We start from the raw sequence: 141,656 nt of genomic DNA, 5'->3' as shown, positions 1-141,656 counted from the left end.
GTTGTTATTGTACAGATGATTGCGCTTGTGTACCCCTAGGTGAGACCACACAACAGCAATCGTCGCCCTCTCCTGGCGGCAGACGAACACACACAGGGACAGCTGCCACCGGGGGTGCCCCTCGGCTAGACCACACAGCAGGAATGAATCATCGCCACCTCTACTGGTTGCAGACTCATGGCCCAGGTCCCTCTTACGAATGAGACTCTACTCGTGTACGCTGGCCGCTTGAGTTCGACCTGGCCACTCAAGATCAACCCGACACCTGAAACGGTGAAACGGTGAGAGCGTGTGTGTGTCACCGTGTGTGATTGGCAGTGCGTGTATTAGTGTGTCAGTGTGTATCAGTGCCTGGGAGTTATATTTAGCACCCGTGTGCATGTCAATGTGTGCGTGTATCAATGTCAGTGTGTGTGTACGTGTCATTGTGTGTGTATGTGTCAGTGTGTGTATCGATGTCAGTGTGTGTGTCAGTGTGTCAGTGTGTATGTGTCATTGTGTGTGTATGTGTCAGTGTGTGTATCAATGTCATTGTGTGTGTATGTGTCAGTGTGTGTCAATGTGTGTGTGTATGTGTCATTGTGTGTGTATGTATGTGTCATTGTGTGTGTATGTGTCATTGTGTATGTGTCAGTGTGTGTATCAATGTCAGTGTGTGTCAGTGTGTGTGTCAGTGTGTGTGTGTCAATGCCACACACATTGCGCTACGAATGCAGCAACCCGAGTTTGATTGCCACTCACGGCTAACACCAGTGACGATTATCTGAACCGATCCTGGGCCTCCCTTAGGTCGACTCAACTTCAAAGTATTGCTTGGTGCGGTGTGTAGCAATCATCGCTCCTGGGGAGATAAAGGTGTCCGGGCGTGGTGATGGCTACTCACCTCCTCGTGTGCCTTGCCGGCCTTCATCGGTGATACGCGCAAACGGCACTTGCCCCAACACTCCGTTAAAGGCTACACGGGGGATATTTGCCATTGCGTGTGACAGTGTGTGTGAGAATATCTTACAGTAATTCTCTCCCTTCTCGATGCGTGTGAATCATAGAGCCCTCGACAGGGGCGTCTGCGCCGGTTTGTAATCAAGCCTGCTGGTTTAACCTGCAGGCTTGATTACAGTGGTGTGACAGTGCTCACAGACCCTCGACAGATCTGGGCACAGTCCCATCGGTGAGCTCCTCCGACAGGCAAAGCTGCGTTGGCGAGATCATGCAGCTCGCATGCCCAGCCACCGCATGACCAAACAGCTTCTGTTTCGCCGGATGGAGGGGGCGAAGCGGGTCCTTGCACGGGCTGGAGACGAGATGGAGTGATGCGGTACAGGAGGACGTGGAGCTGAGTGGACTTGCCAACGACTGGTACCAGCGGTGTCAAGATCGGCCTCTGTGAAGGAGGCTCGTGAAGGACGCTGCTGGGCAGTTGGAGGCAGTCGCCCTCCAGCAACAACGGAGGGCGGAGGAGCGACGCTCACAACAACGAGCAGAGCACCGAGGTAGTTAAAACGCAGCAATGAGGCACAGTAGGGGGAGTGGGGGCATAGCTGGTACATGTGGGGCGTCACGGTCGCGAGATGTTAACTACCTCGCCTGGTATACAGGAGGTCGTGGGCTCGATCCCGACCCTGACGCCTGCTGCTGTATATTTGGCGTTTGCGTGTTCTCCTCGTGTTCTCCTCGTGATCGCGAGGGGGTTTTCACCGAGTCCTCCGGGTTTCGCCTGCACGATTAGAATCACGCGTTCAGAGTCTTTGGTCGCTATAAATGGTCACGTGATAAGCCACTTCGTTGCGCAATCATTTGTGTCCAGGTCGCTTCTGAAAAAATATCTCAGCGGGCCTTACCTGGCAAAATAAATAGAAAATGTGTTCGTACAGTTAATATACAACATGTGGTGAGTGAGTGTGTGTGACGGTGTGTGTGTGAGTGGGCAGTCCGGCAAAACAACCTCCTACCTCCTCGCGGTGCCGGACGGGCAACACTGTCGTGGGCAGTGCTGTGGGGGAGGGCCAATGCCCATCGGCCTCTCCCCTCATGGCGTCTGTGACCACCACAGTGGCTAAACGGGGGCTCTGGGCGGGTGCGAGGGGCTGGTAACCCCTCCACCTTCAATTAACCACCACTAAACTACGAATTAAACATAAACCTGTAACTAATAAGCTTGTGCCGGAGGCCCCGGGGGGTCAGGCTTTTATGACGTCTCCTGGCCAAACCCCATTTGGCGGAGCCAGGAGATTGAATTTTCACCCTCGGGGCTCCTCCAGAAACAACGAAAAACCATTGCGGATGGCCACGTGGAATGTTCGAACGCTCACTGCGGAGGAGAGGCTGCCACTCCTCTGTCGGGAGCTGGACCGGTACCGCCTGGATCTCTGTGGCATTCAGGAGGTCCGGTGGACCGGTTCTGGATCCTGCCACCATGAGGGGTGGACAGTCCTCTACTCGGGGCAGGAGACTGCCAAACAACAGGGTGTGGCTCTTCTTCTGAACAAAAGAATGAAGGGGGCGTGGGAGCGTGGCGGTGAGGTGTGGGAAGCTGTAAGCCCCAGGATACTTTGGGCTCGCCTTCCCATCAATCAAAGGCGAGGAGTGGTGGTCGTGGTTACTTATGCCCCCACCGAAGACGAACATTCGTGGAGGGATGCAGGCAAAGCCGATGAGTCAGACGCTTTCTATGACCTCCTGTCATAGGTGCTGGCTAAAGTGGCCACTCGGGACAGAGTCATCTTGTTGGATGACTTCAATGCCCGAGTTGGTCATGATGCTGGCACCTGGTCTGGAGTGATTGGAAGGCATGGGCCAGATCAGCTCAATAATAACGGTAGGAGGCTGCTAGATTTTTGTGCAGCCCATGGGCTTGTAATTACCAACACGCTCTTCCGGCATAGGCGCATCCACACAACATCATGGATACATGCCGGGTCCAAGCAAGAACATCTGCTGGACTACATAGTGACGGACCAGCGGATGCGAGCCCATGTCCTTGACACCAGGACCTACCGTGGAGCTGATCTGCCCTCTGACCATCGACTAGTCATCTGTAAGATGCGCCTGCCATTCTTCCACTCCGGTGGTGGGTGTACACCCAGGATCCCATTCCAACCAAAAGTGGCCTGGTTTCAGTTAGCTGATGAAAGTTGCAAGCGAGAATTTCATCATCGCTTGCAGCTGGGGTTGGCATCGTCCCCCACTCCACCTGATGTCGAGGGTAAATGGGCGAGGTTTAAGACTGTGACTCATGCAGCTGCAATGGCTGCTTTGGGTACGCGGTCCAGACCTCCCCAGAAACCCTGGCTGACAGAGGAGGTGTTCAGGTTAATTGAGAAAAAGCGACAGGCCCACTCTCATCGCCTACAGCATCCCACGTCAGAGAATGAGGAGGTTTACCGCAGCCTTCGCTCGGAGGTTCGGAGAGCCGTAAGGCGCTGTAAGGATGGGTGGTGGTCGCGGGTTGCTGAGGAGATGGAGTCTGCCTCAGTGGCCCGCGATCACAAATCACTATTTAACTCCATCAAAAAAGTAACCTGCAGCGCCACACCTATTACCATCATTAGAGGAAAAAACGGTGATCCAATCTCCGACCCCCAGGAACAGGTTTGCAGATTTGCTGAGCATTTCTGTGAGGTCCTGGGGGAGGGAAAATCCCTCAGCCAGGAAAACATCATGGCACAAAGTGGGGATAACCCTGCTGAGGCTGCGGTGCCTCAAATATTGGAAGAGGTCACCCCCTGTGAGTGGCTGGCTGAGGTACCAGCTGTTGAGGAAGTACTGAGGGCGATCCGGAGTCTGAGACCAGGGAAGGCACCGGGCAGAGATGATCTCCCAAGCGAAATGCTGAGGGAGGGTGGCGTTTGTGCACAGACTGCCCTATATGACATCATAACAACAGTCTGGACCACTGGACGGGTTCCGCAGGACTGGAAGGATGCCCTGGTGGTCCCCCTCTTTAAGAAGGGGGACCGTACTGACTGTAACAAATACAGGGGCATCTTACTCCTCAGTGTGCCGGGTAAGGTCCTGGCAAGGATTATTCAACATCGCCTTGCTAGGCACGCTGAGGAGAGGCTTGCGGAGCCCCAATGCGGTTTCAGGAAAGGGCGGTCCTGCACAGATGCCATATTTTCTGTCCGTCTGCTACAGCAGAGGTGTAGGGAATTCCAAAAAGACCTACATCTCTGCTTTATTAACCTGGTCAAGGCCTATGATACCATCAGTAGGACTGGGCTCTGGGTTGTTCTTCGTGCTTTCGGAGTCCCTGACCCTCTGGTCACGATCATTAAGGACCTTCATGATGGTGAGCGGGCCCGGGTAAAACTACGTGGCCGGGAGTCGGAGCCTTTCCCTGTACACCTTGGGGTGCGACAGGGATGTCCTCTGGCTCCCACATTATTTAACATCTATTTCGACTGCGTAGTTCGTGAAGCCTTCAATAGCTGTACCGGGGGAATTACCATTTGGTACAGATACAATGGGAGGCTGATCGACGCCCGGGTGCGATCAAGGGATGGCTCCCTATTGGTCAACCACGTTATGTCTGCCGATGATTTGGTAATAGCTGCTCATTCAGAAGAGGAGTTGGAGACGCTGCTGCTGAGACTGGAGCGTGCCACTAAGAGGTGGGGCCTTACCATCAGCCCCACCAAAACTAAGCACCTGCCTGGGTATTTTGTACCATCGGGCACTCCACCCCCACAACTCCCAATCGGTGATGGGGCAGTTGTGGAGAGAGTGAAGAGTTTCCCATACCTGGGCAGTGTGCTTATGACCTGCTCCAGTTTATCAGCAGAGGTCTCACTCCGAATCAGTCGAGCGGCAATATCTTTTCATCGGTTGCGTAACGCTGTGTGGAAGCTACCTGGTCTGTCGCTCCGCACGAAGCTTCAGGTCTTCTCGGCCACGGTCATTCCCTCCCTTCTCTACGCTTGCGAAACGTGGACCCCCCTAGTGGAGCATCTTCGCCGGTTGGAAACATTTAGGCTGGCCTGCCTACGATCCATCCTGGGTTTAACCAGGCTGGATTGTGTGAGGAGCTCACAAGTCCTTGAAAGATCTGGGAAAAGTCCCATCAGTGAGCTCCTCCGGCAGGCAAGGCTGCGTTGGCTGGGTCATGTAGCCCGCATGCCCAGCCACCGCATGCCTAAACAGCTTTTGTTCGGCCGGATCGAGGGGGCTAAACGGGCGCGGCACGGGCTAGAGAAGAGATGGAGTGATGTGGTACAGGAGGACGTGGAGCTGAGTGGACTTGCCGATGACTGGTACCAGCGGTGTCAAGATCGGCCTCAGTGGAGGAGGCTACTGGGCAGTTGGAAGCAGTCGCCCTCCAACAACAACGGAGGGCGGAGGAGCGACGCTCACAACAACGAGCGGAGCGCCGGGTGGCTAAAGCACAGCAAGTTGGCACAGTAGGGGGCACAGGTGGTGCATCAGCCAGTCATCTCGGTCATCTCGGTCAGTCGACCCGTGGCACCTGGGTCTGCCCCGTGACCTCCTGCCAGCAGGCGTTCGACACTTCACGTGGCCTCAGGGTGCACATGGCCTGGCACAAGCGTCGTGGTGACGTCACCGCCACTTAGTGGCGAATGGCGGTTGTTGTTGTTGTTGTGAGTGGGCAGTTGGAGGCAGTCGTCCTCCAACAACAACGGAGGGCGGAGGAGCGACGCTCACAACAACGAGCGGAGCGCCGGGTGGATAAAGTACAGCAAGTTGGCACAGTAGGGGGCACAGGTGTTGCATCAGTCAGTCATTTCGGTCATCTCAGTCAGTCGACCCGTGGCACCTGGGTCTGCCCCGTGACCTCCTGCCAGCGGGCGTTCGACACTTCACGTGATAGCCTCAAGGTGCACCTAGCCTGGCACAAGCGTCGTGGTGACGTCACCGCCACTTAGTGGCGAATGGCGGTTGTTGTTGTCAGTGAATGTGTAGCGGTTATCGCGCTGCGCTACGAACCCGGCGACCTGAGTTCGATCCCCACTTACGGCCACCCCCTAGGTTGACTCAGCCTAAAATGAGTACCTGGTGCGGTGGGTAAACCACGCCACTGGGGAGACAAAGGCGGGCGTAGTGCTGGCGACCCCCACCCCCTCAGGTACCGTGCCAGCCTTCATAGGTGCTCGCTAACAGCACTTGCCCCAACAGTCTGTTCAGTTTATTGTAAGTTTTTAGTTTTTTTCAGTTTCATGTATTAGGTACTCGCTGTACTATACCCGGCTTCGCCCGGGACTTAATCCACTACGCCCGGCCGCCTTTGTCTCCCCAGTGGCGATGTTCACACACCACACCAGTTAATTGTTTGAGGCTGAGTCGACCTAGGGGATGCCCAGGACCGGTTCAAATAATCGTCACCGGTGGTGGCCGTAAGCGGGAATCGAACTCGGGTCGCCGGGTTCGTAGCGCAGCGCGCTAACCGCTCCACTACAATGCGTGACGCTTCCACATGCGCGGGTCACGTGACAGATGTGACGTCACAGCTCACATGCCGTGCAAAAAATCAACGCATTATTGAGCCCCCCCCCCCCAAAACAAGTGTATTTTTATAATGTGTGCATGGTGTACAGTCTGGAAAGTACCCAGATGGAAAATTTCAAGTTTGTTGCATATCGGGAAGTACGCTAAACATTTCGAACAGACACATGTTCACAACTTTGCCTTTTATAAAAATGGAGATAACCCTGTGAGCCATGCGGCTCTTGACTCGGGTGCAACCGCAACAAACAAAAACACGAACAAGAAACATCGTAAAGTGACTCCACGCAACAGAAAAATTCAGGAAAAAACAGCAAAGTCTTCCAAAAAAAGCACCGCGTTTCAACGCTGTGTGCAAAAAATCCCAGTGGGATGCAAGTCAAACAACAACAACCATAAGACAATTTAGATTAAAGTTATCAGGCTAACTCTGCACAACAACAACAACAAACAAACATGGCGAAACTAAAACGTGTTTCAAAATCACCAAAATAAATCTACAAAAGCAATGTAACAAGAGTGATCATAGCAGTGAGAGTGAGTTTAAGTGAGTGAGAGGGCGAGTGATTTTGTGAGTTCGGCACCGCGTGAAGTGGATTCTAAAAACAGCGCAGGATGAGCCGCCTTGCTGTCCCGTGGGACAATCCGCGCGAGAGGAGAGAGAGAGGAGAGAGAGGGGAGAGACAGTGAGAGAGAGAGGGCGGAGAGAGTCGGAGAGAGGGGGGGGAGAAAGGAGATCGTGGAGGAGAGAGGCGAGAGAGAGAGTCATGGAGAGGGGAGCGAGAGGGGAGTGGACAGTGAGATCGAGATTGCAGAGAGAGAGTGGAGAGAGAGTGAGTGATGGAGAGAGTGGCGGGGAAATTGGGAAGAGCGATTGGGAGGGAGAGCGAGAGTAAGAGAGCAGAAAGTGTGATGGAGAGTGGAGAGAGAGGGGGTAGAGAGAGAGAGATGGGGTAGAGAGAGGGGGTACAGAGAGAGGGGGTAGAGAGAGAGAGAGGGGGTAGAGAGAGGGGGTACAGAGAGGGGGTAGAGAGAGGGGGGTAGAGAGAGAGAGAGAGGGGGTAGAGAGAGGGGGTACAGAGAGGGGTAGAGAGAGGGGGGTAGAGAGAGAGAGAGGGTAGAGAGAGGGGGTACAGAGAGAGGGGGTAGAGAGAGAGAGGGGGTAGAGAGAGGGGGTACAGAGAGGGGGTAGAGAGAGGGGGTAGAGAGAGAGAGAGAGGGGGTAGAGAGAGGGGGTACAGAGAGGGGGGTAGAGAGAGGGGGGTAGAGAGAGAGAGAGAGGGGTAGAGAGAGGGGGTACAGAGAGGGGGTAGAGAGAGGGGGGGAGAGAGAGAGAGGGAGTAGAGAGACAGAGAGGGGGGGTAGAGAGAGGGGGGGGGGTAGAGAGAGGGGGTACAGAGAGAGGGAAGGTATAAGAAGGAGGAGAGCAAAGCGTGAAATCTTTCGTGAAATGTTTCATTTAAAAAAGGGGGGGGGGGGCACATAAAGCAAAGCAATGAAAAAAAACAAAAAAAAGCCAAAATGATGAACGAAGCAAAGTGCCGACTACTACAGCGATCACCTTCCTGCTTCCTCTGATCGTAAAACAAAGAGGACAGAGAGGGCTCGAGGATAGAGAGTTAAAGAGAGCGAGACACGGTGAGAAGGCGGAGTGGCACGAAGCCACCTCGAGAGAGAGCGAGCGAGCACCTCGAGAGAGAGGGGGGGGGGCATCATCACGTGGTGACAGACGGTGTCAGTGACGGCCGCACCCCCACACACACCCCCATATCTACCCCCCCACCCACATCCCCCTATCTCCCATCCCCAACCCCCCCCAATTCCGCGTATCTCCCACACTCACCATCCGCAACATATCCCTCACATCAAAGCCAGCATCATCCAATACCTCGATCTCAAATAGCCCCAACACACACACACGTACACGTACACACACATCACTCACACACCATGGAAACCACGCACACACCACGGACAAATATCCCCCCCCCAGATATCCTTGACGGACTGACTGTTCGTGCAAGTGCTTTGAACGAGCACCTATGAAGGCCTTTGTCCCCCTCGTGGCAAAATCCACACACCGCACCAGGTACTCATTTGGGGCTGAGTCGACCTAGGGGAGGCCCAGGACCGGTGCGGATAATCGTCACGGGTGGTGTTGGCCGTGAGCGGGAATCCCAACTCGTGTCGCCGGTTTCGTAGCGCGAACCGCTACACTACCGCATCCCGCACACACGCACACATCAATTAAAGCCCCCCTACACACGCGTACAAGCCAACACACACAAACACCCCCCCACTCCCCCCCCCCACATTAACCCGAGCCCCCCCTGGGGAGGCCGCTTTTAACCACGCTCCCGAGGGTCAGAGACGCGTGGAGGTCACGGGCACAGTGTAACACGCGGTGTGTGACTATGTGCGTGTGTGACCGTGTGACTGTGTGTGACTGTGTGCGTGTGTGACTGTGTGTGTGTGACCGTGTGACTGTGTGTGACTGTGTGCGTGTGTGACTGTGTGTGTGTGACCGTGTGACTGTGTGTGACTGTGTGCGTGTGTGACTATGTGCGTGTGTGACCGTGTGACTGTGTGTGACTGTGTGCGTGTGTGACTGGGCCGGTAAAACAACCCCCTACCTCCTCGCGGTGCCGGACGGGCAACGATGTCGTGGACAGTGCTGTGGGGGGAGGGCCAATGCCCATTGGCCCTCTCCCCTCATGGCGTCTGTGACCACCACAGTGGCTAAACGGGGGCTCTGGACGGGTGCAAGGGGCTGGTAACCCCTCCACCTTCAATTAATTACCACGAGACTACGATATAAACATAAACATGTAACAATTGAGCTTGTGCCGGAGGCCCCGGGGGGACAGGCTTCTATGACGTCTCCTGGCCAAACCCCAATTGGCGGAACCAGGAGATTGAATCTTCACCCTCGGGGCTCCTCCAGAAACAACGAAAAACCACTGCGGATGGCCACGTGGAATGTTCGAACGCTCACTGCGGAGGAGAGGCTGCCACTCCTTTGTCGGGAGCTGGACCGGTACCGCCTGGATCTCTGTGGCATTCAGGAGGTCCGGTGGACCGGTTCTGGCTCCTGCCACCACGAGGGGTGGACAGTCATCTACTCGGGGCAGGAGACTGCCACAACAGGGTGTGGCTCTTCTTCTGAACTAAAGAATGAAGGGGGCGTGGGAGCGTGGCGGTGAGGTGTGGGAAGCTGTAAGCCCCAGGATACTTTGGGCTCGCCTTCCCATCAACCGGAGGCGAGGAGTGGTAGTCGTGGTTACTTATGCCCCCACCGAAGACGAACATCCGTGGAGGGATGCAGGCAAAGCCGATGAGTCAGATGCCTTCTATGACCTCCTGTCACAGGTGCTGGCTAAAGTGGCCACTCGGGACAGAGTCATCTTGTTGGGTGACTTCAATGCCAGAGTTGGTCATGATGCTGGCACCTGGTCTGGAGTGATTGGAAGGCATGGGCCAGATCAGCTCAATAACAATGGTAGGAGGCTGCTAGATTTTTGTGCAGCCCATGGGCTTGTAATTACCAACACGCTCTTCCAGCATCGGCGCATCCACACAACATCATGGATGCATGCCGGATCCAAGCAAGAACATCTGCTGGACTACATAGTGACGGACCAGCGGATGCGAGCCCATGTCCTTGACACCAGGACTTACCGTGGAGCTGATATACCTTCTGACCATCGACTAGTCATCTGTAAGATGCGCCTGCCATTCTTCCACTCCGGTGGTGGGTGTACATCCAGGACCCCATTCCAACCTAAAGTGGCCTGGTCTCAGTTAGCTGATGAAAGTTGCAAGCGAGAATTTCACCATCGCTTGCAGCTGGGGTTGGCATCGTCCCCCACTCCTCCTGATGTCGAGGGTAAATGGGCAAGGTTTAGGACTGTGACTCATGCAGCTGCAATGGCTGCTTTGGGTACACGGTCCAGACCTCCCCAGAAACTCTGGCTGACAGAGGAGGTGTTCAAGTTAGTTGAGAAAAAGCGACAGGCCCACTCTCCTCGGCTACAGCATCCCACGTCAGAGAATGAGGTTTACCGCAGCCTTCGTTCGGAGGTTCGGAGAGCCGTAAGGCGCTGCAAGGATGGGTGGTGGTCGCGGGTTGCTGAGGAGATGGAGTCTGCCTCAGTGGCCTGCGATCACAAATCACTATTTAACTCCATCAAAAAAGTAACCTGCAGCGCCACACCTATTACCATCATTAGGGGAAAAAACGGTGATCCAATCTCCAACCCCCAGGAACAGGTTTGCAGATTTGCTGAGCATTTCTGTGAGGTCCTGGGGGAGGGGAAATCCCTCAGCCAGGAAAACATCATGGCCCAAAGTGGGGATAACCCTGATAGGGCTGCGGTGCCTCAAATATTGGAAAAGGTCACGCCCTGTGAGTGGCTGGCTGAGGGTCATCTGTTGAGGAAGTACTGAAGGCGATCAAGAGTCTGAGACCAGGAAAGGCACCGGGCAGAGATGATCTCCCAAGCGAAATGCTCAGGGAGGGTGGCGTTTGTGCACAGACTGCCCTATATGACATCATAACAACAGTCTGGACCACTGGACGGGTTCCGCAGGATTGGAAGGATGCCCTGGTGGTCCCCCTCTTTACGAAGGGGGACCGTACTGACTGTAACAAATACAGGGGCATCTCACTCCTCAGTGTGCTGGGAAAGGTCCTGGCAAAGATTATTCAACATCGCCTTGCTAGGCACGCTGAGGAGAGGCTTGCGGAGCCCCAATGCGGTTTCAAAAAAGGGCGGTCCTGCACAGATGCCATATTTTCTGTCCGTCTGCTACAGCAGAGGTGTAGGGAATTCCAACAAGACCTACATCTCTGCTTTATTGACCTGGTCAAGGCCTATGCTACCATCAGTAGGCCTGGACTCTGGGTTGTTCTTCGTGCTTTCGGAGTCCCTGACCCTCTGCTCACAATCATTAAGGACCTTCATGATGGTGAGCGGGCCCGGGTAAAACTACGTGGCCGGGAGTCAGAGCCTTTCCCTGTACACCTTGGGGTGCGATAGGGATGTCCTCTGGCTCCCACATTATATAACATCTATTTTGATCGCGTAGTTCGTGAAGCCTTCAATAGCTGTACCGGGGGAATTTCCATCTGGTACAGATATAATGGGAGGCTGATCGACGACCGGGTGCGATCAAGGGATGGCTCCCAATTGGTCGACCACGTTATGTATGCCAATGATTTGGTAATAGCTGCTCATTCAGAAGAGGAGTTGGAGACGCTGCTGCTGAGACTGGAGCGTGCCACTAAGAGGTGGGGCCTTACCATCAGCCCCACCAAAACTAAGCACCTGCCTGGGTATTTTGTACCATCGGACACTCCACCCCCACAACTCCCAATCGGTGATGGGGCAGTTGTGGAGAGAGTGGAGAGTTTCCCATACTTGGGCAGTGTGCTTATGACCGGCTCCAGTTTAACAGCAGAGGTCTCACTCCGAATCAGTCGAGCGGCAATATCTTTTCATCGGTTGCGTAACGCTGCGTGGAAGCTACCTGGTCTGTCTCTCCGCATGAAGCTTCAGGTTTTCTCGGCCACAGTCATTCCCTCCCTTCTCTATGCTTGCGAAACGTGGACCCCCCTAATGGAGCATCTTCGCCGGTTGGAAACATTTAGGCTGGCCTGCCTACGATCCATCCTGGGTTTAACCAGGCTGGATTGTGTGAGGAGCTCACAAATCCTTGAAAGACATGGGCAAAGTCCCATCGGTGAGCTCCTCCGGCAGGCAAGGCTGCGTTGGCTGGGTCATGTAGCCCGCATGCCCAGCCATCGCATGCCTAAACAGCTTTTGTTCGGCCGGATCGAGGGGGCTAAATGGGCGCGGCACGGGCTAGAGAAGAGATGGAGTGATGTGGTACAGGAGGACGTGGAGCTGAGTGGACTTGCCGATGACTGGTACCAGCGGTGTCAAGATCGGCCTCAGTGGAGGAGGCTCGTGAAGGACGCTACTGGGCAGTTGGAGGCAGTCGCCCTCCAACAACAACGGAGGGCGGAGGAGCGACGCTCACAACAACGAGCGGAGTGCCGGGTGGCTAAAGCACAGCAAGTTGGCACAGTAGGGGGCACAGGTGGTGCATCAGCCAGTCATCTCAGTCAGTCGACCCGTGGCACCTGGGTCTGCCCCGTGACCTCCTGCAAGCGGGCGTTCGACACTTTACGTGGCCTCAAGGTGCACATGTCCTGGCACAAGCGTCGTGGTGACGTCACCGCCACTTAGTGGCGAATGGCGGTTGTTGTTGTTGTGTGTGACTGTGTGTATGTGACTGTGTGTGTGTGACTGTGTGCGTGTGTGACTGTGTGTGTGTGTGACTGTGTGACTGTGTGTGTGTGTGTGTGACTGTGTGAGTGTGTGAGTGTGTGCGTGTGTGTGACTGTGTGACTGTGTGCGTGTGTGACTGTGTGTGACTGTGTGTGACTGTGTGTGTGGCTGTGTGTGACTGTGTGTGTGACTGTGTGTGACTGTGTGTGTGTGTGTGACTGTGTGACTGTGTGAGTGTGTGACTGTGTGACTGTGTGCGTGTGTGTGTGACTGTGTGCATGTGTGACTGTGTGTGTGTGACTGTGTGTGTGTGACTGTGTGTGTGAGACTGTGTGAGTCTCTGTGAGTGTGTGACTGTGTGTGAGACTTTGTGCGTGTGTGACTGTGTGTATGTGACTGTGTGTGTGACTGTGTGCGTGTGTGACTGTGTGTGTGTGACTATGTGAGTGTGTGGTGTGCGTGTGTGTGTGACTGTGTGACTGTGTGCGTGTGTGACTGTGTGTGACTGTGACTGTGTGTGTGACTGTGTGTGTGACTGTGTGACTGTGTGAGTGTGTGACTGTGTGCGTGTGTGTGTGACTGTGTGCGTGTGTGACTGTGTGTGTGTGACTGTGTGTGTGTGACTGTGTGTGAGACTGTGTGAGTTTCTGTGAGTGTGTGACTGTGTGTGAGACTTTGTGCGTGTGTGAATGTGCGTGTGTGAGACTGTGTGAGACTGTGTGTGTGTGAATGTGCGTGTGTGAGACTGTGTGTGTGTGACTGTGCGTGTGTGAGACTGCGTGTGAGAGTGTGTGCGTGTGTGAATGTGCGTGTGTGTGACTTTGTGCGTGTGTGAGACTTTGTGCGTGTGTGACTGTGCGTGTGTGAGACTGTGTGTGAGAGTGTGTGAGTGTGAGACTTTGTGCGTGTGTGAGACTGTGTGCATGTGTGACTGTGTGTGTGACTGTGTGTGTGTGTGATTGTGCGTGTGTGTGACTGTGTGGGTGACTGTGTGTGTGTGTGACTGTGTGTGAGACTGTGTGTGAGACTGTGTGTGTGTGAGACTGTGTGAATCTCTGTGTGTATGTGTGACTGTGTGTGTGACTGTGTGTATGTGTGTGACTGTGCGTGTGTGAGACTTTGTGCGTGTGTGACTGTGCGTGTGTGAGACTGTGTGCGTGTGTGACTGTGTGCGTGTGAAACTGTGTGTGTGACTGTGTGTCTGTGTGTGAGACTGTGTGTGTGACTGTGTGCGTGTGAGACTGTGTGTGTGACTGTGTGTGTGTGAGATTGTGTGTGTGACTGTGTGTGTGTGAGATTGTGTGTGTGACTGTTTGTGTGTGAGACTGTGTGTGTGACTGTGACTGTGTGTGTGTGACTGTGTGCGTGTGTGACTGTGTGTGTGTGACTGTGTGAGTGTGTGTGTGTGACTGTGTGAGTGTGTGCGTGTGTGTGTGACTGTGTGCGTGTGTGACTGTGTGTGACTGTGTGTGTGACTGTGTGTGTGACTGTGTGTGACTGTGTGTGTGTGACTGTGTGACTGTGTGAGTGTGTGAGTGTGTGCGTGTGTGTGACTGTGTGTGAGACTGTGTGACTGTGTGTGTGTGACTGTGTGTGAGACTGTGTGAGTCTCTGTGAGTGTGTGACTGTGTGTGAGACTTTGTGCGTGTGTGAATGTGCGTGTGTGAGACTGTGTGTGTGTGAATGTGCGTGTGTGAGACTGTGTGTGTGTGACTGTGCGTGTGTGAGACTGTGTGTGAGAGTGTGTGCGTGTGTGAATGTGCGTGTGTGAGAATTTGTGCGTGTGTGACTGTGCATGTGTGAGACTGTGTGTGAGAGTGTGTGAGTGTGTGAGTGTGAGACTTTGTGCGTGTGTGAGACTGTGTGCGTGTGTGACTGTGTGTGTGACTGTGTGTGTGTGATTGTGCGTGTGTGACTGTGTGGGTGACTGTGTGTGAGACTGTGTGTGAGACTCTGTGTGTGTGAGACTGTGTGAGTCTCTGTGTGTGTGTGACTGTGTGTGAGACTGTGTGTGAGACTGTGTGAGTCTCTGTGTGTGTGTGTGACTGTGTGTGTGACTGTGCGTGTGTGAGACTTTGTGCGTGTGTGACTGTGCGTGTGTGAGACTGTGTGTGAGAGTGGGTGAGTGTGAGACTTTGTGCGTGTGTGAGACTGTGTGTGTGACTGTGTGTGTGTGATTGTGCGTGTGTGTGACTGTATGGGTGACTGTGTGTGTGTGTGTGACTGTGTGTGAGACTGTGTGTGAGACTGTGTGTGTGTGGGACTGTGTGAATCTCTGTGTGTATGTGTGACTGTGCGTGTGTGAGACTTTGTGCGTGCATGACTGTGCGTGTGTGAGACTGTGTGCGTGTGTGACTGTGTGCGTGTGTGACTGTGTGCGTGTGAAACTGTGTGTGTGACTGTGTGTCTGTGTGTGAGACTGTGTGTGTGACTGTATGCGTGTGAGACTGTGTGTGTGACTGTGTGTGTGTGAGATTGTGTGTGTGACTGTGTGTGTGTGAGATTGTGTGTGTGACTGTTTGTGTGTGAGACTGTGTGTGTGACTGTGTGTGTGTGACTGTGTGTGTGTGACTGTGTGCGTGTGTGACTGTGTGTGTGTGACTGTGTGAGTGTGTGTGTGTGACTGTGTGAGTGTGTGCGTGTGTGTGTGACTGTGTGCGTGTGTGACTGTGTGTGACTGTGACTGTGTGTGTGACTGTGTGTGTGACTGTGTGTGACTGTGTGTGTGTGACTGTGTGACTGTGTGAGTGTGTGACTGTGTGCGTGTGTGTGTGACTGTGTGCGTGTGTGACTGTGTGTGTGTGACTGTGTGTGAGACTGTGTGAGTCTCTGTGAGTGTGTGACTGTGTGTGAGACTTTGTGCGTGTGTGAATGTGCGTGTGTGAGACTGTGTGTGTGTGAATGTGCGTGTGTGAGACTGTGTGTGTGTGACTGTGCGTGTGTGAGACTGTGTGTGAGAGTGTGTGCGTGTGTGAATGTGCGTGTGTGTGACTTTGTGCGTGTGTGAGACTTTGTGCGTGTGTGACTGTGCGTGTGTGAGACTGTGTGTGAGAGTGTGTGAGTGTGTGAGTGTGAGACTTTGTGCGTGTGTGAGACTTTGTGCGTGTGTGACTGTGCGTGTGTGAGACTGTGTGTGTGACTGTGTGTGTGTGATTGTGCGTGTGTGTGACTGTATGGGTGACTGTGTGTGTGTGTGACTGTGTGTGAGACTGTGTGTGAGACTGTGTGTGTGTGGGACTGTGTGAATCTCTGTGTGTATGTGTGACTGTGCGTGTGTGAGACTTTGTGCGTGCATGACTGTGCGTGTGTGAGACTGTGTGCGTGTGTGACTGTGTGCGTGTGTGACTGTGTGCGTGTGAAACTGTGTGTGTGACTGTGTGTCTGTGTGTGAGACTGTGTGTGTGACTGTATGCGTGTGAGACTGTGTGTGTGACTGTGTGTGTGTGAGATTGTGTGTGTGACTGTGTGTGTGTGAGATTGTGTGTGTGACTGTTTGTGTGTGAGACTGTGTGTGTGACTGTGTGTGTGTGACTGTGTGTGTGTGACTGTGTGCGTGTGTGACTGTGTGTGTGTGACTGTGTGAGTGTGTGTGTGTGACTGTGTGAGTGTGTGCGTGTGTGTGACTGTGTGCGTGTGTGACTGTGTGTGACTGTGACTGTGTGTGTGACTGTGTGTGTGACTGTGTGTGACTGTGTGTGTGTGACTGTGTGAGTGTGTGACTGTGTGCGTGTGTGTGTGACTGTGTGCGTGTGTGACTGTGTGTGTGTGACTGTGTGTGAGACTGTGTGAGTCTCTGTGAGTGTGTGACTGTGTGTGAGACTTTGTGCGTGTGTGAATGTGCGTGTGTGAGACTGTGTGTGTGTGAATGTGCGTGTGTGAGACTGTGTGTGTGTGACTGTGCGTGTGTGAGACTGTGTGTGAGAGTGTGTGCGTGTGTGAATGTGCGTGTGTGTGACTTTGTGCGTGTGTGAGACTTTGTGCGTGTGTGACTGTGCGTGTGTGAGACTGTGTGTGAGAGTGTGTGAGTGTGTGAGTGTGAGACTTTGTGCGTGTGTGAGACTGTGTGCGTGTGTGACTGTGTGTGTGACTGTGTGTGTGTGATTGTGCGTGTGTGACTGTGTGGGTGACTGTGTGTGAGACTGTGTGTGAGACTCTGTGTGTGTGGGACTGTGTGAGTCTCTGTGTGTGTGTGTGACTGTGTGTGAGACTGTGTGTGAGACTGTGAGTCTCTGTGTGTGTGTGTGACTGTGTGTGTGACTGTGTGTGTGTGAGACTTTGTGCGTGTGTGACTGTGCGTGTGTGAGACTGTGTGCGTGTGTGACTGTGTGCCTGTGAGACTGTGTGTGACTGTGTGTCTGTGTGTGAGACTGTGTGTGTGACTGTGTGCGTGTGAGACTGTGTGTGTGACTGTGTGTGTGTGATTGTGTGTGTGACTGTGTGTGTGTGTGAGATTGTGTGTGTGACTGTTTGTGTGTGAGACTGTGTGTGTGACTGTGTGTGTGTGACTGTGTGTGTGTGTGACTGTGTGTGACTGTGTCTGTGTGTGAGTGTGTGTGTGTGAGACTGTGTGCGTGTGAGACTGTGTGTGACTGTGTGTGTGTGACTGTGTGTGACCGTGTGTATGTGTGTGTGTGTGTGACTGTGTGTGTGTGTGACTGTGTGTGTGTGTGAGACTGTGCGCGTGTGATACTGTGTGTGAGACTGTGTCTGTGTGTGAGTGTGTGTGAGACTGTGTGTGTGTGACTGTGTGTGTGTGACTGTGTGTGACCGTGTGACTGTGTGTGTGTGTGACTGTGTGTGTGTGACTTTGTATGTGTGAGACTTTGTGTGTGTGACTGTGTGACTGTGTGTGTGTGACTGTGTGTGACCGTGTGACTGTGTGTGTGACTGTGTGTGTGTGTGACTGTGTGTGTGTATATATGTTGAGGGGGGCGGTAGTGTAGCGGTTATTCGCTGCGCTACGAACCCGTAGACTCGGATTCGATTCCCACTCACGGCCAACACCAGTGACGATTATCTGAACCGGTCCCGGGCCTCCCCTAGGTCGACTCAGCCTCGAATGAGTACCTGTGCGCGGTGTTTAAACATCGCCACTGGGGAGACAAAGGCGACCGCGCGTGGTGCTCGCTAACAGCACTTGCCATGACGGCTTGTGTAAGGCTACATGGGGGTCTTTGTCTTTGTGTCTGCGTGTGTTGGCACCGTGGGTGGTTGGCGCAACTTTGCTCCGAAACCGGCGATCAGAGTTCGATTCCCCGCCCGCTCACGACCAACATCATTGATGCATATTTGACCCAGTCGTGGGCGTCCCCTAGGTCGACTCAGCCTTAAGTGAGTACTTGAGGCAAAAGCGTCCGGGGCGTGGTTCTGGCAACTCCAATTCGTCGCGTGGCGCGCCTGAATTCGCAGGTGCTACTCGCGCACTTGCCCCGACAGCCTTGTGTGGGCTATACGGGGGATCTTTGTCTCTGTCTTGTGTGTTCCCATGCCCCCCGCCCCACCCCCCGACTCGCCCCCTAAAACCCCCTCCCGCCGCCGACCCAAACCACTGCGGCTCTGCTCGCAGCGCCACGCGGACTCAACGTCGAGCAGCGCCGAGTGAGAGTGAGTGGGAGACTGAGTGAGTGGCGTGTGTGTGTGTCACAGTTGGTACACATGTGTGTGTGTGTGTCACAGTAGGTACACGTGTGTGTGTGTGTCACAGCAGGTACACGTGTGTGTATGTGTGTGTGTCACAGCAGGTACACGTGTGTGTGTGTGTCACAGTAGGTACACGTGTGTGTGTGTGTGTCACAGCAGGTACACGTGTGTGTATGTGTGTGTGTCACAGCAGGTACACGTGTGTGTGTGTGTCACAGTAGGTACACGTGTGTGTATGTGTGTGTGTCACAGCAGGTACACGTGTGTGTGTGTGTGCCACAGTAGGTACACGTGTGTGTATGTGTGTGTGTCACAGCAGGTACACGTGTGTGTGTGTGCCACAGTAGGTACACGTGTGTGTGTGTGCCACAGTAGGTACACGTGTGTGTATGTGTGTGTGTCACAGCAGGTACACGTGTGTGTGTGTGTCACAGTAGGTACACTGTGTGTGTGTGTCACAGTAGGTACACGTGTGTGTATGTGTGTGTGTCACAGCAGGTACACGTGTGTGTGTGTGTCACAGTAGGTACACTGTGTGTGTGTGTCACAGTAGGTACACTGTGTGTGTGTGTCACAGCAGGTACACGTGTGTGTGTGTGTCACAGTAGGTACACGTGTGTGTGTGTGTCACAGTAGGTACACGTGTTTGTGTGTGTGTGTGTCACAGCAGGTACACGTGTGTGTGTGTGTATCACAGCAGGTACACGTGTGTGTGTGTGTCACAGCAGGTACACGTGTGTGTGTGTGTGTATCACAGCAGGTACACGTGTGTGTGTGTGTCACAGCAGGTACACGTGTGTGTGTGTGTGTCACAGCAGGTACACTTGTGTGTGTGTGCCACAGAAGGTACACGTGTGTGTGTGTGTGTGTGTCACAGCTGGTACACGTGTGTGTGTATGTGTCACAGCAGGTACACGTTTGTGTGTGTCACAGTAGGTACACGTGTGTGTGTGTGTCACAGCAGGTACACGTGTGTGTGTGTGTCACAGCATGTACACGTGTGTGTGTGTGTCACAGCATGTACACGTGTGTGTGTGTCACAGCAGGTACACACGTGTGTGTCACAGTAGGTACACGTGTGTGTGTGTCACAGCAGGTACACACGTGTGTGTCACAGCAGGTACACGTGTGTGTGTGTGTCACAGCAGGTACACGTGTGTGTGTGTCACAGCATGTACACGTGTGTGTGTGTGTCACAGCAGGTACACGTGTGTGTGTGATAGCAGGTACACGTGTGTCTGTGATTGGCAGCTGGTACACGTGTGTGTGTCACAGTAGGTACACGTGTGTGTGTGTCACAGTAGGTACACGTGTGTGTGTGTCACAGTAGGTACACGTGTGTGAGTGTGACAGCATGTACACGTGTGTGTGTGTGTGTGTGTGTCACAGCAGGTACACGTGTGTGAGTGTCACATCAGGTACACACGTGTGTGTGTGTGTCACAGCAGATACACGTGTGTGAGTGTGTGTGTGTATCACAGCAGGTACACACGTGTGTGTGTGTGTGTCACAGCAGATACACGTGTGTGTGTGTGTCACAGTAGGTACAAGTGTGTGTGTGACAGCAGGTACACGTGTGTGTGTGATTGACAGCTGGTACACGTGTGTGTGTGTGTCACAGCTGGTACACGTGTGTGTGTGTGATAGCAGCTACACGTGTTTGTGTGTTATTGACAGCCGCTACACGTGTGTGTGTATGTCACAGCAGCTTCACGTGTGTGTGATTGACAGCTGGTACACGTGTGTGTGTGTGTGTGTGTCACAGCTGGTACACGTATGTGTGTGTGATTGACAGCCGCTACACGTGTGTGTGTGTGTGTATGTCACAGCAGCTTCACGTGTGTGTGTGTGAATGACAGCTGGTACACGTGTATCTAGCAGCAGGTAGCCATGTGTGTTTCAGCGTGTGTGAGGGTAATCATGTGTGTGTGCGTGAATGACAGCTGGTACACGTGCATCTAGCAGCAGGTAGACGTGTGTGTTTCAGCGTGTGTGAGTGTAATCACGTGTGTGTGACTATGAGGGTGGATGTTTCACTGCGATTGTGTAGCTACTACGCGCGTCCTCGCTGTGTCAGGCAAACGCGGGCAGGTGTGCGTGTGTGAAACAAACGAGACGGAACAATGCAAACGAAAAATACTACAATAGAGACAGACAATACAATAGAGACAGAACAATACAACCGAGACAGACAATACAATCGGAACAAAACAATGTAATCGAGACCGAACAATGCAAACGGGAAACATTTCGATGTAAAGCTTTCGTGACTGCAGGGATTCATATTCTTGTTTTTTTCGGTAAAGTCACGTAGAAGGGAAATAATAAAATAATAACAATTCTCACGACGTTTCGGCCACAACGCAAGCAGCCGTCCTCAGGTGAAGAACACGGCTGTCGGAAAGACAGCGTCCTTAGCTGGACGCTGTCTTTCCGACAGCCCTGTTCTTCACCTGAGGACGGCTGCTTGCGTTGTGGCCGAAACGTCGTGAGAATTATTTTATAAAGTTTAATTATTTATTATGTTATTATTTCCCTTCTACGTGATTTCACCGAAAGAACCAAGAATACAAGCAAGATGGTCAATACAATCGAGATGAGAAAATACAAAGTAAACAGAATAATATAAAGTAGACAGAATAATACAAAGTAGACGGACAGAATAATACAAATGAGGCAGAACAAAACGAGGCAGGGCTACCAAAGTGAATGAGATGGATGTATGTTGAACTTTGTTTGCCCCATACGTAGCCAAACATGCGAATCAAAAGTGCGGGGGACGGTCAACAAACCTAAAGCAGTTCTAAAGAAATTCGTTTTCAATCGAAATTTAACAGCTCCAATGGTTTCCTAAAATTAGGAGGAAGAACGTTTCAGACAGCTGCAAAAGCACATCTGAGAGCGCCGCTGTGAAGATGAGCGGATCTTCCTGGTTCTTTCGGTAAAGTCACGTAGAAGGGAAGTAATACAATAATAAAACATAATAAAATAATTCTCACGACGTTTCGGCCACAACGCAAGCAGCCGTCATCAGGTGAAGAATGAAACATTCGTGCTTCACCTGACGGCTGCTTGCGTTATTTTATTTTTATTATGTTTTATTTTTATTATTTTATTATTTCCCTTCTACGTGACTTCACCGAACGAACCAGGAAGATGGATCCCTGCAGTCACGAGATCAGTGAGGTGTTGTGGCTCGTCCGTGGCGAGCACGTTGTTGTTGTGTGTAATGAGTGTAGCCTCATTCTCCCGCAGTTGAAGGGCGCTTCAAGTTCGTGCGGCGAGGGGGTAGAGACGGCTGCTGTTTCCCAGAAACTCTTTCCAGTGAGGACCTTCCTGGAAATGTTTGAGGTCACAGGAGATAACCGCGTGGTGGTGGTGATGATGGTGACGAGTATCTGAACACGGTCCTGGGTGTTTCCTAGGTCGACCCAGCCTCAAATGAGTACCTGGAGTGGTGTGTAAACATCGCCACTTGTTTTAGAGACAAAGGTGGCCAGGGGTGGTTATTGCCACCCCACCTCCTCGTGTACCGTGCCGACTTTCTTCGTAGGTGCTACTCTCTAACAGCACTTGCCCCAACAGTCTGTTTGAGGCTATACGGGGAATCTTTGTCTTTCGTAGCGATGATGGTGGTGGTGGTGGTGGATGCAATTGTAATTGTCTGTGTAGACGGCGACCAAGAAACGCGGGACTGGCGCCGCGAGACTCGATTTCTCGAGCTTACATTGTTTTCTTGGGATTCTATTATTCTGGGATGCTATTGTTATCCTGAGAGTATCTTGGGGTGCCACGGTGGCTAGGAGATGTTTACTACTTCGCCTGGTATACAGGAGGTCGTGGCTTCGATTACAACCCCAACGCCTGCTGTATATTGGGAGTTTGCGTGTTCTCTCTCTCTCTAACCGTGGTCATGTGGATTTTTCTCGGACATTTTGAAAATGCGTTTAGATCATTTGGCTGCTATAAATATGCATGTGATAAGCCACTTCGTGGGCTATCATTTGTGGCCAGGTCGCTTCTGAAAAAGAGCTATACAGCTCAGTAGGTCTTACCTGGTAAAATAAAAATAGTTTATAGTTTAGTTTGTTGTCTTGGGATTAAATTGTTTTGAAATTCTATTGCCTTGAGATTTACTCGTTTTAAGGATTCCATTTTTTGTAGATTATTTTGTTATTTTGAGATGTCATTGTCTAGTGATCATATTGTTGTCTTGGAATTTTTAGCACACGGCAAGTTTGTGTAAACTACACGTCCAGGTTGAAGTTTGTGAGCCACTCTCGAAAAGCTTCAGGAGTAGAGTGACTAATATCATCCGGTCCGCCGGAAAGCGGGCCTAGTAGACCGATGCAGCAGTTCACGGTTTAGTACTTTGTGAGGTTCCCGTGGCCACAGGGCCCTGCACCGTGGGCCCTCATCTGTGACGTCCCAATCGCGCAAGAGGCCTGCACAGCGGCGAGAGCGTTCACCGCCGCGGAGTGGTTGATGATTGCATCCACCACGGGTTTCTTGGCCGATCCAGAGCCATTGGCAACCTCGGCAGGACTCCATCGCAGCATTTGCAAGCGCTCCCCAGTTGACCCCCACTTAGTCCAATTGTCTCGCCCCGCCGACCCCAGATTGGGTTCATGGAGGGGTCGAGCCGGTCACCTTGGCGGTAACGAGAGGTCCGTCCTTCCTCAGATTGTTTCGCAGTTAGTTGAATTTCGTGCATCCTATTGTTGTCTTGCTGAAATTCTATTGTTGACCTTAGATTATATTGTCTTGGGATTATATTATTGTCTTGAGATTCTGCTGTTGTCTTGGGATTATATTGCTGTCTTGAGTTTATATTGTCATCTTGATATTCTATTGTCTTGATATGCTATTGTTTTTTTTTAATTATATTGCCATCTTGGGATTCTATTGTTGATACAATGCTCTTTTATTATCTCGAGACACAATAATTTTCTTCAGAATCTATTGTTTTCTACACGTGTATCCATGAGAGGTAAAAGAGTGAAGTATTTGATTTCCTGACCCCTAACCCCGTTCCTTTAACCCCTCCCCCCCACCACTCCTTCTCAAGCAGCTGCCATGGCGGGCGTTGCCACCCTGGGCTATGTGAGCGACGCTTCGAGCGACGGGGGCTCGGGATTGGATGAGGCCGACAACGAGGTGCGCAACCTCACGTCACGAACCTTCAAGCGCATCACCACGCCCATCTCCTCCTGCGGCGACGAGACCACGCCCACACCCTGTGACGTCACCTCCTACGACGCTGACGAGGCTGCCACGCCCACCCCATGCGACGGGAAGGCCCTGACCACGCCAGGCCAGGAACCCGACAAATGGCCGACGTACGTGGAGCTGGGCATCTGGAGGAAGACTCAGCATGCCGCGGCGCGTGCCAGCACCGCCCTGCTGATGTCGCACAACGGCCAGCAACAATCCGCACGCCGCACCACCACCACTACCAACACGACCCAGCAGCAGTCTGCCAAGCTGCACACCGCCACCACCACCACCACGACCAAGTCTGTGCACACGGCGATCAAGATAGCGCACCACAGCACCACACACACTGCCGGTTCGTACCAGAGCACCGCACACACCGCTGACCCACAGAACGGCTTCACGCACAGCACCGGCTCACAGCAGAACACCGCTCACGCTGCCGGCTCACACCAGGGCCCGCTGCACGCCGCACCCAGGAACAACACGGGGGGTCCCACCGTGGCCGCTAATACAAAACACAGCCTGCACACCATGAGCACCACACTTGGCAAGAAGAAGGAGGGGGGTCCGGCCAGCGCTCCCACCACCGGCACCCGAAACGCAGCCATGCACACGTCCCACTCAGCACTCGCAGCCACCCACAGCAGCTCCACCACATCGCCACTCGCCAAACCGCACTCCCCAGCCACACAAGCCGGCAACCCGCACTACACTGCGCCCGCTGTTACAAACAGAACTTTCAAGCAGCAGACGTCGGGCAGCACGACCAGCGTAGACACCAGCACACGTGCCAGCTCCCGTTCCATCACACACACCTTTTCAAACGGCAGTACGCTTAATGCTGCTACCACACCCAACTTTAAAAACGCCACGTACAGGCAGCAACCATCGGGCAGTTCCACTGGAGCACACACCATCGTCTCAAACGCCAGTACACTCGCCGGCACAGACACCGGCACGCCAAAAGCTGCCACAGCCATCTTTACCAACGGCATATCCAAGCAGCAGACATCAGGCAGCGTGGTCGGTGCGCACACCAGCTCGCCCACTGTCTCAACCGGCGACACGCATTCCGGGTCACACCCCGCAGGCAGTCCATCTCACGGGGCTCAGCTTGGCGTCGAGGGCGGCAGTGGCGGCAGCAGCAGTGGCCGAGGCGGGAGCCGTGGTGGAGGCCGTGGTGGAGGGCGCGGTGGAGGCCGCGGTGGCGGTGGTGGAGGCCCCGTGCGATACATGGTGGCTGGGTTCCGCTTGCTGTGCCGAGCCGAGAGCCCGCCCGATGACTCCAAAGACCCCGAGGGGGCACTCGGGGTTGCAGGGGGCGGCGGCGTTTCGACTGAGCAGAGCCCAGGGCTGGACAAAATCAAGGGGTCAGCCAGTGCAAATCGGGCGTCAGTGGTGGAGGAAGCCAGCAGCATAGGGGAGGACGTGACGACGCGGGAGAGGGTGGCAGAGTCATGGGGGCGGCGGTGGAGCGAGGGGGGGGCGGCGGACAAGAGGCTCAAAGCAGCACGGCCGCTGAGTTGCGGCACGGAGCAGCCCGCCATCTCACGCTCGATCGGTGCGCGCCGATCGTCGGACAGCGGCCCCCGCATGCCTGCACCAGCGAGCACGGCGGAGCCGCCAGGCCTGAGCGGCACGGTTCGTAGCGGCGGCGCCGCCGGCGGGAGTCCACACTCGGGTGCCGGCTCTTGCTGCGGCCCCGACAAGAGGGCGCTCGACGCCGGGGCGGTGAGACCGCTGCCCAAGACGCAACGGAGCGAGACGAAGGGCAGGGCGTCCGTGTCGGGGGGCGGCAGGGGCAGGGAGAAGGAGGGCGAAGCCAAAGTGGAGGCCGAGGTGGAGGTGGTGGCGCGAGCGAGCAGCCACCTGAGCAATGTCATCGGGAGGCACATGCGCCTGGAGCGGAGCCTGAGCGAGGGTGCCGACTCGCGGAGCACGGGGCCGGTGGAGACCATAGGCCCACTGGATCCAGGGAGCTCCACCCACCCCCTGCTGACCGGCACGCTCGCCCCAGCCGCTGGGAAAATCACTCCGTCCGACATGGACCACTGGAAGATTTACTTGGACACCGACGACGACGACGAAGAGGTTTTCGAGGCGTGTGAAGACAGGAGCGTGGGCCCTGGCAGAGCTGCCCCAGCCGGGCACTGTGACTCCCAGGAGCCGGCGTTTGAGGAGGAGGTGGCCACCATGAACAACGACGCGGAGCTGGAGGTTCGGCTCGCCGAGGCGATGGCGCTTGGAGCGGCCGCTGTCGGCAGCTGGGACATGATGCCTACGCCGGGAGGCGCTCGCGTGGATGTGGAAGGGGACGAGAGTGGTGCCGCGTGGACGACCACGGAAGCGGGAGTCCGCCCCGGCATGGAACAAATTGGGGGCTCGTTCGGGTCAAAGAGGAGGAAAAGACGCAGTGCGAGCAGCACGAGGCCCTCGGCACCATTGTCGGCGGCCGGGGACGTGAGGGTTGGCAACAGGGCCCAGGGCTGGGCCCAGGACATAGCGCGCCTCCTGACGCCGAATCTCGGGGACAAGGAGAAGGCCGATGAGGACAGGGGCTGCGAGAGGGGCAGGGAGAGGGGCAGGGAGAGGGGCAGGGGCAGAGAGAGAGAAGAGAATGTGCATGCGCGGAGGGCTGTGTCCCTAGACTGCCTCCCCAACACGAGAGCACGGGAGCGTGAACACGAGAGGGAGAAGCAGAAAGAACGAGAGAAGCAGAGGAGGAAAGCGCAAGAGCACGTCAAAAAGGAGAGGGAGATGGAAAGACATCAGGAGCAGCAGAGGGAGCGGGAACGGGAGCGAGCGAAGGAATGGGAGAGGGAACGGCAGCAGGATCGCGAGCATCGCCGCGCAGCGCTCGGCAAGCTCAACGAAGCCGTGCGGGCGCTCGAGACGAAGCTGGCGCTGAAGACGCGTGGACCGGGTCCTGCGAGCACCGCCGCCTCCTCCACCGCACCAACGTCTCCCGGTTGTGGTTCCGAACCATCTCAGCGAGAACCCAGCGCCAAAGTGCCACCGCCTGGGCCTACGTCTGGGCCAAACTACTCCTCCCCATCGCCCAACGCCTCCGTGCCCCATCCCGTAGCGGCTGCCGAGAAAACGGCGCCTGCCAAGGCCCCGGCGGGCGAGGCCATAACTGGTCACGTGGGCGGGCGGGCGCGCCTAGCCCGGTCGCTGTCCGCGGGAACGCCGTCGCCAGGGGAGCCAGTGGCCTGGCCACGGGACCAAGCCCATTCGCGGCCACCCAGTTTTCGTTCCGTGCTGCCGCCTTCGGCAAAGGCCAAGACTACCTCCGGGACCTCCGGGTTGACCGGGGTGACCGGGGTGACCGGGGTGACGGGCGAGGTGGCCGCAACCGCAGGGAATGAGGAGAAGAGCGGAGGGCGGGATGTCACACGGGGGCCCGAGGGGGCTAGAGGAGAGGATGCCAGCGACGGCTACTTCACCATGTCGCCTCGCCGACCCAAGCAGCCGGAGGCTCAGCAGGAGCTTTCGATGAAGCTAGATGCGCCGCCGCAGCAGCAGCAGCAAAAGCAGCAGCAGCAGCAGGCCAAGGTTCAGCCGCCATCCTCGCTGCTGTCTAAAGCACAGCACAAGCCGGGCCCACAGAAGATGACGCAGTCGCAAAAACCACCAGATCAGAAGCAAGAGCAGACAGCACAGGCACCAGATAAATCCCTGCTGTGGCAGAGGAGAACCCAGGCTCAAGCACAAGCGACCACGCGGCCACCGGCGGTGGCGCAACCACCCAAGCCACCGACTCAGCTGCAGACGCAGCCAAACAGAGGGCAGCAGCCACCAGACAGACAGCAGAGCCAGACGAATGCCACCAAGCAGACACAACCAGACAGGGACCCACAGCTTAACCACCAGCAACCGGTGGTGCAGCAGCAGCAGCAGCAGCAACAGCAGCATACGGGACAGCCACAAGAAGCGACACAAGCACCACAACCGCTAAATTTGCAACTGCAGAGACAGCCACAGTCTGAGCCTCCGTTTCCACAACCGATGCATCTGATGCAACAGGAACTACCGCAGCCAATTGCACAACAGCCGATGCAACAACAGCAGATGCAGCAACAGCTGATGCAACAACAGCAGCTGATGCAGCAACAGCCGATGCAACAACAGCAGCTGATGCAGCAACAACAGCTGATGCAGCAACAGCAGCTGATGCAACAACAGCCTACGCAACAACAGCTGATGCAACAACAGCTGATGCAGCAACAGCTGATGCAACAACAGCTGATGCAACAACAGCCGATGCAACAACAGCCTACGCAACAGCAGCAGATGCAACAGCAGCCTACGCAACAGCAGCAGATGCAACAGCAGCTGATGCAACAACAGCAGGCGCTGGCTCACATGGCACCGCAGTACCCGTACATGATGATGCCGCAGGATGTGTCCTCACAAGCCATGATGATGTCACAGCTGATGGCGCCACTGATGGCTCCATACACAACGGCCCAACCGGAGACGACGGTGGTGGCACCGCCAACGCCGGAGCCGGTGCCACCGCCGTCCGCGGCGCTTGCACCGCACGCGCCCGGCACCCCGCCGCGACCTCCCATGTCCCCGGAGCCGATGGCGCCAATGATGATGATGTCGCCGGAGGCCGCGTCCCAGGCGGCGATGGCGGCGCGGCAGATGATGATGTCCACCATGATGATGATGATGATGGCCAATCCGGCCATGATGCAGTTCCAGCAGGGAGCGATGCCCTCATTCATGCCGGGCCACCTAATGACGTACCCGGCCGGTGGCCCCCCCCGCCATGTCGTACCCAATGAGCGGCGCGCCGCAGTTCCCGGGGGGCGCAATGATGCCCTACCCGGCGGCGTACGCGGTGCCCCAGTTCCCCCCCGCGTTTGCACCAAACCCCACGGCGCCAGCGTACCCGCAGCCGGGCCAGTACAAGTCAACGCCCGTGACGGACACCACCCCGCCGAGCCCGACCGCCAAGCACCCGTGGGAGGCTCCCTACTTTGTCCCGTCGGGGACCCAGCCCAGCTCCCCAACGGGGGCCTTCCCTTACCAGAATGGCAGTCACTGATGGCTAACGACGGCAACGCCTTGTCTGTAGGTGTGACTACCTCCTCCCCCCCCACCCCCACCACTTGGAGGGGCATGTGGAGGCTTTGTGCACCGGCCGGTGGCTCTTCGCCACAAGAGGATGCGGCCGCTGAGCTTTGGCTGCACCTGCCGTGGCCTCAGTGCGGCCCCTAGCAAGGCCATAGGGGGGGGGGGCCGGCTCCCAAAAGCCACCGCTCGCTTCCCACTCATGCAGATTCTACTAGAGCTTTCCTCGTGTCGCCACTGTGCGCCGATACCGTTGCTTTTCTGTGGGTAATGATACATCCCGGTGCACCGCACGCAAGTTCCAGTGCCATCGCCATTATCACCATGGAGTCCCACAGCCGTGCATCCCCATTGTGGCTGTAATTGCGTAGACAGTGTGTGGGGGCGGGGTGGTGGGGTGGGGTTAGAAAACAAACGAGGGCAACTTTTCTTCTGGTCTGGGCCTCCTTGGTGCGGAGCCAATCGATTGACGTACTCATTTCTCAATGAGTTAAATTCACGACACGTATCGATAATGCACTCGTGTGCAAATGTTAAACCGTAATTAAAATCAAATGACTTTCAAAATAAATTTGTCATCTTGGCCAATGTGAATTAAAACTAAAGGCAAGGTTAAAGAGTTTTCAATCTAGATGATTTAAAAGTGCATATCTCCTGTGGCTTCTTAATATCGGAACAGCGTTCCAGACGGCTGCAGAAGCGCATCCGAAAGCGTGTGATGCAGTGACCATCTTTGTTCGATGGCTCGCCAAAAGCCGCTGCGAGGATGACCGGAGTTCGCGTGATGGGTTATGTTCCTTGTCGAGACCAGCATGGTATTGTGGTTCATTTGTGGCAAAGTACTTTGTGTGTAATGAGTGCGATCTTATAATGTATTCGTTCAGCAACCAGAAGCCAATGCAGCTCAGCGAGTACCGGACAGACATGGTCAGGTCTTGCAGTACCCGTCGCGACACACGCCAAATCATTTTGTACACGCTGCAGCTTGGTAACGTTTTTGCCAGACGTCCAGTAGAGTAGTGAGTTGCAATAATCGAGCCTCGTCGATACCATGCTACACGCCACGGTGTGGCGACATTTTGCACGTGGCGATCAAACGACATGTCCTGGTCGAGAATGGTGCCGAGGCTCTTTAAATGAGTAGAAAACTGAATCCTGGAGTCTGCGACTGCCACACCCGGTCCTCCCACACATGTTTTGAAAGATGATGTCAAACTCCCCGCAGAGGTCCACACTCACTTTTTTCTAACAGGGAGTTGGGGCCTGCGCCTGACAGACATAGGGCCTTGGCCTTGTGACTCCGCGCCTCGAATCAGTTTAGACAGAGTGCCTCTATATGTATGAGCAAATGTAGTTCGACACAGTGTCTGGGTCATGATCATCATCATATGTCTCTTCCATCGGTTCATTCGTGGTAATTGTACCCAATAATTCCTTTCACCGGTGTCTCTCGCGAGCCAATAATGCTGCTTCGTTCAGCCTCAATGTTTTCTCTTCTATATATTTTATTGCTGGATCTATCCCGAACCTGGATTTATGCTGTCCCCCCCCCCAATCTCCCCTTCCACTTATTACAATAGTGACGATGTTTAGTTTTACATAGAATCGTTCATGCAAATCGCATCTCTCACAATTTCCGAGGAACCACAGTAAAGCTGTAAGGCAGCAGCAGCTTAGCAGTTAGGAGCCGGCGCTACCAACCATCGCCAGAGCTCTGCGGGCCTCAATATTTTGTACGGATGGATGCAATGGCGGAGCCAGGATTTTCAGGTAGGGGGGGCAACCCCTCCAGCAATGAAACATGATAGAGGAGTTGTCAGTAAGGACTTGCCCATGGCTTTTTACTCGACGCGTGTGCGGCGATGGCTCAGCCATCGATCGAGGGTCGAATTCGAACCGCGTTGTGTGATCGGCATCGCGCTCGCTGAAGGTGAATGCCTTCAGGGAAGTCGTGTCCTGTATCCGCTACTGCGCACAATTATGTGAGCCACTTATAACCGCTTTGCCGTTACTTATTGCCAATTATGGACTCAGACTATTGTCCTATCATCTCATAGATTCCCTGGCCACGTAATAATATGCTACACAGTGGCAGTGGGGGTTGCTAATTTATCACTAATAAACCCCAATGATCCAATCGAAATTAGGGATTTCTATAGGATCATTGGGGGGGGGTTGCACGTGCCACCCCACCACCACCCCCTAGCTCCTCCAGTGTATGTATGTTTAACTTCTTTCGCACCGTACGTAGCCAACCGTGCTAACTGGAAGTATTCTCCCGTGTCCGAACCCCTGCAATATTCTCTCCGTGGCTTTGTCTCAGGAGGTTCCGTTCAACTCTTAACTGGTTTCTAACCTGGGGCCCGTAAGAACTTTAATAATTATCCAGTGAGCTTTTGGCACCGACACGTTGCGATGCTTGCTCTGGGCTGCGTGGGCGGCTCCTGGATCCTTTGAGAAATTACAGCATCTGCTGCTATTGCTGCTGCTGCTGTTGCTACCCCTGCTGCTGCCGCTAGACCCTAAATTAGGCTCGTGTATGTCGTGCTAGTGCAACTTGTCAACACCACAATTATGGCACGACATCAACGTGCACGAGTGGTGGGAGTCCGCTGTCCAACCGGGATAAAGGCCAACGGGGCGGGCGGGTGAATGGGTAAGCAGGTGAGCGGGCGGGCGGGCGGGCAAGTGACTTGGCAGGTGAATGGTGGGGCAGGTGAGCGAGCGGGTGAGAAGGTGAGCTGCTTCGGAGGCCGGTGAGTAGGCGGTGCGTGCGCTCGTTTAGAGTTGCGCAGCGAAGGAGAAGAGGAGGGTGATGCGATGTGTGTGGGGTAGGGGAAGAAAGCACGTGGCAGCAAATCCACTGCTCGCGTACATGTGAACACACACACACACGTTGCACACACACACACACACGTTGCACACACACACACACACACACGTTGCACACACACACACACGTTGCACACACACACACACACGTTGCACACACACACACGTTGCACACACACACACACACGTTGCACACACACACACGTTGCACACACACACACACACGTTGCACACACACACACACGTTGCACACACACACACACACGTTGCACACACACACACACGTTGCACACACACGCACACGTTACACACAGATATACGCGGGTGACACGCGTGCTTGTTACGTGTTAAGTGATGCTGTCCCGGGTGATTAAACGAGAATTGTATTAAAATTATGGCTTCACGTCTCCCTGTCTCTGTGCGCATATCGTTTCTAACTTCGACTTGTAACGCGCCCCAGTCTCCGCTCATCGATCTCGTAGAGAGAGTGAACGACTTAGGGAGGCGCCAGGGTGGAGGAAGCCAACCATTTTTCGCCAAGCTCTGCTATCCTCTACATATGACTAATGAGCATTGGCGTGTGTGAGCAAACCAGAGCACATTGAGAAAACCCCACGAGTGTGAGCTGGGTAACGCTCTTATCCCACACGGACGGAATGTGTGAGGTCCGCGTTTGCTGTACTGCCTTGTTGGTAAGCCAGGGTTTCGGCACGGGGAAACACGGACGAGCAGCATCATCAGCAGCATCATCAGCAGCATCATCAGCAGCAGCATCAGCAGCAGCAGCATCAGCAGCAGCAGCAGCAGCATCAGCAGCAGCAGCATCAGCAGCAGCAGCATCAGCAGCAGCAGCATCAGCAGCAGCAGCATCAGCAGCAGCCGGTCTCCTGGCCACGCGACCCAGGCGGCCGAGGCGGGGTTGGCCCTTGGATGCGATTGAAGTGCCGTGGAAACTTGGCGAGACAGCCCATGGCAGCTGCATGTTCACGTGACTTGCTGACAACCACCACAGCCACCACCATCGCAACCACCTTCACAACACCCACAATCACAACCACCTTCACAACAAGCACCACCACAGTCACAAGCACCACTATCACAACCACCTCTACAACAACCACAATTACAACCATCGCTATCACCACCACCATCACAAGCACCTTCACGACAACCACCACCACCATCACAAGCACCTCCACAACACCCACAATCACCTCCACAACAACCACCACCACCATCACAACCATCGCAACCACCTTCAAAACACCCACAATCACAACCACCACTATCACCACCACCATCATAACCACCTCCACGACAACCACCACCATCACAGCCACCAACATCACAACCACCTCCACCATATATCAACCACCACCATCACAACCATCACAACCACCACCCCCACAACACCCACAATCACCTCCACAACAACCACCACTATCACCACCACCATCACAACCAACACCATAACGACAACTAACACCTTAACCACAACCATCACAGCCACCACCAAAGACAAAAAAAGACCCCCCCCCCCCCCCACCGTTTAGCCTTTACAGACTGTTGGGGCAAGTGCTGTTAGCGAGCACATTATACAGGTCGGTACGGCACCGCACCGCGCCCGGCCGCCTTTGTCTCCCTAGTGGCGATGCTTACACATCTCACCAGGTACTCATTTCGACCGAGTTGAGCTCAAAGTTGATTCAGATAATCGTCGCTGTTGTTGGTGGCCGTGATCGGGAATCGAACGGTGTCTAGCGGCAGTGCGCTAACCACTGCACTACCGCTCCCCAACACAATGCAGTACCCCCACCCTCGTCCCACACTACCAAAATAGCAACACTCACACACCAAGACAAAGATCCCCCGATAGCCTTAACAGACTGTAGGGGCAAGTGCTGTTAGCGAGTAGCACCTATGAAGGCCGGCACGGCACACGAAGGGGTCGGTGGCCAACACCACGCCCGGTCGCCTTTGTCTCCCCAGTGACGATGTGTTTACACACCGCACCAGGTACTCATTTGAAGCTGAGTCGACCTAGGGGAGGCCCAGAATTGGTTCAGATAATCGCTACTAGTGTTGGCCATGAGCGGGAATCGAACTCGGGTGGCCGGGTTCGTAGCGCAGCGCGCTTACCACTACACCACCGCTCCCCACAAACTCACACAAAGACAATACCACACACACACAACACCACACACACACCAACGTAAGAAGCCCACTAACACAATACCATACACACAATACCACACACAATACCACACACACACAATACCACACTCACACATTAACATAATAGCACGCACACACATACACACAACACCATATACAATACCATACACACACAATACCACACACACACAACACCACACACATACACCAACGTAAGAAGCACACTAACACAATACCATACACACAACACCATACACAATACCATGCACACACACAATACCATACACACAACACCATATACAATACCATACACACACACAATACCACACACACACAACACCACACACATACACCAACGTAAGAAGCACACTAACACAATACCATACACACAACACCATACACAATACCACACACACACAATACCACACTCACACATTAACATAATAGCACGCACACACATACACACAACACCATATACAATACCACACTCACACACAATACCACACTCACACATTAACATAATAGCACACACACACATACACACTGCAACACACAAAAACAATATCACACAGTGCCAAACGCACCCAAAGACAAATATCCCCCGTATAGCCTCGAACAGACTGATGGGACAAGTGCTGTTAGCGAGCACCTTTAAAGGCCGAAACAATACACGAGGGGGTGGGTGGCCAACATCACGCCCGACCGCCTTTGTCTCCCCAGTGGCGATTTTTACACACCACACCAGGTACTCATTTGAAGCTGAGTCGACCTAGGGGAGGCCCAGGACCGGTTCAAATAATCGTCACTGGTGTTGGCCGTGAGCGAGAATCGAACCCACACACACACACCACACACACACACAACACGCACACACATACACAACATGCACACACACACAACATGCACACACACACACAACATGCGCACACACACACAATAGCACACACACACCATGCACACACACACACACTAGCACACACACACAATAGCACACACACACACAATAGCACACACACACAATAGCACACACACCATGCACACACACACACACTAGCGCACACACACACTAGCACCCACACACAATAGCACACACACAGTGACACACAGTAGCACACACACACAATAGCACACACACACACCATGCACACACACACACTAGCACACACACACAATAGCACACACACAGTGACACACAGTGACACACGCACACACACAATAGCACACACACACACAATAGCACACACACACACTAGCACACACACACAATAGCACATACACACAATAGCACACACACACAATAGCACACACCATGCACACACACAGTGACACACAGTAGCACACACACACACAATAGCACACACACAGTGACACACGCACCCACACACACGCGTCTCGCCCGACTGCACGGAGTTCAGAATGGCCTCAACCTCATGGGCTGGCACTCGCCATCACCACCACCACTAACATCACCACCACTATCATCACCATCACCACCATCACCCCCACTATCATCACCACCACTACCAGCACTATCATCACCACCATCACCACCACTATCATCACCACCATCACCACCACCACTATCATCACCACCATCACCACCACTATCATCACCACCACCATCACCACCACTATCATCACCACCACTACCATCACTATCATCACCATCACCACCATCACCCCCACTATCATCACCACCACTACCATCACTATCATCACCACCATCACCACCACTATCATCACCACCATCACCACCACTATCATCACCATCACCACCATCACCACCACTACCACCACTATCATCACCACCACTATCATCACCATCACCACCATCACCACCACTACCATCACTATCATCACCACCACTACCACCACTATCATCACCATCACCACCACTATCATCACCACCACTATCATCACCATCACCAGCATCACCACCACTACCATCACTATCATCACCACCACTACCACCACTATCATCACCATCACCACCACTATCATCACCACCACTACCAGCACCACCACTATCATCACCACCACTACCGGCACCATCACCACCACTATCACCATCACCACCACTATCACACCACCACGATCACCACCACCACCACCACGATCACCACCACCACTATCATCACCACCACCACCATCATCACCACCACTATCATCACCACCACTACCGGCACCATCACCACCACTACCATCACCACCACTACCATCACCACCACTATCACACCACCACTACCAACACCACCATCACTACCACCATCACCACCACCATCACTACCACCACTATCATCACCACCACCATCATCACCACCACTATCATCACCACCACCATCATCACCACCACTATCATCACCACCACTACCGGCACCATCACCACCACTATCATCACCACCACTACCATCACCACCACTATCACACCACCACTACCAGCACCATCACCAGCATCAGTACCACCATCACCACCACCACCACCATTACCACCACTACCAGCACCATCACCACCACCACGACCATTATCGCCGTCGCTACTATCATCACCACTATCTTAGACATAGATTCCCCATATAGCCTTTAACCGACTATTAGGGCAAGTTATGTTAATGAAGGCCGGCATGACACACGAGGGGGTGGGTGGCCAACACCACGGCCGACCGCCTTTGTCTCCCTAGTGGCGATGTTCACTACACCATACCGCAACAGGTACTCATTTGAGACCCAGGACCGGTTCAGATCATCGCCACTGGGTGTTGGGCGTGAGCGAGAATCCAACTCGGGTCACCGGGGTTCCGACTGCAGCACGCTAACCACTGCGCCACCGCTCCCCATCACTATCATCAACCACCATAATCTCCATAAACAACACCAAAGATCCCCCGTGTAGCCTTAACAGACTGTAGGAGCAAGTGCTCCCACCAACTCCAACCATCACCCACCCCGCCAGCAGCAGTCGTGGGTGCTGTGGGGGGCGTGTGAGTGAGGGCCGCCTTGCATGGCAGCGTCTCGCTCCCCCAGTTCCATTGATATGTTAATGAGCCCCCCCCTCCCATACTACCCCCCACACGCACCACCCCCAACCTCACACACCATACACCACCCCACACACACCATACACCAACCCACACACACCATACATCACCCCACACACCACACACACCATACATCACCCCACACACCACACACACCATACACTACCTCACACACCATACACCACCTCACACACACCATACATCACCCCACACACCACACACCACCCCACACACACCATACACCACCCCACACACCCCACACACCATACACCACCCCACACACACCCCACGCCACCCCACACACACCATACACCACCCCACACACACCATACACCACCCCACACACACCATACACCACCCCACACACACCATACACCACCCCACACACACCATACACCACCCCACACACCCCATACACCACCCCCACACACACCATACACCACCCCACACACACCATACACCAACCCCCACACACCCCACACACACCATACACCACCCCACACTCACACCCACAACACCCCACTCACACCATATACCACACACAGAACCCACTCCACCCCGCATACACCCCACCCCACCCCCCACACACTCCACACACACCCCAGACATACCCCACACCACGCCCCACCCTCCACATACTCCCCACCACACCACACCCCCACACACCACGCCCCCACACCCCCCCCACCACACCCCACACACACCCCCACACACACCCTCACACACACCCTCACACACACCCCACAAACCCCACACCACTCCACGCCGCACACCGCCCCACACAATGCGAGACGTGCACAGACAAAGGTCCTCCCCCCGTGTAGCGCACGCGGCCTGTTGGGGCAAGTGCTGTCTAGAGAATGCGAGGAGCAGCCACTGAAGGCCGCCACGACACCGCAGATGAGGGCGGTGGCCTGGACCCCTGTTGCCTCCCCAGTGATCATGATGATGATTATGAGCTGATGATGATCATGATGATGATCTGATGATGAGCTGATGATGATGATCATGATGATGATCATGATGATCATGATGATGATCATGATGATGATCTGATAATGATGAGCTGATGATCATGATGATGATAAGCTGATAATGATGAGCTGATAATGATGAGCTGATGATCATGATGATGATAAGCTGATAATGATGAGCTGATAATGATGAGCTGATGATCATGATGATCATGATGATGATCATGATGATGATGAGCTGATGATGATGAGCTGATAATGATGATCATATGATGATGAGCTGATAATGATGAGCTGATGATCATGATGATGATCATGATGATGATGAGCTGATGATGATGAGCTGATAATGATGCTCATGATGATGATCATGATGATGAGCTGTTGATGAGCTGATGATCATGATGATGATCTTGATGATGATGAGCTGATAATGATGAGCTGATGATCATGATGATGAGCTGATGATGATCATGATGATGATGAGCTAATGATGATCATGATGATGATAATAATGATGAGCTGATAATGATGAGCTGATGATCATGATGATGATCATGATGATGGGCTGATGATGATCATGATGATGATGAGCTGATGATCATGATGATGATCATGATGATGATGAGCTGATAATGATCATGATGATGATCATGATGATGGTGCTAATTACGAAGCTGATAATGATGAGAGTGAAGACCGTGGTGGTGATAATGAACTAATGATGATGGTGCTAATTACGAAGCTGTTCATGATTAGAGTGAAGACCAAGACCATTCGAGTGAAGATCGTGGTGGTGATGAGCTAATGATGATGATGATACGTTAGTGATGATGACAGCGAGGATGATGATAATATGTCGACGATTTCGTAGCTGATGATATCAGATGATAATAATTGATCGATCATGAATATGCTGAGTTGACGATGATCTGATTAATAACGATGAGTTGGTGATAATTAGCAATTGATGCTGAGGGGATGATGAGCTGATAATGATGAGATGGTGATGATTGGTTGATGGTAAAGCGATGAGAGTCTGATGATGAAACTCTGGCGATGATGATGGTGATGATGGTGGTGAGATGGTGATGATGATGAGATGGTGATGATGGTGATGATGGTGAGGACAGTGTGATCATGATGAGATGATGAGATGGTGAGGGCAGTGATGATGGTGAGGAGATGGTGATGATGGTGAGAAGATGGTGATGATGGTGAGATGGTGATGATGGTGAGGACAGTGTGATGATGATGGTGAGGAGATGGTGATGATGGTGAGAAGATGGTGATGATGGTGAGATGGTGATGATGGTGAGGACAGTGTGATCATGATGAGATGATGAGATGGTGAGGGCAGTGATGATGGTGAAGAGATGGTGATGATGGTGAGGAGATGGTGATGATGGTGAGGAGATGGTGATGATGGTGAGAAGATGGTGATGATGGTGAGAAGATGGTGATGATGGTGATAAGATGGTGATGATGATGAGATGGTGATGATGGTGATGATGGTGAGGACAGTGTGATCATGATGAGATGATGAGATGGTGAGGGCAGTGATGGTGAGGAGATGGTGATGATGATGAGGATATGGTGATGATGGTGAGATGGTGATGATGGTGAGGACAGTGTGATGAGATGGTGATGATGGTGAGGACAGTGATGGTGATGATGGTGATGATGGTGAGGAGATGGTGATGATGGTGATGATGGTGATGATAGTGAGGAGATGGTGATGATGGTGAGGAGATGGTAATGATGGTGATGATGGTGAGGTCAGTGTGATGATGGTGAGATGGTGATGATGGTGAGGACAGTGTGATGAGATGGTGATGATGGTGAGGAGATGGTGATGATGGTGATGATGGTGATGACAGTGTGATGATGGTGAGATGGTGATGATGGTGATGACAGTGTGATGATGGTGAGAAGATGGTGAGGACAGTCTGATGGTGAGGAGATGGTGATGATGGTGAGATGATGGTGAGGGCAGTGAGATGATAAGATGGTGAGGGCAGTCTGATGGTGAGGAGATGGTGATGATGGTGAGATGGTGATGATGGTGAGGGCAGTGTGATGATGGTGAGGGCAGTCTGATGGTGAGGAGATGGTGATGATGGTGATGACAGTGATGATGTTGAGATGGTGATGAGATGGTGAGATGGTGATGATGGTGAGGACAGTGTGATGAGATGGTGATGATGTTGAGATGATGGTGAGGACAGTGTGACAATGAAGATATGGTGATGATGGTGATGACAGTGTGATGATGATGGTGATGATGATGGTGATGACAGTGTGATGATGATGGTGATGATGATGGTGATGATGACAGTGTGATGATGATGATGATGAGATGGTGATGATGGTGATGATGATGAGATGGTGATGAGATTCATGGTAATGAGGAGGAGACGGCTGCGGTTTTCCCGCCAACGTCGAACGGGCGCCGCGGTGACGTCACGAGGCCCCGCCCCGCGCGCGCGCTGCTCGAGGAGACGACGCGGGGGGAGACACCGCGGAGACAACGGAGACACAACCGAGGGGACACCGCGGGGAAGACACGGCAGGGAGACACGGCAGGGAGACACGGCAGGGAGACACGGCAGGGAGACACGGCAGGGAGACACGGCAGGGAGACACGGCAGGGAGACACCGCGGGGAGGAGACAACACCACGGGGACAACACGGGGAGACCGCGGGGAGACACCGCGGAGGGGAGAGACCACGGGGAGGAGACGACACTGGGGGAGACGACGCGGAGGGGAGAGACCGCGGGGAGACACCACGGGGACAACACGGGGACACCGCGGGGGAGACACCGCGGGAGACAACGCCGAGGGGAGACAACGGACTGCTCCTCGCGAATCTGTGAAGGCGGCGCCATGAACTCGCCCAGCTGCGCGGCGAGAAGACGCGGCCAGAGAGCGGCGCAGAGGCGGTAAGGGGTGGTGATGAGGTGATGGGGGTGGTGGTGATGGGGGTGGTGAGGTGATGATGTTGGTGAGGTGATGGTGGTGAGGTGATGGGGGTGGTGGTGATGGGGGTGGTGAGGTGATGATGTTGGTGAGGTGATGGTGGTGAGGTGATGGTGGTGAGGTGATGGGGGTGGTGGTGATGGGGGTGGTGAGGTGATGATGTTGGTGAGGTGATGGTGGTGAGGTGATGGGGGTGGTGGTGATGGGGGTGATGGGGGATGGTGGTGGTGATGAGGTGATGGGGGTGAGGTGATGGTGGTGAGGTGATGGTGGTGAGGTGATGGTGGTGAGGTGATGGGGGTGAGGTGATGGGGGTGAGGTGATGGGGGTGAGATGATGGTGGTGATGATGGTGGTGAGGTGATTGGGTGATGGGGGTGAGGTGATGGTGGTGAGGTGATGGGGGTGGTGGTGATGGTGGTGAGGTGATGGGGGTGATGGGGGTGGTGAGGTGATGATGTTGATGAGGTGATGGGGGTGAGGTGATGGGGGTGAGATGATGGTGGTGATGATGGTGGTGAGGTGATTGGGTGATGGGGGTGAGGTGATGGTGGTGAGGTGATGGTGGTGAGGTGATGGGGTTGAGGTGATGGTGGTGAGGTGATGGGGGTGAGATGATGGTGGTGATGATGGTGGTGAGGTGATTGGGTGATGGGGGTGAGATGATGGTGGTGATGATGGTGCTGAGGTGATGGGGTGATGGGGTTGAGGTGATCGGGTGAGGTGAAGTGCTGGTGGTGATGCTGTGAGGTTATGGGGGTGATGGGTGAGGTGATGGGAGTGAATGTGATGCTGCAGATGAGGTGGTGATGAGGTGATGGGATGGGGATGTTTGTGATGCTGTAGATGAGGTGGTGATGTTTTTGATGGGGGTGCGGTTGAGGTGATGGTGCTGCAAATTAAGTGGTGGTGTGATGATGAACGAGTTGAAGTGACATAAAACATGGAGATGAGGTGGTGGTGGTAGTGATGTAGCTGATCAGGTTATGGAGTGATGTAAGATAATTGATAATATTTGATGCGGCTGATGCATTTGTGTGTTTGTGATGAGGTGATGTGATGCACGTGTGATGATTCTGCAGATGAGGAGCTGATCATGGTAGTGGTGTAGTGATGATGGTAGTGGTGTAGTGATGAGGGTGGTGATGTAATTTAAGTACGGGAGGGTGGTGATGATGATTTAACGGGTTGATGCTATGGCGTGATGGGTGTAATGTTGGGTATGATGTTGGTGATAGGGGTGATATGATGGGGATGTGTTGGTGGAATTGCATGTGACGGTGCATGTAATTGTGGTATGGTAATGGTGAGATTAGGCACCACCATCACCATCATAAGCCCTTCTCACGCCTTGTGAGGGGCGTTACCGTGGTAACGCGCATGATTGGACGAGACGAGCTCCAGAGGTCACGTGGTATGTAGTGTGTGTGGTTGTGCGGTGTGTGTGTGGTTGAGTGGTGTGTGCGGTGTGTGTGTGTGGTTGTGTGTGTGGTTGTGCATGGTTGTGCGGTGTGTGTGGTTGAGCGGTGTGTGTGTGTGTGCGGTGTGTGTGTGCGGTTGTGCGGTGTGTGTGTGTGTGTGGTTGAGCGGTGTGTTTGTGTGTGGTTGAGCGGTGTGTGTGCGGTTGGGCGGTGTGTGTGTGCGCGCGGTTGTGCGGAGTGCGCGTGGTTGAACGGTGTGTGTGTGTGTGGTTGAGCGGTGTGTGGTTGAGCGATGTGTGTGTGTGTGTGGTTGAGCGGTGTGTGTGCGTGGTTGAGCGGTGTGTGTGCGTGGTTGAGCGGTGTGTGTGTGTGTGGTTGAGCGGTGTGTTTGTGCGCGTGGTTGAGCGGTGTGTGTGCATGGTTGAGCGGTGTGTGTGTGCGTGGTTGAGCGGTGTGTGTGTGTGTGGTTGAGCGGTGTGTGTGCGTGTGGTTGAGCGGTGTGTGTGTGTGTGTGGTTGAGCGGTGTGTGTGTGTGAGCGGTGTGTGTGTGTGGTTGAGTGGTGTGTGTGTGGTTGAGCGGTGTGTGTGTGCGTGGTTGAGCGGTGTGTGTGTGCGTGGTTGAGCGGTGTGTGCGCGTGGTTGAGCGGTGTGTGGTTGAGCGGTGTGTGTGTGCGCGTGGTTGAGCGGTGTGTGTGTCTGGTTGAGCGGTGTGTGGTTGAGCGGTGTGCGCGTGGTTGAGCGGTGTGTGTGTGTGCGGTTGAGCGGTGTGTGTGTGCGCGCGGTTGTGCGGAGTGCGCGTGGTTGAACTGTATGTGTGTGGTTGAGCAGTGTGTGTGGTTGAGCGGTGTGTGTGTCTGTGGTTGAGCGGTGTGTGTGTGGGTGAGCGGTGTGTGTGTGGTTGAGCGGTGTGTGTGTGTGTGGTTGAGCGGTGTGTGTGGTTGAGTGGTGTGTGTGTGTGGTTGAGCGGTGTGTGTGTGTGTGTGGTGTGTGTGGTTGAGCGGTGTGTGTGGTGTGTGTGTGTGGTTGAGCGGTGTGTGTGGTTGAGCGGTGTGTGTGCGCGTGGTTGTGCGGTGTGTGTGCACGTGGTTGAGCGGTGTGTGTGCGCGTGGTTGTGCGGTGTGTGTGTGGTTGAGTGGTGTGTGTGGTTGAGTGGTGTGTGTGGTTGAGCGGTGTGTGTGTGGTTGAGCGGTGTGTGTGTGTGTGGTTGAGTGGTGTGTGTGTGTGGTTGAGTGGTGTGTGTGTGTGGTTGAGCGGTGTGTGGTTGAGCAGTGTGTGTGTGTGTGTGTGGTTGAGCGGTGTGTGTGTGTGTGTGTGATTGAGCGGTGTGTGTGTGTATGGTTGAGCGATGTGTGTGGTTGTGCGGTGTGTGTGTGTGTGGTTGTGCGGTGTGTGTATGGTTGTGTGTGTGCGTGGTTGAGCGGTGTGTGTGGTTGAGCGGTGTGTTTGTGTGTGCGCGTGGTTGAGCGGTGTGTGTGTGTGTGGTTGAGTGGTGTGTGTGTGGTTGAGTGGTGTGTGTGTGGTTGAGTGGTGTGTGTGTGTGGTTGAGCGGTGTGTGTGTGGTTGAGCGGTGTGTGTGTGGTTGAGCGGTGTGTGTGTGTATGGTTGAGCGGTGTGTGTGTGGTTGTGCGATGCGTGTATGGTTGAGCGGTGTGTGTGCGCGTGGTTGAGCGGTGTGTGTGTGTGTGTGGTTGAGCGGTGTGTGTGTGTGTGGTTGTGCGGTGTGTGTATGGTTGTGTGTGTGCGTGGTTGAGCGGTGTGTGTGTGTGGTTGAGCGGTGTGTGTGTGTGGTTGAGCGGTGTGTGTGTGTGTGGTTGAGCAGTGTGTGTGTGTGGTTGAGTGGTGTGTGTGTGTGTGTGGTTGAGCGGTGTGTGTGTGTGGTGTGTGTGTGTGGTTGAGCGGTGTGCGTGTGGTTGAGTGATGTGTGTGTGTGTGGTTGAGCGGTGTGTGTGTGTGCGTGTGGTTGAGCGGTGTGTGTGTGTGTGCGTGTGGTTGAGCGGTGTGTGTGTGGTTGAGCGATGTGTGTGTGTGCGTGGTTGTGCGGTGTGTGCGTGGTTGTGCGGTGTGTGTGGTTGAGCGGTGTGTGTGTGTGGTTGAGCGGTGTGTGTGTGTGTGGTTGAGCGGTGTGTGTGTGTGGTTGAGCGGTGTGTGTGTGTGGTTGAGCGGTGTGTGTGTGTGTGGTTGAGCGGTGTGTGTGTGGTTGAGCGGTGTGTGTGTGGTTGAGCGGTGTGTGTGTGTGTGGTTGAGCGGTGTGTGTGTGTGGTTGAGCGGTGTGTGTGTGTGGTTGAGCGGTGTGTGTGTGTGTGGTTGAGCGGTGTGTGTGTGTGTGTGGTTGAGCGGTGTGTGTGTGTGTGTGGTTGAGCGGTGTGTGTGTGTGTGGTTGAGCGGTGTGTGTGTGTGGTTGAGCGGTGTGTGTGTGGTTGAGCGGTGTGTGTGTTTGTGGTTGAGCAGTGTGTGTGTGTGTGGTTGAGCGGTGTGTGTGTGTGTGGTTGAGCGGTGTGTGTGCGTGTGGTTGAGCGGTGTGTGTGTGTGTGTGGTTGAGCGGTGTGTGTGTGTGAGCGGTGTGTGTGTGTGGTTGAGTGGTGTGTGTGTGGTTGAGCGGTGTGTGTGTGCGTGGTTGAGCGGTGTGTGTGTGCATGGTTGAGCGGTGTGTGCGCGTGGTTGAGCGGTGTGTGGTTGAGCGGTGTGTGTGTGCGCGTGGTTGAGCGGTGTGTGTGTGTGGTTGAGCGGTGTGTGGTTGAGCGGTGTGCGCGTGGTTGAGCGGTGTGTGTGTGCGGTTGAGCGGTGTGTGTGTGCGCGCGGTTGTGCGGAGTGCGCGTGGTTGAACTGTATGTGTGTGGTTGAGCAGTGTGTGTGGTTGAGCGGTGTGTGTGTCTGTGGTTGAGCGGTGTGTGTGTGGGTGAGCGGTGTGTGTGTGGTTGAGCGGTGTGTGTGTGTGTGGTTGAGCGGTGTGTGTGGTTGAGTGGTGTGTGTGTGTGTGGTTGAGCGGTGTGTGTGTGTGTGTGGTGTGTGTGGTTGAGCGGTGTGTGTGGTGTGTGTGTGTGGTTGAGCGGTGTGTGTGCGTGTGGTTGAGCGGAGTGTGTGCGCGTGGTTGTGCGGTGTGTGTGCGCGTGGTTGAGCGGTGTGTGTGCGCGTGGTTGTGCGGTGTGTGTGTGGTTGAGTGGTGTGTGTGGTTGAGTGGTGTGTGTGGTTGAGCGGTGTGTGTGTGGTTGAGCGGTGTGTGTGTGTGTGTGGTTGAGTGGTGTGTGTGTGTGGTTGAGTGGTGTGTGTGTGTGGTTGAGCGGTGTGTGTGGTTGAGCAGTGTGTGTGTGTGTGTGGTTGAGCGGTGTGTGTGTATGGTTGAGCGGTGTGTGTGGTTGTGCGGTGTGTGTGTGTGTGGTTGTGCGGTGTGTGTATGGTTGTGTGTGTGCGTGGTTGAGCGGTGTGTGTGTGTGGTTGAGCGGTGTGTTTGTGTGTGCGCGTGGTTGAGCGGTGTGTGTGTGTGTGGTTGAGTGGTGTGTGTGTGGTTGAGTGGTGTGTGTGTGTGGTTGAGCGGTGTGTGTGTGGTTGAGCGGTGTGTGTGTGGTTGAGCGGTGTGTGTGTGTATGGTTGAGCGGTGTGTGTGTGGTTGTGCGATGCGTGTATGGTTGAGCGGTGTGTGTGCGCGTGGTTGAGCGGTGTGTGTGTGTGTGTGGTTGAGCGGTGTGTGTGTGTGGTTGTGCGGTGTGTGTGTGGTTGTGCGGTGTGTGTATGGTTGTGTGTGTGCGTGGTTGAGCGGTGTGTGTGTGTGGTTGAGCGGTGTGTGTGTGTGGTTGAGCGGTGTGTGTGTGTGTGGTTGAGCGGTGTGTGTGTGTGGTTGAGTGGTGTGTGTGTGTGTGGTTGAGCGGTGTGTGTGTGTGTGGTTGAGCGGTGTGTGTGTGTGTGGTGTGTGTGTGTGGTTGAGCGGTGTGTGTGTGTGGTGTGTGTGTGTGGTTGAGCGGTGTGCGTGTGGTTGAGTGATGTGTGTGTGTGTGGTTGAGCGGTGTGTGTGTGTGCGTGTGGTTGAGCGGTGTGTGTGTGTGTGCGTGTGGTTGAGCGGTGTGTGTGTGTGTGGTTGAGCGATGTGTGTGTGTGCGTGGTTGTGCGGTGTGTGCGTGGTTGTGCGGTGTGTGTGGTTGAGCGGTGTGTGTGTGTGGTTGAGCGGTGTGTGTGTGTGTGGTTGAGCGGTGTGTGTGTGGTTGAGCGGTGTGTGTGTGTATGGTTGAGCGGTGTGTGTGTGGTTGTGCGATGCGTGTATGGTTGAGCGGTGTGTGTGCGCGTGGTTGAGCGGTGTGTGTGTGTGGTTGTGCGGTGTGTGTATGGTTGTGTGTGTGCGTGGTTGAGCGGTGTGTGTGTGTGGTTGAGCGGTGTGTGTGTGTGGTTGAGCGGTGTGTGTGTGTGTGGTTGAGCGGTGTGTGTGTGTGGTTGAGTGGTGTGTGTGTGTGTGGTTGAGCGGTGTGTGTGTGTGTGGTGTGTGTGTGTGGTTGAGCGGTGTGTGTGTGTGGTGTGTGTGTGTGGTTGAGCGGTGTGCGTGTGGTTGAGTGATGTGTGTGTGTGTGGTTGAGCGGTGTGTGTGTGTGCGTGTGGTTGAGCGGTGTGTGTGTGTGTGCGTGTGGTTGAGCGGTGTGTGTGTGTGTGGTTGAGCGATGTGTGTGTGTGCGTGGTTGTGCGGTGTGTGCGTGGTTGTGCGGTGTGTGTGGTTGAGCGGTGTGTGTGTGTGGTTGAGCGGTGTGTGTGTGTGTGGTTGAGCGGTGTGTGTGTGTGCGTGTGGTTGAGCGGTGTGTGTGTGTGGTTGAGCGGTGTGTGTGTGTGGTTGAGCGGTGTGTGTGTGTGGTTGAGCGGTGTGTGTGTGGTTGAGCGGTGTGTGTGTGTGCGTGTGGTTGAGCGGTGTGTGTGTGTGGTTGAGCGGTGTGTGTGTGTGGTTGAGCGGTGTGTGTGTGTGTGGTTGAGCGGTGTGTGTGTGGTTGAGCGGTGTGTGTGTGTGTGGTTGAGCGGTGTGTGTGTGTGGTTGAACGGTGTGTGTGTGTGGTTGAGCGGTGTGTGTGTGTGTGGTTGAGCGGTGTGTGTGTGTGTGTGGTTGAGCGGTGTGTGTGTGTGTGTGGTTGAGCGGTGTGTGTGTGTGGTTGAGCGGTGTGTGTGTGTGTGTGGTTGAGCGGTGTGTGTGTGTGTGGTTGAGCGGTGTGTGTGTGTGTGTGGTTGAGCGTTGTGTGTGGTACGATGTGTAAACATCGCCACTGTGGAGACAAAGGCGGCCGGGCATGGTCCTGGCCACCGACCCCCTCGTGTGCCATCCCAGCCTTCATAGCTGCAGCATTTGCCCCAACAGTCTGTTCGGGCTATAGTGGGGATCTTTGTCTTTGCATGTTGGTGTGTCCAGTGATGTCCTGTGTGTTGTCCGATTCTGTTTACATATAGTGCTGTTGGTCTGCTGTGTGTGATCCTGCACATGTTAATGTTGTTTTGTGATAAGTGTGTATATTGGTGCATGTGTGGCTGTGGGCGCATGCCAGAAACCAACCAAGAATATCTACTGAACTCTCGAGGCTAGACGGCAAATGACAGCCCATGTTCTTGACACCAGGACTTACAGTGGAGCTGATCTGTCCACTGACCATCAGCTTGTCATCTGTAAGATGCACCTGCTGTTCTGCCACTGTGGACTGGCAATCCACGTCTCATCATGTTCAAACCAGAAATAGCCCCGTCTGGTCTCGCTGTTGAAAGTTGCAAGCGAGAATCTGATCATCGCTTGCGGCTGGGGTTGGCATCGTAACCCCCACCTCCTCCTGAAGCCGAGGGGCAATTGGTGAGGTTCAGGACTGTGGCTCATGCAGCTGCTCTGGCTTGATTGGGCACGTGGTCTAGACCTCCCCACAAACCCTGGTTAACGGAGGTGTTCCAGCGAGCTGAGAGACAGCGACAGGCCCACTTTCACTGCTTATAGCTTCCCACATGAGGGAATGAGGAGGCTCATTGCAGCCTCCTCTTGGAGGTTCGGAGAGTTATGTGGCATTGCAAGGATGAGTGGTGGTCACAGGGCTGCTTTAAATGGTTGCAAGTGAGAATTTGATCGTATTTGTGTGGTGTCTGTCTGTGATGGTGTGGTTACTGTATTATGATGTGGTGGCTATGCGCGATTGTATTTGACCGTGTGTGTCGTTGGCTGTGTGTGACACCGTGTGATGCTGTGCCATGTGTGCGTGTACACCAGGCCCCTGCGTTCGCTACTTCGACAATGAGTGTAGTAGTCGAGGCAACTCCTATCCTTACGGGGGAGAACGGTGCGGTCCCTGGAGGTGGTGACGCCACTCGCATATCAACTCGCACTCACCCCGTGGCCACTTGTGAAACCACCGAACCCCCCGAGCACCCGGGGGGTAGCACGGGGGGTGGGTCCGCATTGCACGGAGACAAAGAACGTGGGGGAGACGCAGGACACGGCGGAGACGCAGAACACCGCGGAGACACGGGACACGGCGGAGACACAGGACACGGAGACACGGGACAAGGAGATACGGAACTCGGGGGGCATGATGGAGATGAGGGCGATGCGGTCCTCGCCGTCCTCACCGGGGATCCGTCTGGAGACCTCGTCGGGGACCTCGTCTTCGATTCTGAGACAACGGGGGTACCCTCCTCCTGCCTGGTCCCCACTGCCCCCGTGATCCACGGCCTGCCGCCCCCCTCGTGTCCCCTCGGCGCGGACCCCGACGGCCACGGTGAGTTGGAGGCCGCGGCCGTCCCCCGCTCCTCCTCCCCAGGGGAGCCGGCGTCCGCCTCCCTCCCGTGCCCCCCCGTGTCCCCTCCCCCGTCCCCGCCTCCGAGTTCCTCCGCACCCCCCACGGCAAAGCCCCGGGGGGGCGCCCTGCAGCAGGGGCTGGCGTTCCTGCGCCGATCGCTGCGGCTTGACCGGGCGTTCCAGCGCTCCAGCAAGCACAAGCACGGCGCCGGGGCCGGGGGAGGCGGCCTGCTCACCTATGCGGCGCAGTTCCCCCCGGAGTGGTGGCCCATGCTGGGGGAGCTGCCCACCACGCAGCACCAGCTTCAGCAGCAGCAGCAGCTTCTAGGGCAGCATCTGCACAACGCGAACCAGCTGCGCAGCGTGTCCCTGCTGCGTCTGGCGGTGGCGGGGGAGGGCGGCGGCGGCGGCGGCAATCCGGCAGCGGCGCTGGTGCTGGTGGTGCCGCGTGCCGTGGAGCTGGAGATCGTGCGGCGAATCAATCCGCAGCTCACGGAGGAGAACGTGGCGGCGCACGCGCGCGCGCTGGCGCACGCCCACGCGGCGCAGCCTTTGCCGCCAACCGCCAACGCCAATCAGCAGCGGCAGCGTGGCGCCGCCACCGCCGGCGACGGCGGAGGCGGCCCCCCCGGCGGAGCCACCGACAATGACCCGCCGCCCGCCGGAGAGCTCCACTCCGACCTCAACGCCAACGGCGAGGCGGGCGCGGACGGCGAGTGGGGGCACTACCGGCGCTACCAGGAGCGGTGGCGGGGGACCGGTCGGCGCTGGCGGGGGTCCCTGCGGGGCGGCTGGACGGACAAGTCGAGTCTGGGCCCCGGCGTGTCGGACGCCCAGACTTGCGCCACCCGCGCCAGCGGCACGCGGGGGCCCGACGACGACGACGACAATGACGATGTGGGAGGAGGAGGAGGAGTGTTCAACGAGGGTGGCCACGCGGATGAGGTGTCCTCCACCACCTCGTCATCGTCCTCTCTGTCCGATTACGAGCGATACCACCGCCACCACCACCGCCACCACGAGGGGCGGCACCATCGGCGACAACAGCAGCAACAGCAGCAGCTGGGTCCAAGCCACCACCAGCATCAGAAGCAGAAACACGAACAGCATCAACACCACCATCACCACCACCATCACCATCGGCAGCAGCAGCAGCAGCCGCTGACGTCTTCGCAGGGACGCGCGTCACCTCCTCCTCCTCCCCGCGTGCGCCCACGGGAGGCGACGGCGGCGGCGGCTCCGCCGTGCCCCTCCGTGCCAACCCCCCACCACGCGGCGGGGCCGCCCCCGTCGCGGGCACCACCGCTGCCGCCCATCGCGGGCAGCCCCGTGCCGCCCCCGTGCCGTCCCCGCCCGCCCTCGCGTGACGCCAGGTCGGAGGGCCGCTCCCACGGGAGGTCGCGCGACAAGCGGCCTCGCGGGGACCACCGGGCCCACGACCCCGAGTGGCCGAGTGGTGGGGCCGCCACCGGCGGGTCACGTGACCAGGAGCGCGGGTCATGCGACCCGGAGCCGGTCGGGGCTGCGGTAGAAGAGAGGAGGTCGAGGGGTCACGGATCGCGGGAGGAGGGGTCGCGGGGTCACACGAGGTCGCACGGACGCAGGTCGGCTGACGACAGGTCGCGCGACGAGCGGCACCATACTCACGGGCGGCCGCGTGACGTGCGCGACGACACGGCGCACAGACGTAGGTCGCACGGGCGCAGCTCGGCCGATCAGAGGTCGCAGGGTCAGAGGTCGAGGGACGAGCGATCCCAGGGTCAGAGGTCGAGGGACGAGCGATCGCAAGGTCAGAGGTCGCGGGACGAGCGATCGCAAGGTCAGAGGTCGAGGGACGAGCGACCGCAGGGTCAGAAGTCGAGGGACGAGCGACCGCAGGGTCAGAAGTCGAGGGACGAGAGGTCGCAAGGTCAGAGGTCGAGGGACGAGAGGTCGCAGGGTCAGAGGTCAAGAGACGAAAGATCGCAAGGTCAGAGGTCACATTCCTTGGCCCGGAGACGGAGCGGGGGAGAGGAGAGGTTCACTCTGCCCCGACCCGGAGAGTTCAGTGTGATCCTGTGATGCTCGCCCGTGCTTCACACCGCACCACCATGCGTCGCACCGCACCACGCACCGCACCACGCACCGTACGCACAGCACCACGCACAGCACCACGCACAGCACCATGCACCGTACGCACAGCACCACGCACAGCACCACGCACAGTGCCACGCACCGTACGCACAGCACCACGCACAGCACCACGCACAGCACCACGCACCGCACCACGCACCGCACCACGCACAGCACCACGCACAGCACCACGCACCGCACCACACACAGCACCATGCACAGCACCACGCACCGTACGCACAGCACCACGCACAGCACCACACACAGCACCACGCACAGCACCACCCACCGTACGCACAGCACCACGCACAGCACCACGCACAGCACCACGCACAGCACCACGCACAGCACCACCCACCGTACGCACAGCACCACGCACAGCACCACGCACAGCACCACCCACCGTACGCACAGCACCACGCACAGCACCACGCACAGCACCACGCACAGCACCACGGACACGCACCACGCACAGCACCACGGACACGCACCACGCACAGCACCACGCACAGCACCACGCACAGCACCACGCACCGCACCACGCACAGCACCACGCACAGCACCACGGACACGCACCACGCACAGCGCCACGCACAGCGCCACGCACAGCGCCACGCACTGCGCCACGCACTGCGCCACGCACAGCACCACGCACCGTACGCACAGCACCACGCACAGCACCACGCACAGCACCACGCACAGCACCACACACAGCACCACACACAGCACCATGCACCGCACCACGCACAGCACCATGCACAGCACCACGCACAGCACCACGCACCGTACGCACAGCACCACGCACAGCACCACGCACAGCACCACGCACAGCACCACACACAGCACCACACACAGCACCACGCACCGTACGCACAGCGCCACGCACAGCATCACGCACCATACGCACAGCGCCACGCACAGCGCCACGCACAGCATCACGCACAGCACCACGCACCGCACCACGCACAGCACCACGCATCGCACCACGCACAGCACCACGCACAGCACCACGCACAGCACCACGCACAGCACCACGCATCGCACCACGCACAGCACCACGCATCGCACCACGCACAGCACCACGCACAGCACCACGCACAGCACCACGCATCGCACCACGCACAGCACCACGCACAGCACCACGCACCGCACCACGCACCGTACGCACAGCACCACGCACAGCGCCACGCACAGCACCACGCACCGTACGCACAGCGCCACGCGTCGTGGTCGGTGTACGTGGGAGATGCTATCGAGAAGAGTTTCCCAAACTTTCGTCCTCACGATCCACCCTGCTCCGTCTTCCCAATGTACCCCCCCCCCCCCCACTTCAAATCAACTCGTTCCACGCTCTACGCGCCTGATGATGGTTGTACATGCACCTGTACATACGCGCACGAGATTGCGATCTTAATTTTAATACTCTATTAACCGCGGACAGCGTTCATTGTTTAGCGCGTCACGTGGGACGTTCAACAATCATCGGACGCGTGCAGCGTGGAACGAGTTAATTTAAATGTGGAGTAAATTGGTTAACGCGGAAAGACGTAGCGTGGTCGGGGGTCGCGAGGACTCAAGTAGTGGCTGTACGTGAAGGTGACTGAGGTCACCAAACGTGTTTTTTTACATCTGGACTTTGCTCAAGGGTTTAAAACCTCGCCTCAACAACAACCACCTTGACGACGTGCCAATGCGCGGGGCTACCCGAGGTGGAGTTCGATGCTGTAGGTAGAGGTGGGAGATGCTCTAGAGGACGGGGTGTAGGTAGCTAGAGGGTGTAGTTATAGGTGGGAGGTGCTGTAGGTTTTATGGAGGAGAAGGCGCTGGGTACACCCAGACTGAGCAGTATTCATTCCTCGACCGACGTCACCGCACGCGTTGTTGCTTTTCGTGACGATTTCTGCCAATAAAACTCAACTCGCGGTACACGCGGCGTGGCAGTGTCTGCGCAGGCGTCTGTGGCGGTGTCTGCGGAGGTAGGTGTGGTGTTATCCTGGGTTTAACCAGGCTGGCTTGTGTGGCTAGCTCACAAATTCTTGAAGGCTCTGGACACATTCCCATCGGTGAGCTCCTCTGGCAGGCAAGGCTGCGTTGGCTTCGTCATGTAGCCCGCAAGCCCAGCCACCGCACGCTCAAGCAGCTTCTGTTTGACCGCATAGAGGGGGCTACACGGGCTGGAGAAGAGATGGACTGATGCGGTACGGGAGGACGTGGAGCTGAGTGGACTTGCCCATGACTGGTAACAGCGGTGTCAAAATCGGCCTCTGTGGAGGAGGCTCGTGAAGGACGCTACTGGACAGTTGGAGGCAGTCGCCCTCCAGCAACAACGGAGGGTGGAGGAGCGACGCTCACAAGCACGAGCAGAGCGCCGTGTGGTTAAAATGCGGCAAGTTGCCACAGTACGGACATAGCTGGCACAGGTGGGGCGCCACGGTCGCGAGATGTTAACTACCTCGCCTGGTATACAGGAGGTCGTGCACTCGATCCCGACCATGACGCCTGCTGTACATTTGGCGTTTGCATCTCAGTCGGCGAACCCATGTCACCTGGGTCTGTACCGAGACCTATCAGCGAGCCTTCGACACTTCACCTGGCCTGGCACAGGCGCCATGGTGACATCACCGTCACTTCGTGGCGAATGGCGGGTATTGGTGTTGGCAACCCACCCACTCCCTCGTGTGCCGTGCCGGCATTGATAGGTGCTCACGAACAGCACTTGCCCCGCCAATCTGTTAAAGGCTATATGGGGGATCTTTGTCATGTAGGTCGGTGTGGGGAGCGGTAGTGTAGCGGTGAGCACGCTGGGCTACGCACCTGCTAACACGAATTCGAATCCTGCTCACGGACAACGTGGTTATCTTAACTGGTCCGGAGCCTCCCCTGGGTCGACTCGGCCTCAAATGAGCACCTTTTACGATGTGTAAACATCGCCACTCGGGAGACAAAGGCGGCCAGGCGTAGTGCTGGCCACCCACCCCCTCGTGTGTCCTGCCGTCATTCATAGGTGCTCGCTAACAGCACTTGCCCCCAAAGTCTGTTACGACTATACGGGGGATATTTTCTCGTGTGTGTGTGTAGGTGAGTAAGTGAGGAGTCGGGTGGCATGATCTTTTCGTCAGCTGTGTAACGCTGTATTGGAAGCTACCTGGCCTATCGCTCCACACTCAGGCAGGGGTGGGGAACGTCCGGCCCGCGAAATCATTTGGCAGTTCCAGCCATCACATTAAGGGGTGAGTTAATTAAATGTTTGACCGAATATAACGGGCTAATCTTTAAGTTTATACTCTTGTATGGCCCGCGAATGATGTTATTAATGTCCAAATGGCCCTTGGCAGAAACAAGGTTCTCCACCCCTGCTCCACAGTTATACCCCTTCTCTCTGCTTGTGAATCGTGGACCTCTCCAAAGGAACATCTTCGCTGGTTTGAAACATTCAGACTGGTCTGCCTACGATCCATCCTTGCTTTGACCACGTTGAGGTACAGTGTGAGGAGCTCGGAGATCCTTTAAATATCTGGACGCAGTCCCATGAGTGAGCTCCTCCGGCAAGGCGAGGAGGCTGCTTTTGCTGGGTCACGCAGCCCGCATACTCAGCCACCGCAATCCTAGGTGGCTTCTGTTTGACCGGATAGAGGGGGCTACATGGGCGCCGCACAGGCTGGAGAAGAGATTCAGCTGATGTAGTACAGGAGGATGTGGAGCTGAGTGGGTTTGCCGATGACCGATGACAGCGGTGTCAAGATCGACCACCGCTAAGGAGGCTCGGGAAGGACGCTGCTGGGCAGTTTGAGGTCGTTGCCCTCCAGCAAAAGCGGAGGGCGGAGGAGCGACGCTCACAACAAGCGGAGCACGGGGCGGCTAAAACGCAGCGAGGTGGCACGTTGGGGAGCACAGGTGGTGCATCTCTGCCAGTCGACCCATGGCAGCTGGGTTCGCCCTGTGACTTGTTAGCGAGCCGTCGACACTTCGCGTGGCCTCGAGGCGCACCTAGCCTGGCACAAGCGCCCTGGTGACGTCACCAGAACTTCGTGGTGAACGGTGGCTGTTGTGTTGGGGGGGGCGTCACCCGACCCTGACGTTTCCTGACCCAATTTGACCTCGACCTTACGAGGCTCAATGTTACCGCCATGGACCGGAGAGTGAAACCCACTGAAAGGCTGCCCTCCTTCAGGGGGAGAAGGCACACGGCAAAACTAGACGGGGACTGCTAATTGTTTTTTTACCTTTTATCTGGCAACAAAACTGACACCTTTTTTTAACAAGGAGTCATGTTTGCATAGACCACAATACCTGCAGTCGTAATGCAAACAAAAAAAAACACAACTCTGATAATGTATGCACTGTCCTTGAAGTTGATTGGTCCACACCCGAGACAGCTTTCCTTAGAGCCTAGTCTCACATGGTGTTGGACCAGATGACGCCAAAAGGCGCACAACTCAAAGACAATGCACCATCAGAGTATGAGAGCTCGGGGTGAGCATTTACACCATTGAAAAAAAAGTGTCAGTTTTGTTGCCAGATAAAAAGGGTAAAAAAACAATGATCATATTTTTTCTTCTGGCAAATGTTCCAATGGCTCTCTCTCTCTGCTGAAGGCCTCTGCCCCCTCTCGTCGTGGCGACCAGCAGACCTCGGCACTGGTATCCAGCTCCTGAACCATATTTGCTGCTGCTGTCATCACACGTGATAGAATCTCTATCTGACCCCACTTGAGCCAATTTGACCTCACCCTGACGTCATGTGACCTCACCTTGTCGCCTGACCTGACACCGATGTCATGTGACCTCACCTCGTGGCCTCACCTGACCCCGATGTCACGTGACCTCACCTTGTGGCCTCACCTGACCCTGACGTCACGTGACCTCACCTTGTCGCCTCACCTGACCCTGACGTCACGTGACCTCACCTTGTGGCCTCACCTGACCCTGACGTCACGTGACCTCACCTTGTGGCCTCACCTGACCCTGACGTCACGTGACCTCACCTTGTGGCCTCACTTGACCCCGATGTCACGTGACCTCACCTTGTTGCCTCACCTGACCCCGAGCCCCTCCCGTGACGTCATCACGTCCAGAGTGCGTGGTGACGTCATCGCAAAGTGTTTGTGGCCGCGTGGCGTCACGTACTACGGTGCCCGGCGGCGGCCAAAATGAAGACAAGGGGCGAAACGCGATTCGTAAATAACAGCGGCGGGCTGAGTGACAGCTGATTCAACTTTTTCAACAGCGACGACGTCAACAACAACAACAACAGACACAGCAGCAGCAGACACCAATGATACCGCCACAACAGTTACATCAACAGTCACGAACCAGCATTGACACATCAGCAGCATCAACAATCAACAGCATCATCATCATCAGCGTCATCATCATCAGTGCCGATGTCCCGCGGCCCGGACTCTGTTGAACGGCGTCTCGCCGAGTACAGGAGCAGCAGGAGGAGACGCGACCCGGGCACCACGGGGAGCCCCACGCACCACGAGGGGGCAGGCGCGGGGGGTGGTGGTGGTCCCCCGGCTGCTGCCGGAGCGGGGCACGGCGGGTCGTGGCTCGGCCGCCTCCTCCCGCCGCTCTGGGGACGCGGCGCGCCGCACGGAGTGGAGGCCCCGCGCCCTGGGAAGGTGAGGAGCCGGAGGTTTCAGTGTTCAGTTACATTATACTGGTAGGAAGCTGCTGGTTACACCAGCCCACAGGGGATTTTTGTGTCCGTCCGTCGTGCAGGGTGGGGAGGGGCTGGGTGGGGTGGGGAGGGAGGGGCTGGGTGGGGGGGGAGGGGCTGGGTGGGGGGGGAGGGAGGGGCTGGGTGGGGAGGGAGGGGAGGGTGGTGAGGGGCTGGGTGGGGAGGGGAGGGTGGGGAGGGGCTGGGTGGGGAGGGGCTGGATGGGGAGGGTGAGGAGGGGGTGGGTTGGGAGGGTAGTGAGAGGCTGGGTGGGGAGGGGCTGGGTGGGGAGGGTGGTGAGGGGCTGGGTGGGGAGGGTGAGGAGGGGGTGGGTTGGGAGGGTAGTGAGGGGCTGGGTGGGGAGGGTGGGGAGGGGGTGGGTTGGGAGGGTAGTGAGGGGCTGGGTGGGGAGGGGCTGGGTGGGGTGGGGCTGGGTGGGGAGGGGCTGGTCACCCTTATAAAACTCAACGTTTAACCTCCTCACGCCGGCTTGTGCCCGCCCTCACAGTCGGGCATATTTGCGGAATACACCACGCCGCCGTTGACCCTGGCCATTGACCGAGCAACCCAACGTTCCTACCAGCTCCCTCCACAGCAGGAATGTGTTTAGGTATAACCCTGTGAGCCATGCTGCTCTTGACTCGGGTGCAACCGCAACAACAAAAAACACGAAACATCTTAAAGTGACGACACGCAACAGAAAAATCCAACGAGAGTGTAAGTCTTCCAGAAAAAACACCGCGTTTCAACGCTGTGTGCAAAAAAATCCCAGTGGGATGCAAGTCAAACAATAACAACCATAAGACAATGTAGATTAAAGTTATCAGGTTTTGGGGGGGGGGTTGCTAATGATGATGGTCGTGGTGCTGATGGCAAGTGGCGATATCACGGTGGTGGTGGCGGTGGTGCTGATGGTCATCTTGTCATCGTCTGCGTCAAGCTGTGTGGCAGCTACCTGGGTAGCCCGTCGCTCCACACGAAGCTTCTCGCTCGCATGGACCCCCTCCACTCTCTACGTTTTGCGAAACCTGGACCCCCCCCCCCTCTCTCTCTCTCTCCCCCTCTCTTCCCCAGGATTTACCCCCTGTCTCTCACCGCAGGAGCAGCCGCAAGGTGTGGATCCCTTGCGAGGAGAAGGGGCCCCTGGCGATGGTGACGTTGGTGGTGGAGTTGGTGGTGGAGTTGGTGGTGGAGTTGGTGGTGGAGTTGGTGGTGGAGTTGGTGGTGATGGAGGGGGGCGTGGGCCCTCCCCTCGCTGGGCCCTCTGGCTCCGCGTCTCCATCTGGCTGCTGCTTCTCGGCCTCTTCCTCCACCTGCAGCTGCTCACGCCGTTCCTGCTCGTGTCCGTTCTCATCTTTCTCCCGCTCGCCTCCTCCCGCAGGGGTAACCACGGGGATGGCGCCGGGGTCACGAGGGTGTAACCATTGGGATGACGCCGTGGTCACGAGGGTGTAACCATGGGGATGCTGGGGTCACGAGGGTGTAACCATGGGGATGACTCCGGGGTCACGAGGGTGTAACCATGGGATGGCGCCGTGGTCACGATGGTGTAACCATGGGGATGATGCTGGGGTCGCGAGGGTGTAACCATGGGGATGACTCCGGGGTCACGAGGGTGTAACCATGGGGATGACTCCGGGGTCACGAGGGTGTAACCATGGGGATGGCGCCGTGGTCACGAGGGTGTAACCATGGGGATGACACCGGGGGTCATGAGGTGTAACCATGGGGATGACACCGGGGGTCACGAGGTGTAACCGCAGGGGTAAGCGTGGGTAACCAGAGGGGTAACACGGTGGGCTCTAACTCCTCCACAATGCAGACCAGGATCCCCATTCTGGTTTGTTGTTGTAACATTCTGACCTGCCTCCACTGGGCATCTGTTAAAAAAAAGTGCATTACAGTATAGCTAATGGATTCCTCCAGGATAAATATTCTGATTTGACTTGATGCAGTAAATCTGGCTGTGACGGTCCCACCTGATGACGGAGACTTGTGTTGCCTCCGAAACGTCGTGATTTATTATTTTATTTCTATTATTACTTCTATTAATTTTACTTTTATTTTCTACCCACGTGACTTTACCGAAAAAGCCTAAGAGTATGAATCCTTTCAGTCACGAAAGCTTCAAATCTAGAATTCTGATTTGGGTTTGATGCATTAGCCTGTGTGACCCTATGACCGCCTGTACCTCTCTGTGTTGTCTCCCCCCCCCCCCCCCCCGTGTCCCCCCATAGCCCGTGGCACCCTGAGCGCGTACTCGGTGTTCAACCCCGGCTGCCGCCCCCTCCTCGGGGCCATCACCACGGAGCAGCTCGAGAGGGAGATGGGCTACGGAGCCCTGTGATGCCACCACCACCACCATCCACACAGGTGATGATGACGATGAGCAGAGGTCTGCAACCACAACTAACAAGAAGAGACCATCTTTGTTTTCAAAGTCGGCACAAAAGTCGGTATTTAAAGAGCCGCAATGAATGTGAATACGGTCCTTAATAAATAACGTCACGCATCAGTCCTTAAAACGTCGCATGTGGCTCTGAAGCCGCGGGTTGCCGACCCCCGATGATGATGATGATGGTAGTGATGTGTGTGTATGTATGTCGAACTTCTTTCGCACCGTACGTAGCCGAACCGTGTTCATCGGAGGTGCGGGGGAAGGACAACAAACTAAACACAAAAATCAGTTCTTCAGACGTGAGCTTTAAATCTCGATTTAAAGGCGCAAAGCTGCCAGTGGCTTCCTAATATCGGAAGTAAGAGCGTTCAAGACGGCCGCAGAAACGCATCTGAAAGTGCTCGATGCAGTGATTATGATGATGATGATGGTGATGTTGTAAGTAGTGAAGGTGGTCCCAGCCTGAATCATTTCTATCTCGTCCTCGCCACCACCACCGCCTTCATCACGACCAATAGCGCACGGTGCTGGTTGCGACCCCCAGACCTGTCCGCTCCGAGTTCGCATCTTACGCGGCTCTCTACCGCCCTCTGGTGGAGCTCTCGCGCATCACAGAGCCGCTGACTCCAAAAGTTAAACACATTCCTCCTGCGCGGGGAGCTGGTAGGAACGTTGGGTTGCTTGGTCAATGGCCAGGGTCAACGGCGGCGTGGTGTATTCCGCAAATATGGCTGACTGTGAGGGCGGGCACAAGCCGGCGTGAGTAGGTTAAACGTTGAGTTTTATAAGGGCACCACGGGGTGACCAGCCCCTCCCCACCCAGCCCCACCCTCCCCACCCAGCCCCTCCCCACCCAGCCCCTCCCCACCCTCCCCTCTCCACCCAGCCCCTCCCCACCCAGCCCCACCCCTCCCATTTTTGGATGCACGACGGACGGACGGACACAATAATCCCCTGTGGGCTGGTGGAACCAGGTGGTTCCTACCAGTGTTATAATTCACTGATTTCTCGAGCTGATATACGGCAACTTGTTCAGCAGAGGGATGGATGCAATGACGGAGCTAGGATTATCAGGTAGCGGGGGCAACCCCTCCAGCAATGAAACATGATAGAGGAGTTGTTAGTGAGTAAGGAGTTGTTAGTGAGTAAGGAGTTGTTAGTGAGTAAGGAGTTGTTAGTAAGGAGTTGTTAGTAAGGAGTTGTTAGTAAGGAGTTGTTAGTAAGGAGTTGTTAGTAAGTAAGGAGTTGTTAGTAAGTAAGGAGTTGTTAGTAAGTAAGGACTTGTCCCTTGCGTTTTACTGGACGCGTGTGCGGCGATGGCGCAGCCATCGATCGAGGGTCGAATTCGAACCGCGTCGTGTGATCGGCATCGCGCTCGCTGAAGGTGTTGATGCCTTCAGGGAAGTCGTGTCTTGTATACGCAACTGCGCACAATTCTGTGAGCCACTTATAACTGCTTTGCCGTTTCTTATTGCCAATTATGGACTCAGACTATTGTCCTATCATCTCATCGAGTCCCTGGCACATAGTAATATGCTACACAGTGGCAGTGGGGGTCGCAAAATGCTGATTTATTACTAATAAACCGCAATGATCCAATCGAAATTACGGATTTCGATCGGATCATTGGGGGGGCACGTGCCACCCCCCCACTGGCTCTGCCAGTGGATGGATGTAAGCCTAGCTATGATTGCATCATCCATGGCTTCTAGGAATAACATGATGCAATTCATATCATGTATGACGCAATACCAGGTTCAGATTGCGTCTTTCATTGTTTTACTCAAAAAGCAAGACCTGTCCAAACCCAGTCATAGATGTATTCATAGATCCAGCCAAGATGTGTTTTAGTAACTTGTGGTTTAAATGGAGATCCCTTCCCTTTATAACTCAATTATCTTCTTGGTTCTTTCGGTAAAGTCACGTAGAATGGAAATAATAAAATAATAAAAATAAAACACTATAAGATAATTCTCACGACGTTTCGGCCACAACGCAAGCAGCCGTCCTGTCTTTCCGACAGACCTGTTCTTCACCTGAGGACGGCTGCTTGCGTTGTGGCCGAAACGTCGTGAGAATTATTTGATTATGTATTATTTTTATTATTTTATTATTTCCATTCTACGTGACTTTACCGAAAGAACCAAGAAGATGAATCCCTGCAGTCACGAAAGCTTTAAATCGAAATTTAACTCACTTATCTTCCGCCATTCCCAAGTCAAGGGTCGTATATAATGACCCAGTAGCATATCTTGAAAACTAGAGCCAATCAACAATTTAAAGCAAAATTTTCATTCTCAGTGACCATAATTAGTAGAGTTTGACTACATTTATTTCGGAAACATTTTCACTGTAGACCAGTGGTTATCGGTTAACCCGGGTGAACGATCAGGAGACCAGTATAGGAGTCCCATTTGCAAGAGTGAGTGGGCGAATTAGTGAGTGGGCGAATTAGTGAGTGGGCGAATTAGTGAGTGGGCGAATTAGTGAGTGGGCGAATTAGTGAGTGGGCGAATTAGTGAGTGGGCGAATTAGTGAGTGGGCGAATTAGTGAGTGGGCGAATTAGTGAGTGGGCGAATTAGTGAGTGGGCGAATTAGTGAGTGGGCGAATTAGTGAGTGGGCGAATTAGTGAGTGGGCGAATTAGTGAGTGGGCGAATTAGTGAGTGGGCGAATTAGTGAGTGGGCGAATTAGTGAGTGGGCGAATTAGTGAGTGGGCGAATTAGTGAGTGGGCGAATTAGTGAGTGGGCGAATTAGTGAGTGGGCGAATTAGTGAGTGGGCGAATTAGTGAGTGGGCGAATTAGTGAGTGGGCGAATTAGTGAGTGGGCGAATTAGTGAGTGGGCGAATTAGTGAGTGGGCGAATTAGTGAGTGGGCGAATTAGTGAGTGGGCGAATTAGTGAGTGGGCGAATTAGTGAGTGGGCGAATTAGTGAGTGGGCGAATTAGTGAGTGGGCGAATTAGTGAGTGGGCGAATTAGTGAGTGGGCGAATTAGTGAGTGGGCGAATTAGTGAGTGGGCGAATTAGTGAGTGGACTTCAGGTATTGTGGTCAATGCAAACATGACTCCTCGTAAAAAAGGTGTCAGTTTTGTTGCCAGATAAAAGGGTAAAAAAACAATTATTATATTTTGTTACTGGCAAATGAGGTTCCAATGGTGTAAATCCACAGGATCTTTAAAGTCCACTGTGAGCACATTGTATCATGGTTAATTCACAATCCGGTATTCACCGGGTTGACTGCTGCTGTGGTCTTGTACTGTTATTGCTGTTGCTTTACTTCCTTTCCCAAGCTTGGGAATTGATGCAATTTGAACGTAGAGGAATTATTCTTTGGTTCTTTCGGTAAAGTCACGTAGAAAGAAAATAAATTAAATAATAGAATACGACGTTTCGATTGCAACACAAGCAACCATCATCAGGTACGAATGAATGGGAAAACAAACATAGCAAACTTAGAAATGTAATGCGATACAACCCAGAGAGTCGGCTAACACAACAGTCAACACCCCACCTGCTTGATTAACGTTCTTCCAAAGAATGCTAAATTTTAGAGAGAGAGACAAAACACAGACACGGAGACACACAGAGAGACACACAAGCAGAGAGAGAGAGAGACACACACAGACATACAGAGAGAGACACACACAACAGAGACACGCAGACAGACAGACACACACAACATAGACACACACAGACACAAGCAGATAGAGACTCACACAGAGACACACAGAGAGACACACACACAGACACACATGCAGAGACAGACTGACACAGAGACACATAGAGAGACACAGAGAGAGAGACACAACATAGACACACACAGACACACAAGCCGAGAGAGAGACTCACACAGAGACACACACAACATAGACACACACACAGAGACACACACAACAGAGACACACACACAGACACACGCAGAGAGAGACTCACACAGAGACACAGAGAGAGACTCGCACAGAGACATACACAACATAGACACACACAGACACAAGCAGAGATAGACTCACACAGAGACACACAGACAGACAACACCTCTGTGTCGCGGACTTAAATAGAGAGGTCGCGTCTGAAAAAAAAGAGCTACATAGCTCAGTGGGCCTTCTTAAACCTGCTAAAATAAAATTTTAATAAGTTTAAAATCGATCCAGATTCGCGTGTCACGAGTCACAAAAATCGATTCCCGAATCGTTACTCGCCTGGCGAGCGGAGTTTCCGGGGCGTGGCCACGAAACCGGACGCGCAGTTTCGATTCCTCCGTCAACCACTAATCGTGCTTCCGATTCCTGGTGGCGAGGTTTTAATTTAATTGTCGCGATTAAAATTCACGAGCGTGCGAATACCACCGCCCCCCTTCCCCGCCCGGGCTCCGTCGGTCAACAGCCGCCGCGGTTTTGTGTCTTCGCCTCGGGGTCGCGCGAAGCTGGCTTGACGATTCTCTTGTGAATCGATCCGAATACGCGCCGCGAAACTAAAGAAATCGATTCCTCGGTTAGCGGGTATATAAGAGGCTGCGCGGAGCCTTCCCGGGTCTTTCCGAGCCACGAGGTGGGTACCTGGTGTGGGTGTATTGCGGTGCGCGCTTCTACCACGCGGACGGGGGTGGGTCACGAACGACCCTCATCGGTTCGATCCCTGTTCTGATCCCTTGTAGAAGAAGATCGTCATCTTCTACAGAGATTATATCTGGGGTTGCTGCGTTGGCGGTGCGAGATTTTAACTTGACGCCTGTGTTAATGGAGGCGTGGAGAAAATGTTTTTTTTTACCCAAAGCGCCGCATTTTTTTAATGCGCGTGATTATGGTGATAACGGTTCTATTAAGTGCTATAGACGAGTGGTTAACCTTCTAGAAGTGCTATAGACGAGTGGTTAACGTTATAGAAGTGCTATAGACGAGTGGTTAACGTTCTAGAAGTGCTATAAACGAGTGGTTTAATGCTGTGGAAGTGCTATAGACGAGTGGTTTAATGCTGTGGGAGGGCTATAGACGCCACAGGCCTCGTGTATGATGACATCACCGACGGGCGGACTGAGCCTCATGGTGCGGATTTGTCGAGATCTGACGCGAGGCCGACGAGGCGACGTTTTTCCCGGGTCCCGGGTCTCCTCGGCGGGCTGCCGGGGGGCTGTTTGAGGTCTATTTGATCAAGAGGAGGCCCGAGACCTGAGTTTGTGGATAATGCAGCGCGCTTGGGTGTTGGGTAGCCGTGGGCGGGAATCGAAACTCGTGGCCGCTGGGGTCATAGCGCAGCGCTAAAGGCGGTCTCGGGCGTGGTGATGACCACCGATAACGATGCCGTTCTTCTTGGTTCTTTCGGTGAAGTCACGTAGAAGGGGAAATAAATAGAACGATTAAATAAAAAATCATTTTTATTATGTTATTATTAAATAAAAATTTAAATTTTCGATTTAAAGCTTTCGTGACTGCACGGATTCATCTTCTTGGTTCTTTCGGTAAAGTCACGTAGAAGGGAAGTAATAAAATAATAAAAATAAAACATTGTATTATGTTTTATTATTGTATTACTTCCCTTCTACGTGACTTTACCGAAAGAACCAAGAAGATGAATCCCTGCAGTCACGGAAGCTTTAAGTCGAAACGACGCTGTTAGTGGCGATGTAGCGAGGGTTTGGAGACTCCGTGATGGCCTCACAAGTGCACCTAGCCTGGCACAGGCGTCGCGTGGATGACGTCACCGCCACGATGTTGAGATGCTGGCGATGTGGCGAGGTTGTAACCTTCTCGTATCCCCCTTGCCCCCCCTCCCCCAGCTCGCCGGGATGAATCGGGGGTCTGCAATCACCAGGTACGAACTTGACGTGGTGGTGGTGGGGAGTTGGTGGTGGTGGGGGGGGAGGTGGTGGTGGGGGGGGAGTTGGGGGGGGAGGTGGTGGTGGGGGGGGAGGTGGTGGTGGGGGGGGGGAGTTGGTGGTGGTGGTGGGGGGAGTTGGTGGTGGTGGGGGGAGTTGGTGGTGGTGGTGGGGGGAGGTGGTGGTGGGGGGAGTTGGTGGTGGTGGTGGGGGGAGGTGGTGGTGGGGGGAGGTGGTGGTGGGGGGAGTTGGTGGTGGGGGGAGTTGGTGGTGGGGGGTGGTGGTGGTGGGGGGAGTTGGTGGTGGTGGTGGGGGGAGTTGGTGGTGGTGGGGAGTGTTGGGATGTGATGATTAGTTACGTGTTAGACTTCTGATCTCCATGAAGACCAAACGTAACTGATCCCGTGCTCTCCTCCCCCACGCAGTCACTGGCTCACGGGTCGTGGGGTCACGGACTAACATCGTTGTGCCTTTCACAGGGACCGTCGGGGAGGAGATGGAGCCACGTGAATCATGGCCGTTGGATCGGAATCGCACAGAACTCGACGCACGAAGATCCCCCCGTGTAGCATGTGACAGACTGTTGGGGCAAAGTGCGGATGGCGAGTAGCACTTGCGAAGGGCTGGGACGGCGCACGGGGGGGGGGGGGTAGTGTGTGTTCCACCACGCCCGGCCGCCTTTGTCTTCACACGCACACAATCGGTTTACTTGCCAGGGCAGGGGTGCAATGGGCACACTTGTGCACACTCTAAACACTCTTGCGTGCACACACATGCGTGAATATATACAAGTGTGCGGAGATGGTGATGTGAATGTCTCTGTAAATAAACGCTCGCTCGTCAGCTCTTGAGTGTCTGGCCTCGGTTATCACTTTGAACGGGACGAGCCATCTCTAGCAGTGTGCACGATTGAAGGATCAGGTGAGAGAAGACCATGAGTTACATCTCTAGCAGTGTGTCCGATTGAAGGATCGGGTGAGAGATCATGAGTTCCATCTCTAGCAGTGTGTCCGATTGAAGGATCGGGTGAGAGATGAGTTACATCTCTAGCAGTGTGTACGATTGAAGGGTCGGGTGAGAGAAGACCATGAGTTACATCTCTAGCAGTGTGTCCGATTGAAGGATCAGGTGAGAGATCACGAGTTCCATCTCTAACTGTAGGATTGAAGGAGTGGGTGAGAGAAGATCACGAGTTCCAGAGCAGGGGTCCGTGTGTACGTGTTCGCAAACAGCACATGCCCCAACATTCTGTTAAGGCTGTACTGGGGGGGGGGGTCTGTTGTCCCTGTGTATGTGGTCCCCCTGTGTGTGTAAGGGTTTCTCTCTATTGGGTCCCTATGTGAGTGTGATGTCGGTAACCCCCTGAGTACGGGGTCTGTAATAGGGTTTTTCCCCTTTTTTCTGGCAACAAAAGCCTTTTTACAAGGATTCATGTCACTGCATTAGCCACAATACTTGCAGTCAAAATGCAAACAAAACACACTAATATATGCATTGTCCTTAACTGACTGATCCACACACCAGGGACGGCTTTCTTTTGAGCCTCGACCCAATTGGTGCTCGACCAGAGGACGACGCCAAGAGGCGTCCACAGCTCAAAGACGATGCGCTATCAAAGTAACGAAGACGTGAATCCTTGTAAAAAGGTGTCAGTTTTGTTGCCAGAAATTAGGGGAAAACCCCTATTATATTGTGGTACTGGCAAAGGAGGTCTAATGATACGGGGTCTATACTCGTAGGGTTTTTCGGTAAAGTCGCGCAAGTAAAAATAAATAATAGAAATAAAATAATAACTCACGATGTTTCGGAGGCAACACAAGCTTCCTTCATCAGGTGTAAGAAGGCACAGCAAAATAAAATAACAGTTAATGTGCTGTGCCTTTTTACACCTGATGAAGCTTGTGTTGCCTCCGAAACGTGATTTATTATTTTAATTCTATTATTTAAATTTGTATTTTCACCTAAGTGACTTTACCGAAAACACCTAAGAGTAGGAATCCTTGCAGTCACGAAAGCTTCAAATCTAGAATACGGGGTCTGTGTTGATGTAGCAGGGGTGGACAACGTCCGGCCTGTGGGCCGTATAAGACCTGCAAAATCATTTGAGCTGGCCCTGCCCAGGCAACCGCACAACTCGAAATTCAACAAATCTCGGCGCTTTTTTCATAGCAACAAATATAATTTTGCATGGCCCGCGAATGATGTTATAAATACTCTTAGTTATTTTGGTAAAGTCACGTAGGTAAAAAAATGAAATTAAAATTAATACAAAATAAAATAAAAATCACGACGTTTCGGAGGCAACACACGTCTCCATCATCAGGTGGGACCGTCACAGCCAGATTTGCTGCATCAAGAGTATCTGGACACTTGATGCAGCAAATCTGGCTGTGACGGTCCCACCTGATGACGGTGACTTGTGTTGCCTCCGAAACGTTGTGATTTTTATTTTATTTTGTATTAATTTTAATTTCATTTTTTTACCTACGTGACTTTACCGAAAGAACTAAGAGTATGAATCCTTGCAGTCACGAAAGCTTCAAATCTAGATGTTATAAATATCCAAATGGCCCTTGGCAGGAAAAAAAAGTTCCCCCATTCTCCCTGTAGCTGGTCCCAGGTGTTCAGGCCTCCTCCCCGTGCCATGCGCCCCTCTTCCCACGGCGCGCCGGCGGTGCCAGCGAACCCCTCCAGGCGGTGCGGGCGACGGCGGCTCGCACGCGCAGCGCCAGCACTGCCGCCGTGACGGCGCAGAGAGCCGCGTACAGGCGCCACAGCGCGGCCAGCGCCGCCTTCAGCTCGGGGTCGCGCGGGTCCAGCCGCCGCCGCGTCCGGTTCTTGGGGGTCACCGTCACCTCCAGCTCTGCCACCATCCGCCCGGCGAGCCAGCAGCTGTAGCGGCCTGCGTCGCGCCGCTTGGCGTCTTGTGTCGGGCACGCGGCGAGAGAGAGAGGCGATGTACAACATCGCCATTGGTACCTCATTAGCCAGTAAAAAAATATGATAATTGGTTTTTTACCCTTTTATCTGGCAAACAAAACTGACACCTTTTTTTACGAGGAGTCATGTTTGCATAGCAGAGGTCGCAACCGGGTACCCGATACCTGTACCCGGCCGGGTACGGGTAGCCGTTTGCGACCCTGGTGCGGCCGGGTACGGGTAGGCCGTGAGTCACTGGTGAGTAACCGTTTGTCACTCATTTCGGGTACGGGTAAGGAATCAAAACCCGTTTGCGACCTCTGTTGCATAGACCACAATACCTGCAGTCGTAATGCAAACAAAAAACATAACTCTGATAATGTGTGCACTGTCCTTGAAGTTGATTGGTCCACTCCCGAGACAGCTTTCCTTAGAGCCTAGTCTCACATGGTGTTGGACCAGATGACGCCAAAAGGCGCACAACTCAAAGGCAACGCACCATCAGAGTATGAGAGTTCGGGGTAAGCATTTACACCATTGGTACCTCTTGCGATGTACAACATGTTGTACATTTGTGATGTACAACATTGCCCAGAAAGCCCTCTTCCTGATGACGAAACGCTCGTGTTGCGATCGAAACGTCGTAGTTTTTTTGTTATTTTCTTTGAACCTATCTCCGTGACTTTACTGAAAGACCCAAAGAATATGAATTCCTGCAGTCACGAAAGCTACAAGTCACGATTTAACCTTATTACTGCTAACCCTACCTCCTCCCTTTGTTTCTGCTAATCCTACATAATGCACGGGCATAATATGACTTTGAGACCCCCCCCCACCTACGCATTCCACAAGTAGTGATTAATCCCATATCTGCATTTTCCATAAATATGCTAAATTACTCTGTTGATATGCAAATTCCTTTGTCAAGGCGCCCTTCCTCTAACCCAGCTTAAATATACGCTGCCAAGCTTGGTGGTGCCCATTCAGACGCTGTCTTTCCGACAGATCTTCACCTGAGGACGGCTGCTTGCGTTGTGGCCGAAACGTCGTGAGAATTGTATTTTATTGTTTTATTTTTATTATTTTATTATTTCCCTTCTACGTGACTTTACAGAAAGAACCAAGAAGATTTAACCCTCTTCCACGAGTCTCGGGACTCCTCTCTATAGGAGGGTCCTGCCAAGTTTTGTCGCAGCAGTAGGCGGCGGTGTTCCTGTTGCTGCTGTGTGATCCCAGTTGAGTGATTTACAGGTTTGTCAACACTGGGGAAGTGGTTATGCTGACAAGTTCCACTCGCTGTGTGGATTTAGCTATGGGAGGAAACTAGGAGAACCCGGCGGAAGGCGAGATGTTAACTACCTTCCCTGGTATACAGGCGTAGTCACAAACCGAACCTCTCCATAATAATAAAGGCTCAGTCTTTTGTTATGCAGTCTATTCATAGTCTCAAGCCGCACCTTACCATAATAATAAAAAGTGTGCCGTACTTGGCCCTTCCCCTCTTCAACCATTATATATACGGAGTGGTAGCTCTTATAATCTCTCATTTACTTGATACAGCTATCGTGCTGTGACGGTTCCACCTGAAGACGGAAGCTTGTGTTGCCTCCGAAACGTCGTGATTTTTATTTCATTTTTATTTTACTTTTATTAATTTTTTACCTACGTGACTTTACCGAAAAAACCTAAGAATATGAATCCTTGCAGTCACGAAAGCTTCAAATCTAGAATACAGGAGGTTGTGGGTTCGATTCCAACCCTGACGCCTGCTGCTGCTGCTGCTGTATATTTGGAGTGTTCATGTTCTCCCCGTGGCCACGTGGATTGCTGTCCAGATACTCCGGGTTTTCCCTCCGCATTTGTAACTAACACGCGTTTAGAGTATTTGGCTCATATACATTCCCACGCGATAAGCCACTTTGTTGAGCTCTCATTTGTGGCTAGGTTGCTTCTAAAAAAAGAGCGATATCAAACCTAATTTGGATCTTTCGTGACTGCAGGAATTACTCTTTGGTTCTTTCGGTAAAGTCACGTGTAAAGAGAAAATAATAAATTAAATAGCATTCTCAGGAAGAACGTAATCAACTAGGTAGGGTGCTGACTGTTATGTTATCCGACTCTCTGTTGTATTACATTACATTTCTAAGTATACTAGATTTGTGTTTCTATTTCATTTATACCTGATGGTGATTGCTTGTGTTGCAATCAAAACGTCGTATGCTAGTATTTAATTTATTACTTTCTCTTTATACGTCACTTTACCGAACGAACCAACGAGTGAAAGCGACATCGCTCGGTGGGCCTTGGAATAAAACAAAGTTTAAACCCAAACAGAACAGGGGGAGAGAACATAGGAACAAGTATAACCCGTAAAAACAAAGTTTTTCACTATAAATCCTTTATATGCGTGGCGGCTAGAGTCCTCTCGTCCTCTGGCTTGAGATGGCTGCCACCTATGGGTCAGATGATTGCCTGCCACCATTAAGCAATTGGTAATTAAATATAATATTTTTGTCCTAAAAAGTGTAAAAAATTTTAAAAAAAAATTTCATGAACATTAATTGTCACGCACAACGAGTCTGTGTGCAAAATGTCAGCTCGATTGGATCACGGGAAGTGGGTTAAAAAAACGACCGAAAGATTTGCACGGTCGTAAGCAAGCAAGCGAACTTCATAAAAATTAACCCGTAAAAACAAAGTTTTTCACTATAAATCCTTTATATGCGTGGCATCGGGGCGGCTAGAGTCCTCTCGTCCTCTGGCTTGAGACGGCTGCCACCTATGGGTCAGATGATTGTCTGGCAGCATTAAACAATTGGTAATTAAATATTTTAAAAAATTTCCCTAAACAGTGTAAAATTTTGGAAATTTTTTTTCACGAAAATGCATTGTCACGTACAACGAGTCTGTGTGCAAAATGTCAGCTCGATTGGATCACGGGAAGTGGGTTAAAAAACGACCGAAAGATTTGCACGGTCCTAAGCAAGCAAGTGAACTTAATATAAAGGATTTAATAAAGGATTTAAAAACTGCTCTCGCTCGGGCCCTCTCTCGCACCGGCTGTCACTCACTCAAGATGTGCAGGTGGTTGTTGTTGTCCAGTGTGACCCGGCCAAACTCTGTGGCCTCGAGTTCGCGACCCCGTGTCCTCGAGAACACGGAGCGCAGGAGAGGCTGCCCGTCCCGGTCCCAGCCCACGGCGCTCTGGGGCGCACGTCACAACACGCGTGTCACACCGCACGCGGGACGTCACTCCGTGCTAAATAGTACACCGCATGTCATGCCACTACACACGAGTAAATGCCACCATACACTCAACTATTATTCTTCTTGGTTCTTTCGGTAAAGTCACGTAGAAGGGAAATAATAAAATAATAAAAATAAAACATAATAAAATACAATTCTCACGACGTTTCGGCCACAACGCAAGCAGCCGTCCTCAGGTGAAGAGCAGGTCTGTCGGAAAGACAGCGTCTGAAATTTTTTTGTCTTTCCGACAGACCTGTTCTTCACCTGAGGACGGCTGCTTGCGTTGTGGCCGAAACGTCGTGAGAATTGTATTTTATTATGTTTTTTTATTATTATTATTTTATTGTTTCCCTTCTACGTGACTTTACCGAAAGAACCAAGAAGATGAATCCCTGCAGTCACGAAAGCTTTAAATCGAAACTCAACTTTTATTTTCCAGGTAAAGCAATTTTTCAGAAGCGACCTGGCCACGTGATAGCTCAGTGGCTTATCACATCGAGATATACCGCAGCCTAATACGCAAATCGTGGAGGGGAAACCCCGCGCAGTACCTGGAGAAAAATCCATGGAGAGAGTGAACACGCAAACTCGAACCCACGACATCCAGCCACCGCGGCTCTCCACACGCTCCACTACACACGGCAGCACACCAGCCGCGTCATACCACGGCGCACAAGGTCACCCCCCCCCCCCCACTCGCTCCGCACCCCGTGCCCCCACCCTCACCTGTGGGGAGCCCCCGGGGCACGAGAGCTCCACGTGTCTCGCTAGAGTCACGCGATTCTGCAGCTTGGTAACCCCCACGGGCCCCAGGCCCATCAGCTCACGCAGCGCCGCGTGGACGTCTACGGGGTGGGGGGGGATCCTGGGTGTGATGTGTGGTGGGGGTGGTGGGTATGCTGAGTATGGTGAGTGTGGTGGGTGTGCTGGGTATGGTGAGTGTGGTGGGTGTTGTGGGTGTGATGTGTGTGGTGGGTGTGGTGGGTGTAGTGAGTGTGGTGGGTGTGCTGGGGGTGGTGAGTGTGGTGGGTGTGGTGGGTGTGATGTGTGTGGTGGGTGTGGTGGGTGTGGTGAGTGTGGTGGGTGTAGTGGGTATGCTGGGTGTGGTGAGTGTGGTAGGTGTAGTGAGTGTGGTGGGTGTGGTGGGTGTGGTGAGTGTGGTGGGTGTAGTGGGTATGCTGGGTGTGGTGAGTGTGGTAGGTGTAGTGAGTGTGGTGGGTGTGCTGGGGGTGGTGAGTGTGGTGGGTGTTGTGGGTGTGATGTGTGTGGTGGGTGTGGTGGGTGTAGTGAGTGTGGTGGGTGTGCTAGGGGTGGTGAGTGTGGTGGGTGTAGTGGGTGTGATGTGTGTGGTGGGTGTGGTGGGTGTAGTGAGTGTGGTGGGTGTGCTGGGGGTGGTGAGTGTGGTGGGTGTAGTGAGTGTGGTGGGTGTGCTGGGTATGGTGAGTGTGGTGGGTGTTGTGGGTGTGATGTGTGTGGTGGGTGTGGTGGGTGTAGTGAGTGTGGTGGGTGTGCTGAGGGTGGTGAGTGTGGTGGGTGTAGTGGGTGTGATGTGTGTGGTGGGTGTGGTGGGTGTAGTGAGTGTGGTGGGTGTGCTGGGGGTGGTGAGTGTGGTGGGTGTTGTGGGTGTGATGTGTGTGGTGGGTGTGGTGGGTGTAGTGAGTGTGGTGGGTGTGCTGGGGGTGGTGAGTGTGGTGGGTGTTGTGGGTGTGATGTGTGTGGTGGGTGTGGTGGGTGTAGTGAGTGTGGTGGGTGTGCTGGGGGTGGTGAGTGTGGTGGGTGTGGTGGGTGTGATGTGTGTGGTGGGTGTGGTGGGTGTGGTGAGTGTGGTGGGTGTAGTGGGTATGCTGGGTGTGGTGAGTGTGGTGGGTGTAGTGAGTGTGGTGGGTGTGCTGGGGGTGGTGAGTGTGGTGGGTGTAGTGAGTGTGGTGGGTGTGCTGGGGGTGGTGAGTGTGGTGGGGGTGGTGAGTGTGGTGGGTGTGATGTGTGTGGTGGGTGTGGTGGGTGTGGTGAGTGTGGTGGGTGTGGTGAGTGTGGTGGGTGTAGTGAGTGTGGTGGGTATGCTGGGTGTGGTGAGTGTGGTGGGTGTGGTGGGTGTGATGTGTGTGGTGGGTGTGGTGGGTGTAGTGAGTGTGGTGGGTGTGGTGGGTGTGGTGAGTGTGGTGGGTGTGGTGAGTGTGGTGGGTGTGGTGGGTGTGGTGAGTGTGGTGGGTATGCTGGGTGTGGTGAGTGTGGTGGGTATGCTGGGTGTGGTGAGTGTGGTGGGTGTGGTGGGTGTGATGTGTGTGGTGGGTGTAGTGAGTGTGGTGGGTGTGGTGGGGGTGGTGAGTGTGGTGGGTGTGGTGGGTGTGATGTGTGTGGTGGGTGTGGTGGGTGTAGTGAGTGTGGTGGGTGTGGTGAGTGTGGTGGGTGTGCTGGGGGTGGTGGGTATGGTGGGTGTGGTGGGTGTTTGATGTGTGTGGTGAGTGTGGTGGGTGTAGTGGGTATGCTGGGTTTGGTGAGTGTGGTGGGTGTAGTGAGTGTGGTGGGTATGCTGGGTGTGGTGAGTGTGGTGGGTGTGGTGGGTGTGGTGGGTGTGGTGGGTGTGCTGGGGGTGGTGAGTGTGGTGGGTGTGGTGGGTGTAGTGAGTGTGGTGGGTGTGCTGGGTGTGGTGAGTGTGGTGGGTGTGGTGGGTGTGGTGGGTGTGGTGGGTGTGCTGGGGGTGGTGAGTGTGGTGGGTGTGGTGGGTGTGGTGGGTGTGCTGGGGGTGGTGGGTATGGTGGGTGTGGTGGGTGTTTGATGTGTGTTGGGTATGGTGGTTGTGGTGGGTGTGTTGAGAGTGGTGGGTATGGTGGTTGTGGTGGGTGCGGTGAGTGTAGTGGGTGTGGTGAGGTGGTGGGTGCGGTGGGTGCGGTGAGTGCGTTGGGTGCGGTGAGTGGTGAGGTGGTGGGTGCGGTGGGTGTGGTGAGTGTGGTGGGTGTGGTGGGTGTGCTGGGTATGCTGGGTGTGGTAGGTATGGTGGGTGTGGTGAGTCTGGTGGGTGTGGTGGGTGTGGTGGGTGTGGTGAGTGTGGTGGGTGTAGTGAGTGTGGTGGGTATGCTGGGGGTGGTGAGTGTGGTGGGTGTGGTGGGTGTGATGTGTATGGTGGGTGTGGTGGGTGTAGTGAGTGTGGTGGGTGTGGTGGGTGTGGTGAGTGTGGTGGGTGTAGTGAGTGTGGTGGGTGTGGTGGGTGTGGTGAGTGTGGTGGGTGTAGTGAGTGTGGTGGGTATGCTGGGTGTGGTGAGTGTGGTGGGTGTGGTGGGTGTGATGTGTGTGGTGGGTGTAGTGAGTGTGGTGGGTGTGGTGGGTGTAGTGAGTGTGGTGGGGGTGCTGGGTGTGGTGGGTGTGGTGAGTGTGGTGAGTGTGGTGGGTGTGCTGGGGGTGGTGAGTGTGGTGGGTGTGGTGGGTGTAGTGAGTGTGGTGGGTGTGGTGGGTGTGGTGAGTGTGGTGGGTGTGGTGGGTGTAGTGAGTGTGGTGGGTGTGGTGGGTGTAGTGAGTGTGGTGGGTGTGCTGGGGGTGGTGAGTGTGGTGGGTGTAGTGGGTGTGATGTGTGTGGTGGGTGTGGTGGGTGTAGTGAGTGTGGTGGGTGTGCTGGGGGTGGTGAGTGTGGTGGGTGTGGTGGGTGTGATGTGTGTGGTGGGTGTGGTGGGTGTGGTGAGTGTGGTGGGTGTAGTGGGTATGCTGGGTGTGGTGAGTGTGGTGGGTGTAGTGAGTGTGGTGGGTGTGGTGGGTGTGGTGAGTGTGGTGGGTGTAGTGAGTGTGGTGGGTATGCTGGGTGTGGTGGGTGTGGTGGGTGTGGTGGGTGTGGTGGGTGTGCTGGGGGTGGTGAGTGTGGTGGGGGTGGTGAGTGTGGTGGGTGTGATGTGTGTGGTGGGTGTGGTGGGTGTGGTGAGTGTGGTGGGTGTGGTGAGTGTGGTGGGTGTAGTGAGTGTGGTGGGTATGCTGGGTGTGGTGAGTGTGGTGGGTGTGGTGGGTGTGATGTGTGTGGTGGGTGTGGTGGGTGTAGTGAGTGTGGTGGGTGTGGTGGGTGTGGTGAGTGTGGTGGGTGTGGTGAGTGTGGTGGGTGTGGTGGGTGTGGTGAGTGTGGAGGGTGTAGTGGGTATGCTGGGTGTGGTGAGTGTGGTGGGTGTAGTGAGTGTGGTGGGTATGCTGGGTGTGGTGAGTGTGGTGGGTGTGGTGGGTGTGATGTGTGTGGTGGGTGTAGTGAGTGTGGTGGGTGTGGTGGGGGTGGTGAGTGTGGTGGGTGTGGTGGGTGTGATGTGTGTGGTGGGTGTAGTGAGTGTGGTGGGTGTGGTGAGTGTGGTGGGTGTGCTGGGGGTGGTGGGTATGGTGGGTGTGGTGGGTGTTTGATGTGTGTGGTGAGTGTGGTGGGTGTAGTGGGTATGCTGGGTGTGGTGAGTGTGGTGGGTGTAGTGAGTGTGGTGGGTATGCTGGGTGTGGTGAGTGTGATGGGTGTGGTGGGTGTGGTGGGTGTGGTGGGTGTGCTGGGGGTGGTGAGTGTGGTGGGGGTGGTGAGTGTGGTGGGTGTGGTGGGTGTAGTGGGTATGCTGGGTGTGGTGAGTGTGGTGGGTGTAGTGAGTGTGGTGGGTGTGCTGGGGGTGGTGGGTATGGTGGGTGTGGTGGGTGTTTGATGTGTGTTGGGTATGGTGGTTGTGGTGGGTGTGTTGGGAGTGGTGGGTATGGTGGTTGTGGTGGGTGCGGTGAGTGTAGTGGGTGTGGTGAGGTGGTGGGTGCGGTGGGTGCGGTGAGTGCGTTGGGTGCGGTGAGTGGTGAGGTGGTGGGTGCGGTGGGTGTGGTGAGTGTGGTGGGTGTGGTGGGTGTGCTGGGTATGCTGGGTGTGGTAGGTATGGTGGGTGTGGTGAGTCTGGTGGGTGTGGTGGGTGTGGTGGGTGTGGTGAGTGTGGTGGGTGTAGTGAGTGTGGTGGGTATGCTGGGGGTGGTGAGTGTGGTGGGTGTGGTGGGTGTGATGTGTATGGTGGGTGTGGTGGGTGTAGTGAGTGTGGTGGGTGTGGTGGGTGTGGTGAGTGTGGTGGGTGTAGTGAGTGTGGTGGGTGTGGTGGGTGTGGTGAGTGTGGTGGGTGTAGTGAGTGTGGTGGGTATGCTGGGTGTGGTGAGTGTGGTGGGTGTGGTGGGTGTGATGTGTGTGGTGGGTGTGGTGGGTGTGGTGAGTGTGGTGGGTATGCTGGGTGTGGTGAGTGTGGTGGGTGTGGTGGGTGTAGTGAGTGTGGTGGGTGTGCTGGGGGTGGTGAGTGTGGTGGGGGTGGTGAGTGTGGTGGGTGTGGTGGGTGTAGTGGGTGTGCTGGGGGTGGTGGGTATGGTGGGTGTGGTGGGTGTTTGATGTGTGTTGGGTATGGTGGTTGTGGTGGGTGTGGTGGGAGTGGTGGGTATGGTGGTTGTGGTGGGTGCGGTGAGTGCAGTGGGTGTGGTGAGGTGGTGGGTGCGGTGGGTGCGGTGAGTGCGTTGGGTGTGGTGAGTGGTGAGGTGGTGGGTGCGGTGGGTGTGGTGAGTGTGGTGGGTGTGGTGGGTGTGCTGGGTATGCTGGGTGTGGTAGGTATGGTGGGTGTGGTGAGTCTGGTGGGTGTGGTGGGTGTGGTGGTTATGGTGGGTATGGTGAGTGTGGTGTGTGTTGGGTGTGGTGGGTATGGTTGGTGTGCTGGGTGTGGTGGGAGTGGTGGGTGTGGTGAGTGTGGTGAGTGTGTAGGGTGTGGTGAGTGTGGTGGGCGTGGTGGGTGTGCTGGTGATGCTGGGCGTGGTGTGCCGCGTACCCTGCACGGCGCTGCCCGTCGAGGCACACGTGTCACGGCAGCCGCGCACGAGGATCTCGGGGGGCCGGGAGCGCGCGGCCAGGAGCGCGAAGCGGGGGGCGGCCAGGGAGCCGCATCCCACGGGACCCCCAGGAACCTCGCTCACATAGCGGGGGGCCCCCTACAGCATCACACCAATCAGCACAACAACATCGTCATCATACCAAGCATCATCGTCACACGAGCCCCCTCACCTCACACTGTATTTCAAATCTAGATTTGAAGCTTTCGTGACTGCAGGGATCCATACCCTTTGGTTCTTTCGGTAAAGTCACGTGGGTAGAAAATACACTGCTGAAGTAGGCTTAGTTGTGGTTGTCCCACCTGATGACGATTGCTTGTGTTGCGATCGAAACGTCGTGATATATCATTTTCTTTACGTACGTGACTTTACCGAAAGAACCAAAGAGTGAACTTTTTAATTTCGATTTAAAGCTTTCGTGACTGCAGGGATTCATCTTCTTGGTTCATTCGGTAAAGTCACGTAGAATGGAAATAATAAAATAATTAAAATAATACATAATCAAATAATTCTCACGACGTTTCGGCCACAACGCAAGCAGCCTTCCTCAGGTGTAGAACAGGTCTGTCGGGGAGACTCTGTCTTCTTATTTTATTGTTTTATTTTTATTATTTTATTATTTCCATTCTACGTGACTTTACTGAAAGAACCAAAGAGTGAATTTTTACTTTGCAAACACACAGAGTCCACCAGTGTAGTAGTAGTATTTAACAGACTGTTTGGGCAAGTGATGTTAGCGAGTGGCAGCACATGAAGGCCGACACGGCAAACGAGGTGGGGTGGGTGGTGGGGGCAGCATCACGAGCGGCCGCCCCGTCCCCCGAGTGGCGATGTTTAGCACATGGCACTAGGAATTCATTTAAGGTTGAGGTCACCCAAGGGAGGAGGCCCAGTGCAGGTTCAGTGGTGTCCTTGAGCGGGGATCGAACTCGGGGCTCTGGCGGGTTCGTTGCGCAGTGCGCTAACCACTACACTACCGCTCCCACCACCATCATCACCACCATCACCACCACCATCACCACCACCATCATCATCACCACCACCACCACCATCATCACCACCACCACCATCACCACCACCACCATCACAACCACCACCACCATCATCATCACAACCAGTGTCACTACACTACCGCTCCCACCACCACCACCATCATCATCACAACCTTCACCGTGACTGCTTATATCACCCAGGAACGCCTCGTCGAGTCCCAACACTCCTTGTAAGGAGGATCCTGCCGCACACTACACGTGAACACCACACACACACCGCACGCCCACTACACATGAACACCACACATATTACACATGCACACCACACGCGCTCCACACACACCGCACCACACACTACACATGAACACCACACGCGCACCACACACACTACACATGAACACCACACACACATTTTTTCGATTTAAAGCTTTCGTGACTGCAGGGATTCATCTTCTTGGTTCTTTCGGTCAAGTCACGTAGAAGGGAAATAATAAAGTAATAAAAATAAAACATAATAAAATAATTCTCACGACGTTTTGGCCACAACGCAAGCAGCCGTCCTCAGGTAAAGAACAGGTCTGTCGGGGAGACACCGCACGCACACTACACATGAACCCCGCACGCGCACCACACACACCACACGCACACTACACATGAACACCGCACACACACCGCACGCACACTACACGTGAACACCACGCACACCCCGCACGCACACTACACGTGAACACCACGCACACACCGCACGAGCACCACACATGAACACCACACACCGCACACACTACACATGAACACCACACACACCACACGCACACTACACATGAACCCCACACGCGCACCACACACACCACACGCACACTACACATGAACACCACACACACCGCACACTACACGTGAACACCACGCACACACCGCACGAGCACCACACATGAACACCACACACACCGCACACACTACACATGAACACCACACACACCACACGCACACTACACATGAACACCACACGTGCACCACACACACTACACATGAACACCGCACACACACCGCACGCACACTACACATGAACACCGCACATGCACCACACACACTACACATGAACACCACACGTGCACCACACACACTACACATGAACACCGCACACACACCGCACGCACACTACACATGAACACCACACACACCGCACACACTACACATGAACACCGCACGCGCCTTCTTGGCAGAGGTGATGACGCTGCCGGACACCATGCACACCCCCGCGTTGATCATCTCTCCGGGCCGCCCACACCTGGAGGGAGGGGTGGGGGGGGGGCGAGGTGTGTTGAGTGGCGCTGTGTGCGTGTAATGTGTGCTGCGTGTGTGTGCTGTGAGTGTGTGTGCGGTGAGTGTGTGTGCGTGTAATGTGTGCTGCGTGTGTGTGCGGTGAGTGTGTGTGTGCGGTGAGTGTGTGTGCGTGTAATGTGTGCTGAGTGTGTGTGCTGTGAGTGTGTGTGCGGTGAGTGTGTGTGCGTGTAATGTGTGCTGCGTGTGTGTGCGGTGAGTGTGTGTGTGCGGTGAGTGTGTGTGCGTGTAATGTGTGCTGCGTGTGTGTGCGGTGAGTGTGTGTGCGGTGAGTGTGTGCGTGTAATGTGTGTTGAGTGGCGGTGTGTGCGTGTAATGTGTGCTGAGTGTGTGTGTGCGGTGAGTGTGTGTGCGGTGAGTGTGTGCGTGTAATGTGTGCTGTGAGTGTGTGTGCGTGTAATGTGTGCTGTGAGTGTGTGTGCGGTGAGTGTGTGTGTGCGGTGAGTGTGTGTGCGTGTAATGTGTGCTGTGAGTGTGTGTGCGGTGAGTGTGTGTGTGCGGTGAGTGTGTGTGCGTGTAATGTGTGCTGTGAGTGTGTGTGCGGTGAGTGTGTGTGTGCGGTGAGTGTGTGTGCGTGTAATGTGTGCTGCGTGTGTGTGCGGTGAGTGTGTGTGCGGTGAGTGTGTGTGCGTGTAATGTGTGCTGCGTGTGTGTGCGGTGAGTGTGTGTGCGGTGAGTGTGTGTGCGTGTAATGTGTGCTGAGTGTGTGTGCGGTGTGTGTGTGCTGAGTGTGTGTACGGTGAGTGTGTGTGCGGTGTGTGTGTGCGGTGAGTGTGTGCGGTGAGTGTGTGCGGTGAGTGTGAGCTGAGTGTGTGTGCGGTGAGTCTGTGCGTGTAATGTGTGCTGAGTGTGTGTGTGCGGTGAGTGTGTGTGCGGTGAGTGTGTGCTGAGTGTGTGTGCGGTGAGTGTGTGTGCGGTGAGTGTGTGTGCGGTGAGTGTGTGTGCAATGAGTGTGTGTTGAGTGTGTGCGGTGAGTGTGTGTTGAGTGTGTGTGCGGTGAGTGTGTGTGCGGTGAGTGTGTGTGCGGTGAGTGTGTGCGGTGAGTGTGTGTGCGGTGAGTGTGTGCTGTATGGTACATGTGTGGTGGGGGGGGGTCACCTCGTCACAGGGAGGTGGGGGGGGGGTCACAGGGAGGTGGGGGGGGGCACAGGGAGGTGGGGGGGTCACCTCGTCACAGGGAGGTGGGGGGGGGTCACAGGAAGGTGGGGGGGGGGTCACCTCGTCACAGGGAGGTGGGGGGGGGGTCACAGGGAGGTGGGGGGGGTCACCTCGTCACAGGGAGGTGGGGGGGGGTCACAGGGAGGTGGCGTCATGACCATGAGTGAGTGAGGTGTGGTGAGTGGTGAGTGAGGTGTGGTGAGTGGTGTATGTGTTGAGTGGGGTGTGGTGTTGTGTGAGTGAGGTGTGGTGAGTGGTGAGGTGTGGTGAGTGGTGTATGTGGTGAGTGGGGTGTGGTGTTGTGAGTGGGGTGTGGTGAGTGGGGAGTGTTGTGTGGCCACGTGGTGTATGTGTTGAGTGGTGAGTGAGGTGTGGTGAGTGGGGTGTGGTGAGTGGTGAGGCAATGCTCACCTGTCACACGGAGTCCACCCACTCCAAGCCGTGAACACCGTCACCTTGTTATGCACACCCTTCACCTGCACTCACCACACTCACCACATTCACTCACCATACACCACAACAACAACCGCCATTCGCCACTAAGTGGTGGTGACATCACCACGTCGCTAGTGCTAGGCTATGGGGCCGTCCATAAATGACGTCACGCTATTTTGGACGATTTTTAACCCCCCCCCCCTTCGTTATACGACGTCACAAAAAGTCAGACCCCCCCTCAAATATGACGTCACAAAGCTCTGCCCCCCCCCCCAAAATATAACACATGCTTCAAATGGCTTTAAACTATTGTCATTGTAGTGTGTATTTAATGTGGCGCTGCACTCTGATGTTGTAGGAGAAAACATGTATTAAAAAGTCTATTTAATTAAGTAGAACGTGTTGTCTATATGTATTTAAAGTTGCCTATTTTGATGTGACGTCACATTTCTCAAACCCTCCCCCCCCTCGTCACACATCGTCACAAATGACTGACCCCCCCCACCCCCCGAGGTGCGTGACGTCATTTATGGACGGCCACGTGAAGTGTCGAACGCCCGCTGGCAGGAGGTCACGGGGGCAGACCCAGCAGGTGCCACGGGTCGACTGACCGAGATGACTGGCCACACACCACACTCACACATTCACCCACCATACACCACAAGCTCGCCACATGCCACTCACTACACACTCACCACAAACTCACCCATATTGTCTTCACACTCAACACAGCACCCTCCTGATAAAGTGTCCGGGGGCTCTTGTGTGGCCTTCCTGGATACGATGCAATGATATTGTTCACTCACCACCCAGCCTCCACACAACAACAACCGCCATTCGCCACTAAGTGGCGGTGACGTCACCACGACGCTTGTGCCAGGCTAAGTGCACCTTGAGGCCACGTGAAGTGTCGAACGCCCGCTGACAGGAGGTTACGGGGCAGACCCAGCAGGTGCCACGGGTCGACTGACCGAGATGACCGAGATGACTGGCTGATGCACCACCTGTGCCCCCTACTGTACCAACTTGCTGTGCTTTAGCCACCCACACTCACCCACACCACCACCGTCCTCACTGTGACGTCATGACCATGACCCCCCCCCCACCCCCCACCCCCCTCGTGCCCCCTCCCTCACCGTGAGCTCAGGTCGCGGTTGCTCCTCCCGGTCCAGCAGCACGAGGCGGGCGCTGCCTGTGAACTGGACCACGACCTGGGGGGGGGGGCACGGGGGGGGGGGGTCACCTCGTCATAGGGAGGGGGGGGGTCACAGGGAGGTGGGGGGGGTCACCTCGTCACAGGGAGGTGGGGGGGGGGGGGGTCACAGGGAGGTGGGGGGGGTCACCTCGTCACAGGGAGGTGGGGGGGGGGGTCACAGGGAGGTGGGGGGGGGTCACAGGGAGGTGGGGGGGAGTCACCTCGTCACAGGGAGGTGGGGGGGGGGTCACAGGGAGGTGGGGGGGGGGCCACAGGGAGGTGGGGGGGTCACCTCGTCACAGGGAGGTGGGGGGGGGTCACAGGAAGGTGGGGGGGGTCACCTCGTCACAGGGAGGTGGGGGGGGTCACAGGGAGGTGGGGGGGGTCACCTCGTCACAGGGAGGTGGGGGGGGGGGGTCACAGGGAGGTGGGGGGGGTCACCTCGTCACAGGGAGGTGGGGGGGGGTCACAGGGAGGTGGGGGGGGTCACCTCGTCACAGGGAGGTGGGGGGGGGGGGTCACAGGGAGGTGGGGGGGGGGTCACAGGGAGGTGGGGGGGGTCACCTCGTCACAGGAAGGTGGGGGGGGGTCACAGGGAGGTGGGGGGGGGTCACAGGGAGGTGGGGGGGGTCACCTCGTCACAGGGAGGTGGGGGGGGGTCACCTCGTCACAGGAAGGTGGGGGGGGGGGGTCACAGGGAGGTGGGGGGGGTCACAGGGAGGTGGGGGGGGTCACCTCGTCACAGGGAGGTGGGGGGGGTCACCTCGTCACAGGGAGGTGGGGGGGGGGGGGGTCACAGGGAGGTGGGGGGGGGGGTCACAGGGAGGTGGGGGGGGTCACCTCGTCACAGGGAGGTGGGGGGGGGGTCACAGGGAGGTGGGGGGGGGTCACCTCGTAAGCGAAGTAGAAGTCTCCGTCTGACGAGCCGCAGATGTAGTGACCCGAGTCCGAGGCTGCGAGGTGACATCATCATCCACATCATCCTCCACATAGTCACACCATCATCATCCACATCATCCTACACATCTGCATCATCACCTAAACATCAGGTGGTGAATCATGTGAGTGATGGGGTGAGTAAACTAAAAACTAAACTTCTTATATTCTTGGTTCTTTCGTAAAGTGACTTTACCGAAAGAACCAAGAATATGAATCCCTGCAGTCACGAAAGCTTTAAATCAAAATTTAAACTTCTGTTTTAATTTTATCAGGTAAGGCCCACTGAGCTATAAGAAGCGACCTGGCCACAATTGACAGCTCAACCGAGTGGCTTACCATGGAGAAATTGATAGCAGCCAAATATCCCAAACGCATCTTTCTAACGAGGTGATAGTGATAATTGTTTTTTTACCCTTCTATCTGGCAACAAAACTGACACCTTTTTTTTACAAGGAGTCATGTTTGCATAGACCACAATACGAGGTGAGGCGAGGAGGTGAGGAGCGGTCTCGCTCACGGCGGCTCTCGAGGATGACGAGGTTGAAGAGGAGAATGCTGAAGCGGCTCGTCAGGTCGGCGCTCATGGCGTCGCGGTCCAGGATCCGCGTGCCCGAGCGATCCGAGAGAACCACGGGGCGAGACGAGAACCAGCCGGGGAGCTGTCTCCACGGGGGGACACGAGGGGACACGGGGGGGACACGGGGAGACACGGGGGGGACACGGGGAGACACGGGGGGACACGGGGCGAGACCACGTGACCCACTAGAGCCATCCTCAAGTCTTTCTCCTCTCTCTAGCCCCCGCGCTCCCAGGACCCCCACTAGCCTCCCCCCCTCTCTCTGTAGAAACCCACGTGACCCCCCCCACCGCTCTGTAGTAGAACCACGTGACCCCCCCCCCACCTCTCTGTAGTAACCCACGTGACCTCCCCCCACCTCTCTGTAGTAACCCACGTGACCCCCCCACCGCTCTGTAGTAGAACCACGTGACCCCCCCCCACCTCTCTGTAGTAGAACCACGTGACCCCCCCCACCTCTCTGTAGTAGAACCACGTGACCCCCCCCACCTCTCTGTAGTAGAACCACGTGACCCCCCCCCCACCTCTCTGTAGCAGAACCACGTGACCCCCCCCCCCCTGTAGTAAACCACGTGACCTCCCCCACCTCTCTGTAGTAGAACCACGTGACCCGGTAGAACCACGTGACCCGCCCCCCTGTAGTAGAACCACGTGACCCCCCCCACCTCTCTGTAGTAGAACCACGTGACCCCCCCCCACCGTAGTAGAACCACGTGACCCCCCCCCATCTCTCTGTAGTAGAACCACGTGACCCCCCCACCTCTCTGTAGTAGAACCACGTGACCCCCCCCCACCTCTCTGTAGTAGAACCACGTGACCCCCCCCCACCTCTCTGTAGTAGAACCATGTGACCCCCCCCACCTCTCTGTAGTAGAACCACGTGACCCCCCCCCCACCTCTCTGTAGTAGAACCACGTGACCCCCCCCACCTCTCTGTAGCAGAACCACGTGACCCCCCCCCCCCCCCACCTCTCTGTAGTAGAACCAAGTGACCCCCCCCCCACCTCTCTGTAGTAGAACCACGTGACCCCCCCCCCCACCTCTCTGTAGTAGAACCACGTGACCCCCCCCCACCTCTCTGTAGTAGAACCACGTGACCCCCCCCCCCAACCTCTCTGTAGTAGAACCACGTGACCCCCCCCCCACCTCTCTGTAGTAGAACCACGTGACCCCCCCCCCCCCCGTAGTAAACCACGTGACCCCCCCCCGACCTCTCTGTAGTAGAACCACGTGACCCCCCCCCCCCCTGTAGTACACCACGTGACCCCCCCCCACCTCTCTGTAGTAGAACCACGTGACCCCCCGGAGCGCGTCCTCGGGCTTGCAGCGGCAGGGCAGCTCCATGGCGGAGCCGCTGAGGAAGGCGGCGCTCACGAAGCTCAGCGTGGCGGGGCAGCGGGGAGGGGCAGCCGGGGGGGTGGCCACGCTGGTGGGGGGGACGAGCACGAGCAGCAGCAGCAGCGGCAGCGTGGGGTGTGAGTGAGTGTGCATGGTCGGTGTTGTGGCGTCAGTTGTGGGTGTTGTTGTACGGTTGTATTGCTGTGGTGTTGTGGTTGTATTGTCGTGGTGTTATTGCTGTGGTTGTATTGTTGTGGTGTTATTGTGGTTGTATTGTTGTGGTGTTATTGTGGTGTTATTATTGTGGTGTTATTATTGTGGTTGTATTGTTGTGGTTGTGTTGTGGTGTTATTATTGTGGTTGTATTGTTGTGGTGTTATTATTGTGGTGTTATTGTTGTGGTTGTATTGTGGTTGTATTGTGGTGTTATTGTGGTTGTATTGTTGCGGTTGTGTTGTTATTATTGTGGTGTTATTGTTGTGTTTGTATTGTTATTATTGTGGTTGCATTATTATTGTCGTGGTTGCATAGTTGCGGTGTTGTTGCGGTGTTGTGCTTTTTATTGTTGCGTTGTTGTTGGGGGTCGCAAAGTCCGTTATGGAGGTGGAACCGTTACGCCACGTGACCCGTAGCGATGGGGGAGGGGGGAGGGGTGCCGTAGAGAGGCGGGGCTAGGGGGGGTGGAGGGGTCTCACAGACTCCGCCCACCCCGCCGGCACGCCCCGCCCACCCCACCCCGCGCTCGTACGCCCCGCCCATTCGCCCCGCCCATTCGCCCCACCCGCCCGTTTCGCGCACGCACGCCCCGCCCACCCCGCCCTGCGCTCGTCCCCCCCCGCCCATTCGCCCCGCCCACCCGCCCCACCCCGCGCTCGTACGCCCCGCCCACCCCGCCCTGCGCTAGCCCACCCCACCCCGCCCGTCCGCCCCACCCCACCCCGCCCGCACAGTCCCCAGTGCTTGGTCGCCATCAATCAGCAGCAAGGCGAACAAGTCGCGATGAGTGAGACGGAGTCCGCCGCCTCGCTCCCTCGGGGTAACCACATGGAGGTTGTGTGTGTGGGCCACGCGTGGAGGTTGTGTGAGTGGGCGAGGCGTGGAGGTTGTGTGTGTGGGCTACACATGGAGGTTGTGTGTGTGGGCGAGGCGTGGAGGTTGTGTGTGTGGGCTACACATGGAGGTTGTGTGTGTGGGCGAGGCGTGGAGGTTGTGTGTGTGGGCTACACATGGAGGTTGTGTGTGTGGGCTACACATGGAGGTTGTGTGTGTGGGCGAGGCGTGGAAGTTGTGTGTGTGGGCTACACATGGAGGTTGTGTGTGTGGGCTACACATGGAGGTTGTGGGAGTGGGCCACGCGTGGAGGTTGTGGGAGTGGGCCACGCGTGGAGGTTGTGTGAGTGGGCGAGGCGTGGAGGTTGTGCGTGTGGGCTACACATGGAGGTTGTGTGTGTGGGCCACGCGTGGAGGTTGTGTGTGTGGGCGAGGCGTGGAGGTTGTGTGTGTGGGTTACACATGGAGGTTGTGTGTGTGGGGTACACATGGAGGTTGTGGGAGTGGGCTACACATGGAGGTTGTGCGTGTGGGCTACACATGGAGGTTGTGTGTGTGGGCTCCACATGGAGGTTGTGTGTGTGGGGTACACATGGAGGTTGTGTGAGTGGGCGAGGCGTGGAGGTTGTGTGTATTGGGTACACATGGAGGTTGTGTGAGTGGGCGAGGCGTGGAGGTTGTGTGTGTGGGCTACACATGGAGGTTGTGTGTGGGGGCTACACATGGAGGTTGTGGGAGTGGGCTACACATGGAGGTTGTGTGAGTTTTTGTTGCAGTTGTCACGGTTCGCGCGCTACGCTCCGAACCAGACGGGCCCCAGTTCGAATCGCGTGCAGTAACGATTTTCCGAACCGGTCCCGGGCCTCTCCTAGGTCGACTCGGCCTCAAATGAGTACAGTAGCTGGTGTGTGGTGTGTAAACATCGCCACCAATGGGGAGAGACAAAGGCGGTCAGGCGTGGTGTTGACCACCCTTGCACGTGCCCCACATGGCTGTTTTGAGGATATTTGTTGAGTTTGGGGGTGAGTTTGGGGGTGAGTTTGAGGGTGAGTTTGGGGGTGAGTTTGAGGGTGAGTTTGATGGTGTTTTGTTGAGTTTGGGGGTTAGTTTGGGGGTGTGTTTGAGGGTGAGTTTGGGGGTGAGTTTGGGGGTGAGTTTGCGGGTGAGTTTGAGGGTGTTTTGTTGAGTTTGGGGGTGAGTTTGGGGGTGAGTTTGAGGGTGAGTTTGGGGGTGTTTGGGGGGTGAGTTTGAGGGTGAGTTTGATGGTGTTTTGTTGAGTTTGGAGGTTAGTTTGGGGGTGTGTTTGAGGGTGTGTTTGGGGGTGAGTTTGGGGGTGAGTTTGCGGGTGAGTTTGAGGGTGTTTTGTTGAGTTTGGGGGTGAGTTTGGGGGTGAATGGCACGTGGTGTGGTGAGTCTCGTGACGTCCGTTATCACGAAGACCCATCACGGTGACAATTGGGAAATCGGCAAACGGTGAAAGGGCAAAATGACTTTAAGTCTGGGATCGCACGCAAGTCCCCTACTGACAGCAGACGAACGCGTAGGCGACCGATATCCATCATCAGTCACCTGTCATGCTCCGATGGAAATAGCTGTTCCGAAAAGTAAACAAAGTAAATGTTACAATTTTTCCACGGATCTGTGTCATGAATGTCATTTCTGTACGATTCCAATCATTTTTATCGTCAAAATCGCCAAATTTTTGCGGAGCTCCGCTGCAAACACGAGGAGAGACGAGAGGTGAGGCAGCGACGAGCTCAGCCTCCCCTCTGATTGCGCAATAAGCGCGTGCCTGTTGCTATCTCTCTGTATGTCACCAATGTAATGTTTGTAGACCCCTTCATTACATGTCCTCGCCTTCCATGGTCCAGGTAACTTATTTCACGTGTGTGTATAAAGATATCTAAAGACCCACAGACACGCACAGAGACCCACAGACACGCACAGAGACCCACACACACACAGAGACCCACAGACACGCACAGAGACCCACAGACTCACATAGAGACCCACAGACACGCACAGAGACCCACACACACACAGAGACCCACAGACACCCACATAAACCTTGCATAGAGACCCACAGACACGCACAGAGACCGACAGACACGCACAGAGACCCACAGACACACACAGAGACCCACAGACACACACAGAGACCCACAGACTCACACAGAGACCCACAGACACACACAGAGACCCACAGACTCGCACAGATATCTACAGACACGCACAGAGACCCACAGACTCGCATAGAGACCCACAGACTCGCATAGAGACCCACATACATGCACAGATATCTATAGACACACACAGAGACCCACAGACACGCACAGAGACCCACAGACATGCACAGAGACCCACAGACACGCACAGAGACCCAGAGACACACACAGAGACCCACAGACACGCACAGAGACCCACAGACACGCACAGAGACCCACAGACTCGCACAGAGACCCACAGACACGCACAGAGACCCACAGACACACTCAGAGACCCACAGACACACACAGAGACCCACAGACTCGCACAGAGACCCACAGACTCGCACAGAGACCCACAGACTCACACAGAGACCCACAGACACGCACAGAGACCCACAGACACACACAGACACACACAGAGACCCACAGACACGCACAGAGACCCACAGACACATTCAGAGACCCACAGACTCACACAGAGACCCACAGACTCACACAGAGACCCACAGACACGCACAGAGACCCACAGACACGCACAGAGACCCACAGACACGCACAGAGACCCACAGACACGCACAGAGACCCACAGACACGCACAGAGACCCACAGACACGCACAGAGACCCACAGACACGCACATAGACCCACAGACACGCACAGAGACCCACAGACACGCACAGAGACCCACAGACACGCACAGAGACCCACAGACACGCACAGAGACCCACAGACACGCACAGAGACCCACAGACACGCACAGAGACCCACAGACACGCACAGAGACCCACAGACATGCACAGAGACCCACAGACACGCACAGAGACCCACAGACACGCACAGAGACCCACAGACACGCACAGAGACCCACAGAGACCCACAGACACGCACAGAGACCCACAGACACGCACAGAGACCCACAGACACGCACAGAGACCCACAGACACGCACAGAGACCCACAGACTCGCACAGAGACCCACAGACATACAGAGACCCACAGACACGCACAGAGACCCACAGACACGCACAGAGACCCACAGACACGCACAGAGACCCACAGACACGCACAGAGACCCACAGACACGCACAGAGACCCACAGACACACAGAGACCCACAGAGACCCACAGACATACAGAGACCCACAGACACGCACAGAGACCCACAGACACGCACAGAGACCCACAGACACGCACAGAGACCCACAGACACGCACAGAGACCCACAGACACGCACAGAGACCCACAGACACGCACAGAGACCCACAGACACGCACAGAGACCCACAGACACGCACAGAGACCCACAGACACGCACAGAGACCCACAGACACGCACAGAGACCCACAGACACGCACAGAGACCCACAGACACACACATAGACCCACAGACACGCACAGAGACCCACAGACACACAGATACCCACAGACACGCACAGAGACCCACAGACACGCACAGAGACCCACAGACACGCACAGAGACCCACAGACACGCACAGAGACCCACAGACACGCACAGATACCCACAGACACGCACAGAGACCCACAGACACGCACAGAGACGCACAGAGACCCACAGACACGCACAGAGACCCACAGACACGCACAGAGACCCACAGACACGCACAGAGACCCACAGACACGCACAGAGACCCACAGACATACAGAGACCCACAGACACGCACAGAGACCCACAGACACGCACAGAGACCCACAGACACGCACAGAGACCCACAGACACGCACAGAGACCCACAGACACGCACAGAGACCCACAGACACACAGAGACCCACAGAGACCCACAGACATACAGAGACCCACAGACACGCACAGAGACCCACAGACACGCACAGAGACCCACAGACACGCACAGAGACCCACAGACACGCACAGAGACCCACAGACACGCACAGAGACCCACAGACACGCACAGAGACCCACAGACACACACAGAGACCCACAGACACGCACAGAGACCCACAGACACGCACAGAGACCCACAGACACGCACAGAGACCCACAGACACACACATAGACCCACAGACACGCACAGAGACCCACAGACACACAGAGACCCACAGACACACACATAGACCCACAGACACACACAGAGACCCACAGACACACACATAGACCCACAGACACGCACAGAGACCCACAGACACACAGATACCCACAGACACGCACAGAGACCCACAGACACACACAGAGACACACAGACACGCACAGAGACCCACAGACACACACAGAGACCCACAGACACGCACAGAGACCCACAGACACGCACAGAGACCCACAGACACACACAGAGACCCACAGACACACACAGAGACCCACAGACACGCACAGAGACCCACAGACACGCACAGAGACCCACAGACACGCACAGAGACCCACAGACACACACAGAGACCCACAGACACACACATAGACCCACAGACACACAGATACCCACAGACACGCACAGAGACCCACAGACACGCACAGAGACCCACAGACACACACAGAGACCCACAGACACACAGATACCCACAGACACACACAGAGACCCACAGACACGCACAGAGACCCACAGACACGCACAGAGACCCACAGACACGCACAGAGACCCACAGACACACACAGAGACCCACAGACACACACAGAGACCCACAGACACACACATAGACCCACAGACACACAGATACCCACAGACACGCACAGAGACCCACAGACACGCACAGAGACCCACAGACACACACAGATACCCACAGACACACACAGAGACCCACAGACACGCACAGAGACCCACAGACACACACAGAGACCCACAGACACGCACAGAGACCCACAGACACACACAGAGACCCACAGACACGCACAGAGACCCACAGACACACACAGAGACCCACAGACACACACAGAGACCCACAGACACGCACAAAGACCCACAGACACGCACAGAGACCCACAGACACACACATAGACCCACAGACACACACATAGACCCACAGACACACAGATACCCACAGACACGCACAGAGACCCACAGACACACACAGAGACACACAGACACGCACAGACACACACAGAGACCCACAGACACGCACAGAGACCCACAGACACACACAGAGACACACAGATACCCACAGACACACACAGAGACCCACAGACATGCACAGAGACCCACAGACACGCACAGAGACCCACAGACACACACAGAGACCCACAGACACGCACAGATACCCACAGACACACACAGAGACCCACAGACACACACAGAGACCCACAGACACACACAGAGACCCACAGACACGCACAGAGACCCACAGACACACACAGATACCCACAGACACACACAGAGACCCACAGACACGCACAGAGACCCACAGACACACACAGAGACCCACAGACACACACAGAGACCCACAGACACACACAGAGACCCACAGACACACACAGAGACCCACAGACACGCACAGAGACCCACAGACACGCACAGAGACCCACAGACACGCACAGAGACCCACAGACACGCACAGAGACCCACAGACACACACAGAGATCCACAGACACACTCAGAGACTCACAGACACACACAGAGACCCACAGACACGCACAGAGACCCACAGACACGCACAGAGACCCACAGACACGCACAGAGACCCACAGACACGCACAGAGACCCACAGACACGCACAGAGACCCACAGACTCACACAGAGACCCACAGACACACACAGAGACCCACAGACACGCACAGAGACCCACAGACACACAGAGACCCACAGACACACACAGAGACCCACAGACACGCACAGAGACCCACAGACACGCACAGAGACCCACAGACACGCACAGAGACCCACAGACTCACACAGAGACCCACAGACACACACAGAGATCCACAGACATGCACAGAGACCCACAGACACGCACAGAGACCCACAGACACACACAGAGACCCACAGACACGCACAGAGACCCACAGACACACACAGAGACCCACAGACACACACAGAGACCCACAGACACGCACAGAGACCCACAGACACGCACAGAGACCCACAGACACACACAGAGACCCACAGACACGCACAGAGACCCACAGACACGCACAGAGACCCACAGACACGCACAGAGACCCACAGACACACAGAGACCCACAGACACACAGAGACCCACAGACACACACAGAGATCCACAGACACGCACAGAGACCCACAGACACGCACAGAGACCCACAGACTCACACAGAGACCCACAGACACACACAGAGACCCAGAGACACGCACAGAGACCCACAGACATACACAGAGACCCACGGACACGCTCAGAGACCCACACGGACCGAAGCTCCTCTTCTCAGATGGGGGTGGGTGGGAATCATGAATCCCCAAGAAATTACGAGAGAATTCCCCCCTCGAGTAATTTCTCCCCATTTCCAGCCCTACTCACGTGGTCACTTGAAATTGTGGTGAATATTGTGTTGAAAGAGACTCGTGGCGAGTGCAGAGGTCGCAAATGGGTTTTGATTCCTTACCCGTACCCGGCTGCACCAGGGTCTCAAACGGGTACCCGTACCCGGCCGGGTAGGGTACGGGTACCCGTACCCGATACCCGGCCGGGTATGGGTAGCCGGGTATCGGGTAGGGTACAGGTATCGGGTACCCGATTGCGACCTCTGGGTGAGTCTCATCATGGTGAATGACTGAATCTCCTGGTGAGTATGGTGTGTGATTGAGTATCGTATCATGGTTATTGAGTACGGTGGTGAGTGTGCCATGGTGGTTGAGGGGCGTGGTATCATGGTGAGTGATTGAATGTCATGGTAAGGAGTATCGTGGTGATTGAGGGACGTGGTATCATGGTAAGTATCGTGGTGATTGAGGGACGTGGTATCATGGTGCGTGATTGAATATCGTGGTAAGTATCGTGGTGATTGAGGGATGTGGTAATGGTGAGTATGGTGGTGATTGAGGGACGTGGCGGTATCACGGTGCGGTGCCCCGCAGGCCCCTGGCTCTGCGTCCTCACGGGGGCCTCGCGAGGCTTCGGAGCGGCCTTCGCAGAGCTCCTGAGCGCCGAGATCCTGGGCCCCGGCTCCCTCCTCCTCCTCTCGGCGCGCTCCCTGGGGCCCCTGCGCCTCCTGGCCCACCGCCTCCTCGCCCAGCGGCACGGGGGGCCCCCGCAGGAGCCAGGGGGGCAGGGCTGCGTGGGGGGCGAGCCCCTGGAGGAAAGGGGACCCCGAGATGAGACGGGGGGGCCCCAAGAGGAGAAGGGGCCCCAAGAGGAGAAGGGATCCCTGTTGGTGAGCTGCCCTGGGGGCTGCCTGCGCTTGCTGTGCGTGGCCGCTGACCTGGAGGGCCCCGAGGGCCTTCAGGCGCTGGAGGCGGCTCTCAGGACCCAGGAGCCGGGTCGATACAGGCGGCTGCTGGTGCTGAACAACGCCGGTAGGGGCCGCCCCACACACCGCCGCCCCACACACCGCCGCCCCACACACCGCCGCGTCACCACTGGTCCGTGCTGGGCCTGGCCCGGCCTGTTCCTGGGATGGGCATTCTCGGCCCTGCCATGGGAATGTTGAATGTCCCCCACTGGCTTTGCGCCAATGGGGGTGCGGTTATGCAGTGACCCGGCCGCAGCTCGTTTTACCGCTTGGCCCAGAGGTTCGCGGCTTATTAACCGGAATGGCCGCCGCGGTTGCGTGTGTTAACCCTGAACATCGTAATAACAACACACGCCGTCTGGTCGACTCACAGAGGACATGAAGGATCCCAGTGACGTCATTCGCAAGAGCAGCCGTTGTGTGCCAGCGTCACGGTCCAGGCAACTCAATTGGTACCACAGTCACAGATCCCCGGCAAGCACCTCTGTAGGGCAGAATGGTACACATCAGGGTGGGTGACCAGCATCGTGCCCGACCGCCTTTGTGTGTGAATGTGTGAGTGTGCACACCTACACTGGGGGGGGGGGCGGTGGTGTAGTGGTTAGCGCTGCGCTGCGCTATGAACCATGTGATCCGGGTTCGATTCTCGCTCACGGCCAACACCACTGACGATTATCTGAACCGGTCCTGGACCTCCCCTAGGTCGACTCAGCCTGAAATGAGTACCTGGTGCGGTGTGTAAACATCGCCACTGGGGAGACAAAGGCGGTCGGGCGTGGTGCTGGCCACCCACCCCCTCGTGTACCGTTCCGGCCTTCATAGGTGCTCGCTAACAGCACTTGCCCCTACAGTCTGTTAAGACTATACGGGGGATCTTTGTCTTTGTACACAACTACACTTGCACACATTCACATACAACAACAACCGCCGTTCACCACTAAGTGGTGGTGACGTCACCACCAAGTGGTGGTGACGTCACCACGGCGCACAAGCGCCTCGTGAAGTGCTGAAGGTTCACTCCTGGCAGGAGACGATGGGACAGACCGAGGTGCCATGGGTTATTTGACCTAAATCACTGGAAGATGCACTACCTGTGCTCCCCACTGCGCCAACTCGCTGCCTTTTAGCCGCCCGCGCTCCGCTCGTTGTGAGCGTCGCCACCACCCCCACCATAATTATATTGCCCCCCTCACTGTGACCCCCTTACTGTGCCCACCCCTCTGTTGTGTTCCTCCCCACACTGTGCCCCCCTCACCGCGACTCCTTCATTGTGACCCCCTTCCTGTGCTCACCCCCCAACTGTGACCCTCCCAGAGGTCGCAATCGGGTACCCGTACCCTACCCAATACCCGGCTATCCGTACCCGGGCGGGTACGGATAGCCGGGTATCGGGTAGGGTACGGGTATCGGGTACCCGGTTGCGACCTCTGGGTACGGGTGCGGAATCAAAACCCGTTTGTGACCTCTGTACCCCCCCCCCCCCCCCAGGCTCGCTGGGGGACGTGAGCCGGCGCGTGAGGGACGTGACGACGGCCGAGTGGGCCCCCCTGTGCCGCCACCTCCAGCTCAACGTGGCCGCCCCCCTGCTCCTCGCAGCAGCCGCACTACGCTGGTTCCAGGGCCCCGGGGAGGCTGAGGGGACCGGGGGGGATGAGGGTCCCTCAGGTGAAAGGACGTGAGGGTGTGTGTGTGTGTATGTGTGTAGGGCAATATTTCCACGGTGATTAATGTGAGTTCTGTGTGAAGGGCGTGTTGCTACGGTGATTATTGTGAGCTGTGTGTGTGTAGAACGCGTTGCCATGGTGATTAACATGCGCTGTATGTGTGTAGGACGCGTTGCCATGGTGGTTAACGTGAGCTGTGTGTGTGTATGTGTGTAGAACGCGTTTCCATGGTGATTAACATGAGCTATGTATGTGTGTAGGACGCGTTGCCATGGTGATTAACGTGAGCTGTGTGTGTGTATGTGTGTAGGACGCGTTGCCATGGTGATTAACGTGAGCTGTGTGTGTGTGTATGTGTGTAGGACGCGTTGCCATGGTGATTAACGTGAGCTGTGTGTATGTGTGTAGGACGCGTTGCCATGGTGATTAACGTGAGCTGTGTGTATGTGTGTAGGACGCGTTGCCATGGTGATTAACGTAAGCTGTGTATGTGTGTAGGACGCGTTGCCATGGTGATTAACGTGAGCTGTGTGTGTGTGTAGAACGCGTTGCCATGGTGATTAACGTGAGCTGTGTGTATGTGTGTAGGACGCTTTGCCATGGTGATTAACGTGAGCTGTGTGTGTGTGTAGGACGCGTTGCCATGGTGATTAACGTAAGCTGTGTATGTGCGTAGGACGCGTTGCCATGGTGGTTAACGTGAGCTGTGTGTGTGTGTAGAACGCGTTGCCATGGTGATTAACGTGAGCTGTGTGTGTGTGTGTAGGACGCTTTGCCATGGTGATTAACGTGAGCTGTGTGTGTGTGTAGGACGCGTTGCCATGGTGATTAACGTAAGCTGTGTATGTGCGTAGGACGCGTTGCCATGGTGGTTAACGTGAGCTGTGTGTGTGTGTAGGACGCGTTGCCATGGTGGTTAACGTGAGCTATGTGTGTGTATGTGTGTAGGACGCGTTGCCATGGTGATTAACGTAAGCTGTGTACGTGTGTAGGACGCTTTGCCATGGTGGTTAACGTAAGCTGTGTGTGTGTGTAGGACGCGTTGCCATGGTGGTTAACGTGAGCTATGTGTGTGTATGTGTGTAGGACGCGTTGCCATGGTGATTAACGTGAGCTCTCTGTGCGCCATCACTCCGTACCCGAGCTGGGCTCCGTACTGCTCGTCACGCGCAGCCAGAGACATGCTGCACGTCGTCGTGGCAACCGAGGAGCCGCACGTGCGGGTCCTTAACTACGCTCCCGGTGCGGTCGCCCTGCTTACGACAGCATTCAACACGCAATCCAACAACAACAACCGCCATTCGCCACTAAGTGGCGGTGACGTCACCACGACGCTTGTGCCAGGCCATGTGCACCTTGAGGCCACGTGAAGTGTCGAACGCCCGCTGACAGGAGGTCACGGGACAGACCCAGGTGCCACGGGTCGACTGACCGAGATGACCGAGATGACTGGCTGATGCACCACCTGTGCCCCCTACTGTGCCAACTTGCTGTGCTTTAGCCACCCGGCGCTCCGCTCGTTGTTGTGAGCGTCGCTCCTCCGCCCTCCGTTGTTGTTGGAGGGCGACTGCCTCCAACTGCCCAGTAGCGTCCAACACACACGCACCAACACTCGTACCAACACACGTGCCAATACTAACAAACCAACAACAGTCAGGTTTTGCCTTCAAATCCAGCGGCTGCCCTCGTTAATACTGCGTTGTGTATTAAGCACACACATCGCATGCGCCGTTTGCTTTACTCACAGTGGCCATCGACATTTACACTGCGAAATACACAACTAGAATGATACACAAAGCAGCAACACCGCCCCCTACTGCGACAAACTTGGCAAGACCCTCCTGGAGATAGTCACGAGACTGAGTGAGGCTTTCCTGAGTAAACGCGAGGGGGCCAACAGACACCACGATCTCCGCACCACGACACTCAATGGACTCACCATGATCCCGTGCTACTCAATCACCATACCACACGCACCATGATACTCACCGTATCAGTCATCAAGTTGAGCCGTGCTCACCAGGACAGAGTTTGTGACGGCACCAAGGGAGCTATCACGCTTCTCATAACCCCTCACCTTCCCCCCCCCCCCCCCCCCGCACAGGTCCGATGGACACAGACATGCAGGCGGAGGCGTGCGTGCGGACGGGCGACGCGGGGCTCCGGGGGCGGCTGGAGAAGTCTCGTGCTGCAGGGGCGCTGGTGGACCCCCGCGACTCGGCGCGTGCCCTGCTGCGCCTGCTGCGGGCAGACTCCTTCCGCAGCGGCGCACACGTGGACTACTACGACGTGCCGGGGCCACGGCGCGAGGGGGACGGCGCGGAGACGGCACGCCGCGGGAGAGAAGGCGGCACGCCGCAGGGACAGTGACGGCACAGAGACGGGAGAGAGACGACACAGAGACGACACAGAGACGACACAGAGACGACACAGTGACGACACAGAGATGGGACAGAGACGACACAGTGACGACACAGAGACGGGAGAGAGACGACACAGTGACGACACAGAGACGACACAGTGACGACACAGAGACGACACAGTGACGACACAGAGACGACACAGAGACGACACAGAGACGACACAGAGACGACACAGAGACGACACAGAGACGACACAGAGACGACACACCATGGGAGAGATGTCAACACGCCGCACAGACAGTGACGGCACAGAGATGGCATCGCGGAGATGACACAGAGACGGCACACCACACAGAGGCAGCTGGTGGCAGTGATGACTAGAGAATCACTACGACTGTGACTCGTAGCGATTGTGACTGCAAACACGTCACGTGCCGAACATGTGACACTCCGACGCGGGCTACGTCACAAACTACGCCGGGGCAATCGTCCTCAACACTAATGGCGTGGCCCGGCATCACAGCAGGACGATACGGCATCACACAGAACGGACAGCTTAATTACGAGGCCGGCTTAAAGCAAAAGTATACACTAGGCGACGTTTCGGGCAATGGCCCTTCTTCATGGCACACGAATTAACACAACAGCAGGGTCCTGCATCCAAAACACTACTGACGTCATTGCCTCTTGCGAGGGTGCCGGAGGGTGCCGTGGCGTTATGCTACACGCAGGGTTCTCGGTGTCACTGCCTGAATTGCTGAAAGTCGCGGCGACTTGACCAGGCATCCTAAACACGACGTCGTCACCAGCGAGACTTGGCTCATATTACTCGCGAGAGCCTGACTTCACGAGTCTGGCTCTGTGTGAGTATGTGCCTCTCTGTGTGAGTCCGTGGCTCTGTGTGTGAGTCTGTGGCTTTCTCTGTGTGAGTCTGTGCCTCTCTGTGAGTCTGTGGCTTTCTCTGTGTGAGTCTGTGTCTCTCTGTGTGAGTCTGCCTCTCTGTGTGAGTCTGTGCCTCTGTGTGAGACCGTGGCTTTCTCTGTGTGAGTCTGTGCCTCTCTGTGTGAGTCTGTGCCTCTCTGTGTGAGACCGTGGCTTTCTCTGTGTGAGTCTGTGCCTCTGTGTGAGTCTGTGCCTCTCTTTGTGAGTCTGTGGCTCTCTGTGTGAGACCGTGGCTTTCTCTGTGTGAGTCTGTGCCTCTCTGTGTGAGTCTGTGCCTCTCTGTGTGAGACCGTGGCTTTCTCTGTGTGAGTCTGTGCCTCTGTGTGTGAGTCTGTGCCTCTCTGTGTGAGTCTGTGGCTTTCTCTGTGTGAGTCTGTGCCTCTCTGTGTGAGTCTGTGGCTCTCTGTGTGAGTCTGTGGCTTTCTCTGTGTGAGTCTGTGCCTCTCTGTGTGAGTCTGTGCCTCTCTGTGTGAGTCTGTGCCTTTCTCTGTGTGAGTCTGTGCCTCTCTGTGTGAGTCTGTGCCTCTCTGTGTGAGTCTGTGCCTTTCTCTGTGTGAGTCTGTGCCTTTCTCTGTGTGAGTCTGTGCCTCTCTGTGTGAGTCTGTGGCTTTCTCTGTGTGAGTCTGTGGCTTTCTCTGTGTGAGTCTGTGGCTTTCTCTGTATGAGTCTGTGTCTCTCTGTGAGTCTGTGGCTTTCTCTGTGTGAGTCTGTGGCTTTCTCTGTGTGAGTCTGTGCCTTTCGCTGTGTGAGTCTGTGCCTCTCTGTGTGAGTCTGTGGCTTTCGCTGTGTGAGTCTGTGTCTCTCTGTGTGAGTCTGTGCCTCTCTGTGTGAGTCTGTGGCTTTCTCTGTGTGAGTCTGTGGCTTTCTCTGTGTGAGTCTGTGGCTTTCTCTGTGTGAGTCTGTGGCTTTCTCTGTGTGAGTCTGTGGCTTTCTCTGTGTGAGTCTGTGGCTTTCTCTGTGTGAGTCTGTGCCTTTCTCTGTGTGAGTCCGTGGCTTTCTCTGTGAGACCGTGGCTCTCTGTCTGTGGCTCTCTGTGAGTCTGTGGGCTCTGTGTGAATCTATGGGACTCTGTATGTCTCTGTGGCTCCCTGTGTCAGTGTGAGTTGGTGAGTCTTTGTGCGAGTCTGTGGGTCTCTGTGAGTCTGATGATTGAGATTTTGGCTTCATCTGGGAACAAGCCGGAGATTTCCCATTGTATACGAGACGAAATCAACTGTCAATGCACCGTATTGCTGTACTGCTATCGTCTGGCCGTAATGTGGTAGTGCAACAGGCATTTATCCGCCAAAACGTTCCTTTCTTGCGGCGGTTCATGATCGCTTTAATGTATTGATTGCTAAACCTCGCCCTTCCAGGGGTGATCCATGATCGCTTTAATGTATTGATTGATTGTCGGTAATTTAATTGGTAGCTGTAGCTAATGATCCGCGTTCGATTTGTAATCAATAAACATGATTGAAATGTCCTGTGTGCGAGGACGAGTGAGTGGTGAGGGAGACTGATGAGTGTATTCCAGGTGTGTGAATCGGGTGAGTGTATTCTAGTTGTGTGAATCAGGTGAGTGTATTCCAGTTGTGTGAATCAGGTGAGTGTATTCCAGTTGTGTGAATCAGGTGAGTGTATTCCAGTTGTGTGAATCAGGTGGGTGTATTCCAGTTGTGTGAATCAGGTGAGTGTATTCCAGTTGTGTGAATCAGGTGAGTGTATTCCAGTTGTGTGAATCAGGTGGGTGTATTCCAGTTGTGTGAATCAGGTGAGTGTATTCCAGTTGTGTGAATCAGGTGGGTGTATTCCAGTTGTGTGAATCAGGTGAGTGTATTCCAGTTGTGTGAATCAGGTGAGTGTATTCCAGTTGTGTGAATCAGGTGAGTGTATTCCAGTTGTGTGAATCAGGTGAGTGTATTCCAGTTGTGTGAATCAGGTGAGTGTATTCCAGTTGTGTGAATCAGGTGAGTGTATTCCAGTTGTGTGAATCAGGTGAGTGTATTCCAGTTGTGTGAATCAGGTGAGTGTATTCCAGTTGTGTGAATCAGGTGGGTGTATTCCAGTTGTGTGAATCAGGTGAGTGTACCCCAAGTCAGAGGTTGGTATTTTGATTATTTTGCTCCTAAACATTTCCACACGATAAGCCACTTTGTTGAGCTATCATTTGTGGCCAGGTCGCAATTGAAAAATAAGTTCATAAGCTCAGTGGGCTGTATCTGGTACAAGAAAAAAATAACTTTCATTTTATTTGTATATTTTTTTTAAGTGAAATTAGTTTTCACCTTTCCTATACTTTTCACGCCTATCGTGCTTTTGCATTGTTTCTTGTAACGTCCCGGAGACCCCCGTACCCATCTGTGATATGGAGAAAAATAGAAGAGCTTTATATATCATCGACAGTACATTAAAAATAAACGCCCGTAACAGGACTCCGATTTACACTGTTGGAACCTCATTTGCCAGAAGAAAAAATATAATTGTTTTTTTACCCTTCTATCTGGCAACAAAACTGACACTTTTTTTTACAAGAAGTCATGTTTGCATAGACCACAATACCTGCAGTCGTAATACAAACAAAAAACACAACTCTGATAATCAAGGACAGTGCATACATTATCAGAGTTGTGTTTTTTGTTTGTATTACGACTGCAGGTATTGTGGTCTATGCAAACATGACTCCTTGTAAAAAAAAAGTGTCGGTTTTGTTGCCAGATAAAAGGGTAAAAAAACAATGATCAGGATTCATATTCTTGGGTTTTTTCGGTAAAGTCACGTAGGTAAAAAAATAAAATTAATAAAAATAAAATAAAAATCACGACGTTTCGGAGGCAACACAAGCCTCCCCGTCTTCAGGTGGAATCTATCCAGGGGCCTGCCCTGGCTCCTCCCCCCTCAACCAGTATATATACGGGGTCGGATCTCTTGGAATTTCTCATTTACTTGATACAGCAAGCGTGCTGTGACGGTTCCACCTGAAGACGGAGGCTTGTGTTACCTCCGAAACGGCGTGATTTTTATTTTATTTTTTATTTTACTTTTATTAATTTTGATGTTTTACCTACGTGACTTTACCGAAAAAACCCAAGAATATGAATCCTTGCAGTCACGAAAGCTTCAAATCTGGAATCGATTATCAGGATTTCGATTGTGTTAAACCCCCCCCCACCCACCACGTGGGCGGAAGTGGCGACCACGTGGCGCGTGACGGCAGGAGGGGGGTGGAGTCAGCGCTGGCACTGCATGCTGGGAGTGAAGCACTTCCGCTTCCGCCAGCCACGAGCATCAGCATGAAGATGGAGTCGCGGTGCAGCAGGAGCAGGAGCGGACAGCGAATGGGGGCGATCGTGAGATGCCTCCTCTTCGCCGCCTCCGTGGCGCTCGCCTCGGGTGAGGCTGTGGAGGGAGAACGGACGAGGAGGAAGGTTGATGAGGCAGGAGATGGAGGGGGAAGTGGGAGCCTGTCCCCCCCCCCTCGGGGTGCAGAGTGGTGACGTGGCCAAGTCTGAGTCGTGGGGAGCCAGGGCCCGGCTCTGGGTCACGGGTCCCAGGTTCGGGCTCTGGGTCACGGGTCCAGGTCCGGCCTCTGGGTCACGTGTCTCAGGTCACGGCCTCTGGGTCACTGGTCCCAGGTCCCGGGCTGTAGGATCTGGACCCAGACCCGGGGTTTCTATGTCTCGGGCCCCCGGGTTCGGGCTCTGGGCGAGGTAACGCGGCGCTAAGGGGCATCACTTGCGTAGTGGTAGCAGCAGCAGTAGTAGCAGCAGCAGCTGTGTTGGTGTTGTGTGTTGTGTGTCGGTGTCGAACAGAGATAGGGGGGACCTCGCCTTTGAACCCCTGGCTGTGTCGCCAGCATTGGTTCAATCAGCGCGACTGACTCTGCTGTTGATGAGACACTTAATGTCGAAACCGCTCCCGAGTTTTGCATGTGTTGATCAACCAACGCTTCTGCTGTTGCTGCTGAGATGATGCCTTCCCAGATGGCCGTGTGTGTGTGTGTGGGGCTGACGGATGTGTCAAACAAATACTTATGTTTTATATGTGCAGAGAGAGAGAGAGAGATGTGGGATTTATCTGCTTGGTTATTCTGCTTTAGAGTAGGGCGTGACCAGCATGGTGAAGTATGGTCATAGAACCCCTCACGACCGACATATCGTGGGGATGCCTTGATCCTGCAGTGGATTGTCGCAGCCGTGAATCATTGACCCAACCTTACTCGAACACCGCGTTTTAATTCGGACACATTCACAACAAATACACAGTGTGGGTTTAACTCAAGAGAGGGAATCATTAGGTGTATTGTGTGCATGTCTACGACCATACGGGTCTCAGTGCGCCTCCACATGAGCCTGTGTGTGTGTGTCCATCTGTGTATCTATGTGAGTCGCCTGTCTCTCTGACTCTGTGTCTCTGTCAAGCTGTGGGTCTCTCTGTGGGTGTATGGGTCTTCAGAGGTGCTCGCTAACAGCACTTGCTCCTACACATCATCGCGGCTTTTGGCTGGCCATCGAACAAATACGGTCACCACATCGCGCGCTTTTCGATGCGCTTCTGCGGTCGTCTGGAACGCTCTTCCAATAAGAGGAAGCCACTGGACCTCATGCACTTGTAAATACAGGCAGTCCTCTACTTATGATGGAGATGCGTTACTACGTAAGTCGAAAATATCGTAAGTCGAAGATGGCCTAGCCCAGGGGTCGGCAACCTACGGCTCCGGAGCCGCATGCGGCTCTTTGCGGGCTGCTTCTTGACGATATGTACGTATGTACAGTATGTACATAGATGCATTGCGGCTCTTGAAATACTGAATTTTGTACCGAATTGGAAAGAAATGGCTCTTCTTGTTATTTTGGTTGCCGACCCCTGGCCTAGCCGGTCCAGGAGTCTAAAAGAATGGTGATAATTTAGCAAAACAGATACATTTACAGTAGTGTACTGTATAAACTATATACTGTATGTATTTATTAATTGCAATACTGTATTGCGCGGTATAATGTAAATTTAAAAAAACCAAGGTAAATTCTTAGCCTACCTATATGAACTGCAATTTAATAGAAAGTTTTTTCAGGAAACAATCCAATCTGCCATAAAAACAACTTTTAACATGCATTGAACGTATCATATCGTGGTAACCCTAAAATGAAATCGCTAAAGCTACGTATCATACATGTATTTTACGTATCGTAACGTATCACATTGTACTGTACTCACCAAGATTCTGTCTATCGTCTGCATACTTGAACGATGTTAGGTTGTTGATGGCAATTTTGTCATATCGCCATCGTAAGATCGAAATATCGTAAGTCAGACCATCGTTACTCGGGGACTACCGGTAATCTAGATTGAAAATTTGTTTATTTGGAACTGCTGTTGGTTTATCCTAGATTTGAAGCTTTCGTGACTGCAAGGATTCATACTCTTAGGTTTTTTAGGTAAAGTCACGTAGGTAAAATGAAATAAAATTTAAATTAATAAAAGTAAAATAAAAAATCACGACGTTTCGGAGGCAACACAAGCTTCCGTCACAGCACGATTGCTGTATCAAGTACAGTTTCGATTTAAAGCTTTCGTGACTGCAGGGATTCATCTTCTTGGTTCTTTCGGTAAAGTCACGTAGAAGGGAAATAATAAATAATAAAAATAAAACATAATAAAATAATTCTCACGACGTTTCGGCCACAACGCAAGCAGCCGTCCTCAGGTGAAGAACAGGTCTGTCGGAAAGACAGCGTCTGAAACGCTCCCCGACAGACCTGTTCTTCACCTGAGGATGGCTGCTTGCGTTGTGGCCGAAACGTCGTGAGAATTATTTTATAATGTTTTATTTTTATTATTTTATTATTTCCCTTCTACTTGACTTTACCGAAAGAACCAAGAAGGACCAATCGTAAACTTGATGCAGCAATCGTGCTGTGACGGTTCCACCTGAAGACGGAAGCTTGTGTTGCCTCCGAAAAGTCGTGATTTTTTATTTTACTTTTATTTTTTTTATTTTATTACCTATGTGACTTTACCGAAAAAACCTAAGAGTATGTTTGTTTATCGTTTGTTATCCTTCCCTCGCACCACCGATTGGCACGATTGGCTACGTACGCTGCGAAATAAGTTCAACGTACACCAAAGGTCGCAAACGTGTTTTGATTCCTTACCCGTACCCGGCCGCACCAGGGTCGCAAACGGGTAACCGTACCCGTACCCTACCAGATACCCGGCTACCCGTACCCGGCCGGGTATCGGGTAGGGTACGGGTATCGGGTACCCCATTGCGACCTCTGGGATGAAGCCATGTTGCAGGTGCGGGTGGGTTGATTCTAGGAACTTGAATTGTGAGAAGAGACAAGACGTTGCGAAATGAGTGACAAACGGTTACTCACCAGTGACTCACGGCCTACCCGTACCCGTACCCGGCCGCACCAGATATTGGGTAGGGTACGGGGTACCCGGTTGCGACCTCTGACGTACACTCGTACAATGGCAGGTTGCTCTCCGCCACTCTGCGTGACCCCCACACTGACCGTGCCCCCCCCCCCCCCCCCCCCCACGATTCCGCCTCTGTGTAGGGGAGCTGTGTGCGGACCCCGCGGTGGTGTCGTCCTCGTACAGCACGAGCGACGGCGTGCTGGCCACGGACACCGTGTTCATCGTCGAGGTCTCGCTGTACTGCGGCAGCGAGGCCCAGAACGTGGCGCTGTACGCCGACGTGGACGGGAAGCAGTTCCCCGTCACCAAGGGCCAGGACGTGGGCCGCTACCAGGTGAGCTGGCCGGAGGGCAGAGGTTGCAACCGGGTACCCGATACCCGTACCCTACCCGATACCCGGCTACCCGGCCGGGTACGGGTACGGGGTAGGCCGTGAGTCACTGGTGAGTCACCGTTTGTCACTCATTTCGGGTAGGGTACGGGTACGGGTAGGGAACGGGTACCCGTTCCCGGCCGGGTACGGGTACGGGTACCCATTTGCGACCCTGGTGCGGCCGGGTACGGGTAAGGAATCAAAACCCGTTTGCGACCTCTGCCGGAGGGCCACAACGGCCGCCCAGCGCCGCTGGACTCCGGTGGGAAGACCGTCCCGGGGGACGAGGTCACGTGACGCCGTCTAGCCCGGCCCTCGGCGCTCACCCGAAGTGGTCCGACAGAGGCAGACGCCTCGTCTTTGTAAATAACGCCATCCGGCTACGGGTAAATGAGCGGCTGTTTTAGCTGCATCCGTGTGTCTTGGTCCGTCCGTGTCCATCTGTTTGCCTGTGCGTGGTGTGTAACGTGGGGTCATGATGTCTCTCGTACGGACGATTTGAGCGACGCGGATCACATCTGGCAGTACTGCGGCTACCGGCCTAGAGGATACTGGGTCGCGTCGATTCCGAACAAAAACGAGAGCTAAAAGTCCGCGGCACTGTGTCCCCTCCCCCCGCCATCCCACCCCCCAGGTGTCGTGGAGCGAGCCTCACCGCACGGCACGCAGCGGCACACACGCGGTGCGCTTCTACGACGAGGAGGCCTACAGCGCCCTGCGCAAGGTGCGACGCCCCGTGCCGCCACGCATTGCCACGCATTACCGTACACCGCCATCGTACACCATCATAGTGTGCACTGTCATAGCGCAATACAACATCATAGCGGCGTACACCATCATAGCGGCGTACACCGCCATCGTACACCATCATAGCAGTGAGCACTGTCATAGCGCAATACAACATCATAGCGGAGTGCAACGTCAATCGCGGCTACACTGTCACTCATTGCACTAAGTGGTGGTGATAGTGGTTATGGTGGTGATTAATGTTGGTGGTGCTGATGTTGATGGTGCTGGTGGTGTTGATGACGTTTGTAGGCGCAGAGGAACAAGGAGGATGTGTCTGACATCAGCCCGCTCTTCGTCGTAGCAGTGGAACACAGGGTGAGTGCAGACGTGTACACACACACGCCTACACACACACCTACACACACACGCCTACACACGCGCACACGCCTACACACTCACACGCCTACACACTCACACACGCCTACACACTGACACGCCTACACACACGCACACGCCTACACACTCGCACGCCTCCACTCGCACAAGTCTACACACACACACACACGCCTACACACACACGCCTACACACACACTTACACTCACACACTCACACGCCTACACACTCACACACACACGCCTACACACTCACACACGCCTACACACTCGCACGCCTCCACTCGCACAAGTCTACACACTCACACGCGCCTACACACTCACACACTCACACACTCACGCTTACACACTCACACGCCTACACACACGCAACAAGTCTACACACTCACACACGCCTACACACTCACACACTCACGCTTACACAAATCCGCCCTGTGGCTCCGCTCGTTGTTGCATCGCTCCTCTGCCCTCTGCTCCTTGTACAAACACACGCGTAAAACCATGTATGAACACATATATAGAGCACGTAATGGTGTGATGTGTTTATTGCTACGTAACGGTGTGTGTATTACCATGTATCAGTGTGGTGTGTGTGTATTGCTATGTATCTGTGTGGTGTGTGTATGGCTATGTAATGGTGTGTGTGTATATGGCTATGTAATGGTGTGTGCTGTGTGTATGGCTATGTAATGGTGTGGCTTGGTGTGGTGTGTGTATGGCTATGAAACGGTGTGGTGTGTGTATTGCTACATCACGGTGTGTGTATTACCATGTATCCGTGTGGTGTGTGTGTATTGCTATGTATCGGTGTGCTGTGTGTATGGCTGTGTAACGGTGTGGTGTGTGTATGGCTATGTAATGGTGTGTGCTGTGTGTATTTCCATGTAACGGTGTGGTGTGTGTATGGCTATGTAATGGTGTGTGCTGTGTGTATTTCCATGTAACGGTGTGGTGTGTGTATGGCTATGTAATGGTGTGTGCTGTGTGTATGGCTGTGTATCGGTGTGCTGTGTGTATGGCTATGTAATGGTGTGTGCTGTGTGTATGGCTATGTAATGGTGTGTGCTGTGTGTATGGCTGTGTAATGGTGTGTGCTGTGTGTATGGCTATGTAATGGTGTGTGCTGTGTGTATGGCTATGTAATGGTGTGTGCTGTGTGTATGGCTGTGTAATGGTGTGTGCTGTGTGTATGGCTATGTAATGGTGTGTGCTGTGTGTATTACCATGTATCCGTGTGGTGTGTGTGTATTGCTATGTATCGGTGTGCTGTGTGTATGGCTGTGTAACGGTGTGTGGTGTGTGTATGGCTATGTTATGGTGTGTGCTGTGTGTATGGCTGTGTAATGGTGTGTGCTGTGTGTATGGCTGTGTAACGGTGTGGCGTGGTGTGGTGTGTGTATGGCTGTGTATCGGTGTGCGGTGTGTATGGCTATGTAACGGTGTGGCGTGGTGTGGTGTGTGTATGGCTGTGTAACGGTGTGGTGTGTGTATGGCTATGTAACGGTGTGCTGTGTGTATTGCCATGTAACGGTGTGTGGTGTGTGTATGGCTGTGTAACGGTGTGTGTGTATGGCTGTGTAACGGTGTGTGTGTATGGCTGTGTAACGGTGTGGCGTGGTGTGCGGTGCGGCAGGGCGTGTGGGGCGGGCCGCTCGTGGCCACGGAGGTGGTGGCGGCGCTGGTCGGCGTCGGCCTCTACGCGTTCGCCTACCGGGCCAAGGGCCTCATCCAGAGCTAGCGCTCGCCTCGCTCACCGGCACCACTTCGCCTCGCCACTCGCACCGCACGCGCACCGCACGGTCACACACGGTCACACACCACACCCATCCACCCACGCGCCCGCCGTCCGTCCCTCGTGTGAACTCGGAGATGTTTGAATAAAACCAGCGGTGGCCAAATCTCGCAGCGTCCCTCGTGATGTTTGCTTTGTCGAGGGTGAATGCACGGCGATCGGTGCGCGTCCATCGCAGCACGAACATCACAGAAGCGGCGCGTGGGTTCGACGTCGCTTCTCTGTGTGGAGCTTGTGTTTCTCCGTCTGCCGCATTGGTGTCCTCCGGTTTCCTCCTTCCAGAGCTAAAGCCCCACACCCAGTGGAACTGGTATTGGGGCTAGGCCACATCCACAATGCCGATGACGTTCACTGAAAATCTCTCAACTGGGATCGCAAAGCAGCAGCATCACGCCGTAGTGGTGCGACAAGCCTGGCAGGACCCTCCTGAGCACGAGTCTTGAGACTCAAACTAAACAGACAGTGAGGACCCTGACCCACGGTGAGTCTCGGAGTGTCTCGCCGTCTGTGTGTGTCCATGCCCTGTACAAGTGAAAGTGGCTCTGTCGCTTGATTAAAAGTGTGCCTCTATATATCTGCCTCTGAGTTTCCATAACTGCTCACAGATGTGAATTCCTGAACAGCAGGGTCGTGGGGGGAGGGGTGGGGGGTAATGTCAGCCACGTGCAGTACTCCCACCTCCTGTACCCCCCCCCAGACCCTTCCCCTCCTCCCCCCAAACCCCTCCCCTCCTCCCCCCAAACCCCTCCCCCCAGACCCCTCCCCTCCTCCCCTGAAGAGCAACGAGTCGAGATTCAGTTCGAAGTGATTGAGCCGTCCAGTTGCTTTGTGAGTTGGTGATTTGCAGGTACACCCACATCCACTCACACCCCCACACCCACTCACCCATTCACACCAGCCCATTTACCCCGGCCCCCCCACCCACTCACCCATTCACTTCCCACCCACTCACCCATTCACACCCCCACACTCAGCAGCCCACTCACCCCCCCCACCCACACCCATTCACACCCCCACACTCACCAGCTCACTTACCCCCCACCCACTCAACCATTCACTCCCCCACTCACCCCTCCACTCATCACCAAGTCAGCTACTCACCCATCCACGCCTTCACCTGTGTGTGTGTAGCAGTGCGAGGTTCTATGGCCGTGGTGTTCGTAGCCGCAGTCGCCCACAGGAGGAATCTCCGAGTCTCCTCCACTCGTGCACCTGGTGTCCTCGCTGATGAGCTGTGTGGAGTGGAAGCCGGTAGTGTGGTGGTGGTGGAGGGCTCGCTGATGAGATGTGTGGAGTGGAAGCCGGTAGTGTGGTGGTGGAGGGCTCGCTGATGAGCTGTGTGGAGTGGAAGCCAGTAGTGTGGTGGTGGTGGAGGGCTCGCTGATTAGTTGTGTGTAGTGGAAGCTCGAGGCGATGGACTTTTCTGCTTAAACAAATTGTCCTGCGGAGGGCGCTGGTAGGAACGTTGGGTTGCTCGGTCAATGGCCAGGGTCAACGGCGGCGTGGTGCATTCCGCAAATATGCCCGACTGTGAGGGCGGGCACAAGCCGGCGTGAGTAGGTTAAACGTTGCGTTTTATAAGGGCACCACGGGGTGACCAGCCCCTCCCCACCCAGCCCCACCCCTCCCACCCCCCACCCAGCTCCACCCTCCCCACCCAGCCCCTCCCCACCTTCCCCACCCAGCCCCTCCCCACCCAACCCCTCTCCACCCTCCCCACCCAGCCCATCCCCACCCTCCCCTCCCCACCCAGCCCATCCCGGCACGACGGACGGACGGACACAATAATCCCCTGTGGGCTGGTGTAACCAGGAGGTTCCTACCAGTTTAACTCTGTTTAGCTTTGGTGTCTGTGGGGAGCCGGGTCCCTCCAGCGAGTCCCACCCCTTGCCCAGGGCGAGGCGGAGGTAATGAGGAGGAGGTGATGAGGTGATGAGGAGGTGAGGAGGTGGTGATGAGGAGGCGATGATGATGAGGCGATGATGATGAGGCTGTGTGCTTGAGTCACCACATCGCTCCTCCACACAAACCAACCCCCTCCCCTCAACCTCCCCCCCCCCCCCGAGCGCAGAGCCCCCCCCCCACCCACATCCCACCAAACCCCTCCCCCCCGCACCAGAGCCCCTCCCCCCCTCCTCCTCCCCACCCGCCTTTGTTCTGCGTGCGGTGTGCGAGCCACAGAGAGGGGTCGCGTTTTGTGCGGTGAGTGAGTGAGAGGAGCGGTGGCGCAGCGGTTAGCGCTCCGCTACGAGTTCACTTCACCGCTGGGCATCCCGAGTGCTGGAGAGACAAAGGCGGTCGGGCGTGCTTCTGGCTGCATAGTGTTGTTGTTGCATCACTTTTGTGGTTGTTGTGGCAGGTTTGTGCCAGGCTAGGTTCACCACGACCGCCAATATGTGGCCAATCATCTTGCTGCTCCTGATGGTGGCAGCTCCAGGTAAGCCCCATGTGACTCGCTCACCCGTGACTCACCCACGACTCACCCACGACTCACCCGTGACTCACCCACGACTCACCCGTGACTCACCCACGACTCACCCACGACTCACTCACGACTCACCCACGACTCACCCACGACTCACTCACCCTTGACTCTTTAACCCGTGACTCACCCGTGACTCACCCACGACTCACCCACGACTCACCCACCACTCACTCACGACTCACCCGTGACTCACCCGTGACTCACTCACGACTCACCCATGACTCACCCACGACTCACTCACCCACGACTCACTCACCCTCGACTCTTTAACCAGTGACTCACTCACCTGTGACGCTCTCACTCACCCGTGTTCCACCCACCCACGACCCTCTTAACTCGCGCTCCCGTCACGTGACCGACTCACCCGTGGCTGCTGTCCATCGTGTAGATGGAGAAGCTGGGAGAATCAGCAAGAGAGCTGGAGATGAGGTTCAGCAAGAAGGTGACCTATTTACTCACCCACTCACTCACTCACCCACTCACTCATTCACTCACTCACCCACTCACTCACCCACTCACTCACGCACTCACCCACTCACTCACCCACTCACCCACTCACTTACTCACTCACCCACTCACTCATTCACTCACTCACCCACTCACCCACTCACTCACTCACCCACTCACTCATTCACTCACTCACCCACTCACTCACCCACTCACTCACGCACTCACCCACTCACTCACCCACTCACCCACTCACTTACTCACTCACCCACTCACTCATTCACTCACTCACCCACTCACTCACCCACTCACGCACTCACCCACTCACTCACCCACTCACCCACTCACTCACCCACTCATTCACTCACTCACCCACTCACTCACGCACTCACCCACTCACTCACCCACTCACTCACTTACTCACCCACTCACTTACTCACCCACTCACTCACTCACCCACTCACCCACTCATTCACTCACTCACCCACTCACTGACCCACTCACCCACTCACTCACCCACTCACTCACGCACTCACCCACTCACTCACCCACTCACTCACTTACTCACCCACTCACTTACTCACCCACTCACTCACTCACCCACTCACCCACTCATTCACTCACTCACCCACTCACTGACCCACTCACTCACTCACTCACCCACCCACTCACCCACACACTCACCCACTCACCCACCCACTCACCCACACACTCACCCACTCACCCACTCACTCACCCACTCACCCACTCACCCACCCACCCACTCACCCACCCACTCACTCACCCACTCACTCACTCACTCACCCATTCACCCACTCACTCACTCACTCACCCACTCACTCACCCACTCACTCACCCACCCACTCACCCACTCACTGGGTGGCCAACACCACGCCCGGTCTCACCAGTGGCGATGTTTACGCACCAGGTACTCATTTGAGGCTGAGTCGACCTAGGGGAGGGGCCCAGGACCGGTTCAGATAATCGTCACTGGTGTTGACCGTGAGCGGGAATCGAAATCGGGTCGCCAGGATCGTATCGCAGTGCACGAACTGCCACACCACCGCTCACTCACCCACTCGCACTGATTCATCCACACATCACTCCATCTCTTCTCCAGCCCGTGCTATGCCCGTTCAGCCCCCTCTATCCGGCCAAACAGAAGCTGTTTGGCCATGCGTTGGCTGGGTCATGTGGCCCACATGACCCAGCCAACGCAGCCTCGCCTGCCGGAGGAACTCTCCGATTGTGAGCTCTTCACACAACCGAGTCTCGTTAAGGCCATCGGCAGTGTCAGCCTGAATGTTTCATACCGGTGGAGATGTTCCTTCAGGGGAGTCCACGTTTTCGCAGTTATAGAGAAGGGAGGGCACAACTGTGGCTGACAAGACCTCGAGCGAGAGGCCAGGTAGCTTCCACACAGCGAGACGCAGCTGACGAAAAAGGTGATGCCACTCGACTGATTTTGGAGTGAGATCTCTGAGGCCAAACCCCGGGTACAGAGACTCCTCAACTCTCCCATGCGGGTCACTCTTGCAAATGAGACTTCTACCCACGTCTCTCCAGCTCTCAGCTGGTTCACACAGAATCTACTTGCCTATCAACACATTAACTCGCCTCCATCTCTACCCCCCCCCTCCTTCTACCCACCTCTCGTCTCTGTCTCATCACTCCCCCCCCCCTCCCTCCCCTTTCCACCTTCATTTCCCTCTCCTCTCCTTACCTCTTCCCCCTCTCGCCTCTCTCCCCTCTGTCTCATCTCTCTCAACCCCCCTCTCCACCATCACTCTGTCTCATCTCTCTCAACCATCACTCTGTCTCATTCCCTTTCCCTCCCTCACTCTCTCCCCCCTCACTCTCTCACCTCTCTCCACTCCTTCCCCCCCCCCCTCTCTCATCCTCTCCGTCTCATTCCTTTCCCCCCCTCACTCTCTCCCCCCTCACTCTCTCACCTCTCTCCACTCCTTCCCCCCCCCCTCTCTCATCCTCTCCGTCTCATTCCTTTCCCCCCCTCACTCTCTCCCCCCTCACTCTCTCACCTCTCTCCACTCCTTCCCCCCCCCCCCTCTCTCATCCTCTCCGTCTCATTCCTTTCCCCCCTCACTCTCTCACCTCTCTCTACTCCTTCCCCCCCCCCCCTCTCTCATCCTCTCCGTCTCATTCCTTTCCCCCCCTCACTCTCTCCCCCCTCACTCTCTCACCTCTCTCCACTCCTTCCCCCCCCCCTCTCTCATCCTCTCCGTCTCATTCCTTTCCCCCCCTCACTCTCTCCCCCCTCACTCTCTCACCTCTCTCCACTCCTTCCCCCCCCCCTCTCTCATCCTCTCCGTCTCATTCCTTTCCCCCCCTCACTCTCTCCCCCCTCACTCTCTCACCTCTCTCCACTCCATCCCCCCCCCCCTCTCTCATCCTCTCCGTCTCATTCCTTTCCCCCCCTCACTCTCTCCCCCCTCACTCTCTCACCTCTCTCCACTCCTTCCCCCCCCCCCTCTCTCATCCTCTCCGTCTCATTCCTTTCCCCCCCTCACTCTCTCCCCCCTCACTCTCTCACCTCTCTCCACTCCTTCCCCCCCCCCCTCTCTCATCCTCTCCGTCTCATTCCTTTCCCCCCCTCACTCTCTCCCCCCTCACTCTCTCACCTCTCTCCACTCCTTCCCCCCCCCCTCTCTCATCCTCTCCGTCTCATTCCTTTCCCCCCCTCACTCTCTCCCCCCTCACTCTCTCACCTCTCTCCACTCCTTCCCCCCCCCCTCTCTCATCCTCTCCGTCTCATTCCTTTCCCCCCCTCACTCTCTCCCCCCTCACTCTCTCACCTCTCTCCACTCCTTCCCCCCCCCCTCTCTCATCCTCTCCGTCTCATTCCTTTCCCCCCCTCACTCTCTCCCCCCTCACTCTCTCACCTCTCTCCACTCCTTCCCCCCCCCTCTCTCATCCTCTCCGTCTCATTCCTTTCCCCCACTCACTCTCTCCCCCCTCACTCTCTCACCTCTCTCCACTCCTTCCCCCCCTCTCTCATCCTCTCCGTCTCATTCCTTTCCCCCCCTCACTCTCTCCCCCCTCACTCTCTCACCTCTCTCCACTCCTTCCCCCCCCCCCTCTCTCATCCTCTCCGTCTCATTCCTTTCCCCCCCTCACTCTCTCCCCCCTCACTCTCTCACCTCTCTCCACTCCTTCCCCCCCCCCCTCTCTCATCCTCTCCGTCTCATTCCTTTCCCCCCCTCACTCTCTCCCCCCTCACTCTCTCACCTCTCTCCACTCCTTCCCCCCCCCCCCTCTCATCCTCTCCGTCTCATTCCTTTCCCCCCCTCACTCTCTCCCCCCTCACTCTCTCACCTCTCTCCACTCCTTCCCCCCCCCCTCTCTCATCCTCTCCGTCTCATTCCTTTCCCCCCCTCACTCTCTCCCCCCTCACTCTCTCACCTCTCTCCACTCCTTCCCCCCCCCCCTCTCTCATCCTCTCCGTCTCATTCCTTCCCCCCCCTCACTCTCTCCCCCCTCACTCTCTCACCTCTCTCCACTCCTTCCCCCCCCCTCTCTCATCCTCTCCGTCTCATTACTTTCCCCCCCTCACTCTCTCCCCCCTCACTCTTTCACCTCTCTCCACTCCTTCCCCCCCCCCCCCTCTCTCATCTTCTCCGTCTCATTCCTTTCCCCCTCTCACTCTCTCCCCCCTCACTCTCTCACCTCTCTCCACTCCTTCCCCCTCCCCTCTCTCATCCTCTCCGTCTCATTCCTTTCCCCCCCTCACTCTCTCCCCCCTCACTCTCTCACCTCTCTCCACTCCTTCCCCCCCCCCCTCTCTCATCCTCTCCGTCTCATTCCTTTCCCCCCCTCACTCTCTCCCCCCTCACTCTCTCACCTCTTTCCACTCCTTCCCCCCCCCTCTCTCATCATCTCCGTCTCATTCCTTTCCCCCCCTCACTCTCTCCCCCCTCACTCTCTCACCTCTCTCCACTCCTTCCCTCCCCCCTCTCTCATCCTCTCCGTCTCATTCCCTTTCCCTCCCTCTCCCCTCCCTCCCCGCAGTCTCCGTGGGCTCCCGGGCCGCCCACGCCTTCCTGCGGACCCGCCGCCAGGCCTGGGACCCCCAGGACCCCACGTTCTGGCGCCTGCACCAGCACTTCCTGCACCTGGGGCACTACGAGGCGGTGAGCGCCCCCCACTGCCGCGGGCCCTCTCGAATCACCACGTGGTCCCCCGTGATCCTATTGCCCCCGTTGACCCCCCTCAAGCACCCTCGTGGGCCCCCTTGATCCCTGTGGTCCCCATTGACCCACGTGGTCCCCCTCGACCCCGCAGTCCCCCTTGACCCGCCACGGTTCCCCTTGACCCCCGGCAACCCCCTTTGACCCCGTGGTCCCCCTTGACCCCGTAGTTCCCCTTGACCCCCGGCAACCCCCTTGACCCTCCGCAGTCCCCTGTGACCCCCGGCAACCCCCCTTGACCACCACGGCCCCCCTTGACCCCCCGCGGTCCCCCCTCGACCCCCCCCCTCCCCTCGGCGTGCAGGTGTTTGAGATGGACGCGGCGTTCTGGGCTCTGCACGCGCGCGACCCCGAGGCCTCTCGCCGCCACTACCTCGACCGGCCCGACCCCGTCCTCGACCGCGACCCCGAGGCCGACCGCGACCCCGAGCCTCCGGGTCGCGACGACCCCGACCCTGACCCCGGCGAGTCCGAGCACGACCCCGGCAACCGGGAACCGGGGTTCGAGTACCAGGGCAGGGGGGGCGCCCCCCAGCGGGGAGCCCGGCGCCACGAGGGGGAGGAGGACGAGGAGGAGGAGGAGGAGAGAGGTCACGGCAGGGCCCCCCAGCGGTTCCACCACGGGGACTACGGCGACTACTGAGCCCGGGGTCTCACCACAGGGGTCCCGGGGTCACACCACAGGGGTCCTGGGGTCACACCACAGGGGTCCCGGGGTCACACCACAGGGGTCCCGGGGTCACACCACAGGGGTCCCGGGGTCACACCACAGGGGTCCCGGGGTCACACCACAGGGGTCCCGGGGTCAACGCCAGTCACACCGAGGTCCTCCCAGCCCCCCTCTGCAGGATTCACTTTGAATCCACAAGCCCGCCCCCCCCCCCAATGCCTCCCGGAGTCTCTCATAGTCTCCAGGGCCCCCCCATCAGTGTGCACGGTTCCCAGCTTAACTTCTTAGGGCCCCCCCCCCCCCCCACATTTCATTCCCAGGAGGGGGTCCGCGATCGAACCCCCGAGATGACTCTGAAATCCCCTACCTTAGCTAGCGGAGTTCCGTTTCACCCCCACGAGAAGGGGGTCTTAATTCCCTTGCTCCCTCCCCCTTCTAATTTTTAGGGATCCCAGTTAGACCCCCCGCCCATCCCACCATACCCCAATGTTCACCCCCTTTATTCCCGGGGTTCCCTAAGTCGGCCGCTGGCTGACAGCAGCTATCAGTTGCAGGGACGGGAAGAATCCAAGCGGCGTGTGCGCTAGGCACGGGCAACAAGCTGCAAATTACACGCTGATCCAGTGCCGGATGAAGCGTGTGCGGGTCCTGTAGCATCTGTTATGAAGGGGCCCTAAATAAATAAATAAAACACGTAAATATTTAAAAAACACACGTTTTTATAATTGCATAGTAAAGTAATTGTATTTTTTCATTTGCTATACAGCCAGATAATAACGATAATATCGCTAACCTTAAACACCCAGTCGTTGATAAAAGTTGAAGGCGGTATAGTACTGTAGTAATAGAGCAAGTGCAGAATCACTGAATCGGAATTGGTAGCTTGAAAGCATTTAACGCGGGGGCCCTTGAAAGTGCGGGGCCCGTAGCTACACGTGTAGCTACTACACGTGTAGCTACTACACATGTAGCTACTACTACACGTGTAGCTACTACACGTGTAGCTACTACCACACATGTAGCTACTACTACACATGTAGCTACTACTACACATGTAGCTACTACACATGCAGCTACTACACATGCAGCTACTACACGTGCAGCTACTACACGTGCAGCTACTACACGTGCAGCTACTACACGTGCAGCTACTACACGTGTAGCTACTACACGTGCAGCTACTACACGTGCACTACTACACGTGCAGCTACTACACGTGCAGCTACTACACGTGTAGCTACTACACGTGCAGCTACTACACGTGCAGCTACTACACGTGCAGCTACTACACGTGCAACTACTACACGTGCAGCTACTACACGTGTAGCTACTACACGTGCAGCTACTACACGTGCAGCTACTACACGTGCAGCTACTACACGTGCAGCTACTACACGTGCAGCTACTACACGTGCAGCTACTACACGTGCAGCTACTACACGTGCAGCTACTACACGTGCAGCTACTACACGTGCAGCTACTACACGTGCGCTACTACACGTGCAGCTACTACACGTGCAACTACTACACGTGCAGCTACTACACGTGTAGCTACTACACGTGGAGCTACTACACGTGCAGCTACTACACGTGCAGCTACTACACGTGCAGCTACTACACGTGCAGCTACTACACGTGCAGCTACTACACGTGCAACTACTACACGTGCAGCTACTACACGTGCAGCTACTACACGTGCAGCTACTACACGTGCAACTACTACACGTGCAGCTACTACACGTGCAACTACTACACGTGCAGCTACTACACGTGCAGCTACTACACGTGCAGCTACTACACGTGCGGCTACTACACGTGCAGCTACTACACGTGCGGCTACTACACGTGCGGCTACTACACGTGCGGCTACTACACGTGCAACTACTACACGTGCAGCTACTACACGTGCAGCTACTACACGTGCGGCTACTACACGTGCAGCTACTACACGTGCGGCTACTACACGTGCGGCTACTACACGTGCGGCTACTACACGTGCAACTACTACACGTGTAGCTACTACACGTGCAGCTACTACACGTGCAACTACTACACGTGCAACTACTACACGTGTAGCTACTACACGTGCAGCTACTACACGTGCAACTACTACACGTGCAACTACTACACGTGTAGCTACTACTCTTTGGCTCTTTCGGTAAAGTCACGTAGGTAGAAAAATAATAGATCACGACGTTTCGATCGCAACGCACGCAATCGTCATCAGGTCGGACAACCACAGCAAGAAAAAACTGCTGAAGTAGGTGTGGTTGTCCCACGTGATGACGATTGCTTGCGTTGCGATCGAAACGTCGTGATCTATAACACCGGTCAACACACTTTTTCTGGCACAAGCTATTCCAACGGGTTTAATGTAATTTTGGGGTGCTGATTCCAAATCTGGCATCAGTTTTTGTCTATCACATCAGGTTTTTGAGATATCAAATATTGCATTTTCAATAAAAACTGCAGAAGAAAAATATTAAATAAATGTGGATATCTACATAAAATGATATTATAAACACACTATCCTAAAAATGCAGCACCATATTTTAACACTAAAGCAGTCCCTGACTCGCAACAACTTGCAAATCATAAGTCACAGGGTTAATTTCGGGTAAAATCAATAAAAATGGGGTATGCCGATAGCATAAAAATGAGATGTGACAGAGCAAATCTGAGTTCAGATTTGGAATCAGCACCCTGAAATTAGTCTAAAACAGCTGCAAAAGTCCAGGCCAGAAAAAATGTTTTTTTTGGTTGACCAGTGTAATTATTTCTACCCACGTGACTTTACCGAAAGAACCAAAGACTATGGATTCCTGCAGTCACGAAAGCTTCAAATCAAGATTCACATGTAGCTACTCTTGCTACGAGGATAATCCGGCACTGCGCTGATCAGCCGTAGCCTACACGTCGGTTGCATGGAATCTAAATCACGTGTAGATGTGCACGTGACCCAAGGCAGGGACAATTCTCCGCCGGGCAGCTGCCACTGTTGGCGGTGATGCAGAGGTCGCCGATTCGGTTCCATCTCCCGGCGCGGCAGCTGAAGCGATGGGAGGGCTGGGAGGGTGCTCAAGAGCCCCCCACCCCCACCACTCACTTCCCCTCCACCGCAGTGAAGTCGAGGATGGGCAGGGTTCGTCGTCGTTGTGTGGTGGTGGTGGTGGCGGTGGTGGCGGTGGTGGTGGCGGCGGTGGCGGTGGTGGTGGCGGTGATGGCGGTGGTGGCGGCGGTGGTGGTGGTGGCGGTGGCGGTGGTGGTGGTGGTGGCGGTGGTGGCGGTGGTGGGGTAAAGTTGTGGGCGACTTTCCAAGCGTCCTCTTTCACGACGTCCTGGCCGGCCTCTGATGGAGGCCCCTTCCGCTAGCGGTGGCGCGTGCGAGCACTTGCAGGCCTGCGCCTGTGCCTCTGGATTCGGGGCCCAGCTTCTCTCTGCAGGGCTCCCCCCCACCCCCCTGAATTCCGTGGGGGGAAGGGGGGGGTGATGTTGACCCTGTCTGTGACCTGTGACCCCGTGACCCCGTGACCCAACTCACTGTGGAATAAATCAATATATAGAGGCAATGTCTGACGGAGACTCCCGGAGTTTATTGTGAGACCATCACCACCATCACCATCACAACCATCACCACCATCACCACCATCATCACCACCACCACCATCACCACCATCATCACCACCACCACCACCACCGTCACCGTCCCTGCCTCCTGTTCTTGACCGTGTGGCGCTGGAGGGGCGGGGCCTACTCCGGGTAGAGGAGAATCCCCGAGAACATGGAGTCGTTGTTGTTGTCAGCGTAGATTCCTCCGTTCTCCGCTCCGCCAAACACCTCGAGCCACACCTACACACCACCGCCACCATCACCATCACCGCCACCATCACCGCCACCATCACCACCGCCATCACCGTCACCACCACCATCATCACCGCCACCACCGTCACCACCACCACCACCACCTCCATCATCACCGCCACCGTCACCGTCACCGCCACCATCACCACCATCATCACCGTCATCACCACCACCATCACCACCACCATCAACCACCACCGCCACCACCATCAACCACCACCAGCATCACCACCGCCATCACCGCCATCACCGCTACCACCATCAACCACCATCACCGTCACTGCTACTTTCACCGCCACCATCAATCACTTGCCTCGACAACATTAACATCACTACCATCATCACGAACACCAACCTCAACTGACATCATAATCATGATTCATGAACATCATCATCATCATTCCCTCCCTCTACCTCCATCAGCCTTCCCCATCACTCATCACCATCATGATCCCACCATCATTCACGCCCCCCATCACTCATCATGCTCCCTCCATCACCCATCATCATCCAGCCATCACCCCCCCACCCCCATCACTCATCATGCTCCCCCCATCACCCATCTCCCATCACCCCCCCACCCCCATCACTCATCATGCTCCCCCCATCACCCATCTCCCATCACCCCCCCCACCCCCATCACTCATCGTGCTCCCCCCATCACCCATCACCCATCACCCCCCCACCCCCATCACTCATCATGCTCCCCCCATCACCCATCTCCCATCACCCCCCCCACCCCCATCACTCATCGTGCTCCCCCCATCACCCATCACCCCCCCACCCCCATCACTCATCATTCTCCCCCCATCACCCATCTCCCATCACCCCCCCACCCCCATCACTCATCATGCTCCCTCCATCACCCATCTCCCATCACCCCCCCCCATCACTCATCGTGCTCCCTCCATCACCCATCACCCCCCCCATCACTGATCGTGCTCCCCCCATCACCCATCACCCCCCCCCCCATCACTCATCGTGCTCCCTCCATCACCCATCACCCCCCCCCCATCACTCATCGTGCTCCCTCCATCACCCATCACCCCCCCCCCCCCATCACTCATCGTGCTCCCCCCATCACCCATCACCCCCCCCCCCCCATCACTCATCGTGCTCCCTCCATCACCTCCCCCCATCACTCATCATGCCCCCTCCATCACCCCCCCACCCCCATCACTCATCGTGCTCCCTCCATCACCCATCACTCATGGCCCATCGCCCCCCCCATCACCCCCCCATCACCCCCCCATCACCCCCCCATCACCCCCCCCCATCACCCCCCCCATCACCCCCCCATCACCCCCCCCCCATCACCCCCCCCATCACCCCCCCCCCCATCACCCCCCATCACCCCCCCCCATCACCCCCCCCATCACCCCCCCATCACCCCCCCCCCATCACCCCCCCCCATCACTCATCGTGCTCCCTCCATCACCCATCACCCCCCCCCATCACTGATCGTGCTCCCCCCATCACCCATCACCCCCCCCCCCCATCACTCATCGTGCTCCCTCCATCACCCATCACCCCCCCCCCATCACTCATCGTGCTCCCCCCATCACCCATCACCCCCCCCCCCATCACTCATCGTGCTCCCTCCATCACCCATCACCCCCCCCCCCATCACCCCCCCCCCCCATCACCTGGTCCCCGGCGCGCAGCGGGAGCAGTGCGGTGGCGGCTGCCTGGTCCACGTCCCCCGGCTGGAACTGGTCGTAGGTGAAGATCATCCCGCGGCCATTCTGGTAGAGACCCACCTGGGGGAGGGCACGGGGAGGCAGAGTACACACACAGAGTACACAGAGTACACACAGAGAGTACACGGAGAGTACACGGGGAGTACACAGAGTACACACACAGAGTACACAGAGAGCACACAGAGAGTACACAGAGTACACACAGAGTACACACAGAGAGTACACACAGAGTACACACAGAGAGTACACGGAGAGTACACGGGGAGTACACAGAGTACACAGAGAGTACACAGAGAGTACACAGAGTACACACAGAGTACACACAGAGAGTACACACAGAGTACACACACAGAGTACACACACAGAGTACACAGAGAGCACACAGAGAGTACACAGAGTACACACAGAGTACACACAGAGAGTACACACAGAGTACACACAGAGAGTACACGGAGAGTACACGGGGAGTACACAGAGTACACACACAGAGTACACAGAGAGTACACAGAGAGTACACAGAAAGTACACACAGAGTACACAGAGAGTACACAGAGTACACACAGAGAGTACACACAGAGTACAGAGAGCACACAGAGAGTACACAGAGAGTACACACAGAGTACACAGAGAGTACACACAGAGAGCACACAGAGAGCACACAGAGAGTACACACAGAGTACACAGAGAGTACACACAGAGAGTACACAGAGAGCACACAGAGAGCACACAGAGAGTACACAGAGAGCACACAGAGAGCACACAGAGAGTACACAGAGAGCACACAGAGAGTACACAGAGAGTACACAGAGAGTACACAGAGAGCACACAGAGAGTACACAGAGAGCACACAGAGAGTGCACAGAGAGTACACAGAGAGCACACAGAGAGTACACAGAGAGCACACAGAGAGCACACAGAGAGTACACAGAGAGCACACAGAGAGTACACAGAGAGCACACAGAGAGCACACAGAGAGTGCACAGAGAGTACACAGAGAGTACACAGAGAGTACACAGAGAGCACACAGAGAGTACACAGAGAGTACACAGAGAGCACACAGAGAGTACACAGAGAGCACACAGAGAGCACACAGAGAGTACACAGAGAGCACACAGAGAGTACACAGAGAGTACACAGAGAGCACACAGAGAGTACACAGAGAGCACACAGAGAGCACACAGAGAGCACACAGAGAGTACACAGAGAGCACACAGAGAGTACACAGAGAGCACACAGAGAGCACACAGAGAGCACACAGAGAGCACACAGAGAGTACACAGAGAGCACACAGAGAGCACACAGAGAGTACACAGAGAGCACACAGAGAGTACACAGAGAGCACACAGAGAGCACACAGAGAGTACACAGAGAGCACACAGAGAGTACACAGAGAGCACACAGAGAGTACACAGAGAGTACACAGAGAGCACACAGAGAGCACACAGAGAGTGCACAGAGAGTACACAGAGAGCACACAGAGAGTACACAGAGAGCACACAGAGAGCACACAGAGAGTACACAGAGAGCACACAGAGAGTACACAGAGAGCACACAGAGAGCACACAGAGAGTGCACAGAGAGTACACAGAGAGTACACAGAGAGCACACAGAGAGCACACAGAGAGCACACAGAGAGCACACAGAGAGTACACAGAGAGCACACAGAGAGCACACAGAGAGCACACATAGAGTACACAGAGAGCACACAGAGAGCACACAGAGAGTACACAGAGAGTACACAGAGAGCACACAGAGAGCACACAGAGAGCACACAGAGAGCACACAGAGAGCACACAGAGAGTACACAGAGAGCACACAGAGAGCACACAGAGAGCACACAGAGAGCACACAGAGAGTACACAGAGAGCACACAGAGAGTACACAGAGAGTACACAGAGAGCACACAGAGAGTACACAGAGAGCACACAGAGAGCACACAGAGAGTACACAGAGAGCACACAGAGAGCACACAGAGAGTACACAGAGAGTACACAGAGAGCACACAGAGAGCACACAGAGAGCACACAGAGAGTACACAGAGAGCACACAGAGAGTACACAGAGAGCACACAGAGAGCACACAGAGAGCACACAGAGAGTACACAGAGAGTACACAGAGAGCACACAGAGAGCACACAGAGAGCACACAGAGAGCACACAGAGAGTACACAGAGAGCACACAGAGAGTACACAGAGAGCACACAGAGAGCACACAGAGAGTACACAGAGAGCACACAGAGAGTACACAGAGAGCACACAGAGAGCACACAGAGAGTACACAGAGAGCACACAGAGAGCACACAGAGAGTACACAGAGAGCACACAGAGAGTACACAGAGAGCACACAGAGAGCACACAGAGAGTACACAGAGAGCACACAGAGAGTACACAGAGAGTACACAGAGAGTACACAGAGAGTGCACAGAGTACACACAGAGAGTACACAGAGAGCACACAGAGAGCACACAGAGAGTACACAGAGAGTGGTGAGTGTGGTGAGTGTTGAGTGTGGTGAGTGTGGTGAGGTGTGAGTGTGGTGAGTGTGGTGAGAGTGGTGAGTGTTGACTACCTTCACGTGGCTGGTGTACACGGTGAGTGTGAGTGTGGTGAGTGTGGTGAGTGTGGTGAGTGTGGTGATGTGCGTGGTGAGTGTGGTGAGTGTGGTGAGAGTGGTGAGTGTTGACTACCTTCACGTGGCTGGTGTACACAGTGAGTGTGAGTGTGGTGAGTGCGGTGAGTGTGGTGAGTGTGGTGATGTGCGTGGTGAGTGTGGTGAGTGTGGTGAGTGTTGAGTGTTGACTACCTTCACGTGGCTGGTGTACACGGTGAGAGTGAGTGTGGTGAGTGTGGTGCGTGGTGAGTGTTGACTACCTTCACGTGGCTGGTGTACACGGTGAGGTGTGAGTGTGGTTAGGTGTTAGTGTAGTGAGTGTGCTGAGTGTGTGGTGAGTGTGGTGAGTGTGGTGAGTGTGGTGATGTGTGTGGTGAGTGTTAAAAGGTGACTACCTTCACGTGGCTGGTGTACACGGTGAGCTGGTACGAGAAGAGGTAGAGTCCGGGGCTCACGCACGTGAACTTGCCGCTCTCCGGGTCGAAGTGTGGGGGGCTGTTGTACAGCACCTTGGTGAAGGAGATGGGGGTCCCGGGAAGGGGGGCCCGCGCCCCCAGACCCGCAGAGAACGCCGAGCGCGGGGGGGGGCCGGGGGTCAGCAGGGAGGAGGAGCTCTGGGGGTGCCCAGGGTAGCCCCGGGCGGACACGCCGGGGTTGCCAGAGGATCCCGGGGGGCCCGGGGGGCCGGCGGGACCCTGCACCCCTGCGGGGGGGGGGGGGGGGGAGAGACACAGGGGGTTGTACGGTGTTAGGGGTCGTGTACCGTGTGCGACGGGGTGCGTGGGGAGCGGTAGTAGTAGCGGTGAGCACGAACGTTCACTGTGGAGGAGAGGCTGCCGCTCCTCTGTCGGGAGCTGGACCGGTACCGCCTGGATCTTTGCGGTATTCAGGAGGTCCGTTGGACTGGCTATGGCTCCTGTCACCATGAGGGGTGGACAGTCCTCCACTCGGGGCAGGAGACTGTCAAACAACAGGGAGTGGCTCTTCTTCTAAACAAAAGATGAAGGGGGCATGGCAGCGTGGCGGTGAGGTGTTGGAATTTGTAAGCCCCAGACTACTGTGGGCTCGCCTCCCCATCAACCATGGGCGAGGAGTAGTGATGGTGGTTGCTTAAGCTCCCACCGATGATGAACATCAGTGGAGGGATGCAGGCAAGGCCGATTAGTCAGATGCCTTCAATGACCTACTGTCACAGGTGATACATTAAAGTGGCCTCCCGGGATAGCGTTATCCTGTTGTGTGACTTTAATGCCCGAGTGGGTCACGATGCTGGCACCTGGGTTGGAGTGATTGGAAGGATTGGGCCAGATCAGCTCAATAACAACGGTAGGAGGCTGATAGACTTGTGTGCAGCCCATGGGCTTGTAACCACCAACACGCTCTTCCGGCATCGGCGCATGGTGTGTGGGTGGTTTGAATCGGACCCCATTCAAACCTTCAGTGGCCTGGTCTCAGCTAGCTGATGACAGTTGCAAGCGAAAACTTCATCACCGCTTGCAGCTGGGGTTGGCATCGCCCCCTCCCCTTCTCCTGATACCGAGGGGAAATGGGCAAGGTTTAGGTCTGTGGCTCATGCAGCTGCAATGGCTGCTTTGGGTACACGGTCCAGACCTTCCCAGAGACTCTGGCTAATGGAGGAGGTGTTCTGGCTGGTTGAGAAAAAGCAACAGGCCCACTCCCACCATCTCCAGCATCCCACGCCAGAGAATGAGGAGGCTTACCGCAGCCTTCGCTTGGAGATTTGAAGAGCCATGCAGTGCTGCAAAGATGAGTGGTGGTCGCGGGTTGCTGAGGATATGGAGTCTGCCTCAGTAGCCGGCGATCACAAATCACTCTTTAACTCTATCAAAAAAGTAACTTGCAGGTGCCACACCGATCACCAACCTTAGGGGAAGAAAGGTGTTATAATGTCCGACCCCAGAAACAGGTTTGCAGATTTGTTTAGCATTTCTGTCAGGTTCTAGGGGAGGGGAAATTCCTCAGCCTGGAAAACATCATGGGGCAAAGTGGGGATGACCCTGCTGAGGCTGTGGTACCTCAAACATTGGAAGTAGTCACCCCCTGTGAGTGACTGGCTGAAGTGCCATCTGTTGAGGAAGTACAGAAGGTGATCCAGAGTCTGAGATCAGGAAAAGTGCTGGCGTTTGTGTGCAGACTGCCCTATATGACATCATAATAACTGTCTGGACCACTGGACAGTTTCTGCAGGATTGGAAGGATGCCCTGGTGGTCCCCATCTTTCAGAAGGGGGACCACACAGACTGTAACAACTTCAGGGGCATCTCCCTCCTCAGTGTGCCAAGATAGGGTCCGGCAAAGATTATTCAACATCGCCTTGCCAGGCACACTGAGAATATATATTCTTGGTTCTTTCAGTAAAGTCACGTGGATAGAAAATAAAAAATAAAAATAAAATAAAAATAATCAATTGTGCTTTCAGAATCTCTGACTCTCTGCTCACAATCATTAAGGACCTTCACGATGGTGGCCATGCCCGGGTAAAGTTACGTGGCCAGGAGTCGGAGCCATTCCCTGTTCACCTTTGGGGTGCGACAGGGATTTCCTATGGCTCCCACATTATTTCACATCTTTCGACCACGTAGTTCGATAAGCCTTCCATGGCTGTACCGGAGGAATCTCCATCTGGTACAGATACAATGGGGGGCTGACCGGTGCCCGGGTACGGTCGAGGGATGGCTCCCTATTGGTCAATCATGTTACGTATGCTGATGATCTGGTGGGTGCTACTCACTCAGAGGAGGAAGGAGTTGGAGGCGCTGCTGTTCGACCAGGAGCTTGTTACTAGGAGGTGGGGCCTTACCATTAGCCCCACCAAAACTAAGCAACTGCCTCGGTATTTTGTGCCATCAAACACTCCACCCCCTCAGCTCACCATTGGTGATGGGGCAGTTGTGGAGAAATTTGAGAGTTTTCCATAACTGGGCAGTGTGCGTATGACCACTCCCGGTTTGATAGCAGAGGTTTCACTCCGAATCAGTCGAGCGGCATTATCTTTTAATCGGCTGTGTAACACGCTGGATGGAAGCTAACTGGTCTGTCGCTCCACACGAAGCTTCGGGTCTTCTCAGCCACGGTCATGCCCTCCCTTCTCTGTGCTTGCGAAACGTGGATCCCCCTAATGGGACATCTTCGCAGGTTAGAAACATTCAGGCTGCCCTGTCTGCGATCCATCCTGGGTTTAACCAGGCCGGATTGTGTGAGGAGGTCACAAATCCTCGAAAAATCGGTGAGCTCCTCCGGCAGGCAAGGCTGCGTTGGCTGGGTCACGTAGCCTGCATGTCCAGACAACGCATGCCTTAACAGCTTTTGTTCAGCCGGATAGATGGGGCTAAATGAGAGCGGCACGGGCTAGAGAAGAGATGGAGTGATGTGGTAGAGGAGGATGTGAAGCTGAGTGGACTTGCCGATGACTGGTACCAGCGGTGTCAAAATCGGCCTCTGTGGAGGAGGCTCGTGAAGGATGCTACTGGGTAGTTGGAGGCAGTCGCCCTTCAGCAACAACGGAGGGCAGAGGAGCGACGCTCACAACAACGAGCGGAGCGCCGGGTGGCTAAAACACAGCAGATTGGCACAGTAGGGGCACAGGTGGTGCATCGGCCAGTCATCTCAATCAGTCAACCCATGGCACCTGCTGGGTCTGTCCCGTGACCTCCTGCCAGCGGGCGTTCGACACTGCACGTGGTCTTAAAGTGCACATAGCCTGGCACAAGCGCCGTGGTGACGTCACCGCAACTTAGTGGCAAATGGCAGTTGTTGTGCGTGACGAGGTGTGTGTGATTGTGTGTGACGAGGTAGTGTGTGTGATGAGGTGTGTGTGTGTGATGAGGTGTGTGACGAGGTGTGTGTGACTGGGTGTGTGTGTGACGAGGTGTGTGTGTGTGACGAGGTGTGTGTGTGACGAGGTGTGTGTGATTGTGTGTGACGAGGTAGTGTGTGTGTGTGACTGTGTGTGTGTGACTGTGTGTGTGACTGGGTGTGTGTGTGTGACTGTGTGTGACTGTGTGTGACTGTGTGTGTGTGTGACTGTGTGTGTGTGTGACTGTGTGTGTGTGACTGTGTGACTGTGACTGTGTGACTGTATGTGTGTGACTGTGTGTGTGTGACTGTGTGTGTGACTGCGTGTGTGTGACTGTGTGTGTGTGACTGTCTGTGTGTGTGTGACTGTGTGTGTGTGTGTGTGACTGTGTGTGTGTGACTGTGTGTGTGTGTGACTGTGTGTGTGTGTGTGTGACTGTGTGTGTGTGTGACTGTGTGTGTGACTGTGTGTGACTGTGTGTGTGTGTGACTGTGTGTGTGTGACTGTGTGTGTGACTGTGTGTGTGTGTGACTGTGTGTGTGTGTGTGACTGTGTGTGTGTGACTGTGTGTGTGTGACTGTGTGTGTGACTGTGTGTGTGTGTGGTGTGTGTGGTGTGTGTGGTGTGTGTGTGTCTGGAGTGTGTGTGTGTCTGGAGTGTGTGTGTGTGGTGTGTGGTGTGTGTGGTGTGTGTGGTGTGTGTGTGGTGTGTGGGGTGTGTGTGACTGTGTGTGTGTGACTGTGTGTGTGTGACGAGGTAGTGTGTGTGACTGTGTGTGTGTGACTGTGTGTGTGTGTGACTGTGTGTGTGTGACTGTGTTTGTGTGTGTGACTGTGTGTGTGTGTGACTGTGTGTGTGTGACTGTGTGTGTGTGTGACTGTGTGTGTGTGTGACTGTGTGTGTGTGACTGTGTGTGTGTGTGACTGTGTGTGTGTGTGACTGTGTGTGTGTGTGTGACTGTGTGTGTGTGACTGTGTGTGTGTGACTGTGTGTGTGTGTGACTGTGTGTGTGTGTGACTGTGTGTGTGTGTGACTGTGTTTGTGTGTGTGACTGTGTGTGTGTGAGGAGCTCACAAGTCCTTGAAAGATCTGGGCAAAGTCCCATCGGTGAGCTCCTCCGGCAGGCAAGGCTGCGTTGGCTGGGTCATGTAGCCCGCATGCCCAGCCACCGCATGCCTAAACAGCTTCTGTTCGGCCGGATCGAGGGGGCTAAACGGGCGCGGCACGGGCTAGAGAAGAGATGGAGTGATGTGGTACAGGAGGACGTGGAGCTGAGTGGACTTGCCGATGACTGGTACCAGCGGTGTCAAGATCGGCCTCAGTGGAGGAGGCTCGTGAAGGACGCTACTGGGCAGTTGGAGGCAGTCGCCCTCCAACAACAACGGAGGGCGGAGGAGCGACGCTCACAACAACGAGCGGACCGCCGGGTGGCTAAAGCACAGCAAGTTGGCACAGTAGGGGGCACAGGTGGTGCATCAGCCAGTCATCTCAGTCATCTCGGTCATCTCGGTCAGTCGACCCGTGGCACCTGGGTCTGCCCCGTGACCTCCTGCCAGCGGGCGTTCGACACTTCACGTGGCCTCAGGGTGCACTAGGCCTGGCACAAGCGTCGTGGTGACGTCACCGCCACTTAGTGGCGAATGGCGGTTGTTGTTGTGTGTGACTGTGTGTGTGTGACTGTGTGTGTGTGACTGTGTGTGTGTGACTGTGTGTGTGTGTGACTGTGTGTGTGTGACTGTGTGTGTGTGTGACTGTGTGTGTGTGTGACTGTGTGTGTGTGTGTGACTGTGTTTGTGTGTGTGACTGTGTGTGTGTGACTGTGTGTGTGTGTGTGTGACTGTGTGTGTGTGACTGTGTGTGTGTGTGACTGTGTGTGTGTGACTGTGTGTGTGTGTGACTGTGTGTGTGTGACTGTGTGTGTGTGACTGTGTGTGTGTGTGACTGTGTGTGTGTGTGACTGTGTGTGTGTTACCGGGCTCCCCTCGCTCCCCCGTCTGGCCGTCTCTCCCGTCCCTCCCGTCTCGCCCCGCGACTCCGTTGTGCCCCGGGACCCCCGGCACCCCCGGGACCCCCAGGCACGGGTAGTGGGGGGCCCCGTGCCCCTCCTTGGCGGGGGGCCCGTCCCCTACAGCGGGGGGGTCGACGGGGGGAGAGACATCCGAGACCTGGGGAGAGGGGGGGACCTAAGCAACAACTAAGCAACCACCACACAACCACCACACAACCACTTTACAACTACCAACATGCCTAGTATCACCACCAGTACCACCACCACCGCATTCATCACCACGACCACCAGCACAACCACCACCACCATGGCCTCTATCAACACCACCACCACCACAACCACCACCATCACCACCACCACCACCATCACCACGACCACCAGCACAACCACCACCATGGCCTCTATCACCACCACCACCACCACCACCACAATCACCTCTACCAAAAGCACCACCATCATCATCGCCACCCCCACAACCGCCATCACCACCACCACCACCACAACCGGCCACAACCACCACCAATCGCCGTCACCAACACCGCCCATGACGCACACATCTCGACGATTCGAGCCCATCTCATCTCGCACCTCCTCCGCCTCGTGTTGCACCTCCGCCTCGGGCTGCACCTCTACGGGCGTGACCTCCTCGGTTCCCTCACTAACCTCATCCTGACCCCGGGTCACCGGGGTCAGAGAGGTCAACAGGAGCAGGAGCAGACCCAGCAGCCCTCGAGGAGACATCTCCAGGGGATCAGAGACGCTGAGAGCAGAAGCGAGAGACACACGCGGAGAGACACCGGGAGAAGAGGAGACGCGGGGATGAGAGACACGGGGGGAGTGACGGAGATCTTGGCGGGACCGGACAGAGTGCGCTTAGACGAGGTTAAATATGGGGGGGGGGGGGGGCTGTGGGGTGGGGGGGCTCGAGGTTAAATATAGAGGGGGGCCGCTTCAGTCGAGCAGGAACGCGGTAACGCGACTCGCGGCTATTTCAGACGCAGGGACAGGGAATCTCGTGGGACAGGGAGAGTGTGAGTGTGTGTGTGGGGTGTGTGTGTGGTGTGTGTGTGTGGGGTGTGTGTGTGGGGTGTGTGGTGTATGTGTGTGTGGTGTATGTGTGTGTGGTGTGTGTGGGGTGTGTGTGTGGGGTGTGTGTGTGTAGTGTGTGTAGTGTGTGTGTGTGTGTGGGGTGTGTGTGTGGGGTGTGTGTGTGTAGTGTGTGTAGTGTGTGTGTGTGTGGGGTGTGTGTGTAGTGTGTGTGTAGTGTGTGTAGTGTGTGTGTGTGTGTGGGGTGTGTGTGTGTGTGGGGTGTGTGTGTGTGTGGAGTGTGTGTGTGGTGTGTGTGGTGTGTGTGTGGTGTGTGTGTGTGGGGTGTGTGTGTGGTGTGTGTGTGTGTGTGGAGTGTGTGGTGTGTGTGGAGTGTGTGGGGTGTGTGTGTGGGGTGTGTGTGTGTGGGGTGTGTGTGTGTGGGGTGTGTGGTGTGTGTGTGTGGGGTGTGTGTGTGTGGGGTGTGTGGTGTGTGTGTGTGTGGAGTGTGTGGGGTGTGTGTGTGGGGTGTGTGGGGTGTGTGGGTGTGTGGGGTGTGTGTGTGGGGTGTGTGTGTGGAGTGTGTGTGTGTGTGGTGTGTGTGTGTGTGGGGTGTGTGTGTGTGTGGGGTGTGTGTGTGTGTGGGGTGTGTGTGTGTGGGGTGTGGAGTGTGGGGTGTGTGTGTGTGTGGGGTGTGTGTGTGTGTGGTGTGTGTGTGTGGGGGGTGTGTGTGTGTGTGGGGTGTGTGTGTGGAGTGTGTGTGTGTGGTGTGTGTGTGTGGGGTGTGTGTGTGGGGTGTGTGTGGAGTGTGTGGTGTGTGTGTGTGTGGAGTGTGTGGGGTGTGTGTGTGTGTGGGGTGTGTGTGTGGAGTGTGTGGTGTGTGTGTGGAGTGTGTGGGGTGTGTGTGTGGGGTGTGTGTGTGTGGGGTGTGTGTGTGTGGGGTGTGTGGTGTGTGTGTGTGGGGTGTGTGTGTGTGTGGGGTGTGTGGTGTGTGGAGTGTGTGGGGTGTGTGTGTGGGGTGTGTGGGGTGTGTGGGTGTGTGGGGTGTGTGTGTGGGGTGTGTGTGTGGAGTGTGTGTGTGTGTGGTGTGTGTGTGTGTGGGGTGTGTGTGTGTGTGGGGTGTGTGTGTGGGGTGTGTGTGTGTGGGGTGTGGAGTGTGGGGTGTGTGTGTGTGTGGGGTGTGTGTGTGGAGTGTGTGGTGTGTGTGTGGAGTGTGTGGGGTGTGTGTGTGGGGTGTGTGTGGGGTGTGTGGGGTGTGTGGGTGTGTGGGGTGTGTGTGTGGGGTGTGTGTGTGGAGTGTGTGTGTGTGTGGTGTGTGTGTGGGGTGTGTGTGTGTGTGGGGTGTGTGTGTGTGTGTGGGGTGTGTGTGTGGAGTGTGTGGTGTGTGTGTGGAGTGTGTGGGGTGTGTGTGTGGGGTGTGTGTGGGGTGTGTGGGGTGTGTGGGTGTGTGGGGTGTGTGTGTGGGGTGTGTGTGTGGAGTGTGTGTGTGTGTGTGGTGTGTGTGTGGGGTGTGTGTGTGTGTGGGGTGTGTGTGTGTGTGTGGGGTGTGTGTGGGGTGTGGAGTGTGGGGTGTGTGTGTGTGTGGGGTGTGTGTGTGTGGGGTGTGTGTGTGGGGTGTGTGTGTGGAGTGTGTGGTGTGTGTGTGTGTGGAGTGTGTGGGGTGTGTGTGTGGGGTGTGTGTGGGGTGTGTGGTGTGTGTGTGTGGGGTGTGTGGGGTGTGTGTGGGGTGTGTGTCTGGAGGGTGTGTGTGGGGTGTGTGGGGTGTGTGGTGTATGTGTGTGTGGTGTGTGTGTGTGTGTGGGGTGTGTGTGTGGGGTGTGTGGGGTGTGTGGGGTGTGTGTGGTGTGTGTGTGTGGTTTGTGTGTGTCTGGAGGGTGTGTGTGTGTGGGGTGTGTGTGTGGGGTGTGTGTGTGTCTGGAGGGTGTGTGTGTGTGTGTGTGGGGTGTGTGTGCTGTGTGTGTGTGTCTGGAGTGTGTGTGTGTGGGGTGTGTGTGTCTGGAGCGTGTGTGGTGTGTGGGGTGTGTGTGTGTGGGGTGTGTGTGCTGTGTGTGTGTGTGTCTGGAGTGTGTGTGTGTGGTGTGTGGTGTGTGTGGTGTATGTGTGGTGTGTGGGGGGGGGTGTGTGTGTGGTGTGTGTGGGGTGTGTGTGGGGTGTGTGGGGGTGTGTGTGTGTCTGGAGTTTGTGTGTGTGGGGTGTGTGTGTCTGGAGTGTGTGTGTGTGTGGGGTGTGTGGTGTGCATGTGTGTCTGGACGTTCGTGTGTGTGTATGGGAGGGGGCGTTGTGTGTGTTGGGGAGGGGTGTGTATGGGTTGCCTGTGTGGGGTTCGTATAGTATGTGTTGTGTGCATGTGTGTGGTACGTGTGGTGTGTGTGTGGTGTGCGTGCGGTGTGTGTGTGGTGTGCGTGCGGTGTGCATGTGTGTGGGTAGGTGTGGTGTGTGGGTACGTATGGTGTGTGTGGTGTGCGTTTGGTGTGTGTGGGTATGTGTGGTGTGTGTGATGTGTGTGGTGTGTGTGGTGTGTGTGGTGTGCGTTTGGTGTGTGTGGGTACGTGTGATGTGTGTGGTGTGTGTGGTGTGTGTGGTGTGTGTGGTGTGTGTGGTGTGCGTTTGGTGTGTGTGGGTACGTGTGGTGTGTGTGGTGTGTGTGGTGTGTGTAGTGTGTGTGGTGTGTGTGTGGTGTGTGTGGTGGTTGTGGTGTGCGTTTGGTGTGTGTGGGTACGTGTGGTGTGTGGTGTGTGTGTGTAGTGTGTGTGGTGTGTGTGTGTGTAGTGTGTGTGGTGTGTGTGGTGTGTATGGGTACGTGTGGTGTGTGTGTGTGTAGTGTGTGTGGTGTGTGTGGGTTGTGTGGTGTGCGTGTGGTGTGTGTGTAGTGTGTGTAGTGTGTGTGGGTTGTGTGGTGTGTGTGTGGTGTGTGCGTGTAGTGTGTGTGGTGTGTGTGGTGTGTGGGTACGTGTGGTGTGTGTGTGTGGTTCGCGTGTGGCGCATGTGACGTGTGTGTGTGTGTATATTTGGAGTTTGCGTGTCTCTCTCCTCGTGGTCGCGTTGATTTTTCTCCGGGTCCTCCGGTTTTGCCTCCACATTTAGAAACACGCGTTCAGACTATTTGGCTGCTGTACATTTCCACACGACGATCAGCAACTTCGTTCAGCTCTCACTTGTGGCCAGGTCGATTCTGAATAAAAGTTGTGTAGCTCAGTGCGGCCTTTACCTGGTCAAATAACAAGTAAACCCGTAAAAACAAAGTGTTTCACTATAATTCCTTTATATGCATGGCATCGGGGCGGCTAGAGTCCTCTCGTCCTCTGGCAGCATTAAACAATTGGTAATTAAATATAAAAACAATTCCCTAAACAGTGTAAAATTTTGGGTCTGTGTGCAAAATGTCAGCTCGATTGGATCACGGGAAGTGGGTTAAAAAACGACCTAAAGATTTGCACGGTCCTAAGCAAGCAAGCGAACTTAATATAAAGGATTTAAAAATAGTTTAGTGCGCGGTCCCGTTGGCTGGCCTGCCTACAATCCATCGCGGGTTTAACCAGACTGGATTGTGTGAGGAGCTCACGAATCCTTGAGAGATGTTGGACACTGTCCCATCGGTGAGCTCCTCGAGAAGGCGAGGTTACGTTGGCTGGGTCATTGCCGCTCGCATGCTCAGCAGCCACCGCTACGCTACCCGCTGTAAGCGCGCTGCCAAAGACAAAGATCCCCCGTGTAGCCTTAACAGACTGTAGGGGCAAGTGCTGTTTAGCGAACACCTATATAGGCCGACACGGCACAACACCACGTCTCGTCCGCCTTTGTCTCCCTAGTGGCGATGTTTACACATCGCACCAGGTACTCATTTGAGGCTGAGTCGACCTAGGGGAGGCCCAGGACCGGTTCAGATAATCGTCACTTGTGTCACCGGGTTCGTAGTGGAGTGTGTTAACCACTACACCTTCACACAAAAACAAAGATATCCCGTATAGGCTTAACAGACTGTTGGGGCAAGTGCTCTTAGCGAGCACCTATGAAGGCCGGCACGGCACACGAGGGGGTGGGTGGCCAACACCACACCCGGCCGCCTTTGTCTCCCCAGTGGCGATGTTTACACATCGCACTAGGTACTCATTTGCGGCTGAGTCGACCTAGGAGAGGCCCAGAACCTGTTCAGATAATCGTCACCGGTGTTTTGCCGTGAGCGGGAATCGAACCCGGGTCGCCAGGTTCGTAGCGCGGCGCGCTAACCGCTGCACCACCGCTCTGTATGGCGGGATAGGGCTAAACGGGCGCGGCACGGGCTAGATAAGAGCTGGACTGATGTGGTACAAGAGGATGTGGAACTGTTTGGACTTGCTGACGACTGGTACCGGCGTTGTCACGATCGACCTCTGTGGAGGAGGTTCGAGAAGGACGCTACTGGGAAGGGCAGTGGAGCGCCGCTCACAACAATGAGCAGAACGCCGGGCGGATAAAACGCAGAAAGTTGGCATGGGGGGGGGGTACAGTTTGTGCATCAGCCAGTCATCTCAGTCAGCCAACTCATGACATCTGGGTCTGTCCCGTGACTTCGATACCTCACGTGGCCTCAACGTGCACCTAGCATGGCACCAATGCCGTGGTGACGTCACAGCCACGAAGCGAACGGCGGTTGTTGTTGTGGTTTGTGTGGTGTGCAGGTGTGGGGCCGTCCATAAATGACGTCACGCACCTAGGGGAGGGGGTGGGTCAGACATTTGTGACGATGTGTGACGAGGGGGGTGGGGGTGGGGTTTGAGAAATGTGACGTCACATCAAAATGCGCAACTTTAAATAAATATAGACAACACGTTCTACTTAATTAAATAGACGTTTTAATAAATGTGTTCTCCTACAACATCAGAGTGCAGCGCCACATTAAATACGAACTACAATGACAATAGTTTAAAGCGATTTGAAGCATGTTTTATTTTGGGGGGGGGGGGGCAGCAGAGCTTTGTGACGTCATATTTGAGGGGGGGTCTGACTTTTCGTGACGCCGTGTGACGAGGGAGGGGGGGGGTAAAAAATCGTCCAAAATCGCGTGACGTCATTTATGGACGGCCCCTGTGTGGGGTGTGCGTGGTGTGTGTGTGTGGGGTGTGCGTGGTGTGTGTGTGGAGTGTGTGTGGTGTGTGTGTGTGTGTGGGGTGAGCGTGGTGTGTGTGTGGGGTGTGTGTGGGGTGTGCATGGTGTGTGTGTGTGGGGTGTGCGTGGTGTGTGCGTGTGGGGTGTGCGTGGGGTGTGTGTGGGGGTGTGTGTGGGGTGTGCATGTTGTGTGTGTGTGGGGGGTGTGCATGGTGTGTGTGCGTGGGGTGTGCGTGGTGTGTGTGCGTGGGGTGTGCGTGGTGTGTGTGCGTGGTGTGTGTGTGTGGGGTGTGCGTGGGGTGTGTGTGTGTGGGTGCATGGTGTGTGTGTGTGGGGTGTGCGTGGTGTGTGTGTGTGGGGTGTGCGTGGTGTGTGTGTGTGAGGTGTGCGTGGGGTGTGCGTGGGGTGTGTGTGTGCATGGTGTGTGTGTGTGTGTGTGGGGGATGTGCGTGGTGTGTGTGTGGAGTGTGTGTGGTGTGTGTGTGGGGTGTGCATGGTGTGTGTGTGGGGTGTGCGTGGTGTGTGCGTGTGGGGTGTGCGTGGGGTGTGTGTGGGGGTGTGTGGGGTGTGCATGGTGTGTGTGCGTGGGGGTGTGCGTGGTGTGTGTGCGTGGGGTGTGCGTGGTGTGTGCGTGGGGTGTGCGTGGTGTGTGTGCGTGGTGTGTGTGCGTGGGGTGTGTGCGTGGTGTGTGTGCGTGGGGTGTACGTGGGGTGTGCGTGGGGTGTGCGTGGGGTGTGCGTGCGCGTGGTGTGTGTGCGTGGGGTGTGCGTGGGGTGTGCGTGGGGTGTGCGTGGGGTGTGCGTGCGCGTGGTGTGTGCGCGTGGGGTGTGCGCGTGGGGTGTGCGCGTGGGGTGTGCGTGGGGTGTGCGTGGGGTGTGCGTGGGGTGTGCGTGGGGTGTGCGTGGGGTGTGCGTGGGGTGTGCGTGGGGTGTGCGTGGGGTGTGCGTGGGGTGTGCGTGGGGTGTGCGTGGGGTGTGCGTGGGGTGTGCGTGGGGTGTGCGTGGGGTGTGCGTGGGGTGTGCGTGGGGTGTGCGTGGGGTGTGCGTGGGGTGTGCGTGGGGTGTGCGTGGGGTGTGCGTGGGGTGTGCGTGCGCGTGGTGTGTGCGCGTGGTGTGTGCGCGTGTGGGGTGTGCATGGGGAGTGCATGGTGTGTGTGTGTGGGGTGTGCGTGGTGTGTCGGGTGATTGCGATGTTTGTGTGTTGGGGGGAGGGGTGAGTGAGTGAGGCTCGTGTGGCTGCGTGAGTCACGGTGGCTCTCCGTGTGAGTCGCTGGGGTGTCGTTGACGATGGGAGGAGGCAGCGTCACCAGACAATCCCCCTCACCTGGCTTCGTCATCATCACTCACACCTGAAACCTCAACAGCCCTCGTCACGTGACCCCCCCCCCCCCCGCGTGGCGCGCGCTCACCGGTCGCCTCGCGCACGCGCCGCCAATTAGCGCGATTGGTCTCGCGGCGCGCTAATTGGTCACGTGACGCTCTAATTAGTGCGAGCAGTTAAGAGGCGCGCGGCCACCGCGGCGCGCGCCTCTGCGCTGAACACGCGGAGACCCGGGACCGGAGGAGATTCAGGGGACTTGGAGTCAAACCTCAGGGGGGGGACACCCTTGAGACTTCGGGCCCACGGAGAGAATCTTGGACCCAAGGGAAGGGAGGAATCGGAGACTCGCTCCGAACCGAGGCTGTAGAGGGGGGAGGGGAGGGAGTGGAGTTGGGGGGGGTGCCGGGTCTGAGTCGCTCCTCTCGACACGGATCGGTCCGGGTCTGATCGGGTGAGGTCAGGGGTCGGGTCCGGGCGGTTACGGTCCGGGTCGGGCCCCCTCCCGTCCGCAATGGAGTGCGAAGGGCTGCCCCCCTATGCGTGCCCTCCGTGCCCCCCGTACGCCTCGTACCCCCACTACTCGCCATACTTCTACGCGGGGGGGGGAGCGCTCCGCCCCCCCACGCTCTGGAAGCGGCGTCGCTACGGGGGTCCTGCGGTGGGGGGCCCAGGCGCGTGGCTGCCCCCCAATGGAGGGCAGCGGTGCACGGCGGGTGATGGCGAGGGCGGCAACGCGGAGCGACACGCGGGGCAGCGGACCCCCACCTCTGGTGAGCGGCTAGGGTGATTGTGGCGATGAATGTTGGGCGGGCGCGATGGTGGGTTGATGTGTTGGCGCGGCCCTGCGTGTGCTGGTGGAGGAGGAATCGAGGAGTGGAGTTGACGTGTCCCGTGACCGCCGTGGAGAGGTACAGTGAGGGAAAGACGTATTTGATCCCCTGCTGATTTTGTACGTTTGCCCACTGACAAAGAAATGATCAGTGTATGATTTTAATGGTAGGTTTATTTGAACGGTGAGAGACAGAATAACAACAAAAAATCCAGAAAAACGCATGTCAAAAATTTTATAAATTGATTTGCATTTTAATGCGGGAAATAAGTATTTGACCCCTCTGCAAAACATGGCTTAGTACTTGGTGGCAAAACCCTTGTTGGCAATCACAGAGGTCAGACGTTTCTTGTAGTTGGCCACCAGGTTTGCACACATCTCAGGAGGGATTTTGTCCCACTCCTCTTTGCAGATCTTCTCCAAGTCATTAAGGTTTCGAGGCTGACGTTTGGCAACTCGAACCTTCATCTCCCTCCACAGATTTCCTATGGGATTAAGGTCTGGAGACTGGCTAGGCCACTCCAGGACCTTAATGTGCTTCTTCTTGAGCCACTCCTTTGTTGCCTTGGCCGTGTATTTTGGGTCATTGTCATGCTGGAATACCCATCCACGACCCATTTTCAATGCCCTGGCTGAGGAAGGAGGTTCTCACACAAGATTTGACGGTACATGGCCCCGTCCATCGTCCCTTTGATGCGGTGAAGTTGTCCTGTCCCCTTAACAGAAAAACACCCCCAAAGCATAATGTATCCACCTCCATGTTTGATGGTGGGGATGGTGTTCTTGGGGTCATAGGCAGCATTCCTCCTCTTCAAAACACGGCGAGTTGAGTTGATGCCAAAGAGCTCCATTTTGGTCTCATCTGACCACAACACTTTCACCCAGTTGTCCTCTGAATCATTCAGATGTTCTTTGGCAAACTTTAGACGGACATGTATATGTGCTTTCTTGAGCAGGGGGACCTTGTGGGTGCTGCAGGATTTCAGTCCTTCACGGCGTAGTGTGTTACCAACTGTTTTCTTGGTGACTATGGTTCCAGCTGCCCTGAGATCATTGACAAGATCCTCCCGTGTAGTTCTGGGCTGATTCCTCACCGTTTTCATGATCATTGCAACTCTTGCATGGAGCCTCAGGCCGAGGGAGATTGACGGTTCTTTTGTATTTCTTCCATTTGCGAATAATCGCACCAACTGTTGTCACCTTCTCACCAAACTGCTTGGCGATGGTCTTGTAGCCCATTCCAGCCTTGTGTAGGTCTACAATCTTGTCCCTGACATCCTTGGATAGCTCTTTGGTCTTGGCCATGGTGGAGAGTTTGGAATCTGATTGATTGCTTCTGTGAACAGGTGTCTTTTATACAGGTAACGAGCTGAGATTAGGAGCGCTTCCTTTAAGAGTGTGCTCCTAATCTCAGCTCATTACTTGTATAAAAGACACCTGGGAGCCAGAAATCTTTCTGATTTGAAAGGGGGTCAAATACTTATTTCCCTCATTAAAATGCAAATCAATGTATAACATTTTTGACATGCGTTTTTCTGGATTTAGTTGTTGTTATTCTGTCTCTCACTGTTCAAATAAACCTGCCATTAAAATTATAGACTGATCATTTCTTTGTCAGTGGGCAAACGTACAAAATCAGCAGGGGATCAAATACTTTTTTCCCTCACTGTAGTAGCGATAGCAGAGCCACAGGGAGGCGTGAGGGGGGGGGGTCAAATGATGACATCTCGACCTTTGATCTCTGACCCGTTCTCCAGGCGCGGCAGCCGTGGGAGGCTCGGCGCTCTCCCCCCTCTCCCCTCCGTTCGCCCCTCAGCGCGCGCTCTGCTGCTTTCACCACCACCACAACGCCCCACCACCACAACGCCCACCACCACAGCAGCCCTCGCCACCACAGCGAGGCGGTCTCCGCCTCCTCCTCCTCGCCTCCAGCAGCGGGGAAGAAGCAGAGCTCGGGAGAGGAGACAGGCGGACATTATGGGGAGGTGACGACCCGTGACGCGGGTGTGCAGGTGAGCAGGGGGGTGGGGGGGGGGTAGTGAGTGTTGGGTGGGGGGGGGAAAGGGGAGGTGGGAGGGGGGTGGAGATTGCGGGGGGGGGGGGGTGGGAAAGGGGGGGGGGGTGGAGATTGAGGGGGGGGGGTGGAGATTGAGGGGGGGGGGTGGAGATTGAGGGGGGGGGGGTGGAGATTGAGGGGGGGGGGGTGGAGATTGAGGGGGGGGGGGTGGAGATTGAGGGGGGGGGGTGGAGATTGAGGGGGGGGGTGGAGATTGAGGGGGGGGGGTGGAGATTGAGGGGGGGGGGTGGAGATTGAGGGGGGGGGGTGGAGATTGAGGGGGGGGGTGGAGATTGAGGGGGGGGGGGTGGAGTTTGAGGGGGGGGTGGAGTTTGAGGGGGGGGGGAGTTTGAGGGGGGGGTGGAGTTTGAGGGGGGGGGGGTGACATTTGGGGGGGGGGGGGTGGTGGCCATTTGGGGGGGGTGGTGGATATTTGGGGGGGTGGTGGACATTGGAGGGGGGGGGGGAATTGGAGATTGGGGGAAGCGAGCAGTTGCTATGCGGCTGTGGTTGCTATGGTGGTTGCCATTTGAGTTGTGGTGGCTGTGGTGATTGCTTGATGGTTGCTATGTGGCTGTGGTTGCTATGGTGGTTGCCATGTGAGTTGTGGTGGCTGTGGTGATTGCTTGATGGTTGCTATGTGGCTGTGGTTGCTATGGTGGTTGCCAGGTGAGTTTTGGTGGCTGTGGTGATTGCTTGATGGTTGCTATGTGGCTGTGCTTGCTATGATGGTTGCCATGTGAGTTGTGGTGGCTGTGGTGATTGCTTGATGGTTGCTATGTGGCTGTGGTTGCTATGGTGGTTGCCAGGTTAGTGGTGGTGGCTGTGGTGATTGCTTGATGGTTGCTATGTGGCTGTGGTTGGTAGGTGAGCCCGAAACGCGACTCGGGCGCGCAGTGCACGCTGGGAGCGCGCACCCTGGTGCAGCTGCGACGCCGCGGCCTCTCGCCGTGGTGGGCGGAGCCAGTTGTTGTGACTCCGCCCACAGCCCCGCCCACAGCTTCACCCTCCACTCCGCCCCCCGCGGTGAGACCCCTCCCCCCCGAGTGAGACCCCTCCCCCCCGAGTGAGACCCCTCCCCCCCGAGTGAGACCCTGCCCCCCCGGAGTGAGACCCTGCCCCCCCGGAGTGAGACCCCCCCCTCCGAGTGAGACCCCCCCCCCCGAGTGAGACCCCCCCCCCCCCCGAGTGAGACCCCCCCCCCCCGAGTGAGACCCCCCCCCCCCGAGTGAGACCCCTCCCCCCCCGAGTCAGACCCCCCCCCCCCCGAGTGAGACCCTGCCCTCAAGGGGAAGTATTTATGTACATGTGTAACATTGTGTATTATGTTATCCGTTTTTTGCTCCCATTGCCTTCTCTCGCATGGATTTCTGGTCTCCGGGACCTCCGGGTTTTCCCTCCACATTTAAGGAACGTGCCTTTTTTGAGTCATTTTGGCTGCTAGCAATTTCCACGT

General features: G+C 55.4%; 7 protein-coding genes and 1 long non-coding RNA gene across 10 annotated transcripts; 5 read left to right on the top strand and 3 right to left on the bottom strand.

Moving 5' to 3' along the window:
- Nucleotides 1-40,171: 40,171 nt before the first annotated feature.
- LOC144942368 (uncharacterized) lies at nt 40,172-51,515 on the top strand. Of its 2 annotated transcripts, none has more exons than XM_078869193.1 (2): nt 40,172-40,645; nt 48,311-51,515. In XM_078869193.1, exon 2 carries the CDS (start codon nt 48,335-48,337, stop codon nt 50,897-50,899), a length of 2,565 nt encoding a protein of 854 aa, XP_078725319.1. In that variant the 5' UTR covers nt 40,172-40,645; nt 48,311-48,334; the 3' UTR covers nt 50,900-51,515. The 2 variants fall into 2 exon arrangements, with proteins under 2 accessions (XP_078725319.1, XP_078725318.1); XM_078869192.1 differs by having other exon boundaries at nt 40,172-40,648.
- A 4,557-nt stretch (nt 51,516-56,072) lies between these two features.
- On the top strand, nt 56,073-65,660 carry SAYSD1 (SAYSVFN motif domain containing 1). The gene is made up of 5 exons (XM_078869416.1): nt 56,073-56,573; nt 57,712-57,994; nt 58,849-58,984; nt 64,788-64,822; nt 65,306-65,660. The coding sequence occupies exons 1-3, from the start codon at nt 56,334-56,336 to the stop codon at nt 58,956-58,958; spliced, it is 633 nt and encodes a 210-aa protein (XP_078725542.1). The 5' UTR covers nt 56,073-56,333; the 3' UTR covers nt 58,959-58,984; nt 64,788-64,822; nt 65,306-65,660.
- Nucleotides 65,661-67,450: 1,790 nt separating this feature from the next.
- On the bottom strand, nt 67,451-78,757 carry FAM187A (family with sequence similarity 187 member A). The gene is made up of 5 exons (XM_078869335.1): nt 78,740-78,757; nt 76,775-76,934; nt 71,721-71,839; nt 70,817-70,949; nt 67,451-67,749 (listed from the first exon to the last, which is right to left on the bottom strand). Exons 1-5 carry the CDS (start codon nt 78,755-78,757, stop codon nt 67,451-67,453), a joined length of 729 nt encoding a protein of 242 aa, XP_078725461.1.
- Nucleotides 78,758-78,868: 111 nt separating this feature from the next.
- On the bottom strand, nt 78,869-81,945 carry LOC144942553 (uncharacterized). The gene is made up of 3 exons (XR_013639394.1): nt 81,895-81,945; nt 80,735-80,799; nt 78,869-79,112 (listed from the first exon to the last, which is right to left on the bottom strand). It is a non-coding gene; the product is annotated as an uncharacterized LOC144942553 (long non-coding RNA).
- A 3,785-nt stretch (nt 81,946-85,730) lies between these two features.
- SPR (sepiapterin reductase) lies at nt 85,731-99,857 on the top strand. The gene is made up of 5 exons (XM_078869191.1): nt 85,731-85,843; nt 93,050-93,487; nt 94,912-95,088; nt 96,174-96,329; nt 97,192-99,857. Exons 1-5 carry the CDS (start codon nt 85,807-85,809, stop codon nt 97,455-97,457), a joined length of 1,074 nt encoding a protein of 357 aa, XP_078725317.1. The 5' UTR covers nt 85,731-85,806; the 3' UTR covers nt 97,458-99,857.
- Nucleotides 99,858-101,607: 1,750 nt separating this feature from the next.
- Nucleotides 101,608-108,187, top strand: SSR4 (signal sequence receptor subunit 4). Its single transcript, XM_078869415.1, has 5 exons — nt 101,608-101,764; nt 104,935-105,128; nt 105,802-105,891; nt 106,206-106,271; nt 107,923-108,187. The coding sequence occupies exons 1-5, from the start codon at nt 101,665-101,667 to the stop codon at nt 108,025-108,027; spliced, it is 555 nt and encodes a 184-aa protein (XP_078725541.1). The 5' UTR covers nt 101,608-101,664; the 3' UTR covers nt 108,028-108,187.
- Nucleotides 108,188-110,313: 2,126 nt separating this feature from the next.
- LOC144942468 (uncharacterized) lies at nt 110,314-115,861 on the top strand. Its single transcript, XM_078869334.1, has 4 exons — nt 110,314-110,518; nt 110,955-111,008; nt 115,040-115,161; nt 115,523-115,861. The coding sequence occupies exons 1-4, from the start codon at nt 110,476-110,478 to the stop codon at nt 115,859-115,861; spliced, it is 558 nt and encodes a 185-aa protein (XP_078725460.1). The 5' UTR covers nt 110,314-110,475.
- A 3,638-nt stretch (nt 115,862-119,499) lies between these two features.
- On the bottom strand, nt 119,500-130,736 carry LOC144942551 (uncharacterized). 2 transcript variants are annotated; one of them, XM_078869412.1, is made up of 5 exons: nt 130,473-130,736; nt 129,849-130,041; nt 124,455-124,762; nt 121,396-121,509; nt 119,500-119,737 (listed from the first exon to the last, which is right to left on the bottom strand). In XM_078869412.1, exons 1-5 carry the CDS (start codon nt 130,623-130,625, stop codon nt 119,639-119,641), a joined length of 867 nt encoding a protein of 288 aa, XP_078725538.1. In that variant the 5' UTR covers nt 130,626-130,736; the 3' UTR covers nt 119,500-119,638. The 2 variants fall into 2 exon arrangements, with proteins under 2 accessions (XP_078725538.1, XP_078725540.1); XM_078869414.1 differs by having other exon boundaries at nt 130,548-130,736.
- Nucleotides 130,737-141,656: the final 10,920 nt, after the last annotated feature.

Source organism: Lampetra fluviatilis, chromosome 27 (genome assembly GCF_964198595.1).
Source record: "Lampetra fluviatilis chromosome 27, kcLamFluv1.1, whole genome shotgun sequence".
NCBI classification, from domain to species: Eukaryota; Metazoa; Chordata; class Hyperoartia; order Petromyzontiformes; family Petromyzontidae; genus Lampetra; species Lampetra fluviatilis.
This window is presented reverse-complemented; position numbering and strand designations above follow the sequence as displayed.

Excerpts from the sequence above, each read along its gene's own strand:
- LOC144942468 (XM_078869334.1), top strand. The coding sequence starts at position 110,476 with ATGTGGCCAATCATCTTGCTGCTCCTGATGGTGGCAGCTCCAG. Across the intron at positions 110,519-110,954 it reads CCTGATGGTGGCAGCTCCAG|ATGGAGAAGCTGGGAGAATC; the intron begins GTAAGCCCCATG and ends TCCATCGTGTAG. Across the intron at positions 115,162-115,522 it reads ACCTGGGGCACTACGAGGCG|GTGTTTGAGATGGACGCGGC; the intron begins GTGAGCGCCCCC and ends CTCGGCGTGCAG.
- LOC144942551 (XM_078869412.1), bottom strand. The coding sequence starts at position 130,625 with ATGTCTCCTCGAGGGCTGCTGGGTCTGCTCCTGCTCCTGTTGACCTCT. Across the intron at positions 124,763-129,848 it reads GGGGGAGCGAGGGGAGCCCG|GGGTGCAGGGTCCCGCCGGC; the intron begins GTAACACACACA and ends CCCCCCCCGCAG. Across the intron at positions 121,510-124,454 it reads TGTACACCAGCCACGTGAAG|GTGGGTCTCTACCAGAATGG; the intron begins GTAGTCACCTTT and ends GCCCTCCCCCAG.
- SSR4 (XM_078869415.1), top strand. The coding sequence starts at position 101,665 with ATGAAGATGGAGTCGCGGTGCAGCAGGAGCAGGAGCGGACAGCGAATG. Across the intron at positions 101,765-104,934 it reads CTCCGTGGCGCTCGCCTCGG|GGGAGCTGTGTGCGGACCCC; the intron begins GTGAGGCTGTGG and ends GCCTCTGTGTAG. Across the intron at positions 106,272-107,922 it reads TCGTAGCAGTGGAACACAGG|GGCGTGTGGGGCGGGCCGCT; the intron begins GTGAGTGCAGAC and ends GCGGTGCGGCAG.
- SPR (XM_078869191.1), top strand. The coding sequence starts at position 85,807 with ATGAGTGAGACGGAGTCCGCCGCCTCGCTCCCTCGGG. Across the intron at positions 95,089-96,173 it reads GGGGGATGAGGGTCCCTCAG|GACGCGTTGCCATGGTGATT; the intron begins GTGAAAGGACGT and ends GTATGTGTGTAG. Across the intron at positions 96,330-97,191 it reads GGTCCTTAACTACGCTCCCG|GTCCGATGGACACAGACATG; the intron begins GTGCGGTCGCCC and ends CCCCCCGCACAG.
- LOC144942368 (XM_078869193.1), top strand. The coding sequence starts at position 48,335 with ATGAGTGTAGTAGTCGAGGCAACTCCTATCCTTACGGGGGAGAACGGT.
- FAM187A (XM_078869335.1), bottom strand. Across the intron at positions 71,840-76,774 it reads GACGGGCAGCGCCGTGCAGG|ACGTCCACGCGGCGCTGCGT; the intron begins GTACGCGGCACA and ends CCCACCCCGTAG. Across the intron at positions 67,750-70,816 it reads CAACCACCTGCACATCTTGA|ACGCCAAGCGGCGCGACGCA; the intron begins GTGAGTGACAGC and ends GCCCGACACAAG.
- SAYSD1 (XM_078869416.1), top strand. The coding sequence starts at position 56,334 with ATGTCCCGCGGCCCGGACTCTGTTGAACGGCGTCTCGCCGAGTACAGG. Across the intron at positions 56,574-57,711 it reads AGGCCCCGCGCCCTGGGAAG|GAGCAGCCGCAAGGTGTGGA; the intron begins GTGAGGAGCCGG and ends CTCTCACCGCAG. Across the intron at positions 57,995-58,848 it reads GCTCGCCTCCTCCCGCAGGG|CCCGTGGCACCCTGAGCGCG; the intron begins GTAACCACGGGG and ends GTCCCCCCATAG.